This window comes from Centruroides vittatus, unplaced genomic scaffold, assembly GCF_030686945.1.
Source record: "Centruroides vittatus isolate TY-2023 unplaced genomic scaffold, ASM3068694v2 contig_1050, whole genome shotgun sequence".
Taxonomy (NCBI): domain Eukaryota; kingdom Metazoa; phylum Arthropoda; class Arachnida; order Scorpiones; family Buthidae; genus Centruroides; species Centruroides vittatus.
Window position 1 is genome coordinate 760,625 of NW_027120679.1, and position 105,708 is coordinate 866,332.

At 28.5% G+C, this 105,708-nt stretch overlaps 3 protein-coding genes across 11 annotated transcripts; 1 reads left to right on the plus strand and 2 right to left on the minus strand.

Annotated features, from left to right (window-relative positions):
• Window positions 1-8,115: 8,115 nt before the first annotated feature.
• Window positions 8,116-30,617, minus strand: Bet3 (blocked early in transport 3). Its single transcript, XM_067265638.1, has 4 exons — window positions 30,461-30,617; window positions 23,058-23,155; window positions 11,572-11,668; window positions 8,116-8,496 (listed from the first exon to the last, which is right to left on the minus strand). Exons 1-4 carry the CDS (start codon window positions 30,500-30,502, stop codon window positions 8,194-8,196), a joined length of 540 nt encoding a protein of 179 aa, XP_067121739.1. The 5' UTR covers window positions 30,503-30,617; the 3' UTR covers window positions 8,116-8,193.
• A 786-nt stretch (window positions 30,618-31,403) lies between these two features.
• On the plus strand, window positions 31,404-75,689 carry LOC136971043 (ensconsin-like). Of its 8 annotated transcripts, none has more exons than XM_067265534.1 (15): window positions 31,404-31,528; window positions 36,001-36,090; window positions 38,739-38,954; window positions 55,342-55,422; window positions 65,945-66,168; window positions 66,269-66,524; window positions 66,721-66,879; window positions 67,213-67,824; window positions 68,439-68,669; window positions 68,743-68,858; window positions 68,971-69,230; window positions 70,949-71,129; window positions 71,197-71,310; window positions 71,414-71,922; window positions 74,301-75,689. In XM_067265534.1, the coding sequence occupies exons 1-15, from the start codon at window positions 31,483-31,485 to the stop codon at window positions 74,551-74,553; spliced, it is 3,348 nt and encodes a 1,115-aa protein (XP_067121635.1). In that variant the 5' UTR covers window positions 31,404-31,482; the 3' UTR covers window positions 74,554-75,689. The 8 variants fall into 8 exon arrangements, with proteins under 8 accessions (XP_067121635.1, XP_067121648.1, XP_067121656.1 ...); XM_067265547.1 differs by having other exon boundaries at window positions 67,213-67,464; XM_067265555.1 differs by having other exon boundaries at window positions 67,213-67,422.
• A 65-nt stretch (window positions 75,690-75,754) lies between these two features.
• LOC136971111 (stimulator of interferon genes protein-like) lies at window positions 75,755-96,389 on the minus strand. Of its 2 annotated transcripts, XM_067265590.1 has the most exons (9): window positions 96,243-96,389; window positions 95,961-96,023; window positions 91,190-91,238; window positions 80,711-80,895; window positions 80,549-80,635; window positions 80,142-80,262; window positions 76,378-76,595; window positions 76,112-76,301; window positions 75,755-76,043 (listed from the first exon to the last, which is right to left on the minus strand). In XM_067265590.1, exons 2-9 carry the CDS (start codon window positions 95,985-95,987, stop codon window positions 75,961-75,963), a joined length of 960 nt encoding a protein of 319 aa, XP_067121691.1. In that variant the 5' UTR covers window positions 95,988-96,023; window positions 96,243-96,389; the 3' UTR covers window positions 75,755-75,960. The 2 variants fall into 2 exon arrangements, with proteins under 2 accessions (XP_067121691.1, XP_067121700.1); XM_067265599.1 differs by lacking the exon at window positions 95,961-96,023 and having other exon boundaries at window positions 96,247-96,383.
• Between the last annotated feature and the right edge of the window lie 9,319 nt (window positions 96,390-105,708).

Genomic DNA, 105,708 nt, shown 5'->3' on the forward strand with positions numbered 1-105,708 from the left:
CCCACATTTTATAGTAATTTCTGTCTAGATGCAATCGTATGTTTCGTGACGTGTAAATCGTGACCCAACCTACGATTTTCTTATTTTTTTTTTTTTAGAAAACCAAAATTCACACTGATATAGAGATACTTTAAAAAGCAGAAAATAAAGCATTGCAAACTAAATTTTATAGGATATAACCTCTTAATGAATTAATTATAGGCAAAAATTAAAACTAAATACAACCCACGCTAACGATACGGAACAAAACACACATACTTAAAAAGATGGTATTTAAGAAGCTTCGCGCAGACAGTAACTTATACAGTAACAATTAAGCCGCCACCACCACCACCATCGACTATATAGACATATTTTATTACTATAATTAAGATAAAGTAGTAGCCGTATAATTTTTTTCATCCTCTTCCTAACACTAGACAAGACGATAAAGTGTCGACCAGCAAAAAATATATTATATATATATATATATATAATGTCGTAGAAGATACAATTTTCAGGACAAACGTCTTGTGGGTTAAGCACACCGGAAAGTTTTGACAGTTGGTGAAACATGGCAGGCACGTCGGCCGGATTTGGAACTACGCCTTTACGCTTTTATGCAACTGTAACGAGTCTAGCATGACGTCGAATGGGAGTACAGGTGAATTAATGTCGCTAAAGTTTACTTCGTTTTAATATTTATCGACCTTTACAGCCGTATGATAAAAGCTCTTATTTTTGCCCTCTTTAAGTAGGATCAACTAGTGCAATTATTGTTTATAATCCTCAAGGACGGGTTACGCCATCTAGTAACACTTCAAACAGATGATTTTATAGGGCAACTAGGTCTTAAACTGAAAGTCTACGTTTCGAGTTGGATGCAATTAAAGGCCAGCAACTTCGTACAATTCCCGTAGATTTGAAAATATTATTAAATACTATCAATTCGATAAATTTTCTTTGTAGAATCCTTGATCCGTCTGAATAAAGTATAATTTTAACAAATCCTTAATTTCAGCGGCTGTATGTCAAGCAAGTCTCGTTATACCATCTCACGCAACTTGATGAATAATTTAACTTTCTTGTAGTGAATTTAGAAATATAGAAAAACACTCAAAAACTTTGCATATCCATAAATTGTATAAAGTTGTCCGGTGCCAATCATTTATAAAGTCATTCTTTCTATAGCTGTTTGTTCGCAGCATCAACTTATCAATCAGGGCCCTAGCAAAGTGGATGTCACCTGATCCCTTATTGACTAAGCTAACATAACACTAATGGATGAGTAAATTTCAAACAGTCTACTTTCACCTCTTATCCATTGTCTTCATAATATTGACTCATAGAGAGAAGCGTCATCCAATTACTTCCTTTCCTCAACTTAAACGAGAACATTTTCCTAGCACCTGCTCTTTACTGATTTATTCTATAGCTTACAGAGAGACATTTTTTTTTAATATTTTTTGAGGGGTGAATCTGGCCCGGGCTGCAAGAGTTTCCCTGGATAGCCTCTTAAGGAGTGTAACGTCGAAGCTTTACTTTCGCTTTTCGGCTGACACTTAACATCACGAACTGTATTGGCAGAAGTGTTGCCAGTATCCTGATACGTATCGCGATAATTATTGGGTTAAGTAGCAGATAGAAAGCAGCGTGTTGTGATAAAGAATCATCTCACACGTTTAGATAATGGAGGAATTATAAGTGCAGAGCGTGGGAGAAGTACTTTAATTTATTTATGATATCTAACGACGTGGCCACTTTTCTCTTATAGGTTCGTATGGAGGAGCTTTGTCGCACAGAATAACGCTAAGCGAGAAATGATAACTGATGCATTCTAAGCTAAATGCAATTGATGAACATTTGGATTTAGCACAGATTATATAATACAATATCGCAAAGGAATTACACGAGCACTATGGTCGCTTGAATGCGATATTTGATCAATTGTACAAATTAAAACTGTAGTTTTAAAAATTTTACAGCGCATAATTCTTAGTACAGAGTTAAATTGTTCAGAATTTGTATACAAGATGTATCAGTAAATGATATAAAAATTGAGCGAGAATTATGTAAATCTAACGCCACAAAATGGCGTTAAGAATTACAAATACAAATAGCACAAAAAGGTACAAATAGCTGTCTGGTTGGACTGTTTGTATATAGTTTAATGGTTGTTATCTGTGCTGTGTCGAGTACTGTATATACAATACAATAGTCCTGCATCGAGGCCGTCCCACATACCACACAATACCACTATAAAAAATGGAGACAAGACAAATTGAAGATTCCAGAAAAAGAAAACAGGAAAAGTCTCTTTACTATTACAATTTTCTGCTCTTTACAAACTGTAATTTATCCATATCTTCAGAATTTAGGCCCGTAAACGTTATTTGCTATCGAGGGGAAAGGGGTTAAGCATCAGGATGGAAATCGAAGAACGTCACATCTTGCACAAACACAAAACCGAGACTCTATTTAATTAACAGAACACGAATCTACACTTCATAATGAAAATTTGTCAAATAAAGTGACAGCGAGACGTCGTTAATAAAACTTAGGTTTAACAATTTCCATCTAACCCCATTTGCAATTAAGTCAATCTTCTTGCTACAGACTTTATTTCTAATTAAAAATATGGAGAAGAAATATGTTTTAAAACTTCAAACTTCATATATCACGGTTTTCCCCCCTCTCAAATAATAAGTGTTAAAGAAAAAATGATTGATAAGACAATCGAGTTTTTAAATTCTCACACTTGTTATTTTAGAATAAATATTTAAAGATTTACAAAAGAAAAAAAAAAAAAAAAAAGCTAAACTTTAATTATAGAAGCCAAAACTTGTACTGCACCTCCTCAAAGTTGCTTTTATTAGAGGGAAACTGGTCATTATAGTAAAATTAAGGTGTTAGTCTCGGGTCGTACCCCAAAGCCATAAATTAACCTAGTAGGGGGACTCCTGCAGCCTAGATAATAATTCTATCCTCGAATTTACCATCCCGATAATGTATCCTAGCTTATAATTTCTACAATAAAGTTATGGGAGTGATTTATAGCCTTGAAAAGCCAAACTTGGTTGTTTGTACAAGTTACAGGGTGATTTTTCTTTACAGAATTCTTCCATTTTTCTCCCACAAAAATGCGTACGTATGTATGAAATTTTCTAGGTAGGACATTATTCCGAAAAATACTTATTTAAATGTAGAAGAGTCATCAAAAAGTAGGGACCGCTTGTGAAAGGAGATAAGAGACTTTTATTACCAAACGTCATTAAGAAGTTAATTTATAGCCCAAATGTGTTAGTGATTCTGGTAAAAATTTTCCTTAGATGTAACGAGAGTTTGATAGAAAGGTAGTAAAGATATTAAGAATCTTCTAGATATTGCTTAAAATAGGACGAGGTTGGCATTACTTTATGGTGTAATATGTTAGAATTTCGTTAGTTGCCAATGACTTTTAATGACAGAAGTGCTAACAGAATGATTATATCCGTCTGTTTACACTTAGCGACGTTATTAATCAAACCTTGTAAAATATGAAATGTACTTTAGTTTTGAAGTATGCTTCTAAAATAGCTTCATAAAGTGAAAATCATCTCTACATTTACATCTAGTTTGCAAGTATATTAAGTTTAAAAATTAAGAGTTTTACAGCGTTATTCATTGTTTAGATTACGTGTCTATTGGTACTGTTAGTCAGATATTTGTTAACGTATGTAACTTGTAAACTGATTCATAAGAATATTGACAGGAAGAAATGATAAAAACAATTTCAAAATTCGAGCTTTTTTGAATTGTTAGTCTAAGTACTGTATTTAACAGTACTTAACCAATTTTATAGTACAAAGAATCTAATTTTTGAGATTTTGGTAACACTTATTTAGAAATGATAGCATTTGCTCTACAATTTTTAAGATATTATCTGAAACTTATAAAAAATGACAGTATAATTATCATTTATTTATTGCTAATTAATCAGAATATCAATTTCAGAAAGAAAACTATGGAATAGACCCAAGATGAACCTGACTATTTGCATTGTTACCTGTACCTTAATCATTATTAAATATAATCATTTAAAAATCACTAAATACTTTATAATACTCATAATTTGGAGAAATAATAGGATCAATTAGATATTGCCTTAATAGAAAATTTGATTATATGTTAGCATTACAGTTCAACTTGTCATCAGGAAAGTTATTTAGTTTTGATAAACACTCTTGTTAATTTTGCAGTAAAAAAAAAAAAAATCAATGACGATATATAGCTTGTTCCTGTAAAATATTATTAAAATAAAAGTTTTGTCTAATAGATAAAATGCATAAATTAAAATTTGCTAGTATATATTTTGAAATAAATGAGTAAGGTAAAATTAATGAAGTTGAATGAAATTATAAATCTGCTAATGGCCCTGTAATTAAAGATTAAAATTTCAGTAAGCTTTAAGTACACTAAAGCTTATAAGATTAAAAAACTGTTTGCAATGAAGAGCCAAGGTATTCTTTTATTGTAGTCAGGTATTTAGAGTTATATGAGGAGGATGTGCACTGGGATTATTTATTAAACCTTTTACCTATAATACATTCCATTTTTAATATAAAATGGCACAAACTATGCATATTTATAAAGAAAACATTGTTTACAAGAGATCAACTTATTCAGAATTTTATATTCTATTCAGTAAAACTACAGAAAATGGTAATCATACCTTATACATCAACATTAAAAAGGTCTTTATATCAGAAACAGTGTATTTCTTTCTGATTTCCTCTTTACTACAGCAAAAAAAAATTACTTTGCAAATTATTAAACCAATTAGAATTATATAGAAAGCCTATTAAACCAACAAAAACTAATTACATAAAAAAAATTTAGCAGTAATTATGATTTATTATCTAAGCATTAATAAACCCTTATTCTCATTAAACTTGCAAACTAATTTATTCCCCATTATCCCTAAAGTTGAGAGAGAAGACTTAGTTAGAAAAGCAAAGTATTAAAATAAAAAGAGAGTGAGAGAGAGAGGTAAAAAAGTTAGAAAACTGTTCAGTGTAAAACATTGTTACTGATAAGAGGCTTATCAAAATTTTCTGGTGAGAATCGAGATAATGAGATTGGTTATAAAAATAATTTATGACTACACGGATTGGAATGTTGAGGATATAATATAATGACAGGTAATTATAAAGACAATCATTAACTTGGTAATGTACCCAAGAGGATAAGAAAAATTTTATGGATTTCTTAAACAGTAGTTTATTGAAGGAAAAACTTTTTCTGTGTTTTTATTTCATGCAGTTAGATTTAATATGCGATAATAATTGTTTTGATGGAAGCAATGATCCAGCAAATATGTCTTTAGGTGACTTACGAGATTACTTTTAATTGAAAACCACTTAATCCTGGTTATGGAAAATAACATCTTCCATTTACAGATTAAATTAGTTTGAATAACATTACTTGTCAATTTGTAAAAATAAAGACAGATTTCAAATTTTGATATAAAAAACTGTAATTTTCAATTTATGACTTGACAGATAAGCAAAAATTTGAGTTATTTTTACTTCTGTAATTTGTCTGGTTTGATTACATTATCACTGTGAAGTTTATAGATTTTTGTTTTGTTAATGACAAGTTTCAGTTTGAAAAATTTGGTCTTTTTTTTAATGACAATTTCCAGAATTATCTGATAAAATATTTTGAAATTATTATTATTTTGATTATTAATGCAAATTATTTTTATCTAAAAGTTTTTTCAACAAATGCAGATTTAAAAAGACTGAATTTATTACTTAATAAATAACTATTTACTTAATGAAATTTTAAAAATCAAATTTATGCAATTTTTAAATTTAGAATTAATAAACTGAATCTAGCTAAAAATTGATATCAATCATTAAAAAGAAAAAGAGATTTATTATTATAATATAGAATTCATTCTAATACTTGTTTAGAGTATTAAACAATGATCATCTTGTTACTTGAAAAAGTTTTTGATTATACACTTTATTTTTCTTTTTTATAAATGAATAAAGAATCAAGTTTTCAAATGAATGATGAATAACATTAAGTATTCCTATCATTATGTTTCAATATGATCATTAAATACATATACATCTCTATATGGAAGTATCTACATAAAAATAAATTGTGATCTATTTAACTGTTCTTTTTTAAATCTTATTAATATTCCAGAAATCAAAAGTCATCTAAACAGTATAATTCTATCTATATTTTACAAATTTTAGTTTAAAATAAAATTGAACTTCTAAATAATTTTTCTTTTTATATAAAATTAACCAGAAACCTTATTTATATGATACAATTTCCTAAAAACCTAGTTTAAGTTGACATTAAACAATTAAACTCATTTCTGCAAATGACCTAAACCATGCCACATGCAAAGTTTTATGTTATTTTTTTTTAAAGAGAAGCTGTCTTCGTATTCGCAGAACATTGTTAAAAAATATTTTTCTTAGAAGTTTTACAAATTCCACATAATTAAAACTTGTTAAATATTAAAAACTTGCAATAAAAATATGAATGTATTTGTATCAAAGCAATTCTTCTAAAAATCATACATGAAAAAACTACTGTATTTAATGAATATCACCTAAAAAACTGAAAATTATAGCAAAATTTTCTTAATAAAATAGTAAATTTATAATATTCTAGACTATTATTTAGCTATAAAGATTATTACTAATTAAATAAGAATGAACATCGAGTCAAAATGAACTGTAATGATAAATTATTAATACTTTAATAATTTATTGTTAAAAAGTTTTTATTTTTTTTCTATTTAACAATACAAAATAATTTTAATTTTTCATTTTGATATATTTTTAATTAAATATAATCCTAAAGGGATTAAAAACTTTTAATTAAAAGTTAAAAATTTAGATGTGATGAACTAATTAAATAATAATACAATAAAAAGAGAATAAAAAGAAATCAAGAAAAGAGAAAAGTTAAACAAGCAGAAGTCAATAATGACAAAACAAACATTTTAGAATGGTTAATTAGTGAAAGCAAACTGTATGCATACAAACAGACAGCAAACAGAATGCATCCAGTAGAAACAAATCCCAAATGAAAATAGAAGCAAAGAGCTTTGAAAGGATTTTAAGAAAGAATTATCTGATTTAGTTACCAAGTTAATAATAAATTTATATTTAGTACATACTGTTGTATCTGATAAATAATATTTTACGTAAATACTATATAATTATCCTTTCTTCTTATATAATTATGATGTCAAACAACAAAACTGAACAAAACAACTAAAATATTACAATTAAATAATATTATATAGATAAAAATCACCAATAATTATCCTGCTTTTAAATGTTTTCTTTTATTAATATTAACTTTCCAAGTAGCAATTGATCTTATCTGGATAAATATGAAAGGTAATTCATCACATTCAGTGGCCTTGAAAATTTTTTCATTTGTTCTATTTTAATATAAAGCCAGACATGTACAAAACTTTTATTCCTGTAGATGGAACTGTTATGGAATGTTATCCACAGTAATGAGAACTAAACAATTACAAAATCAAATTTAACTGGTAAATCAATATTTTTCAAAAGACAAATCAATGGCAATAAATAAATGTTTTATTTTATTTATTGTACATTTATAATTTGTAAAATAAAAAATATATATATTTTACTGTTTGATAATATGTTAATTAAAGACTAATAATTTGCTTATGAAAATATTAATGTAACAAAACAAAAATATCCTTTATTACTTACGTTAAATATTAATTTACTTATGTATATAACAACTTACTAAAATTCATTGTCAGAATTGATTATAACTAAATTTTAATGCAGTTTTCATCACATTTTAATGAAGTTTTATTATTAATTTTTAAATGTCATATGATAAAATTAATATTTATTTAAATAATAATTGTAAGAAACTTTCGTTATATATAAATTTATTAAAACTTCAAGAAATAAATTATAAAGAAAAGTCTTTGATTAAATAAAAATCAATTAGAATTACTTATTCAGTAATCTGATAAATATACAACATATATTTCATGTGTAAAATATCAAAATATAAATCATATTTAAACCATAAATAAGAGGATAAATCACTTTGATAAATCAAATACATCAATTGATGATTATATATAATATTTAATCAACTAGATACATACAACATATACAATGTATCACAGTGTCAACTTATATACAATTAATCTTCACCTGCTGGAATGGCATCTTCTAATCGACGTACAAATTTGATCCTCAGTTCCGTGACATTATCTCCCTTGAGGGTATCTTGCACGAACCATGCTGCCACTTCCATCTGAACCATTTCTAGAGCTCCTCTAATCACACCAACCAGAATATTGGAATATTTTAAATTTCCATGCTTCTCTGGTAATTCAACAAATTCCGTCAGAGGATTGTTGTCAATAATGAGAGAGAATTCATCTCCAGCAGGTCCCCAATTAGTAATGGCCGGTGTTATACCAAGATACATCTTAAAGGCCATCTTAAAAAAAATTTGTACATATAATTTTTACTTAATTCGCATACATTTTTTTTCCTAACTGAAATATTTTAGAACACACAGCTTAATTTTTCAAAATTCTAGTCTATAAAAGTATTATAAGAAATAATTCATAATGAAGAAGTGTTAAAATATATTATAAAATTTCATAGAAATTTTATTATATATTTTAACATTTCTTAATTTGAACCATTCGTTTGTTTCTTTCACATTAAATTGAATAAATCTAGAAAAAAATTAAGATTTAAACAAAATGAGTAGCCTAATTAAAAAAATGATAATTTAAGTCAAAAAAATAATATAACAGAAAAAATTAATGATTCCACTACGTGCTGAAATACAATACAATACTTAGATTAATGAATATCTAAAAAAGATTAACATACTAACTGTTCTGTATTTATTTTACTTTTGCAATTATTATAAGTGAAATTTTCTTTAATTAATATTGAATTCATTTGTACAAATGTATAAATATATTTTTATTAAAATGAATATTCTATAATTTGTACTTTTTAATGTAATTTACATTACATTTTTAGATAAGTAATGTATTTATCAGACAATCTTAATATTTGTTCTTGTATAAAATATATATTTTTTAATTCTTTCTTCTAAAATAACTATATATATATTATAACATCTACAGTTTTATTGCTTCTTAAATTCTTCTCAACAAACATTGACAATATAGTTTAAGAATATTAAAAAAAAATTATATTTCTATATTGTTATTGTTTCATATGTTTTATTTGAAGCTTCCTTGTAATTAGATAAGTTTATCACCGTTTTAAATTTCAGAAATTTGATCAAATTGTATGTCCTTTAAAATTAAATGAGGCATACCACTATTGTCTTTTTCGTTTCCTTTTTTTTTGTTATAACTTATCATTTGCAAAATAATGGAAATTTTTCGTGTCATATTTTAAATTATAAAAAACTTTATACGTTATTTCCATACAAATTTTCAAAATTTTTTATCTATAAGAAAGTTTTAATTAACAATTTAGTGCTTTTCTCTCTGAGAGAAGAGAATTACATAATTTTACTATCACTTCCTTTCAAAATAATAATAAATTTAATTAACATAATTGCATATTTTGAATTCTAGTTTTTTATAAAAGAATGTTTTTAAACATAACAAATACTTAAAAATTATAAGTTAGTTACTGCTTGGTTAATTTTCTGTTTTTCTATCAGCAAGAAATGCTAGTCATATATATTAATTAAAGCATAAGCTTGTCATAGATAAATATTTCACTAGTAATTTCACTGTCACAATGGTGGCTTTTGACATATAAAAAAAGTTGAAAAATTTGATGTTAATTGACTTCATTCTAAAATCTTAGAACTATTCATAAAATTTATTAAATTATTTCAAATTAAAAATCAATTTACAGTGTAATTGGTAATTTGTGACTTGGAAAGGCTATATTTGCTTCTAACTTAAAAATTTAATAATCTTCCATGATTATAATCTTCTCAATTATTCACTCCACATCATTTCCTAAATGTTATATTACTCTGTAATTAACATTATCATACATCTTATCTTTAATCTTTTTCACCTTTTTTCCCCAAATTTTAGTAAGAATAATCAACTATCATTTTTACAATACATGATTTTCTTATCATCTGAATCTCTCCAAACAATTTCTCTAAAACAACAAAAGTTTATTTCAGTATAAAAAGTGTTAGTTTAAATGTTATTTATACAAAAATTTTTGATTTGTAAGAAACTACATTGTAATTTAGATGTGTGTCACTGTATATAAAATGTATTGTAATACTCTTTATCAAAAGCATATATGTACTGTACAAGCCTAAGATATTATATCATATCATTTTAAGAATTGTTTACATATAAACTATCTTTTTTTTAGAAAATCTAATAATCTATTTTATGAGGCATGTCATTCTAAACAGCATCTTATCCACTTTTTAGAAGTTTTGGATTCTCTAATAACTAATGTAAAAAACTATCATAATAAAAGGTTTTTATAATTGGAAAACAGGCTTATAGAATTCTATATGTTATTTTATAAACTAATGTTAGCTTTGTCAAGTTTTAAACTTGACAAAGCTAATAGACTTTATTGAATACTAAAAATTAAGTGAAAGTGAATAAGACACACTTTGCCTCTTGCCTCATATATCCTCTTATATGTTTTACATTATGAGACGGAAATTTGTTTAGATGCTGTTAATCTTTATGCATTTATTAACATTAATTCTACACACTTTTTTTTATTAAATAGGATATATATATATATACAAATATGTATAAAAATAGACTAATTTTTTTTTAATGAAATATGGATAAATTCCTGAAGGATTCTTTTATAATATTTGCATTAAATACTTAATACACCGGATTTTCAAATGTGTTGTTTAAATAACTTTTTCATGTATGTTACTAAAGAATAGATACACACTTAAAGTATAAAGTTGATTCAAATGTATTAGTTATTTTACTTTATTGTAATGTATTTTTTGATTGTAAAATTATTTATGTACTAAATATTTTGTCTCTGTGTCAGAGTTTATCTCTTATTATTCAAACAAGCAATAAATAATAATATTTGCATTATTATTAAAATGTAATTTTCAAATAGAATGTTCCATCAAACCAACAATTATTTAAATTTTTTCAGTAAAAAAATCAATTTATTTAATAATTCTCTTAAAAATTATTAACTCATTCAAAATATTATTTATAATCATAAAATTTATTTCTAATAACATAAACTTATTTTTGATATTAATAACAATAAAAACGGCATCTTTACATCTATTTTATTATTTAAATTCCACTTAAATTATTTAATTTAGTAAGTAAATAACATTTTGGTTAAAAATTTTAAATAGAAAAATCAATATTTCTTGTTAATATATATTTCATATTAAATAATACTAAAATATTAATGAAAATAATTTCTGCAAGAATTTAAATCTATGAAAATTTACTTACTATATGATGAAATAATAGCCAAATAATAATTAAAACATTAATGTTTAATATATATATTTTAAAAATACTTATATATCAATAATTACCTGAATTTTGTCAGCTGTATCTCTAAAATCATAGCATTTTCCAACAGTTGTTCTGGCCAAATAATCTTCAATCAATCGTAATCCAATGTTATATCCCCTAAAGAAAAATTATATAATTTAATTTATAAATGTTTTAACATAAATTAGTGAAATAACATATAAAATTCAATATAAATTAATTTAAGATGTGTTTAATTACTAAGCTCAAAAGGCAAATGATATTTATTCTTCATTTAAATTTTGAAAATTTCTCTTTAGGATACCTTTGAGATTAATATTTTGTATTCTGAGAATTAATTTTCCAATTATTTACATAAGTAAACATTTTACTCCTGGAAAATTGGTTTTCCAAGATTCAATATAGATGATTCCTAGAATTTTTAAAAACTTGTTATCAAATAAAAGTCTATCAATTGATTTACTATCATTCAAGCCTAAGTACTTAGAGGTATAAACATCTCAAACACTGCATTGACAGCTTTTAGTAGCTTGAGTTGTCAATGGTATAAATTTATCAATTGATCAAAAATTCTAAATAAGTTTCAATTTTCAAATTATTTAATTTATAAATTTTCTTATTAAATTTATTAACATGATGTGTTATATTGTTTATTTTATAACCATAACAAATCTAAAATCAAATATATATTATTAAATAAAACATTCTTCATATTTTTTATGTATAATAATATAAATTTATGCAAACATTTTGTTAAGGCATATTGATGCAATTTCAAAACATATCTCCCACTAAACATACAAATGTGTCTTGTTAAATCATTTTCCAACAAAATGAAAATAACACTGCATTCTAGCCAAACATGCTTTACATCTGTCAATCAAATTCTGGCGTGTCAAATTAATGTGATGATTTATCATTGGCTATCATATTTCTACTTTAACTACATCATCATAGACGACTTATTTTATTGAGATTAATTCTTTTCTTTTGACTCTTACATTAATTAGAGTAAGTTAATTTTATCATAAAAATCAATAAATTAATTGCAGAACAATATTAAATTCCATGAAATGTTACTATAAAATATTTTTTAAATATCTTTGAAATTAATTGCAAAGTCTGCTAATTAATTTGTAGAATTAATTATTATAATCAGTTTTTTGATTACTTAACTATTATCGAGTTTATGAACTCAATGATAATAAATAATAAATAACTAACATTTAAAGTTTAAGAAAAATTAAACAAATGGGTATTAAACAAAAATTCAGTGAAAAAATGATAAGTATGTTGAAAGAGAATTGATTGTAAACTATTAGATCAATTTACATATGAGCCATATGTTTATAAGTCATTTGGTTTTAATGATAGTGATAAAATATATGTGCCTATTTTTAAAAAAATCTGAATATTTTTTGCGTAATTACTATCTCTTGAAGCATGTCTAGTCAAGAACTGGTCTTTCAGTGTTTCTTCTTTTAATACTATGAATACATCTTACAACTATGAATCAATACTATTACATACAAAAAATAGCAGTTTTCCAAGATAATTCAATTTTCTAAGATTAAATACAAAGGATTATGTTGTCAAAAGTATTCTTGAATTATATATTTTCTAAGCAATTATGCAAACTGTTTTAATGCTTAATATGAAAAACTGAAAAGAAATTATTCCTTAATGATGTTTAATAAAAACTAAAATAGGACCCTTTTTTTAAAGACAAATGAAATTAAAATCAAAATCAAATATAAAACTTACCAATTGAACAGTTTAAACATTAATTATGTACAATATTAAAGTGACTTAAACATTAGTTACATTAAATTAGAGCAAATATTAAAAAGTTTATGTTGATAAACAGATTAATTTTTAAAATAAATTTTATCTTTAATAGTTTAATTCATTAAACAATTCATACATTGTTCAAAAAATATTCTGTACACTTTTCCAGATATTTTTAGAGTCCAACATACTTTTAATCGTGTTTAGTCAGACTTGACTAAGAAATACAAGAATTCTCTTATAAAATTTTCTAAGAAATTAAGAAATCCAGACATCATAATTAAAATCTTTTCAATACATTTTCAATATTAATGATTTAATTTAAAATTTTTGATTTACAAGCTTTTTATATTAGATAAAATTTTAAATTATTGGCGAAATTCAAATAATGTTAGTTTTCAATTCTTTAAACTGAATGCAAATATAGCATTCAATATACATTTTTGAATTATTTCTTTTAATGCAAATGAGAAAACGATAATGATTTGTTGCTATTGCAGATTCAAAGTTTAATATTCTTCTATGATAGATTTCATATACATCAGTCATCTATTACAAAAATATTTTCCTTCACAATGACTCACAAACTCCTACTATTTAATTAGTATTATAGATTGTATCCTATATTAATTAGTCTTTCTATAATAATGCATTTAAATTAAAAATTTAATAAAACAATTAAACCAAAAACAGATTCAATGTTAAATTCTTTTATTATCATTTTTTAATAATGGCAAAATATTAAATTTATGCAAGTTCAATTGGCTACTATATATACCAGAGCCGGCCAAACCTTGTCATGACAGAAACCATACATCACCTATCAGAAATATCATTATTGTAAATATATGTTACAGGTTACAAAAGATAGAAATGAATAAAACAATTATTATTTTAATTATAAAAATATTATATTAAAAATGATGTACTATTTAAAAGTTTAGTTTTGTTATAAAGTAAATTCAGAAACAAGCTGCTAGCAGAATGTCTAACATAATTATTAAAATAAAAAGAACAAAGAACTTTAAATTAATCATACTTCATTTACTAATAAGTAAGTTTATTAATAAATATTCTTCCTAAAATACAATAACATCTGGAAGATCAAGATTAACTAAATTTAAATTTTCTATTAGTAAAACAGTCGTCTATTATATAATTTGTATAGTGAACTAATCCATAGATGTTACTGAATGTTTAAAATAATGCAAAATATAAACAAAGGATAAAAAGAATTATTAGAAGAAACACAAAAAAAACTTATTTAAAATAAATTACATAATTGTTTTCTTGAATCAATATTTACTGTTAAAAGATTTCAATTGATTCTAAATTAAATACAGTTTTATTGATTATTTGGTCTTTATTCAAATTAAACATTTTGCTGAACAAAATAATTAAACCTTTAATTGTTTTATTGTTGACTAAGAATAATTAAAAATGGCTTTCTGTATAATAAGAAAATACAAAGCAGTGTAAATTAAAATATAAAGTTTTATAAAAAATAATTTTTCTAATTAAGAAATATTAAAGTAATAAATTTTGTATCTACTAAAAGAAAAAATGGCAAAGAAAGAATAAACTATAAAAATTAATAGATAATGACATATATTTAAAGTTCAAAATCATTCAATTAATAAATAAGATCTTAATAACAAAATTTACAAAGTAATAAATTAAATCATAATCACTTTAAATGAAAGCAAAATAATAAAACTTTTTATAATTTTTTGATATCCAATTAAAGATGATCCAGTTTATATTTTCATCATGGTGTATATTTAAATTCTCAATGTATATATCTCAATATTCTAAGAAAAAATATCAATAATACTAATATTTAACAACATATAACATTTTATTATATTATAAATTTTCACACAGAGACATAGTCTAAAAACCTTTCACAGTGTTGTATAGAGAATCAGCAAACATTTTTGGCCTCCACAGAGACCTGCATCAGGTTGAGAACCTTTTACTTTTAGTTCTCAACCTGATGCAGGCCTCAGTGGAGGCTGAAAATGTTCGTTGATTCTCTATACAACACTGTGAAAGGATTTTGGACTGTGTCTCTGTGTTAAGCACTCCAGTGTTACTAGTTGTAGTTGTTATTGCATTATAAATTTTCTCCTGCACCAGTTTATTAACATCCTTTATTTCATTTTTTTGACATTTTGATCACAATATGTAATTGGAAACAATTTCCCCCCTAATCAGTTGCATTTTTTTCAAAGAAAATTTGTATTAATAATAGTAATTTTTCAAAAACATTATTTTTTAAGTATAAATAAATGTGAAATTTATATCTTTAGCATTTTAAAATAAAAACTGAAAAAATAATTATATTGTTTTTTCTTATTTTATTTCATAAACTTTAATCTTCATGAATTTATTTTAAAATTAGTGCATTTATATATAAACAATAATCTTGATATATGTGACTATTGCTTTAATATAAATTTTCATTTTGAATTTTCCTAATTGTATACAAGGTGGTCCTCTACTTCTGTACCTAATTGGTTCCTGAAATGTGAAAGTTGAAATGTATGAAAGTAGAGCAATGTAAAAACCTAATTCTTCCTTTGCTAAGTACATACATATAGGACAAAATAATCCCATCTTGTCTACATTGAAGATTTAGCACAGAGAATAAGTTCAATCTTCAATAATATTGAAGAAAGTGGAAATAAATTCACTGGCAGCTTTGCCAGTAAATTTAATATAATCTAAAAAAGACCTCATTTTAAATTTATCAAACTAGGCTTTGCTTGCAACAAATTCTATGGCAGAATCAGAATCTTCTTTTAATCATTTTTTCCAATCTTCATACAAACTATTAATAAGATCCTTAATTTGAATAATTGATAAACTCAATGGGATGCCTTTTTGATGTTGATCTTCAATCCATAAAGTCAAAGATTTCTCCATTTCATCCATTACTCTGCCATGTCTTTTTGAAACAATCTTTCAAAAAAGATTTCCACAATTTTGAACATATTCTTTTTTCTTATTTTGTTATTTATTTGTTAATTTATCTAGCATTTTGTTTTAAATTTAAATGTAAAAGTGTTCAAATGTTCTGTTGTTTAAATGTTAAGTTAAAATACGTTTGAATTTTGGTTGCATCTGAAGATGGCCTATCATAATGGTTCGAAAATGTTAATGTCTGTTTAATAAACATTTCTCAGCATCAGGTGTTTGATGATTCATTAAGTATTTTAAAAAGCTGAGTATGATATTTAGTCATATTCCTTAATTTTACTCTTGTTTTTCATGATTGAACATATTGTCAATTGGTTAAGTAACTTAAATACATAGAGTGGATGTCACGCCAACAATTTTACCTATTTGATTCCAGTTCTGCCTAAAGATGACGTTTATAAATAGGCTGAAAGAGCTTGCAGGATATTAAAATGTTTCTTAAAATGTTCTTTAATGCCTTTTTATGTGAATTTTTTTTTGAATTGTCAATCGGCTTAAATTATACGAATGACCGCTTGAAGCAAAAGATTTGCTGCTTTCAGAACATCTAATTATATCCATTTTTGTCTCGATTGTATGGAGGTTATAAGACCTTAATTTCTTTTCGTCTGTATCAACACTGCTGTTTTTTTGTTTTTCACTCATGTTTACAAATTAATAGGGGCAAATTTGTTCACCAAAACAGAAATGTACATAAAGTGATAGCATAACCTAACTGACAAGACACAACTTATCAACACAAGCACTAACTCAAGATTGAAACTGTGATGCCAGAAATGATTAATGTCAGAAAGATGGGGAGGAACTACTGACTAATAATTCATCAGAAAGGGAGAAATACATGAAAGTATAGTATATGCATTTTGTCGTATATATTGATAAAAATTGAAAGTATGAAATGTGCATGAAATAGCAAATTGTACAAAAGTAGAGGACCACCTGTATATACAAAGTTGTCATGTTGTTCTTAAATATGTATTTATATTTACAAACAACTTTTCATATAGACATTACAACACATTTTCATTATATAATTAAATTTGCAAAATAAAAATATTTTTCAATTTATGTGGTTAAGTATAAATAAGTATATAGTAGAATCTCACTAATTTGACATTTCTACCAAGTTATATTAGAAGGTGGGGCCTAGCTGGAGACATTTTCATTCATGTTATGGACTGAAATTCCTGCTGAAGAAGCCATGCTTTTGTGAAAATCATGACAGAAATTATTTAGAATTAAGATTATTGCAAAGAGAAATACACATTGAAAACTATTTTTTAAAGCAATAATTTTTTGATACTAAATATGTAACAGCATACAAAAGTACAATGAAACATTAAATACTATATAGTTTTCTTTTCTGTAACTAATTACTTTATTTTAAAAGGTTTAATAATACAGGTTATGACAACTTTTATGTATTATATTGCATTGTATACAGGTTATGTAAGGAGTAGGGTAAGTAAACTCTACCCTATCTACCTATTCCCTACATTCCAGTAATTTAAAACCAGTGCTATTAAAATAGCACTGGTTTCAAATTATTGGAATACACTGGTTTTAAATTACTATTAAAAACCAGCTAGTACCATTCAGCATTAGCTGGCTTTTAATATAGTGCCAGGTTAGGTGGATGCTACTGTGTTGATCACACAAGTCAGTTTTCTTAACAAATTATTTCTTGTTAGCAAAAATATATTTTTTAATTAATTATGCAATATTTTTATACTGAGTTATTGCTGGAAGAAAAAGTTTGTAACAATTGCTTTATGCATTATTTACAGCTAAAAATAATTCTAAAACATCTAGATAATTTTTATTTTTTGAATGACCTAACATAATCCTAAAATATTTAATTTATTAAAATTTTAATAAAATTTCTCAGCAATAACAAAAAAATCAAATAACAAGTATATCATTTCCATTTGTTTCCTCCAAATGTTTCTTTTAAAATAAATTATTGATTCTTGAAGTTGGATTAAAAAAAACTTTCTTTTTGAAATTATATAGGAATTGAAAATACATGTTCAAATAAATCAACAATAAATTTGGTTTTGTGTTGAATTTTATTGAATATTAAATATTGTATCAATTCAAAGTGTCATTTTTCTTAATAACAACATTTTATAAAAACTGCAATTTAAATAAAATAAGTAAAATAGCTCTTATAAACTTATTTATTTAATTTGTACAAAGTAATGATTTTTATTAATGTTATAATCTTTAAAAAAGTTATTCAATTTTAATCTTTAACTGCAAAATAGCTTCTATGAATCCATTATTAATTTGGTTCCTCAATCTATTTTTAACTATAACACTAACATATTTAAATTCTATTTAAAAATTTAAAGAATAAAAGAGACTGCTTCTAAAGCATAGATTAAATTTAGAAAACACATACTGTATCAATATATTAGACATCTTCAAAAAAATTATATTTTTTATGGAAATTATTTCAATACTTTCCTAAATTCAATAACACTGAATAAGAAAAAAAAAAATCAAATTTCTGATAAATTTAAAATAAATTTACAATGATTTAAAATTCATTGTTACTGAAGGCAATAAATCTTCTATATAGTGAAACTATTCATGCTTAAAATTATTTTTCTAAACTGTTTTGAGAACTATTAATAAACTCAAAAAAGAAATTTCCATTCAAAATTTGTTTTTTAAATCATGAAAAAAGTCACATATATTTTATTAAAGAGTAAGTAGTTTTATTCTTTATACAGTTGTTTACAACGAATAATAAAAAATAATGTTATTTCAATATTATAGAAATTTTCTTTTAATTTGTAATTTCAAAAACAGACAGACACACAAAAATTTTTAATCAACAATTCTATTATCAGATCATCAGATTAATTTTAAATATATTGTTTTCATATAATAAGAGTATATAAATTTCAGATTACTATTATATATGAAAAGTTTATTTGAAATATAATGAGTCTTTGTGTACCAAAAAATTTTATGTACACAAAAACTTTAGAATAGAATGCTACCAGAGATGGCCCCTTCCTATTTGGATGAATTTAATATATATTGTAGTATTATCCTCCCAGTAATTCATGACAAAGCCACTTGATGCATGTCTCAAGCATTCACAAAAAAGGAAAGCTTAAAATTTTCCATGCTTTTTATGTACCAATCCATTTAGATAACATGTTAACAAAGGCAAAACCAAGCAGCTAAAGAGTTTGACTGCTATACTGTATGTTGCAGGTTTGAATATTATTCTTTTAAAAGTTTTTCTAATTTAAATTGAAATAAATTACTGTGTAACAAAGAAATTTAGTATTTGTTATTTATTTGTCATGCACTTTAAATATTTTATCCATTGTAATTCAATCCATTACATTGGGATATTGATGTCAATCTCCCAATATAAAGGATATATATTAATAAACAAATGATGTATGTTAATAAACAATCAACCATTGCTTGATTATTTCAACTGTTGACTGGTTGTTTATTGTAATTCAACATTTTATACATTGTAATTTTCAGGTAGATATGCTGCAAGACTACACTATCAGGGATGTGTAGTCTTGCTTCATATCAGGACAGAGTTGATTTGAAAAAATACTGACTCGGAGTTGAGAATCATGTATTTTTCTGCCAACCCCCCATCCCTAGGATGAAGAGTCAGAGTCAGGAGTTGAGAAGTGAAATCTTTTTATGGGAGTCATGAGTTGTGTATTTTTCTACCGACTCATCATCCCTGCACACAATTACAAAAATCCCCTTTGCTTGCAAGTGTTGAATTATTGATGTAGCAACATTAGAAAGTTGAAGAAGTTACATAATATGAACTGTTTTACTTATTACAATTGTAATCATTCACTAAATGGGTTTGTATCACAACACCCTCAACTCGTTCATTTTATTACACCAATGATTAAGGCTAAACAAGAAAGGAACTTTCTATTTACTCAACTGTTGCTAATATAATATGGTACAATGTTGTAAAAAATAAAAAAAACATAGAAAATAATTTGAAATTTTTTATTGCATAGTAAATAAATGTTATAATTACAAAACATTGATTTTTCTTTGTTAAAAATAAAAAATATATGACAGAAAAACTTTTAAAAAAGTAAGATCTGATCTGCAATATAGCATAGTAGTTGAACACCTTTTCCACTCAGTTATGATGCTGTTATCATATTATCTATTTAACACAGTATGTAAAGAACATGGAAAATTTTAAATTCTTGTTTTTTGTGAATACTTGGAGATTGCAATGAGTGACACTTTGCATTGAATTACTGGGAGGGTAGAACTAAGATATTTATCAAACTTTGGCCAAATTGAAGGGGGGCCCATATGTGGCAGTTCCCTTGTTCGTAAAATAATTACAGCATGACTACTTTGTGATCTGATATAAAAAAGTTTTTCTGTATAAATAATACATAGCAAAACTTTTACCAGTAAAAAAATTATTGAGTATTTCAAACGTTTTTGGCTGTACTAGCAGCAATCATCAGGATAGCATAAAACAGAACATTATGTTTCCTTCTATCTGAAAGGAATACAATGTTCTATTTGGTGCTTTCTTGATGATGGTTGCTAGTAGTCAAGACAATTGAAGTATTCAATAAATTTTTTGTTGGTGAAGGTTTTACAGTGTATTATTTGTAAAAGAAACCAGTTAAGTTTAAGTATGTGTTTCTGTATATTGGAGCATGCATGGAAGTTAGCAAGACAGAATTTTTCAAATGTGAATATCCAGACTTATTTATAGTATACATTTTCATTTGGACTTGATGTTCAGTCTAAAACCTTCAATAAATCTAAATTCAAATTTTTCACATAAGATTAAAAAATATATATGTTCAATACTGTATTTACTAACTGTGTTACTTATTTACTTTATCAATAATGTTCTACTTATTAATTATATGTATGAGCCCTTCTATTGTGGGTGTTTTATATCCTAATGTTGATGCAATTTCTTTAATTGTATAGATTTCTTTTAATCAGTCCTTTATATTGGAGCAACACAAACATGCTCTTCTAATAAGTGCTCTGAACACTGAAAGTTTATATATGTAAGGATCATTGGACCATGATGAGATCTACAGAATGTATATCTCATCCTTTACAAATATAAACTTATAATTTTTATATTTTTAAAAATATAAAAATTTGAAATTGAATGATTCTTTCTGAATTACCCTGTATTTATAACTTACTAAGGAATGATAAAGACAAACTAAGGAGGGAGGAACAATCTGGGGTAAACAAAATACCCTATGAAAACTGAGTTAGGGATAAAAAAAAAATTATGTTGATGTCACACAAAAAAAAAACTTACAGTGCATCCCAAGAAACACAAATATAAAAATGTAATATAATTTATAAATAATTTTACAATTTTTTCATAGTAATATAACTTTAGTAGCAATGCCACAAATGGAAAACTCAGTTGTAAAGTGGGATGAAGCAAACATTATTAAAAAGTACTCCCAAGGATGCAAATGTATTACCTTCAGCATGGAAATACATCATAGAAAAAAGATGAAGATATAAAAACCCCAGAGTTGTGTCCACCTACAATCAACTTTGATTTTACTTTTATGTTATATTTTCTTAATTTTACTTTTATTTTGTTAACTTTACCTTGTTCATTATTTATTTAATTTATGCAATTTTAAATTTGTATTTAAAATATTAAGTTTAAATGTAAAATCTGAAAAACAATGTTCCATTTTTGAAATGATTTTTAATTTTAGTTCAAAACCTAAAGATGGTCTATGTTAATAGGTTGAAAACATTTGTTAAATAAACAATTTTCTCTCAGCAAACCTTAGGTGGTGTAACAGGTTTGTACTTTTAAATAATATTTAATTCATTTCAAAAATTCTGTATATTTGAAAACATCTACATGAATAGAGAAGAAAGTACTTGTAATAAAATATTTACTTTTGTTTTCTATTACTTTATTAATACGAAGTGAACTCACTGTAGAGCATTACCAACTTTATTTTTAAAACTGTAGTCTTTTTAGGTGCATTGCCAAATAATAATATTTTTACAATGCAATAACTAATCTCTAGCAAATCGAATCTGAAATGCTCAAGAATATAGAAAATAAACTAATTACTATTTTTATATTTTCTTTACATAAAATCAAGTGTAAATGATATCTCACAATTGTGTGATACTTTGAACTCAAAACTATAATTATTTACATATTGTATGTAATTATATAAAAAACATATTATGTTTGATATTATGTTCAAGTTTAATATTATGTTTGAATGAAAAATATTCAATAGTATCCATAATATATATAAATAAAGTTTTTCTACTTCTATCACTTATTTCGTAATCTGACTTTTAATATTTATTTAAGTTGATGATTTCATGAATATTTTGTCTAAGTATTACTGAATATTGGAAGTTGAAACTAATACTTTATCATTTCAAGATTCAACATTACTATCTTTTTTCCTTCTTTAATATATAAGATAATATGACACTAAATTTGAAACTTCCAATTTTAAACTGATAGTTTTGATTATTTATAGAAATAAAATAAACAGGTACTCTGTGTTATCAATGAATAAAAGTGAAATTTTAAATAATTCATTCAAACAAATAAAAACAAATAAATATAGAATTCTTAAATTATTTCATAGAATGGTTTAATGTTTTGCAGTTGTGTAAGTTTATATTCTCAAAACAAATATGTAATATGTTCAAATTAAATTTTATATTAGAAAAGAAAATAGTTTGTACTTACATTCTATCCAACTGTTTGTTAACTTCCTCATCACTCTCATAATCTTTAAGAATTTGTGCAACCAAGGCACCATAAGTTAATGTAAATAATTCAGAACTCTAGAAAGAAATAGTTAATAGTATAATTATTTATTAGAAATTACACAAAAACAGAACAGAAGTTTATTTGTATAGCATTTATTACATTAAAATGAATAATCTGTACTTAAATGACTATGTCTAAATAAAACAAAGTCTATGAGCTTAAAGAGTTACTTATTTTAAAAAGTTTGAATAAGAAATATAAATTCAATTTATATGTAAATGGCTAGCTAAGAGAGAATCCATGAAGAATCCAACTGTCTTTGAATGTTAAACAATCTTTTTTCATTTATTAAGTTAGATCTTTTATATTTTTTTACAAAATTTATTTAAAATAGTATGATTCTCATGTTTTATTTTAATATACTTTTTGTTATTTACTAAGTTAATCCCAATTTTCTTCGCAAGTTATTAAATTGTTACCATTGTAACTATTTGTGGTTAAGGCTATATTAACCACAGCTAGCTTAGATATCTATAAATTTAAAAATTGCTCACTTTTCCTTTAGAATTTGTAGTATTTTGAGTTTATAATTTTAAAGATATAATTATGTTCTTTGCATTTCAAAAACATCACTGAAAATATATCCTTAATTTAATTTAATACTCTTATTTTTATTATATCAGTTCTCACCATTTTTTAAATTTTGTTCTAACATGAGCATTTACCATAAATTTTGTTTAGTATGTGTTTTTATTTAATTTTATTACTTATTCTGTATTTTTCAGAAAAAATTTAACAAATTTTTAATATATGATATAGGAAATTTACTAAAGTGATCAATGTAAAAATAAACTGATGTATTTATAACAAAATAACAGTGACATGTAACTTTATTATCTAAAATTTAATTTTTTTTTTAATAAAATAAATTTTTAGATTGATAAGAATTGCAGTACATAATACACAACTTTTCTAAAAGATGACTGATGTGTATAATTATATTATTAAGATGTATTCTTAATTATGCATTTTAATCCTCTTTCATTTCTTAATTATGAAAAAAATCATAGAATATTCTTTTTTATATATACCAATTATTGAGCTTTAAATCACCTATTATGTCAATCTCAATCTTTTACAATCATACGATGGTTATTTATAAAGGGTTATCACATATTGAAACTCTCATATAGAACTAATTTAATAGATATGTATTTATGACTTTATTCTGGCTCACCTAAAATACATTTTGGATTCAATATAATGATTCAGCCCCCATTAGTTTGTATCTGACCAATAAGTGCCTAACATATTACAACTCTTATAATGATACAATGTGTAACATATCATAAATTAGCTGTAGGAATGTTTCAATATGTGATAACTCCTTATAAATAACTATTATATGAAGTAAAAGATTCAGATTTTCTTTTATGTCTTCATTATACTTATAAAATTTGTCTTCTTATGGTATCAAAAAGTAACTTTGCACTAATAGACCTGAATTAAAAAGTCTCAATATTGCTTGAATAAAAGAAGAATTATGTATGAATAAGCTAATATGTTCTCAGCTAATACAGAGGTAAACACTGTAATGGCCACAAATGACCACTATATCTTATTCAACATATTCCCCTGGTCTTCATGCACTTTCTGCAGTGATGTTCTAATATCTTTATCCCATTAAAAATAATTCAGAACTTTGGTCCAACCATTCCACCAGAGCCTGTATAGTCTTCCTTTCAGGTCTTTTTTTTTTCAGATGGAAAAGAAACAGTAACCTGAAGAAGCTAAGTTAAATGAAGAAGAAGGATGTTGAACCTATTCAAACTTCAGTTTGGTCAGTTTGGTCACTGTTTTCTGAACAGTGTGTGCCAACTTCATTTTGTTGAATTGGACATTGCTTTCTATTATTTTGTCTTTGCAACTTTGTGAAAAATGATGCAAGATTTTTAGCAAAGACCATTTATTTTCAGCAAAGATATCATCAAAGATTTATTTTATCATGTCACATCATCATAAACCAATTGACATCCTTTGGCACATGCAGGTACAGTAAGGAGATGATCAAGAGTTGTACACAGGTGTATGAGTAGAGTTCTAAGGTTCCAAAAGCAGCCACAATTCTATGGAAGAATCTCTATGGCTGGGATTACAGTAAATGCCATGAATAATTCTCCACAGAAACATGCTGTTTTTGAAACCTTAGAACTTTAATCATAAACCTCTGTGCAACTCCTGTAGTTGTGTGCATGTGCTAATGGATGTCAATTGATTTATATCAAAAAATTGGACAACACTATACCACTCTTGCTTTGTACATTTCTGGAGAGGCACTGCCATTTTATTAGTCTGTTGTCTTATATTCTCGTGCATCAACAATGTTGTCAGTCACAGTTACTGTTACCTCTGACTTGGAAGTTTCATGCGTAAAAATTACTATGTAATTGCTCATCCACCCAACTTTTAATGGCACTTTTATGGTTTTCAATAAAAAACCAGAAAAGTGCCATTAAAAGTCCAATATATAAATTAAGGCCAGACATGCCTGTACATTAGGGCGCTTGGGGCATGTGTCCCCTTTCCATCTGGGTTGCCTTTACCTAATTTCCAAGGGAGCCCCAAATTCCATTATCAACAAAAAACAGAAAATTTATGACTTCTAGTCTATTCTGTAAATATAAAACTAACTAATGAGTGATATTTGTCCATTATCCCATGCAACTTCATCATATGATGATGAAAACTTGCCCTTGAAAATGAGGAATGTTCCTTGTTTTCAATGCCAACTTAGTCTCGAACCCACAACCAGCACCATCTTGTGGTAGCACTGATCCAATGTTGAATCATAGTTTGAGCTTCTTGCACAATAAATGATATCCTTTTTTATAGTCTGCAGACACTGCTGATAAAAACTATTTATTTTTGTAAACATCCTTTAATACAATCATTTCAATTCAAAACACAGACTTTTTTTTTTCAAATGCTCAGTAGACAAGTAAGCATTTGCAATGCATCTCAATGATGTCATTTCAGGAAATATTAAAAACAAAACAATTGATCGACTTTAGATAGAAATTGTTTATGCATATAAAATGAATACTAATTATATTCTTAAAATATCTTATGCTAATGAAAAAACAACAGTAGATATGTTATATGTTATTTACCTCCAATTTTTTAAAAAATAAATCCTTTTGGATATATTTATGCAACTTAATCATATCTTTTAATTAATCTCACATGCTTAGCCTGCAGCCTCATAAATTTTCTCTTAGTATAATTATGAATACAATAAAAATAGGCACAATGAACCTTTAGTTGTCTATAGCCTATAGCAGAGAAAATGTTCATTTTTATTTGCATTGTTTGCTATTTCATTCATTCCACATAATCTATATATCATCATTAAAAATGAATAAAGGTAATATGACAAATCACTAAATGATAACTTACTGATAAATAATCTTGAATTTTCTAATGTCTGCCATATATAGGAAGATATATTGAGAAGACAGAAAACATAATATATTAATGTTCTCATTATATAATAATATAATTAACATACATTAACAAAATAAATTGTTTTTTTAGTTTTAATGTTTGAAACTATAAATTCTGCATAAATTTTAATATGCTTATGTAAAATTTCTTATAATGTCAGTATTAAATAATAAATACTCAGAACAGAATTAGAATTCTTTCTTAAGCAAATAGAAATAATCTCATTATTTTTATGAATTTTATTTATATTAAATTTACCATATTTATTTAACTTTTTTAGTGTAGTTAAGCTTTAACAATTATCTTACTTATATTTAAATTATTTTGATTTAATTTAATCAGATATTTGATATGGAATTAATTATTTTTCATTAAATGCCATTTCAAATCACAGATGGCAATCACTATCATTCATCTTAATAATACATCAATACAAATTTTAATAAATAATGGAGAAATGATAAAGTAATTAAGCCTAGATAAAAATGAATTTTTTCAATATATCTATAGCTTACAAATATTCAATTAAGTTATTTATCCTTACAAGCATTAGTATCCTTTCTTTATTTTTAATTTTTTACAATAAATTCACTCAACCTCACATACAATAAGATTATAATGGAAATGAAAAATTTGTAGCTGCAATAATGGCATGCAATGAATCAATGCATAAACAAACTTACAGCCAATCATGTTAAAGTACATAAGGTGTGTCAAAAAGTTTATGAAAAAGTATTTTCAAAAAACTTCTGAACTACAAATAGTATACCGTATTTACTCACAAATAGGACGAGCTGTGACTTTAAAGATCAAAATAAAGATAATTAGATTTATTAATACAATTCTAATTTTATTTTGTTTAATCACAAGTAAAATATCAAATGCACGTAAATGTACACATTGTCCGGCAAAAAATACTTGCATTTTAAACTTCAAGAAAAAATCTTATAAAATCGACAATATAATTTGTTCACGTAAAGCAGGACAATCGGGAACCTTTTTTGCCATTCGAATCCGCTCTCCATCGATTAGACTTATGAGTTTCTCTAAATTCTAATTTCTGAATCATCTGTTTTCATGTAGGAATAGATAAAACTTATATCCCGCTTCTGTGTGATTTTGGAATTCAATTCAAAAGCTTTGTTTTCCCTATTGCTATTCATCTTTACTTCTGACAATACACAAGAATGATTCAAACAATCCAGATAAAATACTTGTTTTTAAATACAAGAGGGTATGCATCCAATAAAAAATGCAAATACTTAGTTCACAAAATTATTTGCAAAACGCAAAGAATCTTTTGCTCACATGTATAGGATGACCTAGGAATTTGAAGCTGTGAAAAATGAATAAAAACCTCGTCTTATATGCGAGTAAATATGGTAATTTTTTTGTGTTGTTATATTTATTGCATTATGAATATAATCTTACAATAAAGTAAATCAGTTTTAAACATAAAAAAACAAATTCCACATTTTACTGTATTTTTTCTACATTTAAATATGTTTAGATACATAAATATTTATCATTGTGCTACATATAGTTTGTGTGAGTATTAACTATACCATATTGGTTTGTCTAAATACATTCTGTGAAATTCTCTTAACAATAAAGTTGCTTAATGGTATATTTCTCAGAACAAAGCCTTGTCATTAAGCAGTGCATACATGTATACAGGTATAGCTCATACCATACAGTTTTTCTCTGACATGGTTTGAGAATTGGAGAAACTCCCTATACAACATGGTTTCAGTCTAACATGGTTTAAGAACTGAAGACATCCATGTACAAAACATCACAATTTTTAAGTGCAAATACTGACATTTGATGTTTTTTTATTCAAGCAAGCATGCACATTTCTCATTTGCCCACGAAATTATCAGATTTTATGAAAAAAAGTATAGAAAAATCAAGATGTTTCTGATACTTCAGATTAAGCTCAATAGGAAAGCTCAGAAGATGACTTTTATTTTTTATTTTTTTGAAAGAAAACATCCTCATTTAACATTGTTAAGCAAAGAAAAAACATTAATATTAACATATGATACTTTTGATTCTGATTGTTAATTAATTTTGATTTCTTTAATAAATATAATTCTCTTAATTATGACAGAATAGTATACTTTTGCTAACTTTTGAAACCTAACTCTATGTTTTGTACTAGTCCTTTGTTTCATATAGCAAAGGTTTGCATAACATGGCACTTTTTTGGAACCTAACTACTGCATTATATGGGGGATATCTGATTATTCATATTGACATTAATCAAATTTTCACCATATGGTTAATTGTGTTCTATTTTTGCACTTTTATATTCATATGGACATAGTCCATAATGATTTATTTACTTCTTAATACCATTAAAAAAAGCATGGATTTTATATACAGCTAATATAAAATTCAGTTTTCTGGTATTAAAATAATACTTTGTGGATCTACATTAATAGTATATAGTGTCTGCCTCATTTATCTAGTTTTCAAATTGTGGAGTTTCCTAGCAGGCTGCAATATCCTTTCTAGACAGCATGAGAAGAAAAATTATTATTGTTAACCTTCAAGTACAATTTTTGCACACATTTGATGTTCTATGCACAAGTTTCAATACTATATAGCATTAAAAACACAACTTTTATGCTTATTTCGTTAACATTATTATATTGTACAATAACTACTATACGACTACAATATAGTCATTACCATGGGACAATAATGATTTCATTCTGTTTAGCAGTAAATATGCAATTTTACTTTGGTTTTGTTCAAAATACAATTACATACTATTAAAACACTAACAAAATTTCAGTCTTGTTAGAGAAAATACATCCTAAGGAAACTAGATGGGAAATACATGATTATGTTTTACAAAAAGTCAGAGGGTACAAGAATTTTTACAAATAAAAACAGAGCATCTCTCTAAAAGTTTTAAAACTTGTACGTAGAAGCCCAGGATTATTTTGACGAAATTTCACTAATGAAAATTTAGATTATACAAAACAAAGTTTGAGTCCTTTTGCCTATTAATATCCTTTTATTCCAGTCCAGGAACCACAGTGAAAAACAGCCAGTGAATTGAAGCAAAACTTCTAAAAATAACCAATGAACACAATTAAAAAGCTTACAAATTAGAAATTATCTTGAAATTTCATTAATAAAATTTTGTCAAAATAATCATGGGCTTCTATGTACAATTATGTAAATTATTCTAGGCTGCCCGAAATCCACCAGAGGACTCAGCTTAAATGTGATTATATAACACGAATGCTGTTCTGAAGAATTTTAACGATTTTTAATGTTTGTAGACATTGTAACCTACAAAAAAGGGTTGACATCAAGATCATTTTTAATTTGTAAGTTTTTAATTGTGTTCATTGGTTATTTTTAGAAGTTTTGCTTCAATTCACTGGCTGTTTTGTGGTTCCTGGACTGGAATAAAAGGATATTAATAGGCAAAAGGACTCAAACTTTGTTTTGTATAATCTAAATTTTCATTAGTGAAGTTTTAAAACTTGTTTAATGTTTTCAAAAAGAAAAAGAAATCTCAAAAGATGGGACCTTACACCTGAAAATACTATTAAGGTGTATTCATTTGTTTAGTTCAATGTGTTCAATAAAACAGTTAATTCTCAAGTTTTTAAATGCACATATTTGGCATTAAAAATGCATATGATCAATATATATTCTAATAAAAAAGGAAAAATCTCCTTAATATCAATCAAAAATTTAAAAATAATCTGAATAACAATACACAGGGTTATCATGACTTGTAATATAAGTTATTTTTTTAATCAATTGTTTAAATTTTTTTAAAATGTAATTAAAACTTCATTATTTTATACATATAAAAAGTAAAGCTTATTAAAGTGAAAGTATATTACTATTTTTTTAGGATCGGTTCCTCTTATTCCTTGCCTTGACATGATTTTCGACTTAAAAAAAAGGTCAAATCCTCCCTAAACTTAGAATAATTGAGGATAAACAATCCGTATCGAGACGTCACCTGGTGAGGAAAATAATCGGGATAACACGATAATATTTTGAAATAAAATTTTATAACTCTAAATGGAATAATATACATAAAAGACTGTTTAAATTATGTTGTTATTATTTATTATTAAAATTAAATGTAATATGTTAAGCGAAAATAATGAAAATAAGATAAGTATCAAAATAGATTTATGACGTCATTCATGAATTCTTTTTGGTATTACTTCTATCTTGTAAATACAAAGTTATATTTAACTGAAATTTTTAATTACTTTATTAATAAAAATGAGAATTTTTCATATTATAGTACTGTAATTATTATCGTAAAGCGGTGTTTAATTTTTTCATCTAATTTTTTTCAATTAGAGAAACGATTAAACGTATTTTAATACATTTCAAAACTGTACAAGCTATTAATTTATGTAAGTAAATTGCAAAACTACGATAGCAGAACTTTCATATACAGTACACTGTAGTCTACATATATAATTGTTGCTCTATAATTTGATCATATTTTTTAAGCTTAGCGCAAATGCTTAGGTAAATAATAAACAAACTTTATTTTAAAAGTTCTTTAATTCTGAAATATTTATATAACTATGGAAAAAGAAAAAAAACATATTAAGAATACGCATCAGCGAAGCGGCGGTAGATTACATTGGAAAATAAATAAATTTCATTATTATTTTTAAAATACGTAACGCCCTAAAACACAAACGACAATATGAAATAATATTTGAAATACAAAAATTAATTTAAAAAAAATTAACAATAAATTTATGAAATTTTGAAATAAATTTTATACGAACAATAATTATTTTCGTAGCATTACCAACTCTGCACGCTAGGTTTCGCATTGCAGCTTGTCTGCATTCATGCCGCATGCGTATTGGGTGTGGATGGTACAGGGAAGATGGCGGATAATGTGCGAACTAGCACTCCAGCCGGAAAAATACAAGGTAGGAAAGACTAAACAGTGAACAAATACAGATATGTTTTTTAATACGTTAATAATAGTCACATGAAAAACTTTCGTTTAATGTTATTTCGTTTGTAATTTTCCACTATATTACTTGTATATAAATAGTGAAGAATGGCGCATTTCTTTTCATTGATTCGATTGTTTGAATTCTAAGATTCATTATAAACATAATATAAACTACGTATGTATGAAATTAGATGACGATTCGCCTGTTCATACAATGACTTATATTTTGTGCCATTCTCGAAGATCGGACGATGAATTTTATCACAATGGTCTTTTCAATTGTGATCATTTAGAATTATCATAAGGTAAAGTATGCAAATCAAAGTAATTAACATGAATTTACTTAAATAATAATAATTAGCTTTAAACGTTAATTCTTTAACAAAATGAACTTTTACAGAAAAATTTATTGAAAGAAAATATATTTAAAGCCAATTTATACTTTAATTAATTAGTCATACAGTAATGTAAGCAAAATAATGATGTGAGTATGAAATTTTGAAGGAAAAGCTTACTTGAGTAATGAATCTAAATTAGGAATTATATATAAAATATAATCAATACATCACGTGGCTATTTTAACACCAAGATAGATTATAGAAAAATACTTGCTTTGATGGATGTTTTAAAGTATAATTTAACATAACATTTAATATGTAATTTTTCCAAATTACCTTCATTTTATATTAACTTTGTGCTTTCTATAATAAATTAGTTAAATGACTAAAGAAGAAATTGAAATTTAAATGTCTTAAGATGTTCTGATTATTACAGTCATAGCAGTATTACATCTTGTGAACTACATCAAAGATATAAAATCATCACAAAGATTGTTGTAATGATTTACTATTATTCGTTTTATTACGGACATTTGGTTTTTTTCCTTTCTTAAATTGAGAGATTTATCTTCATTATTTTGAAATTTTATTAATACTATTGATAATTTAATTAAATGATGAATTTCGATTGCTTTTGTGAGATATTTAACATTTGATATAAAACAATAATAATTTAACAGAATTTTAAATCTGTTCACATCATAATTTTTCTAGCAGTTGAAACACTAATTTACCAGTCTTTACAAAACTATTTATATATATATATATATATAAAATAATGTATATATTATTTTAAAATAAATATTAATAAGTTTATAAAAGTAAACAAACAGTAATCTTTTTAATAAAATTAATTTGTTTCATATACAATGTCTGTTCTTGTTTAAAAAAGTATGATAAATAAAACTTATTCAACTTGAAAAACTACCAAATTTATTATTTTCTGTAGTATTTGCACATCTATATTTATGACATAAAGTATTTTTGTCATCACATTTAACTTTGTAATGGACCACTTGATAATTGGAAAGCACTCTTCTTTTCCTAAAAAGCATTCTTGACTGTAAAGTATGTTATTTTTTCAATATAATTATTTTTTTATACTTAAACTTAATAGAATTTGAATTTTTCTAATTAAATTTTTATTATTATTTACATAATTTTATAAAGTATTGAAGATTTTTTCTTTTTTAATAAGGACATCCTCATTCATTATTGATAAAACAATTACTATTTATTTAAAAAATTTTATATTGTTTTAAATTTAAAAACTTTAAAATATTTTTCTTATCTTTCATATTAGAAAGCAACTATTTCTTTCCTTAAAAAGAACAAATATAGATGATAAAATAATTTTTAGTTTTTGAACACTCCAAATAAAAGAGAATTGCAACACAAATTGTAATATGTTTTTTGCTTACAAGTTAGTGCAAAAATTATAATTTAATTTTATTATTATATTAATAATAGTTTTATTGTTAAATGAATTCAAGAAAAATATGAATATTATGTTAATATTTGCATTAATTCATTGTTTTAAAAATTTTGTAAAATATTTATTTTGAAATATTAAAGACTTTTTGTTATTAATTTCAAGTTTTTTGATACAAAGTTTAAATATTTCTGGTGAATAGTTAGTTAATTTTTAAATTTCACAATAATTCTTTTGATGATATTTCTAATAACATTAGAAATATACATCAAAAGACTCTCTAATATATATCACAGACTCTCCTTTTGTTGACTCATATCTTCCTCTAGACTTAACTGTGTGAGTCAGTGTAGTCATTCACTGGATAGCTCAGCTGACAAGCAAATTGATTTGGGTTTCCTTCCATGCTAGATGTACTGTACAACATCTTAAGAAATAGGTCAGAACAGATATTGTTAAAAAGACAAGCATTGTTAAACCATAGTACACACATTATAAGAGTTTAAATAGTTGTATAATCTTGAGAGATAAGATTTCCTTTGTTTGAGGAAGTTGAAACGTGTATAATCAATTATAAGTCAGGCTAGAAACGTAATGACTAGAAAGATCGAGTTTAGGAAGTAGGAAAATATTGCAAATGTATATTTTATGACGAAGAAGGGTTTTTAATTTATTCAATTTAACATTCACGCATTTCATTGCCATCCTGTCGGTAGTATCTTATTAAGAATTATTCTCGCCGTAGGCGGTAGTTATCAAGGACACATTTTTGCCAATTATCCGCGGTTTACTTTCCCCCGCCATAATAAAGCTGTAGGGAATTAATCAAACAGTTTCGCATCACGAAAGAGAGATTTTTAGGGTAATTTCACAGATAATTGAATACTCGTAGATAATTTTTTTTCTCCTGACGGGCAGACGAAGAAAAGCTTCTTAAAATGCGTGTAACGTTTATCGATCCATTAGAGAAGTATATACTATATATAGTTTTGTGCATCTGTTGGGATCGTGCTTCCTGCCTAGAAGCGCTTTTTCATCTTTAAGTCAGAAGGGTCGTTTCCCTAAGGGATGTGCGCCGCGTCGTGAAATCCGAGAACGATTTTTTTCCCTGGAAGTTTCGTTTTGTCGAAGACATTTTGAAAAATCCGAAACCTAACAACGAGGAAAGTTTACTGCGTTACTCCGAGTGCGTGGTCGCTTATGACGTAAAGATGACCTTCCCGCGTTACTTCTTCCCCGCGGCAGTTAGATTAGGAATTATCATTATTTAACTAAATTCAGAAATTTCGTACTTTATACTCGCTTGCATAGTCTCATCAGCGTTTAATCACCCGCCAGGAATGTTTTAATCCGGTTTTATCGACAGTTTATCGGGGAAAAATAAATATTTTTTGGCGATAAAACGAGATTTGTTTTATGAGCAATCCGGCACGAGCGCGATGATCTACGTTGGCCACGTGACTTTACGAAAATTAAGCGCGCACGTCTTTCAATTTGTTTACGTTAAGTTTGCAATGATTAATTTAGTTATTGTGCAATTTTTACTTGGCACCGTTGAGATATTCGATCTGGAATGAAACACCCACGTAGATATAAAGCTGGCTTGACGCTGAAATTCTCGGAGCGGAACCGCTAACTGAAAAATCACGTCATCTTCGATAAGGTTTCTCGATTTGGTGTCAGAGAACGTCTCAACATCTACGTTAGGCGTGTCACAACTAGCGTCAGACAGTCTTCGCCCTTCGGTTGCGTTGCTGCCTGCTCACAAATGTTCCATTATTCATAAAAGAAAAAGCGAGGGGGAAAAAAATATATACTGTACTTAGAAAAAGCTGGCTGACGTCACTCACGATAAGTTAATGCGGTGGGTGAGTTCGTTTTTCCATCATCAGATGTTTTTATTTGCGAACTTTTCGTTCCATTGAGAAATGAAATTTGAAAGAACGGATCTGATCCGGTTAGGTAAGATAAAAATTTCATGAAACATTAACGTTTCGCTTCTATATTTTATAAAATATAGATTTTAACGCGTGTACGCAATCGTGAGACGTAAATATTTTCGTTTTAGACGTAGGTGTTGACATAATAGCGTGGAGAAGTCCAATTAGGCCAGATTTTTTAAAGGGTTGTAGGTATAAAGACATTAAGTTTGATGGATCTTGATGTTATTCACTTGAGAAGATTTAAATAGGTTACGCTATTAAAATATTGGACGTGTTTCTTAATACCCTGCGGCCGTGCACGTGTAATTTCACCCGTTTTCCTTATTGGTTTGTAATGGCAGATAAGCGGATTCTTTATTTTCATTATTTTTTAATTATATATAATTCAAATTGATTTTATCTGTAATTAAATTATTAGTAATATACTATGACTGGATTGTAGATGGCCTTTTGGTTTATATTCTTAAGTGAACAGTAGGAGTGGGATAAATTAGTGAGCCTGGTCTAAATATGGCTCAGAGGGAAGTGAGACAGCTGATCGTCTACATGTCTTGCGTGTTTGTCATGCTTGAGTTAAATTTCTTTGTGCTGTAATGTTTTGTTTTGTGTAAATATTTGTAAAAATTTGATGCATTGTTTTACATGTGTTATTTAAAATTTCTATAAATAAATAATTTATTTTAAAATATGTTAAAGTTTAACACCATTTTATATAATATATAACATTCAGATGAGCCAACAGCAGTGGATAAGACTACACCTGTCTCCCCGGTATCTGTCAGTGGACGACTATCTTCGACAAAAATGTCACCGGCAAAAGGTAATTCTAACGTCCGATCTAATTCAATTTATTATTGCAGATTAAATTGTCGGTTCGGTAAAATACGACAAAAACATTTTGAAAGCATATCTGTATTAAAAAAATAGTTTCAAAGAAAATTATTTAAAATTGGCCTTATTGTTTTATTGATGTTGTTTTATTTTACAAAATCTAGATTAAATTGAGCAATTGCATATTCTTAGGTGGCGATTCTGTTTTACTTGTGGGTAGCTTTAGGTGTAACAGGTCATTTGCTAAGTTCAAATTATATACAGTATATGGTATATATAAAAGTAAAAAGTGCTTTGTTTAAATTTTTTCAAACAATTTAATAATTAAATAAACTTAAAACATTGTACTTGATTTTTCTGTGTGTGTGTATAAATTGATATTAGAATAATGATTTCAATTGTTAATATTTAGAAATTTAGGTTGTTAATCAAATATTAAAAATTGTTGAATTATTCAATCCTTAATCAGTTTTGAATATTTGTTTTATGAAAAAATATAGAAGTAATTTGTAAATATAAGTAATAACAATTAAATTTATAATAATTTTTTCTTTAATTATTATTTATTAAGTCCAACTCTAATATTTTAATTTTCAGGAAATATAATGTAACTGTAATTTTTTTACATAATGCAATGATAAAAGATTATTTCAATATAATTTTTAAGTGGAATGGATTTTTCTTTTGTGTATTTTTCTCAATATAACAAAAGCTGATTAAATGCTGTAACGATGAGTTGTATTTAAGTTTGTAATTGATTAAGAAACAGGAAGAAGAATTGAGATCGAGTCAACATTTTCCAATTGCATACATTTAAATAATATTGGATATTAAATTAATAATCTTGTTTGCCTAATATCTTTATGCCAAAGATTTTAAATGTGAAATCTTTTACTAATACATCATATGCTCTTTTAATTAGATTACTAATGTCTTATTATATATTTGATTTTTAAATATGATGGCTATATTTAGAATTTTTAAAAATAGTTCCTGGATTTGAATTTCAAATATTTTGTTTTTTTATTTCTCTCTTCCAAACTTAAACTTAAAAATAGATGCTTTTTGTATTTAGTGTTGCAAATAAAAATTTTTTCATTAATAATTAGAAAAATGGAATGATTTAAAACTATAAAATATGAAGAAATTGTTAAAATTCTTTTATTAATGGTAACTAAAACTCTATTTTAATATATTTATTTTAACTAAAAGAAAGTATTACAGACATTTTAAGTTATAAAACAAAATTAAGTTTTAATTTTTCATTGAATGATTGGATAAAGTTATAGTCAATTCTGTTTATAAAATTTTTAAATGATTTAAATAATAAACTTCTTGTTTCACATTTAGATTGACTTCAATAACCTATCTGTATCCATCATGAACTTCTTACATCTTGATTACTCTGTGACTTCTATTGTATTGGAAGTAGTTTAACTCCAAAAATAGATTCACATGCAATCATCCCCAATCATTTCTAATCACACAAAATACTTCATATTTAGAACATTTGAGATAATTGTAGAGATTATTTTATAATTATCTATGTGATATAAAGTCTATTTTAATTTTTATTCATGTGTAAAAAATAACATTGTAAAAATTGACTATGTATGTCATGTCTGAATAATGAATAAATTTATATTCTTGATTATAAACTCACAGGTGATATGTAATGATGAGAAATCAAAATTTTGAAAATCTTCATTATTCTAATAATTGTGTAATACATTATCAGATTATTAATTATTTTAATAGGAACAACAAAAAATGTCTTATCATTCTAAATTTACTTTTACTTAAAATGTTTCTTTACTGTTTTGGTAATTTTTTACTACAGGGAAATAATTCTTATTTGTTTAAAAATAAGAAGTGATAAATTTTTTATTTTGAGTTTCTGTATTTTTATATATCTACAGCATGTGCATATAAATGAACACACAAATTATAAATTCATTAGTAGTAAATCAAAAGTTTTCTAAAACCTTATTTAAATGGAATTACTGTTCAAATAAAAATAGAAAATACTGTAATGAATTTTAAAAAAACTTGCATGTATTTATTAGTGAATTTTAATTTTCTTTTATTTATAAAAAAAATTTTAATCAAACAACTTTAATGAGATTAAATTTGATAAATTAATGATGTGTGCTATTGATGAGAAAATTATATTGAATATAAATAAAAAATTACTTATATTTTATAACATTTATAAATAATTCTTGATAGTAAATTTCATGAATAGTATTTTTTTAAATTATTTTTAGAAAATTGATATAAAAACTGTTGTTAAATGGAGTAAACTAATATATACAGATTATTTAATCTTTATCTGAGTGTGCTATATAAATTTATTTAATAATTTTAAATTTAAAGAATTTTAGAATATGATTGTAGGCTTGATAAAAGATGATAGATTAAATATGAATTCTATTCACTAATTTTCTTATATTGTTTCAAGCTGTCTTTTCCATTAAAGATTCATTCTATTCAATTTCCTCTATTTAAAGTTATTTGATACATCACAGGAGATTTTTCAAATGTGAAAATTACTTACATTTTAGTATATTTTTCTCAATGTTTATTAGATTGGTGATCAACTTGTAAATGTTGCTTACAAATGATTATAATTAATAGATTCGTACTGGTTTGCCCATGCTGCCGAACCCAGAGAGATATTTCGTCCTTTGACAAAAATTCCTTCTTCAGAGAAAGATGATTCATCAGCCACACAAGATCACACATCTCCCTCACATAAATCTGCAGAGAAAAGCACAGACCTTCATTTAGAAGGTGTGAGTCCAGTGGAGAAACTGCAAGTTCCACCCAGAGCTACCACACCAAACCGTCTTGGTGAGTAACTTTATTGGAATGTGTTTAGCCAATAATTGAAGGGAAAATGGTATATAAATAATTTGTTTATATATAGGAAAAAATTTTTCATTGCATTTTTTTTGCTTTAAGTATTATTTATTATTTCTAATGTTTTTTATTGCAAAGTTATTTAATATAAATTGATACGAAAGCATTAACATTTTTAAAAGTGTTCATCAATTATTATTTATAAATATTAACAAAAAACAATAATTAAATACTTTTAAATCACTTGAAATCAAATTATTGTACATCATTTATAATTTAAATAATGTAAAATAATTTGAACTGTAAATCTTCTATTACTAATTTTGATATTTACAATGATGCTGATTTCATCATAAATACTGTTATTGTGCTTAATATAATTAAAAAATTGTAAGTTAATAATTAAAAACTTGAGATTTTTTTTCTGTAATAATTGAAATTTTTAAAGAATTTTTAATTTATTTTGTTAATTATAAGTGAAAAGAAAGGTTAATGTTAATTAAGAAAAATAAATTTAGAAAAGTGTATAATTACAATCAAGTTTGAATTTGAATTTCTAAAAATTACTGAATAAAACCAAATTTAGGCATCTAACAAATTAAGAGCAAAGATAGGCATTTATCTTGTATTGATACTTATATTAATCATTATATTAATTTAGAAATAAATTTAATAATTTGGATGATCTGGAAGACAAGATTGACCTTGAAGCAAGGCTCAAACTTTCATCTTTTGCATACAATGCAGATGTATTAAAAGTTTTATAACTTCTGATCAGGTTAATGCAGATTAATTGTTTTTAATATAGAAAATAATTCACTTGAATTAATGTTTAGTAAAAGATAGCCCAATGAAATCTGATTTTAAACATAGGTACTGAGCAATCAAGATGTTTGTGAATTGATTGTTAATATTGTAATTTTTGTTAGATAATGTGATCTCCATATAAGATATGAACTTAACTTTATGATAAATTTATTGGTTTTAGCTCAGATCTATTTTATAAGACAATCCTAAATTATCAAAAAATTTATAAGTTTTAACTAGTAAACAGTTACCAGTATGCTGATGTAATGATGTAGTATGATGCAGTATGATGCAGAATTCAGATTTGCAATGTATGCACTGTTGGCAAGAAGTCATTGCTTACAATGACTGCTTTATAAGGAATTATAGTCTATATGTGAATGTGTAGTTTACTTTTGTGTTAGTACATTTATTGTTTTTATGATTTTTTGTTATCTATAGTTATCTAAAATTTTTTTTTTGTTATTTTTCTTCTGTTTTAATTTATAATGTATTACTACGTTCCTGTTCATGGGAACTTATGCAACAAACATTTTTTAAATATATCTTGTTTGATTTTCCATTCTACCAGTAGAACCTGAAGATGGCCTTTATAAAGGATGAAAATGTTTGCATAAAGGCAAAAAACATTTATTAAAAAATAAATGTTTTTTGTTCTTTTAACTGGATTATGGTTTTGAAATGTTCTTATAATGGATAGTCCTTTTGAGACTTGTGCAGTTTCTTCCATCCATGATTATCAGCAGTGTGGGTTATAGAACTTACATTGGTATTTTATATAGAATTTTAAGGTTACTGTAAGGTTTTTATATCTGGCCTATAAGACAACTCCTGATTTTGGAGAGTTTTTTGATGATTTAAGTGTGATTTTATTTCCAAAATATGCAATAAATTAAAGAAAACTTATGATGCTTATATCTGAAGAATTCAGAGAAAGTTTAGAAATTAAAGAAATACATTTCCTAATTTTTAAAAAAATATATATCATTTGGATTGATAAATTGTGTGGATGATCAAAAAATTAAAAAATTTTTATATTACATAATGGCATTTTGACTTTCTGTTAATCGTATATATGACGATATGAAATTGTTGAATTATTAATTAAAATATGAGAATGCCATATATTTTAGTTTAGCATATTAAACATAAACATGGAAAATTTGATTAATAGAAAACTGTAAAGATAAAATAGATATGTTTCTATTGAAAACATTGAAAAATAAAGAAAGAATCAATAAAAATCAAAATGCAGTAGCAATGAGTTTAAAATAAAATTTGTAAGAGAAATAAATGAGGTTAAGTAATTCAAATCATTCAGAATGGCATATAATGAAAAGTCTGCCCTAAATTTTATAGTCCTTGAGTCTCCCATAAAGAAAAATTACTGAAATAAAGAATTTTCAGAAAATAAATTATGAATAGTTGATTTATTTTCTTGGAGTAACCTTTTTACATATTCACTGGCATCTTATACTATCACATTTGTGATAGTAAGGATGCCAATAAATTTGGTTTCTTTAAAGTAATGTCTATTTTAAAAGTACAAATATTTAATAAAATAGTTAACAAAATTAAACAATTAATTATCTAATAATAATAAATTCTTTATATAAAAGGAGAAAATTACAATATAATATAACTTTTATGTCATTGTTTCAAATGTTATATGGAAAAAATATTTACATATACAAATGAAATATAATTCTACTAAACAAAATTATACAGAAAATAAGCTTTGTTAATATGAATTTAATATCTATTATGCATATATAATATATATGAAGCTCTGCCATTACTTTTATAATTTATACTCTGATTTATTAAAATAAGAAACTGTCCATTTAGTTTTCATGTTGAAATTATTATATTGAAAGAAATGTATACATGCATAATGTTGTTTGTAAATTTAATGCTTTAATTGTATAATTTGATTTAAAATTTATTTGAAAAATTGAACTGTTATAAATCAAATTAAATTGAAATATTATTTTCTCAATTATTTTTATTGCCAAATGCATAGGTTAGAAACTAAATTGGGTTGAAGAATTTAACATTGAACATATTTAAATAAGATTGCTATATATGGTTTTAAAAGATGTGAACTTAATTATAATTAATGGATAGCTTGAGTAGGTTCAAAGATCAATGGTAGAGATAACATATCTGTGTCATTCAAGATATGAAATCAAAATATAACTGATAGTCCTTTTTAGGTTTTTCAAAAATTAATGTAATTATTATGAAGTTATAAAATTTCTTTGTGAAGAAACATTTCCCTTTCTTCAATTCTCAAGTTGCATTTATCATCAATACAACTCAAAAAATATACTTTTTATTCTTAAAATCTTTTGGTTGATGTATTTTCCAAAAAATAAGAATTCCAATTAAACATTTTCAAAAATTTTTTAAAATTACAGTTATAATGTGCATTTATCAAGTTTAAAATTTTCACTTACTAAATCTTACTTTTGAATTACTACTGAACTATTCAGATGAACACCCTAAATTAAAAAATTAGTATTAATGTGTTTGGTTATCACTTCTATTGCTACAAAAGTTTGGAGCAAAAGTAATTGTTTTATGAATGTCTAATGAATAACTTACTACTTACCACACCGGAATTACTTCCAAAAAATTACGTACCCAGAACCTTTTACAGTGTGGTAACTCGTAAATATCGTCACACAAACGTTTTCGAACCCCCTCTGGACTCTGCTTCAGGCTCCAAATCGTTTCTAGATGGATGTTCAATTTCTGTTAAAAATTTGTTCGATTGGCATGTCGTTGAAATTTCAGTTCAATTGCAATTTTGAAATTTGAATGACATGCCAATTGAACGAATTTTTAACAGCAATTGAACATCCATCTAGAAACGATTTGGAGCCTGAAGCAGAGCCCAGAAGGGGTTCGAAAACATTTGTGTGATGATATTTATTAGTTACCACACTGTAAAAGGTTCTGGGCGTGTAATTTTTTTTAATGTCTAGTGATAATGTCTAATGATTAGTCAAGACAGAAAAGCTCTCATTGTTTATATAAGACAAAAACATTTGTTAATTATTGAATATTAAATATAAAAGTGATTCTCATAAAATAATGTTGTTATTGAAATTTCATCTGATAGGATAATTTTTTGTTTATAAATATAAAATAGTTTAAAACTCAAGCTTAGGAATATATTTTTATCAATATGGCTCTTCAGAGTTTTTTGCAAAAATTCTAAAATTAAAATATAATGTGTGTCCAGAAACATTTCTCAGTTGTTTATGGAAATATCAAATTGGTTTTTATATACACACACACACACACACACACACACACACACACACGCGCGCGCGCATATTTCAAACAGATGCCTGATTGTTGTTTACTAAATTGATAAATAAAATTATGCAAAAATAATGTTAAATAAATGATTTCATAAAACTCGAAAAACAATTGTACAGGATGTGAGTGCAAAGTCCCATCACCCTTATAGAAAATTAATCCTATGTTTCATCAGATAAAAGAACATGAATATTGGTTGATAGAAGAAACTATACTAGTAAAGAACATAATCAGTAATAGTTGAGTTTATAAAAGTGAAAGAACAGAAAACATGGAAGAGATGAATACATAGTTTCAGCAATGATTTAGATGACAGCCTCCTCCAAAAAGAATGCTTTTCTGGTGGGAGTGTAAGATTTTTACAACAGATAGCACAAAGAAGAATCAATAAAGTGGCAGGCTTTCCAACAAATGTAAAAAATAGGGAAGTCGAAAAGTCAGTGCCAAGATTGTCCATGAAATCAGTGTGAAAAAATTTTGTGGAACTGGGTATATTCCAAACAGCAATGCTTAAGCTTATCCTTTGCACTACCTGTTATAAAATTGTTATGATTCCATTGGAAAAGTGTTCTTTTTTGGAGAAGGCTGTTGTCCAAGTCTCTGCTAGGAGTTTGCATGCACCTCTTCCATTTTTTTTTGTTCTTTCCCTTTTATAAACACAGCAAATAGTAATTATGTTTTTTAATAGTATAGTTACTTGTATCAATCATTATTTGTGTTCTTTTGTTTGATGAAACAAACAACAAATGGAACATACAATTAATTTTTTATAGGGTTGACAGGACTTTGTTCCTATCCTGTATATATGTACACAATTCATTCAAATTAATTTTAAATAGTTTCTTTTTAAATCATATCTAATATATTTTGATTCATTTTAAATTAGAAGTGATTAAATATTGTGATAGTCTTGATTATCATGATTAATTTTTGAAATTATATTAACAAACTTGTATTGTGATTGTTTTTACAAGCAATGATACTAAATTTTCTAAAGTACACAAATTGGCAATACAATATTGAAATGAAATTATTAAAAGTACTTTATGTACATTTAAGGCTTCATCACTTGAATCAAAAAGGTTTTAAAAAGATTGAAATGCTATCTTACTTCAAATACATTTAAAAATATTTGGACATAAACAATATAAAAACAGAATTATTTGCAAAAAGTTTTATATAAATATACAAGACTCACATTAATACAATGTTTTTCATAAGTGTAGAATTTTTTAAATACAGAATAGTATACAGATATAGTATACAGAAATAATAATTTTATTTTAGATCATAATTCTATATTTTAGAAAGTTACAATAATAAGTATATTATATGGATTATGGAAGCTGATTAAAATCTTTTTTGCTAAAAATAGTTTTAATATAGTAATACCCGAACTTACGAATAGGTGGGATCGAGCGATAACCGCATAAGTTGAATTCGCGTAAGTCTGGGTATAATTTCGCATACATACAAATTATTTTTAATTGGAGCCGGAGACTAAAGAAAACAATAATTTAGAAAAAAAAAAGTTTAATAAAATCTTAGATAATACATATGTATAACAAATTATATTATTAAAATCGTAAACCAAAGTTATTTTGATGTAGAAGGCTTCCTAAAAGTTAAAAAATTCGTCTGATGGCTCAAAGATCTTTTTTCTCCCGCAAAAGTTCCTAGTAGCATGCTAATAATTTTTTTATTTCTCGTTTTGTAGAAGAAATGCGCTCTTCGTTGGAGTCTATATTTTCTAAAATTTGTAACCCCTTTTCAATTGAACTGAGGCCTTCTGTCAAGTTTTCACAGCTTTGAGAATTTTTTCTTTACTTTTTATAATTGTTCTGATTGTTGATTCCGGTAGATCAAACTTCTTTGCCAATTCACAAATTTTCATTTTTGTATCGAAGTCTTTAATAATGTTAACTTTACATTCCAAAGATTTTGATGCAGAGGAATCAGTTCTACTTCGTTTGGATGACATAGTAGAGTCTCTCAAGTCTCCGTAGATATAACAAACACAAGAAATAAGTAACACAAAATAAATTGTAGCTATTTGTCGATTCCGCGCAACATGTTCGAACATGTAAGCTGCACAATAGTGTGGGGAAAGTGAGTAATCAAGAGTTGCGTGGTGCTCAAACAAAAGATGAATCAACAATATTTGAAAATTGTGTAACTCCAGGTTCACGTAAGTCGGGGTAGCATAAATCGAGGTATTACTGTACTGTATTTACATGAATATAAGGCATCTTAATTTCTATATGCTCACTGACAGATATTTTTTTATTTTTTTGAAAAAATAGTTCACTTAAGACAAGTGTATGTCAACAGAATCAGCATTTATTGCACAGTAAAACAATATACACCACTATCTACCATGGTAATAGTGTCAGAAACCCCTTAACTTTCTGTATTGGGCTCTTCTGAATCCTAAAGCCTAATGCATTTCTGTAGATTTGATGCTTACATCTTCCCATACATAATAATCCTCAGTGCTGTTTAAAGCATAATAAATACATCATTTCTTGAAAAAATGTTGTGAAACTTTTTTGGAATTTTCATCTAAGTATCTATGATGATATTGTAATAGACTTAGTAGATTGAGTTAAGTTGATGTCTTAAGTATTTGCTATTGGTCTAATAAAATTATTAAAATGATGCCATAGGATTAATGACCACTAGTTACAGAGAAATACAGCAAGATTCATGGCACTGAAGGTCACAAATTATGGCATAGGCTTCACCTTAGATTTGATGTAATATTTTCAGATATTAAAACTTGAAAAAGTGCATTTTACATTTGAGTAAATATGGTATTATTTGGAGAAAATAAGATTATTGTTTCAAATCCTTTTTCTATTATTAATAAAAGGAGTTTAATTATTTCAGTAAGAATACAGTGTTTATATTTTGATACTCTCTATTATTTTCAATTTCTCTTCTGCTCCAAAATTCTGTTTTTTAAATACTCTTGCATTACAGCTATATAACATATACTTAACGTGACCAGACGTCCCGTTTTGAACGGGACTGTCCCTTTTTAGAGTTACGAGTCCCGGTGTCCCCGAAATGAAACTCTGGGATGCAAAATTGTCCCGTTTTCTGAAACCGCGCGAAAATTTGAGTAGTCGAGTCGGCCGGCGGCCGAACGCGATCGGTGTGCGAGAGCAAACCACGTCGTTGGTTGACGCGACGATAGCCGAGAGTGGCGAAGACGTCATCGCTCGCGCTTTGTTGACTAATTGTTTGGCAGATTTTTCGTTCGCCCACTTCTCGATATTTGTTTTGTTGTTGTTTGATGCTCGTGTACCTAGTAAATAACTTAAACTTCTTTTGTTTTGGAATCACAAGTTAAAATGCCGAAACGCAAGTATACGTTCAATGTTAACTCACAAGCAAAATATCCGTTTATCAAGCAAATAAATACTCCCTCAGATGTCAGATGTGAAAAGTGTCGTACAGAATTTAGCGTTTCCCATGGTGGTGCCAGTAATATTGAACAGCATTTAAAGTCTGAAAAACATAAAAATGCCGATCGTACCGCCGCTTCGAGTTCTTCGATGTTAACCTTTTTCAAGAAATCGGACGCACCAACTTTAAGGGATTTGGATATCACCGCGGCAGAAGGCGTCTGGGCTTATCACACGATACAAGAAAACCACAGTTTTCGCTCTAATGATTATGCGTCGAAATTAATTCAATCATGTTTTGATGCCAAATTTACATGCGCGCATACGAAATCAGAAGCTATTGTAGTAAACGTTTTGATGCCTACAGCAATGAAAGAATTAAAAGATGATCTTGATAAGTCCAATTGTATTACAATACTAAACGACGCTTCAAACCACGGTAACAAGAAAATATACCCTATTCTACTGCGCTTTTTTCAACCTTACGTAGGTGTGCAAGTAAAAATTTTAGATCTCCAAGACCAACCAGGTGAGACTTCTGACATCATTGTCGATTATTTAAACCAAGTGTTGACAGATAATAATTTGACAGCAAAAGTCGTGGCATTTTGCGGAGACAATGCCAACGTCAATTTCGGAGGTGCGGCTAGGCGAGGAACTAACAATGTGTTAACGAAATTGCAATCATCACTGAAAAAGCCATTGATAGGTATTGGATGTGGAGCCCATGTAATTCACAATGCAATAAAATCTGCTGCAGACAGGCTACCCTTAGATTACGAAAGCATTATTGTGAAGATATATTCATTTTTTTATATTTACACGATTCGAGTTGAAGCTCTAAAGGAGTTTTGCGCCGAAACTGAAACGGAATATCAACAAATGCTCGGCTATAGCAAAACTAGATGGCTTGCTCTTATGCCTGCCTTGGAAAGGGTTTTAAAAATGTATCAGCCATTAAAAAACGACTTTTTGAGTATTGAAAAATGTCCCCTGTTACTAAAAAACGTTTTTGAAGATCCCACATCCGAATTGTGGCTTTATTTTTTACACGCTCTGTCAGCAAGTTTTCATCAAGCTGTATTGAAACTGGAAGGTCAGACTGTATCGGCAATTGAAGCTGCAAAAGAAATCAATCAACTAAAAGACAATTTGACTCAGAAACGGACCAATCAGTTTCTTCCATTTATGGTCCGTCAATTAATAGTGAAATCGAAAGATAATGTTACTGACATAGATGAAGAGTTTGTGAAAAGGGCGGCTACAGAGTTTTATCAAACAAGCCGTGAATATCTGGAGCAGTGGACTTGCTTTCTTACCAAAGAAATGGAGATATTTTATTGGGCAGATTTAAAAAAGGTCCCCGCATGGGAAGACGTTCAAAAATCTCTGGATGTATTAATTGAAAAGGAATATATTGACTGTAATAAAGATGCAGAAGTTTTTGACGAATTTTCGTTAATTTGTAACTACATTACATCGGATAAAGTAACCGAATGGAATAATCTAAATGTTTCCACGGAAACTCGTTGGGTGGAAGTATTCAAACACTTTCAAGCCAACAATCTTCAGCATGAAAACTTTTCTATTTTAATTGAATATATTTTATGTTTGCCTGCTACAAATGCTCCAGTAGAAAGAGTATTTTCTATGATGAACAAATTGTGGCCATCTGAGAAGACCCAGTTACAAATTTCAGTTCTAAAGGCGATGTTGATAATTAAGGTGAATATAAAAAAACGTGCCAAGAGTTTCATTCTTACTTAAAATCATCACCAGCTATATTAAAGCAAATTTGTTCCTCTGATAAATATAAACATAACTAAACGTTTCTAGGTATATATATTTTTTAATTCGTAACTTTTAAGCTAACTGACTTTTTCTGAATAAATAACTTTAAAAAAGTGTTTTTTTTATTGACTACCTGTTAATTAACCTAAATAAACCAATGTCCCGTTTTGAGTCAAAAAATAAATGGTCACGTTACATATACTGTATTTTCTTGTTTTCTCAACAGCATTCTATAGACATCAAATTTTTCTTTTGCTTCCTACTGAGTCTGTCATTAATGGACAGTTTAATTAATTAATTTAATTTTTGAGAGATTAAAGTGTCATATGTAATGGTGATATTATAATTTATATCATATGTTTAAAAATATTTTAATACAAAAAAAATGTAAATAATTTTTAACATGGAAAAAAATAAATATGAAAAATTATCATCCAAAAATTGTTTTGAAAGCAAAGGCTTATGACTTGATATTTTGAATATAATTCACAAGATACATTCATCAGAAAAAAATGATTAATTTCATCTGTAAAATTCCAAAACAGGAACTACTTTTTTGAAACTTGATAGTAATTAAAAATTAATTGTTCTGTATGAATTATGCCAACAAGTAAAATTGTACACAAAGAATCATCTGATCTAGAAAGAAATAAAGGCATCAAAAGGGATAACTATTTTTAAATTAGTTATTTTTTCTCAACTATTTTGATGAACTGTCACTATTTCTCACTTTTCTTGCCATTGTGAGCAATGTGATATTTGTAATGTCACATGTTACATCATTAATTAATGTTTGAGAACTTCAATCGTGCTGAAGATGACTTCTAACTGTAGATATTGCATTTCCAAAGCTTCGGGTTATTTTTTGAGGCTTGAGGTAGTGTGGAATGTCGGGCACAGTACATTGGTATTGGGTACAAAGCAAATAAGACATTCTGTTATTTTTACAATCCTATTAATAAATCCTGTAATCCATTTCAAAAGTATTTATTAAATTGTTTCTTAATAAATTTTATTAATTATTTTAAAACATTAATAAACTGAAAAACTTTAATCAGAAATTATTTTATTATACGATCAAAAATTTTAAAATGAAAATTGATAGGATGGTACAATTTAAATTTTCTTTTGCACTTTTGTTTTAGAGCCAGTTCATTAACACCTGTTTCAAGATAAGTCAGTTATGAAAATAGTTAGTTCAGAAAATGAGTTAGTTTGTATCAGTAAATAAATTTGCAAATGAAATGAGAACTTAATTAATATTTATCATATTAACAATTTACTTTTCAGAATCTATGCTTGTTAATTAATTTGGATAAATTGCTTGAAAATAATATTAAGTACATTGTGTTAGCTTTTATTTTGAAATTGCTTATTACTTGAATTCTAGAAGGTGTCAGGTCTATAATTCAATGTAAATGTGTTTTATTGTAAAGAAAGAAAAATGATAAACTGTAGTTCATCAACAATGCTTAACAATGCACACTGATTTACATTCATTCCACTTTCTTCACCCAGTATGGAAATAGACCATTCTTGGAAATCTGCCATCTGGGGCTCTGGAATCTGTGTTAGGACACTGCTTTAAAAAATTTTTTTTTAATCCAAATTAGATTATTAGGAGGTCTCTTAAATTTATAATTTTGCCCAAAAAGTGTTTTTAAAATTGAAAAATGTTTTAAAATTTAAATATGCCAATTGATATTATACTAGGGTCTTACAATATCTCAGCCCAATCCCTTCTGGACCATTTTGTGACATTGCCTCTGTGTTACAATTTATAATAATTATTCACATACGAAATTAACATTAATTTTAAAATTATTATTTAGAAAATTTTTTAAGTAAAAATTTTAATCATGGAGTTTTGTGTTTTAAAAATTACAACTTAAAACTCAGTAAAAAAAGTAAGCATTTGTATTAATTGTTGGAAAATAGAAAATACACAGAGTGTGATCGCAATTTATTCAGTCTAATTTTGAATTTTGTTAAAATAGTATAATTTTTTAAAGAAAAAATAAATAACACTTATTACATGTGATGTGTAACAGTTATAATTAACTCACTACATAAATTCATTCAAGGTTTAAAAACTGCATAAAATGCTAGTATTTAGCTGTAGCAAGAAAAAAAGTAAATGGCACTAGTATATTACTTACATTTTTACAATAAAAGTACTGTAATACTGTAACTTTCAGTTGATTTAAAAAAGCCAAAATTTTTCCTTACAGTAGTTATAAATCTTAGAAATTTTATTTAACTTTATCTTATTTAGATCAATAAATTAGTTCTTTATACATAAAATGAATCAAAAAAATTGTTCAAGTTGTATTTTAAATATGAATTTTATTGCATTTTTGTTTTTCTACTTTGCACAGATTCTTGTTTAAATATGTTTTCTTGAATGTAATTCGCAATAGATCATGCTCACATGTTAAACAAACATTTCACTCATTTTTATATTTACTATAATAGTTAATTGATTTTAATATTTTTATTGTCAACTCTTATGATGAATTAAAAACAATGTGCACCTTTGTTTAAATCAGAAGAGAAAACCACGAATTAGTATGAAGTTTTGAAAAGTTGAAAAACTGCATGCCTTTGTATATCAAATATTCCGGCAGGCATTTCTTCAGTTTATCTCAAATTTTACAATCTGATGGAAAAACATACCTTATTTACTTCAATTTAAGATGCATTGTTTTTCCTTCAAGTTTTATTTAGTATTTCTGAAAATGGGGTGCATCTTAGATTTGATGCATTATGATATAATCAGCAACCTCTAGTGCCATGTTAAATAAAAGTAATTATGAAATCTGTATAAGATGTAATAAATAATTTTTTCTAATTGATGACATGTTGGTGATAGTTGGAGAAGAAATATACTCTGAGACTGCAGGACAGTAATTCGTCCAGGACCCTCTGGTCATCTATCGGGGTGTATAGAAGATGGACGAATGACCATGACCCTTATTGTTACAAAGTTTCTGCTTTTTGATCTCTGGTAAAAAAAAGGGTCCCCATGCATTGTTTGGAGGAGAATGAAAAGGAAAACGAATTGTCTTGGATCAAGTCCCTGGCAACAACACAACATGGATACCCTTCTTCTTTGGTCAAAGCTCTTGTGAAACAATATCTAAGTAAGGGGAACAGAACTATTCCACAAGAGGAACGAATGAAAGTTATCACATATAATGGAACGCTTTCTAATATATATAGAGAGAAATCTCCAGAACTACTAATGTACACTTAGCATATGGATGCACTCCAACAATTTTTTCACTTATCAGAAATGATAAAAACAATATACATGACTTCTACTCTCCAGTGGTTTATGCAGTACCTGTTTCCGACGACCAAATCAACCACTCATTATTATACATTGGAGCGACGGTGAGGGATCAGGGCATGAGGATGAAGCAGCATGAATATTCTATAAGAAAGAAGCTGTCAACTATGGTGTTAGCGACTTATGCAGGTAGTGATGACTTATGGGTTGAACTGCAGGACATAAAATTGTTACACAGGGTTTTAGATAGAGCACACCTTAAATACCTTGGAGGCAGTTGAAATCTATCGATCACTTAAAGAGAGAGTCGCTATTAATTTCAAGGAAACAGACACACTGTCTACAGCATGGTGCACCATTTTTGAACTAGATTCCTCCAACACAACTTTGCATTAAGGATAACTTAAATTATATTTGTTATTTATGTCATAATCATGTGAAGTTAATTGATTACTTACTTGTTTATTGTTTAAATAATATACATATTTTGAAATTATATCCTGAACATAACATATAAATTTTAAACGCAATGTATTCTAATTATGTGATCAGTTGGAACATGTAAAAAAAGCATTCAATTTTCGTTTTAGCCGTTTTGTTCTATAATGTTTTTACCTGATGATGTCTATTTTCATATAGACTAAAACGTTAGTAAAATTTTTTCTTTTCATAGTACTGGTGTTGGTTTTGTGCTGTGTTTATAGAATCCCAGTTTTGGAGAGATACTGAAGTTAGACATTTGTCCTTTACATTCATGCATTACTTACCATTCTGTGTTTTTAAATTTTAATAAAAGTATAAAAATTTGAAATTGGCTCATTCTTTCTAAATTACCCTGTATAATGTCATCTATCAGAAGAATTTATAACAACATATTTCTAACATCTAGAGACCAAACTGTCCACTTTTTATTAAACATTTAGTATTGTGTCTAGATCTAATACAATTAAAATACTCATTTAAAAATGGAGCATATATTATAATTATATTGTCAATAATATAAATTTTTATAATTTTATGGTATATTTCTAAATACAAATATTTCATAACATTATTCCAGGAATGATGGCTATACACCTCAGTTCACTGTTGCATCCACAAATTATAATAATCCACTTTATCACAATTTTTAAGAACATTATGTGACATGTAGAATGAGAGACACTGCATGAAATCTGGTACATAATATTTGTGTTAAATTTTCATTGTAAAATGTTAAATAATCCATTAAATGCCTCTTTTTTTATACATCAGCACGATTAAAGTTTTTTTTATTAACTAATAGAATATACCCTTAATGCTGATTATTCATTATTTAGTTAAATCAGTATTACTGTATCAATGGAAATATATTAGACTAATCATAATTTTAAAATTAATTTCAAACACCACAAGCATATCTTTCTGTCAGTTAATTTTAAATTGAAATTTGTTCTATTTAAGAAAATTGCAATAGTTTTCACTTGTATCACAAAACTTCCTGTAACTATTAATACAACTTGTTCTCTGAAAAAGAGTTAAAGTTGTATTAATTCAACTTGTAACAAATTCTAAACAATGTATAAATTTTATGTACAGAATTAAAAAAAATTATTTCTTGAATTAAACACAGCATTTAAATTAAGATAGATTTTTAAGTTTTTAATAATTATGTTTTTCGTATGTATGTGAAAAAGTACCACCAAAGTCTAGTGAAATAAGTGAGTGATTATTTTGAATTCAAGAACATTTTTAAAGATTTAAATAGTATTCAATGTTGGTTAGTTTTGGCTGAAAATAATTATATATTTTTCATTCTTTGTTGTATTTTCTAATTAAAGTTTATAATAAGCTTATTTTTTATCTGAAAAAAAGGAGTGTTATTAAAAAGGTTATATGGCTTTATATATCATTTTGTTATTTAATATTGAAAAATTACAGTTCTATTACATGGTGTTAAAATAAGAGAATTGATAAAATTGGCCTAAAGGAAGTTAACTGAAAAGTTCTCTATAATCAGTTATGATGCAATAAATAAAAATTATAGTTTAGAATTATGTTAAATTTGTTTGTTTATAATAACAATTTTAGATATTTTTGAATTATATGAAATTCTCTGCCATGTTTTCATTCACAAATGAAAGAATTAACATGAGAAGTCATGCAATTTTTTAATGTTTCTGCACTACTTATAATAATCAGAATAGCTAATAAAAAGTTTGTTGCAATTCAGAATATTTATAAATTTTTAAGCAGTCAGTATTAAAATATAGTTTATTCAGTAGTAACTATTTAACTAGTTAATCTCCTTTATAATTTTAACTGTATTTCAGAGCTAGAACTGTTAAATATTAATGAAATTTCAATTATTAAGGAGTTAAAAAGTTGCAAAATATTAGAATATTTTTATCTATGCACAAGTACAGTAGAGCATCGATTGTCCGACCCCCGATTAACCGACTTATCGGTTAACCGACCGCATTCTAGTTGGCAAATTCAAATGTCTGCTAGTGATGTGGTGCTACAATATTTGGTTATGTCTTGGCTACTTTAATATTATTTTTGTTAAATTTTTGCATGTTTTAGCTGGCAGCACTGGCTCGACCATGAAAGGGAGGCTAGTATTTAAACCAGGTCTAATACACTATACTAATAATGTATTTTTTCATACTTTTCGGTTATCCGACTTTTCAGTTATCCGACCAACCCCAGTCCCCAATTAAGTCGGATAATCAATGCTCTACTGTATTACTAAACAATAAAAATCCTATTTATTTTGAAATGATGTTGATCACTGTTACTGTTTATTCATCAAAAAATTAATTAAAACTATATTTATAATTTGATTAGTCATATTTCAGTTTAATGAATACATTAATTAAATGAAACATGTTTGAAATGTATATGTTAAATAAATTTTATCTTGCACCTGCTTATTTTTACATGAGGAATTTTGATAAATTTTTCTCCTAACTTGTGATTCAACATGTAAAAATACAAATTTAACCATTATTTTATTTTAAATTAGTAGTAAGTAGTTATTGTATGTATACATTGAGTTAATTTTTGTGTTTTGTGTGCTATTAGAATAGCAATTGATTATTAATTAAACATGATCAGTCCTTTAAATGAAAGTAGATATGAAAATGTGATCATATTTCACATATATGCTGTTCATGAGTCATTTTGGTTTTCTTTCCTAGTATAACAATTAAATATTAGATTTCAATATATTTAAAATAATTTTTATGCTTAAATGTATCAAGTTTATTGTAAAATTATAAATTTTATTATTACTTTTAGCTTTTAATTTTATTTATAAATCTTTAAACAAAAAAAAAAAAGATTGAAATTATTAATCAAAATTAGGTCATTGAAAGAGGGCATCCATAAATGATAATCTCTTAGAAATTCTAAATTTTAATTTAAGTTTTATTACATTACATCTAATACTATTACAGATTTTAAAATATTTTTATCATAGATATTTCATTTACTATGTTATCTTAGAATGACATTTATTAATATGTATATATATTTATATATATTGAATTAATGAATATATAATAATTTTGTAGATTCTGGAAAAGTATTATTATGTTGTGTTTATTAATTTATTTATTAATAAAAAAAAATAACTTATTGTATGTTCTAAAAATTATTCAGGCCAAATTCTGATTTGAATTATGAAATATCTTATTACATGAATAATCTAATTTTTATTTAATTACATTATTGTGATACTCTTCTAATTGATTTTAAATTTCAGATTCCTATTGGTTTGCTCATGGTGGTGGAAATGATCTTTCTTCGCCATTGGGAGATCATGCTAGTGATTCTGGTTTTTCAGGTATAATTTGATCAGTTCCTATATCTGTTTTTATTTATAATTGCTTTAATATTATTGAAGTTTCGTAACTTACAGTAGTTACATAAATATTTAAACTATTAATTACTTTGTTCTAATATATATATATATATATATAAGTAAATAATAGATATATAAAGACAGTATATTTACTATCTCTCCAAGTATATGTAAATGTAGTAAGAAAGATTTTATCAAAGTTGATAGAAGGATATGTTATTTGTTTTGATTAAAAATAGCTAATACTGGATTCCATTCAAAATACATATAATCAAATATGATGATATAACTTATTACAGAACAATTTTAAAAAAAATTAATAGATATGAATGAATAGATTTTTTTCTGAAATAATCTGTTACATCATTTTCTACATTGTATTATGATATATAGTAATACCTCGGTTTTTGTTGACTTCGGTTATCGTCGGTTTCAGTTTTTTGTCGATTTTTTTCATGAAAAGTTTGTCTCAGTTTTCGTCGATTGCCTTGGATTTTGTCGGCGTGCCCAAGTGACCTCACTTCTAATTTTGCAAAAACAAAGGGTGACCCACACATTTTCCTGCTCAGAGTGGCATTATTTCTCATTCTGTGAGCATTACCTCGTGACTGTCCACCACTGGCCAATGTTTCCATTCCTTGAACACTGGGAGTCTGGTTGTGGGTTTGCGCTTCGCCAGGACGGGCTGGTCACGTGGAGTTTTTTGGGTTTTATCCACATCTGTAACGCCTCAATAGGGGCCAGTTACCCCTTAAACGGATCTCTCAGAAGGCATTATTCTCCGCGATATGACCATCATAAACACATACAACTACCATTACATGACAATTATGTCACACTTTACCATGGGGCGATATAAGCTAGAAGCTCATGTCCAACTAACTTCTTCAAGACAAGATATTACTCCACACATCTAGCCAAACAATTCCACTGCTTTCCTTTAGATTAGTTTTTTATATTAATTTCTTATTGCGTTTTGTATTTAATGATATATTAATTCTCTATAAAATGTGTTTTTGGTATGTATTTTGGACTGTGTAGAATGAATTAATTGGATTTACATTGATTCATGTGGAAATAATTGCCTCGGATTTCGTCAATTGTTTTCGGACGAATTATCGATGAAAACCGAGGTATCACTGTATTTGCTACGATATTTTATCAGTTGTTTTTTAATGTCTTTACTGCATTAATATATATATATGTTAATTATTATTATAATTTTTTTACTTTTTGAAAATAGTTAAGAAAACTTTATTTGTATGTAAATAGAAAAATAATTATAAAACTTTATTTGCCTCTCTGTTTATTAAATAATATAAAAAGTTTTATGGCTTTCTTTCAGTAAAAAAGAAAGTAATATAAAAAAAATTGATTACAAAAACATAATATACATTTTAATTCTTATTAAATGACACAATAATATAAAAAGCAAAAGAATGTTTGATATTTTAGACATTAGTTTTGAGTGTAATGTTTTGCTAAATAATGAAGTATTTTAACATACTTAGATTTACATTTATGGTTTTCCTTTTTAAATACAAGGAAAAATAATTTATTTCTTTAAGGAAGCCAAAATTGGAATTTATTTAAAACATTTTGACCTAATATTTAGTCAGTTTCAGCCAATAAATTCAAATTTCAGTTTCCTTGTATTAAAATATGGTTCCAAGGTTTATTCAATAAGCACATTTTTTAGATGGTTTTTTATTTCATATTATAGATCATGATTTTTTTTACATTGGTTAGTAATGTAAAATTATTGTATAGTATTGGATTATCTGCTTATTAGAACAAACTACCTTTTTCAAATAATATGTAAATAAGTATACAAGTACTGTACAATATAAATATATAAAAAATATTTATTTTATAAGAACCAATTATTTGTAAAATTATTTTTTTATAAAAATAAAAGAAGCTACAAATATCAATTAAAAAATGTTTTGAATTTGAAATTATATTGTAATAAATTGGTATGCAACTTTTATTTTATAATTAAGAATTCTGAGAAAGTAGCTTAATGATAATTGGTTAATTCTGAATGATGATAACTTTAACTACTATAAAATACAAGTAATTTTACCTGCCAAATAATAATAGAAATAGGTAAGCCTACGCAACTATCAATTGGTATTACATAAAAAGATTTCATTTGCAAGTACTAATTTAATTACTAATATTAATTTGCATCTGTAATTTATATTAATTTTTAAATATTCTTATTATTTTTATCTCTATCAAATAATGTACCCTGAGATAACGTACCCTATATCCGATGTGTGACGAAAAAAAAGAAAAAAGTTCACCTCAAACGTTTTCAAATTGCACTGAGTTCTTCAGGCGTTAAACGGAATTCCTGATGAAACGTATAACATTTTGGATTCGGATTATAAAATTTGAAAAACGTTCGAATCCATTACACAAGCAGTGCTTGTGTATTCGTAAGGCTGACAGATCTTGACTTTTAAAGATCGGCGTCCATCAACGCCTGCCAGGCTACCAACAAAACCATCTCTTCTGTATAATTGATGCACGTGGCGTTGAGCCTCTATTTATATATGTGAATGGCCTCTAGCCATTTTAGGTGTTCAGTGTGGGATGAAGTGTGGATGAGCTTCACTTGGTTGAAGGCCACCATGATGTCAGGATTGGCGGCATTTGTGGTGAGAGCGATGGTATTTCTCGCATGTTGTATGTCTGCTATGTGCTCCTGTAGTCTGACTTCCAAGGAGTGTTTAGTTGAACCAATGTAAATGAGGTCTGTATCAAATCTGTTGTCCCTGATGGGGATACTGTACATGCCAAGGAGTCTGTTCTGATTGGGGGGTCTTTCCCATTGTGGAGGATGTCAAAGATAGTAGGACATCTCCTGAATGTGATCTGAACACTGCATTTCTTGGCGATCTCAGTACACAGTGTTTTTATGTATGGATTAAACATGATAGGATCCATTCTACGTCAGGATGGTTGTTGCTCCACATGTCAGCTGTGTCAGTGCGTTGCGAGCATGTGTGATGATAGCGTTCAATCAATTTATGGGTAGGCTTCGGGTACCTATGTGCGGAAGTAACACACTGTATAAGCATTAGTTCAGCGGCAAGAGTACCCCAAGTCTGAATCTAGATATTGGAAAACTAGTAGGAAGAAAACGCTGGCAAGTTTCCGGTAAAAACAATTAATTTTAGTTTTATAAATATGTACATTAACTAAAATAAATGTTATAAAAAAGCAATATTATAGCAATTATATATTACATAGTTGAATTCACTGAACTACATAATGTGTTTTAATTGCCCTATATATATTCCTGCATTCTCACTTCAAATTATAATTTTAAGAAAATTTGTAATTGTGATGTGACATGCCTGAATCTTACCAGTCGCATTAAATGGCCTGTTGTTTAGATGAGTTTGATGCACCTGAGTTAGTAGATAGCAACTTAGATCTGTTTGCTTAACTTCAGTAAGATCATGTTTATTTTTAACATGTCACATCGTATTGCACCATGTCATTCAAAATGATTATATGATCCAATAGTCACATAATTCACTTTTGCTGAAAGCTTTATTATAGAACTGTTGTAACTTTTTAAAATATTTGTATATAACACTAAATAATAATTGATATATACAATACATACTTAATACTTAGAATATATAGGCAAAGGTTTTTCTATATTTTCAAGTTTCTGATTTCATAGTTTTTCAATAATTACTATTTTATTGAGAGAGATAATTGCGCATCTTAAAAATCTGAAATCTCCAGTAATGAACTTAAACATTTTTAAAATTAAATAGATTAAAGATCATCTTTAGGCCTCTTTAACTGAAGATAATAAATAACAATAGTTTATAGTCTGTTTTATATTTTATATTATAGTTAAATTGCCATTATAATAGAATAAAAGTCTCATTTTAAGAAAACAATGTTTGATAATTTTTTAAAACTGTATTCAGAAAATAATTTCTAAATAAATTCTGTCTCTTAAAATAATGCTGTTTGATTTTGTTGATTATGATTTCTTTTGCCTGCCATCATCATCATCAGTGACAGAATAAACTGCTGGATAAAGTTTTCTTCGCCTGTTTTATTATCTTATGTAATTACTTTGGGCCATGTGGCTGTAGAGATTTTCTTATTTTTGAATGCCATCACATTATCTTAACAATAGTCTTTGCTTTTTATTCTGCTTATAAAAGTTATAATATTTAATATTTTAGTAAAATATAAATTTTTTAAACAAAATCCTGTTATATTGGTTTATTTGCATTACTATTAAATTTTGTTTTGATGTTGCAAAATGAATTGCATTTATGAAATTATGTATTACTTTTTATTTCTTTATTCCATTGCTGTTTTGTTTTGATATATACATGATGAACAGTTAACACTCATATGAATACAAAATTCATTATATATATATAACAAAATTTGTTATAATTGAAGACAAACATTTCCATATTCTATTTCTAATTATTTAACATTCTGATAATTATCTGTTAAGTAGAGTGAAAATATTTGATTTTTAATAAAACATTGCTGTTCATGGTATTTTGTTTGCTTAATGGTTAAAAAAAAGCAGTATATGCATTGAATTGTGTTTATATTTATTTATATTTATGTAAAAGAAAATGATATAGCATAATTTTATTCTGTAAATATTTATCTTTAAAATTAAATGAATTACAATTATTTCATATTATCATGTTTAATGCATAAGTTGTTTAATAGAGAAGCTGGTATCATGTGGCCAGGTAACTTTTGAATTGAAATTTGGTTTCTGTGGGTTTATAAGTTCAGAGATCATATTTTTTAAATTGATTCTTATAATAACAAGACAGTTTCAAACAAAAAATAAAATATGATTAGATAAAACTTAAATTAAAAAAAATTACTACACTAGTTGGACTATATGTATTTAAAGTTTAAATTCATAATTGCAGTACATATTTAAAAAGAATTGATAGAGATATTCTTAACTCTAGTGTTTTTGTGAAAAATTCTGTTTAATGCTTTATTACTTGTGATCATTTGATTGCTTTATAACAAAGTTTAAATGATTACATTATTTCTTTGTTGAGAATATAAAAAGATCATTAAACATTAAAATAATCTCCTTTCCAAATCATTGAATATCAAATTTAACTTATAAAAACATACAAAAGTTTCATCAAAGGCTTATTATATTTTTCTTTTGCTAATCAGATAAGCTTTTACTGTAAATATTTTTAAATGTATGCTGATTGATTTTTTCTTTAGAATGTTATAAATTAAAAAGATGTTTAATACTTCAAAGGTAAATGAATGAATAGTAACAATTTTTGTCTGTCTGTACTATCTCTGCTCATAAGGTTAATAACCTTTTTATGAAGACCCTCTTGTTAAATTTGCATAGCTACTACAGTCAAATCCCTCTATAGTGGTATTTAGCAGAACAAGAAAAAAATATTGTTGTAGAAAGCTTTATTGTTATAATGAGTTTAAAAAGTATCCCCTTCCTCATTTAGCATTGTCTGACTATAAATAGGGTTGTTCCTACAAAATTACACAATGTTAGAACAGAAAAATATGTAGTATTATTAGTTTCCTCTAGTATGAGATTTAAATGATTTTATTGTGGTGTTTTTTGCAATAGAATCATTTAAATCTCAAACTAGAGAAAACTAATAATACTACATTGCATGATTTTATTCAATTTAGATTTTATTGTCTAATGTGTTATGTTAAACATTAAAATCTAAAATCAATCAGAACCTGAATCTTCTTAGGCAAAAATGAACTAAGTAAAACAAAGTAAAAACTAAACTAATAATAAAATATAATTTAATAAGGAGAATGAAATTATTAAAATGATTACAAAAAGCAATCCTCAATAGCAAGGTATACTTCTGCACCTTCTAAGAGAACTATATTTTGTTAAGTGAATTTAACATAACAAAGTTTCACTAGAAATTATATAGAGATGTCTAAGTTACAGTAATTCTAAAAGTATAACAGATTTTGTTATACAGTGGTACCTTGACTTAAGAGTGTCCCAACTTATGAGTTTTTCAAGATACAAGCTGTGTCTTGGCTGATTTTTTGCTTTGAGTTGAGAGCTAAAATTCAGGTTACAAGCCAGCTTCAGATATCCCACCACTGGTTGATGCAGTGAATGCCACAGTGAACCATAGATTAAGAAAAAGAAGACGGAAAACTGTCATAATTTTGTCATCTTCATTACTCTTCCAATGTCTGACAGGCTAGCTTATAAGAAAATGTGTGATGGAGTCATGTAGCATTAGTTCATCTCCATGTTGTGTGTGGCGCCACTGTTTCTCATTTCTCAAATTTTCCATCTTTTCTTTTCTTTATCTATGCAGCAAATGCCGCAACATCCTCAAAACCAGTTTATTGCAGTACATTCTATTGTGTTTTATACAATATTTGTTATATATAAGCATATTTTTCTTATTTAAAAACATGTAACAAAAAAATTGCAGTGTTTTGGGGGAGTTTGAAACAGATTAATAGCATTTCAATTCATTTCAATGGGGAAAATTGATTTGACTTACGAATTCTGTCGTGGAACAAATTAAACTGTTTAAGTCAAGGTACCACTGTAATTATTTTTACCTATTAAGGTCAAAATCTGCAAAAATTTCAGTTTTGACTGCAATGTATGGTTTACTATAATTTATAATTTTTTGAAAAACTAAAAATGCTTAAAAAGTACTAAATTGTTCTAGAAAAAATTAAAACTGGTTTCTTTCCTCTTTAATGTTTAATGTTATGCGAGAATTTTGCTATACATCCACAAGAACCGAATTATCGGGCTAGAGTCGGCTATAATAAATAAATAATTAGTAAGACAATTTGGCACTAGAGCTTGGCGTTAGGCGCCATCTCTTACTAAACTTAATAATTATAATTAAATTAAATAAATAATTTTAATAATTTGGAACTGGAGGAAAAGAAATCGGCCCGAAGCGGGACTCGAACCCGCAACTTCTGCTATCCGTGCAGACACGTTACCAGTTACACTACCCGGACCTTCAGTCCGATCGCCTCCTCCAGTATATATAAGCTAACATGACGACCATCGACGGCCATTACAATGCCGGCTGGGGACACATCAAGTGCCCACGTCCTCCCAAGGCACTCAACCGGCCATCGCAACCCCAGCAAGGCGCATAGATATATAGCTCTTGTGGATGTATAGCTTTGTAACGGGTTAGTCGTTGTTTGTTTATATCTATGCGCCTTGCCGGAGTTGCGATGGCCGGTTGAGTGCCTTGGGAGGACGTGGGCACTTGATGTGTCCCCAGCCGGCATTGTAATGGCCGTCGATGGTCGTCATGTTAGCTTATATATACTGGAGGAGGCGATCGGACTGAAGGTCCGGGTAGCGTAACTGGTAACGTGTCTGCACGGATAGCAGAAGTTGCGGGTTCGAGTCCCGCTTCGGGCCGATTTCTTTTCCTCCAGTTCCAAATTATTAAAATTATTTATTTAATTTAATTATAATTATTAAGTTTAGTAAGAGATGGCGCCTAACGCCAAGCTCTAGTGCCAAATTGTCTTACTAATTATTTATTTATTATAGTCGACTCTAGCCCGATAATTCGGCTCTTGTGGATGTATAGCTTTGTAACGGGTTAGTCGTTGTTTGAGAATTTTGCTCAAAGGATAACATTTCAGCTAAACAAAGCAAAAAATAATGATAAATTTTAAGTGCTAAACAAAAAATTTTAGATACTAAAATGTCCAGAACACAATCTAAATTTGGAAACCTGCTCATATTTTATGATGCCTGCTGACTGCAGGTAATATTTGTGATGAATCACTATACCTTAAGAAAATACCACATTTTGATTTCAAGAACAAGCTATACTGTACAATTAATAAAAATATAATTTAATTTATTATATTATTATTATTATTATATGGAATGGTAATAATCAACAAATTTTTCAGGGTGTCAAGTTTTATAAACTTATGTAAATAAATTTATAATTATAAAAGTGTTTAAAAAATTAACAATAAATTAATGCAGAATTTTTATTATTTTTGGAACAACAGAAAGATTATAATAGCATGTGATCACTTTGTTGTAATCTTTCAGTAAAGGCTTTCTTACAAAGACATACAACATAAATTTATTTTCTTATTCCTCTAAGTCCTGTTCAAAAAGCTGAATGTATTGAAATTTCAGATAGATTTAACATGTACTGTTATCTCATCTCAGCTATTTGAAATGCTGAGCTGAAGTCTTGACAGGCAAGTTGCAAACTAAACTGTGAATTTGGATCAGAACTGATCTGGAGTGTTGCAGCAAAACCCAATTTTTGAAATTAAATTGCATCTGTAATAATAACAGATACACAGTATGTTGGATTGTTTTCATTTATCTGTTGTTGAAATGAGAGAATTGAAATAAAAACTACTTGAGCATTAAACAATTAAATTACAGACAATTTTTAGTTTAAGAGAATTATTAAAAGTAACAAAGGGTAATCTTTTAAATTACTGCAATACAAATAACAATTTAAAAAAGGAAATTCCTTTTTTACGATGTTAAATCTGAAAAAGCAGTGGTATAAGTTACATGCCCAACTAATCTTCTTACAAATAACAATTATTTTAAGCAAAATATGTATAGGAGGAGATTACTAATAATTTGAAGTGGATGGGACCAAGACTACCTCAAATTACAAAAATTTAGAATATAAATTGGACATGAACTAAGCTGTGAGTCAGTCTGCAATTCTGGACTCAAACTGAATTGACTATCAAAATTTTGAATTGTAGCTTATCTCATTTGGTATAACCAGTGGCGATATTCAGTGGGTTCGCACAGGTTCGGCCGAACCTGTTGTTAAAATTTTCAGTTTTCCGAACCTTGTTAAACACACGGAACATTTCTCAGTGGTTTTGTTTTTTTTTTTAATATATTAAAATATGCGTATTATACTCTGTAATACTACTAAACTAGAGCCTTTATATCCCGTTCGCACCGAGCATTTCAATCTAGATTGTGAGCATGGTCGGGGACTATACCTTGGTGCGATCTCTCGACCGAAACGAGGTTTAATCGTGATCGATTCAAGAAAGTTCTTGAAACTAGATCCAGTCATAAGAGATCCCACAATCCCATACGCGCAAGATAATACAAGATGGCTGTGGAACACGTGGCGGGCTATGCACAGCGAAATAAAAAGGATATTGTATTACGAGAGATGATGACATCTGTCTACTATGAGTAGTGCCATTCGAGGTGAAAAATTTCTCTGCCCAAAAAAAAAAAAAGGTTGACAGCACTAATACACTATTGTTACCTGGTCTTCGCCCAGGGCTCATTACGTTCCAAATACGCCACTGATTATTAGATATATCGCAAGAAAAGGTATTGTATTTATTTCTAGCCAAAACTTCCATTTCGTTTGTCGGTAATTGTCAGAGAAAAATTTTCTGCTAGCGAACCCTTTGTTAACTATTTTGAATATCATCACTGGGTATAACTCTGTTACAGTAGGAACTTGGGTGTATAGTTATATGATTTGAGCATATGTGCAGGAGGAGTACAGCTGCAGCAGTTAAATATGATAGCTTGCAAAATTCATCTTATACAAAAGTCCAGAATGTTATATAGTTATACATAGTTATTGAAAATGTCCAAATATTTGAATCTCTATATACATTGGTCAGGAAATTCTAAGTCAGCTGCATTGTAATTACAATGCAGCTGACTTAGAATTTCCTGACCAATTGTATATATTCATATATTCTGAAATTTGAGAGTCATCAATTTTCATTTGGCCCATCAGTGGCAGAGTGGATAAAAATCACTAAACATTGGTAGCTGGTTCTAGGTTTGTGCCTGACCAATGGGCTGGCCATGTGGAATTTTCTAGGTTTTCTTCACATGTTTAACAACTTAAGGATCACTTCCTCACATCAAATCCTTCTGAAAGGCTCTTTGGCAGATGATGTTGCATTGCCTTATCCCATCGAGTAAACAATTTTCATTTGTTTAAAGTTACTTTGCTATTAACAACTAGCATTTTATTAATTATCAAAATTACTTTCATTACTTGAATAAACTATTTAAAACTGAGTTAATAATAGTGATATACTTATATTTTTTAGTTATCTTAAACTCATTAGTATGAAAAAATAAAAATATTAAAATTGCATTATCTTAGAGATTAAAAACATTTATTAGTATATTCTGTTGTGTAAATTTTAAAGCCATAAACTATTTCTTTGCTACATTTTATTTAGTAAGTAAATTTTAATATTATATTATTCTAAAAATGAGAATAAAAATTACGTAATAATTAATATATATAAATAAAATGTAGTTCTTGTTATAAAGTGATAATCTAGATATATATATATATTTTTTAATTTTTTTTATCAAAGCTGTTATGATGACCAGCTCTTGTGCAGTTCATTACATTTTATTATTATTATTTCTTATAAAATGTTAATTGATACAAAATTTTTAAATTGTAAACAGAAGGAAAAGATTCTTCTCCTTCAACTTTGCAGAGAGAGAGGAAAGATGATCTTTCTAAAAGAAGAGAACGTGAGAAGGATTTAAATGGCTATGAAGCTTTGAGAAGTCCTCAGAAGTCAAAATTACACATTAACAATTTAGATAGAAGTCAAAATATTGATTATGTTAATCAAAAGAAGCAAATGATTGAAGAAAGAAAAGGTTATATTTGGGATACAGAAAGAGTATGGATTTGTAAAAAAAATATATATAAATATACTTTTTTTAAAAAAGTAATTATTAAATTGTGTAAAATAATATTTATTCAGAATTATTAAATTACAGGATAGGAAAGATGGCATTTTAAAACAAAGTTTTGAACAAGAAGCAAAACTTGAAGCAAGGAGAAATGCTCAGAAAAATTCTTTATCATTTGCTTTTGGAAGTTCTGGCATAGATAACAATATAGCCTTTAGTGATGGTCATCACCCTTATCATGGGTCTGAGATACTCTTCCCTATCATACGGCATATAGACGACAAAGATGTTATAGGTTCTAAAACTCAGGACACTTCATCTTATAATTTAATACAAAAAATTGGTATTTATCTACTTTCAGTTTTGTTTTTTTAGTAATAATTCTTCATGCATTGCCATTTTTATTTAGCCTTTATTATTTTAAGTTGATCTGATTTTAATTTGAATCTTTGTATAGTTTTATTTTTTATAAGTTTTTATTATCACCTGTTAAAAGCAATACCTATAGAACATGCTGAAGGAACATCATCTATTTGCAGTAGATACCAGTATTTCACCAGTAGCTTCATCAGAATATCCTCAATACGAAAATAGACAGAGGAAAAGAAATTGTTTATCATTTGCCTCTAATCAAACTAGGGCATGTCTGACATGGTCAGATTATGTACCATTATTGACAACCACAAAAGAGAATGACAGTAGGTCATCACTTACTGTTTATCTTCGAGAATAAGCTACATTCAAATGCCTGTTATGTGCATGTCATATTTTCTACTTAGTGAATGTACTTCTATTAATATGCAGTCTTGTATAAATCTAAAATTTCTTTAGTTATTCTTTCAAAAATTTTAGTATCTTCTAGACAGAAGTTAAATGTACTGGAAATCATTTTAAACTTTTGCTATCTCAATGCTTGCACATTTTCATTTTTGATTATTCTTGACTTCTAGAATTATGTAAATATATGTTTTGTATTAATATTATGTATTAAGATGTCATATAAAATTACGATTTAATTTTTAATTATTCAGATGACTGTATGTCAAGGAGTATGATTATTAATTCAACAAGTGTGCGTGGACGCAGAAAGACAGACTTAGTTCCAGCAGTGCCTTGGAGCAGAGCTACCGTTCCCCGAACAACTTCTCCAGGTAATCAAGGAAAACGTTCAGTCAGCATGAGCAGACTTGACCAGCTAGCTCAGCCACGCCGACATTATGTTGAGGCACGTCAGGAGATTGGTAAAAATGCTTCATCCAGTGGATCGCAGTCTTTTTCCCCAAGTATGAGTAAAAGCATGTATAATGTAAATAGCCATAGACTTGCTAATAGAAAACTTAACTGTGCTAATATGAGTGCTATGTCCAAAAGCATGTTGCATTTGGCTAATCCTACTCCCATTGCTTCAAATGTAAGTTGTGCTTCTGTAAATGTTCAGTCATGTTTGCCTGCGCATTCTTCTCTTGCCAATAGCAAACGTTTGTCACAAAGCATGATGCATTTAAGTGTTGCTCCTCGTCCCACCCGAGCTTCACGTCTCCGTGCGGAAGCCCTTGCTGCTGCCCGTGAAAAAGGATTTTCATCTTCTATGTTGTTGTTGAACAAGAATGATGCATTTGGTTCTAAATTGTCTCTTGCCCCAGGTATGATTGTATATTTTTGCATGTGTCTATGTATTTATACTTTATAAAAGCTTCTAGGCAGTTATTAATAATATTTACCATGTATGTCATAAATATTTGCATGAGTTAATAAATCAAAATGCTTAGATCCACTTAGAATTTAGAAGAGTTGATGGTTGAAAAGGTATAAAAAAGATTTATGTTTTATCATTAGAATTATTTATATTCTCCTGGTAGCAGAATTTTACATAAAAATTAATGTCTTTAATTTTAATTAGAGTATTTTAAGTATTGTAATTTAAAACTATAATTCAGATTAGAGTATTCAGAAGTTCATAATAAGTTACATGTTAAAGGTTTTTGTAAAGTAAATTTATATTTAATATGTTTAAATGAGCGTTTTTAGTGTAATAAAAATGGCTTCAAGACAATTTTAATATTTTACTCATTTTTAAATATGAATTATTGTTTTTTTTTTTTGTTTTAAATTATAAAAAGTTTTTTGTTAGATTATAAAAAGTAACTTTTTTAGTTATATATACATAAAACAAAGATATAGATATATTTGTACATTAGATTTATTGGATATACAAGTATTTTTTCTCATTACTGGAAATTGTTCATTTATAATTTAGCCATGCGTAAGGAAGTATCTCATTCTCCAGCTCGACCACGTAGTTCTCTTTCTACTGCAACTGAACCCTCTATGCAGACTCAGCAACCAAAAGTTACTATGCGCCAGAAAACAACAAAATTAAAACCTCGGCCCATTAGCATTGCTGGAACAATACCAGATCATTCATTAAAAAGTTCTGTTACTGTTCCAAAAGAACAACAAAGGCCAAGTAGACCAATTGAAAAGAAAGGTACTTGTTTTAAAAGAATTAAAAATAGTTTTAATAAAATTTAAATTAACTGATATTGATTTATTTTTCATAGCTTCTGGATCAGCTGCTAAACCTTCAGTAGCTAAAGTTACATCAAAGCCTCCAGTAGCTCAGAAACCAAGTCCAACAAGTGCAACAATTGTAGAAAAGAAGGATAATGATAGCAAGGTATAAATTAATATTTAATATTTGTTTTTTAATACATGAAATGTCTTACAAATTTGCTTTTCTGTTTTAATTAATATATGTATTTTCTAAAATACAAATGAATGTTTTACAGTCTGACCGTAGCATTTCTCCTCAGCCTGTAAGCTTGCCTCCACAACCAAAAACTGTTGAACAAACTGTTGAACCAGTTAGAAAATCTCCTTCACCTCCAAATATTCCAGAAAGTAATGAAGAGGAAATTACAACTTCAAATAAGCCCAGAATTACTTCTGAAGAAGAAGCAAAAGCTGCACTGCAAGAAAAGAGACGATTAGCAAGAGAACAAGCAGAAAGAGAGGCAGAATTAGAAAGACAAAGACAGGAGGAATTACGGTATCAATATTTATGTCAATTACTAAACTAAAAACGTTTTCATGCCAGAATTTTAAAAAATTTCATTTTCTAAACGCTGGCGTGAAGTGTACTGTATGTTCATTATAATTAAAAACGAAAGTTTTATTTGGATAATTAAACTTTTCAAATTCTATTTGCATTACTATATACTATTCTGTTAACATGTGAATCAATAAGCATTTGAAGAATATTATACAGTAAAATAAAATTCTGAATTATTAAAAAATGAGTAATAAACATGAAATTACATTTTCCTTAATTATATGAAACAACAAGAGGATCATGTTGTTAATTATAGCATTTCATATATTTAATAGAAAATTGTTTCTTGCAAATATTTCTTTCTTAATAGTTTAGAAAAATTATTTATTCTAAATTCAAGAACTGCAAATATTTTTCTTATCTGCAAAAACTATTAAAGTAGCATTTAGATTTTAATTTTGTTTGCTAAATTTCAATATAAAAATTTGTTTGGCATTTTTGAAGAAATAGACAAATTTTTACATAGACTAGATTTGACAAATGGGTCCAAAAAATAATCGTTTCTTATATTTCTCAGATATTTAAAGATCCCATTTATAGAATCAGCCTTTTGTATACACAGGGTGGGCCAGCGAAAACGAAACGGCAGAGTGTTCGTGTTCGTCCAAGCAAAGCGCTCGGACAGGTCGATTTTACTCTCGAGGGGACATCTTTTGCAATAAAGTTTTTGCGATTCTGAATATTAACTAAACAATCATTTTTTTCGAAATAAATGCTTTTTTAGTTAATACAAAATAAATAAGTTTTTAAAATTTTTTGTCGTCTGTTGTATTCAAAATCGCAAAAACTTTATTGCAAAAGATGTCCCCTCGAGAGTAAAATCGACCTGTCCGAGCGCTTTGCTTGGACGAACACGAACACTCTGCCATTTCGTTTTCGCTGGCCCACCCTGTATATGTTAAAATGTAATTATAAAAAATCCAATAATGCTATTAAGCATAAATAATTGACTTTTCAACAATAATTTAGAATAGTGCAAGCTATATTCTCTTACTTATATCTTTCTAAAGTTGCATATTCAGCAATAAATCATTATCAAACATAATTAACTGGTGTCAAAATCAAAATAACAAGTCACTTTTACTATGACTTGACAGTTCTTCACACTACAAGAATTCGAAAGTTTGAATAATACAAAATTTTAAGGAAAACTTTTTAAAAATATTATATAAATTTAAAATGAGCAATTATTTGTTGTGACATCATCACAATGCTGGGCTGCAATTTTTAACCATATTTTTAATTTATTTAATTTAAAATATATGCTCTCCATTTCAAACTAATAGTGTCTTGCTCCTGTACATCATACTTCTGCCAGCAGTAGAGTTGTGCTAGTCATCTATCCAACTTCTTTCAGGGAAAATTTTTTGAATTGAAATAATGTGATTTCTGGTCCTGACCAGAAGTTTATATAGTTAATCTGGGCCTCCTGCCCCTAATCTTTCCGTATCTGGTCTCAGCTATCTAATTCTGTTCTCGAGATTAAGGAAGGACAGACAGATGGATTATAGTGGGAATTTATAAGTCTACAATTTTTTCAAATTGCATCCCAATTAGATATTATTGTTTATTGTAAAAAATTGATATAATCTGTTTGGATAATTTATATTTACAAAGTCTTATACAATCTTAGTTTATTATGTATATGTTTACAGTCGATTAGAAGAAGAAAAAAGAAGGAAAGAAGAAGAAGAGCAGAAAAGATTAGAAGAGGAACAGCTTAGATTAATGGAAGAGTTAAGACGACAAGAAGAAGAAAAATTAAAGAAAGCAATTGAAGAGAGGGAGAGGAGAGAACAAGAGGAACAGAAGAAAAGAGAAGAGGAGGAAAAATTGGTTTGTAGCAATAATATATTTTTAGTAATGAAAGAAAAACATTTTCTACATAATGATTTATTTATAGAAGGCAGAAAGAGAAGAACAGGAGCGGAAAGCACGCGAAGAAGCAGAAAGACAACATAAGGAATTAGAAGAGAGATTGAAAAGAGAGGAAGCTGAGAGAGCTGAAAGAAAAAGGGTAAAAAAATATAGTATCAAAATTTATTAGTTTAAAGTAATTGCTAGAATTTGTTTCAAAATTGTGAAATGAGAATAGTACACTAAAAAGTATATTTCTACAGAGAGTAGAACAAATAATGAGTAGAACAAGAGGAAAAGCTGGTCAACAGCAACTGGAACCATTGGAGAAACCTGTAGGCAATAATACACTAACAGAAACCACATTAAAATTAGCAGCTTCTGGACAGATACCTTCAAGTGTTCTATTAGCCATATCGTCTATTCAGGACAAACAGAAAGATGATGCTCCAAACAACAATGTGTTGTCTGAGAAACTAAGTGACAATAAAAAGGAAAGCAGTGTAGAGAAAGAACAAACTGTTGTAGATTCTAAAAGTGTAGAAGTAAATGGCAAAAAGTCTACAGTCACAACAGAAAGCACATTACCTGTAGAGAATTTTAATAAGGTGACACCTGACTCCAAACAAAGTTCATTTATAATGATAGACAATGATAAAGCTAGTGATAAAATTGATAGCTGTGATACATCTGAATGTAAAGTAAATGCTGCTGACATTCAAACCAATGGATATAACAGTAATGAAGAAAAGGAAGTAGAATGTGTCAAAAGGTAAGAGAATAGTTAATGTTTTTGGAATTTATTGCATTAAAAATCAAAATTAGTAATTTGCCATAATGAAATTTGCATGAAAATTATACATGTAAAATATGTAGTTATAAATTTGTCAATTATTTGATGATGATAATAATAATAATAGGAGAGAAAAATATCACAAAGGCGTTAAATATGTATAAACACAGCTATATTGCTTTCGATGTGGTCCTCAGGCAGACAATTTCAAATAAACTTTTTTTTTGTTTCTTTGAGGTCAAAACTTATAAAGCAGGCTGGCCACTGAGGCTGCTAGTTAATAAAAGGAGCCACCCAACCTACTACCTTGAAAAGGCACTTGCCAAACTACTAAGTGGGCTCCTTCCTCTGTCCCCCCTTGTTACATCTTTCTCCATCGTGGCTAAAGCATCTTTATCTGCTGTATTAGATAAATTTTATCATAATAAGTATAGTTTCTACAAGATGGATGTTGTTGCTCTCTACCCCTCGGTACCTCAATTTGAGGCTGTTGTGGTTGCCAATACACTACTCATCAAGGGATGCTTTTCAGCGCAGCAAGTCTTAGAGATATGCGAGGCATTGCTTTTTGTTACCGAAAACAGTTATTTTCGGTTCAATGGGAAAATATACCTGCAGAAAATGAGGGGTCCCAATGGGCTCACTGCTATCTGCTATACTAGTCGGAATTGCTCATGAGACATGTTGGGCAAAGGGTTTTTAGTTTTCCCCTCATGATAGCATACCCATTGATATATCTCAGATACATGGACGATATTCTTGTGGCCTGGCAAGACATGGAGGAGGATTTCCTTGTCCCTAAAAGCTTTCTTATGAAGGTTTACTCTACCATCAATTTTACCTGGAAAAAATTGTGTTTTTAGATCTAAACATCTAAATGCATGGAGTGTTTAACTTTAAACCTCCTTGGTTGGCGATGGATCGGTGAGATCTGTTCACAGTGTCACTGGATGGTGTTCTTCGATTTTCTACCTTTTCTACTTGTGTTAAGCGAGTGGGGGGTTTAGTGAGGTCATCAATAAGACGTTCGCAGTATCATAGCAAGACCAACCATCAAGAAAAATTCAACAAATTTAATAAAAACAAAAAACTACAGGCACAAATGTAAATGCAAGGAATACAGTTTTTCTCAATAGTACAAATCACTAGTATGTGTTGTTATTATTAAGTGAGCATTAATCCTACCAAATACTATTTCTGACCGAGAGAGAGAGCGTACATATCAATTATCATACCGTGTTGTCAACGGTTTTTTTGGAAGCATTTCTTGGAGGATGGAGGAAGGACATTCAATAGGCTTTGGGCACAAATTCACAAAATTATAGGCAATTCTCTGGACTTTTTGGACGATCGCCCCAAAGATCGGTGTGCTTGCGTTATATTGGGATCCAGTGTGGGAATCTCATCAGTGACCTTCATCATCCAGCAATGACACATCAAAGGTGTCATTGCTGGATGATAAAAGTAAACAAAATTGCCTAGTATGTTATAACAATTAATTGTTAAAGTATGAGAAGTTGACACTTAACTAAGATTAAAAGGGAGAATCTAAAAACAATTAGAAGAAATAAGAAACCCACCAGGCAATTCCATTTAACTGCTTATTGTTGTAACATATTTGTGATTTTTTTTCATGGGTCAATGTGAGGGGGAGGACTTTGTCACTTTGATTACTCTAGAAACATGAATTCTTTAATTGCTTGCTGCTAGTTAAGTTAAAACTTTAGAAAAGCAGTCCCCGGATTCTCATAACTTTTGAGTGTTAAATTTTCTATGTATGGCTGCTAGTTAAGTTAAAACTTTAGAAAAGCAGTCCCCGGATTCTCATAACTTTTGAGTGTTAAATTTTTCTATGTATTGTAACCTGTATAATAGAACATTTATATATGAGATAATTAGAACTGATTGTTGTTTTATAAGATCCAAATGGAATAAATAAGAAATATATTTATTTGAATAATAAGCTATCAATGTTTTTCTCCAATTATGTGCATCCAACAAGCATATATGGTAGGAAATTTGATTTCATCCATCCCAAAACAAATTCATGGGTACAAAGAATAAAAAAGCACATTTTGATAATTAAGAATTCAAGAATAAATATTATTTAATAATAATTTTTTTTCTATTTGTTAAATGTATACTGTATGTTGCATATTTTATGAATCATCTCTTGAATGGGTCGTTGTTGTTTGGTAATTTTGATACTAATTAATTTAAAAACAAAGAATAAGTGTTATGTCAATTTTTCTATTACAGAAGGCATCTAAATTATAAATATAATTATATTTGCATATAATAGAATCATTAAAAATTTATCAGAAACTTTTAAAAGAATTTTGTTTTTAATGTTTTAGTTTGGAGAGATTAGAATCCTCTACTCAGGACTTGAGGAAGATTAGTCAATCATCGTCAGGTGAAGAAATAACAGACTCTTCCCTCGATCAAGTGATTAATCTGGAAGCAACAACTAATGCCACGGAAGCAATCAATCAAAATGAAGTAAACCTGCTCAACAATGCCGACGATATAAATTCTAACAGAGTCCCAGGAAATCCCCTAATAGCTTTCGAAGATATCCGACAGAAGGAAACATCAGTTACAGGTTAGATCCGATTCCAATGCCTTGGCTATCACTTGAAATGCATCCACAGAAGAAGAATGCCCTTGATCCATCAAACGTTTTCTTACGTACACTAAATCTTGCTACTGGAGGCAATCGTAATTTATTACTCAGTTCGCAGATTCTTTTTCAGGCGAGTAAAGTAAAACTAGAGAAAATAAGACTATTCAACGTAAACAATCAAAAGGACATACCAGCTTTGCACTTGAAATATTGTCAACTCACCCTATATAGAATTTAGCAAATAAAAAAATATTCTTCCTGTCGAAGCAGGTTAAATTATGAAAATCCATTGTTAGATTGCAACGCAAATATCGAGGCCAAATAACTTAGTATTAATATAAATATTTTGTGGAGCTAGGATTGAATTTTATATTCTGTCAAGGGTTGCAACACCCATTCCCAGATAGATCTGATCACAATGCAATGCCCCATATTTGTTTCCTGTGTGGTTTAAGAGTATGCTCTAAACATCTTTAAAATTTACATTGAAATTATACTGTTTATTGTTAAAAAAATTTAAGATATTGGGATACAAATTATTATTTTGACGGTTTTTGAAAACTCTAGTCCACGTCTTTGTTTGGATGACGTGCAACGACCAAAAGACCACACACGATACAAATGCATGCTTTTTCACTTTTTTATTTCAAGTTTAACTGAAAATAATTTCCAGATGCTGCTAATAATAATAATTTTAAATTATGAACTATTTAATTTTAACAATTTTGCTGGAAAAAGTCTATTTAATTCTTGTGTGTGCGTGTTTTATTATTTTTTTAACAGATCTGTCTAGTCTTTAAAAGTCATATAGTTTTTTAATCGATTTTTCAAACACGCCATCGGTAAAAACACAAAGAAGATTATTGTAGATCGATTATTTCCGCAGCTATATTTATAAGAATTATGTAGTCAACCAAAGAGTTGATTGGCAAAGTGCTTCCATATGTTTTGGGGAAGCTTTCTCCTGTGTTGTGGGAATGAATGCCTGCTTGTGTTTTTATCTGTTGGAATGCGTGTCTGGCTGTTGTGTTTTTGACGGGTACAGAGCGAACCACTTTGTGCATAACATTTATTTTCGCCGTGTACTTGTGTACAATAAATAAAAATCAACTAACAAACAGTTGGTGCATTTTCTTAAATTAATTTCGTGTCACTTTTCTGATGATGATCGAGAATTGAGGTGCAGTTTGTCTAAGCTTAAAAATTGTTTTTATTGAATTGACAAGGAATAGTAAATATGACAATTTGAAAAATTTACATACATTTATAAATAAACATTTGAATATCAATATTTAATATATGGCATTTGTTTTATAAACAAATAATAAACATTTAAACAGTGTCCATTAAAAAGTGCAATAATCACATTATAATATTCTTTTAGTGAGAATTCAACCAGCAGCTCTTCCCATTTGCAATCCATCTTCTTCTATTCTTTTGAGTAGCAACTGTGTTAATGACTGTTCTTTTTTATCTGAAATGTATTCAAATATTTAAAAATCAGTAGATAAACACACGAACTTAAAGCAAATCAAAATTTACCATCATATTGGACAAAAAGGCATTTGTCTGCACAGTCCACATCCTGATCAATCAATTTTTTCAGATGCTGACAGAAAAGAATATATTGTTCCCTTTTGTCATCTGCAGTAAACACATGTCCTGTCCCGGAATCTAACATTTTGCAGAAAGTAGTCAGTGGTGGGACATATTCTGCTACAAACCAAATTTGCTATTGAAAGATTTAAATATTATTATTTCAATCACTTAAAGTAGCAGTAATTTAAAAGATAAAAGTTTATTATTACCTCATCTATTACATAAACTGTAGAATCAAAAATTCTTTCAATACCACTCTTGTTGACTATCAATGGATCTAGAGGACTTGCCAGTCGTATTTCGGGAACGCAAAGTTCATCTATTAACAAACTGCGGCTTTGACAGCTTTCTGGTAACAGTATGATCAGTTTGGAATAAATATCTACACCGTGTCGTCTTCTGTAATTTTGAATCCTCTCTCTCCAACCTATAATTTAAATTTACAAAATTAACTTAATTTTTCCAGATGATGGTAATTCGGCAACAAAATATCATTAAATGTACTTTTAAAACTGAATGGAAAAGCACCAAATAAAGACACTCTGTGCATGTTAGTAATTTTTTTTTATTGTGAATTATGTTTTATTCTCAGTTAATTAGTGATTAAGTTATGCAAGGTTTATGTTAACAGTTAACTTAATAGTTAAGCTTTTTGAATTAATTGCTGTTGAGATGGTTATTTATTATTTGTCCTAAGATTCCTTTATATACCAAATAAATTACAGCAGTCCAGGTTTCAAAATTCAGATATAACCATTAATTAAAAAAAATTGCTATTGAAAATATATCAAATTTAAATATTTTATTGATATACACTCTGGTTTTTTTTTATATATTTACATTAAAAAATGCAATTTTCATACTTATTTATTATTTACTATTCATTTATTAAACTTTGTGAAGTTTGAAAAGAGAATAGAGAGAACTATATCATGCACATACAGGGACAGCTGGAGTTTTTGCAGGACCTAGGACAAAAGACATTTGTGGAGCCTACAAGGGAAAATTCACTTTTGTCATTACTCTTTTGTAATACTCGTACAATAAAAAAAACTGATTTAAATGTGTTTTCAGAGGTTCAAGTAGTGTACAACAAGTACAAAATACAAAAGGAAGTACTTAATGTATAAAAGCAGTAATAATAATAACAAAACTGTTTCTTTGTTTCAAACTTAGAAACAGCAGTGATACACACATGAAATCCTCAACAGGAAACAAGAGTCCCCAATTACTTTCAAAAAACAATGATGAATTGTTAAACTATGTCTAGAGGTGTTGATCATACAGTACATTAGTCTATTGTATGAAATACTTTTATGGGCAAGTTTACATTAGTAACATGTATGTTTTTATTCATTTTATCCATTCTGAACATATCTGAATCTACAAATACATGTGCATATATGTTTTAAGGATGTTTAAATTTGGGAATACATAAAAGCCAGCATATTTTTTTGTTGGTTCCTCAAATAATGATAAATTACAGTAGAACTCAATTTAAAACCATAGTCAAATTTTTTTTAAGATTCTTTACTTGTCATACTTTATATGTTATATATATAAATCAATTATTTTTGGATACCATGTATATATGTCATGACAAAAACTTTTAAAACTATTTATACCACATTTATTCTGCACTTCCATTGTGTCAAAGTTTCTAATAATACAGATTAATTTGAAGATTTCTCATGACCGTATTATTCGTTTCAATGGTTTCTTTGATGGGAATAAAAGTTACACTGGGAGAGTGGATCCATCTGATTCATGTAACCTAAGGGATCATTTGGAGCATGTTTATATCAAATAGTTTTGTCAAATCAATTGTTTTAAATACATCTTTAAAAAATGCATTTCCAAGTGTCTTTAAGCTTTCAAATTTCCAGAGTAAGTTAAATTATTCAATAAGCAAGTTTTAATCAATTTTTAGTAGTAAAAGATGAGAATGTTAATGCCAAAGAAGTCATGGAAATGGTCAACGAAACTAATCAAATGCAGTCTTTTTTTTATTAATCATCGTAAGTTCACAATATAACCCCCTCTGATGAAAGTCTCGACTTCTTAAATGGTTTCTAGTATATTTTTTGAATCTGCAAAAGTGCAGTAAAAAAGTTAATATTTTTCTGTGAAATTTTAAATTTATTCTATTAAACAGTTAGCCCTGTAGTTTGGGCAATGCTTGCCAAGTGCTGAATAACAATATTTAACTGGAATAATACTTTTGGGTGAAAATTACATGTACAAATTTTCTGACATCAAGCTAGTGTGGATAAACAATGCCAATATAATAATAGATATTGCAATTTCTGGAACATATTAATTCTGATAAATTAAAACATTCACAAGAATGATGGTCACAGAATTTCATAAATGTGTTACGGTATAAGGATTGAGTGGTGGTCCATGCAAATCTCAATTTTATATGATGGTATGAAGATGGCACAAAAAAAATTTCATTTATTAATCATTATTACCTTTAAAGCTGATGCCAATTCTAATTCAGATCTTAAATAAGAGGTAATCTTCTGTTCTCTTTTCTTGGGAATCTGATTGATTATTGTTAAAGATTCACTGGACTATGTGGACAAAGTTACTGGAATGCAGGTATCACTCTTCAGCCCTGTAGATTAGATTGTGGATCTTTTATATAAGGTTCAGTACAGACATATTTTATTAATATAGTAGGTTACGTTTCAGACTGCCACCATAAATTGAATCACAACCTGTTTTTTCACTTGCCAGTGCATATAAAAACCTAAAGAGATTATGCTAGCATTATTGCACACTTAATAAATTATAAGTCTAAAAAACAGATGCAAAAGAAAAAAAACCCAGAAGTTTTTGGTGTTTTTAAGAGCAAAGCAAGTATCAAAAATAATATGAATATAATAAAAGCACCATAATAATAATAATAGTGCTTTACAGCAAGATTGCCTGTACTGTTTTTCTCAGCTTGCATTCCACTGAGATAATGCAAACCCTAAAGGAGTTGTTAGGCCACTTTACATTCTGGACTGTTATCATCTGATAGCTCTTGGTTATCAATACATCAGGTGATGTGTCAACTTGCTAAGTGATATTAAGTGCAGTCAACTGATGTTCCTTGTTTATAGTTTCTGGTTGTTTTTAATTTCTAAATACTTATGTAATTGTATTATAGATAATTTAGAAAGGAGTACATATGTAATGCTGGTCTTCACATTATTATAATCAGAGTTCAGTTTTTAGCATTTAAATCTGTTCCTTAGTGATATGATGCTGAGAACTTTTAAATAAAGATGATTTGGATCCAAAGTAGATCAAATTAAAGTTGTCCAATGATATTATTTTGTATACAGAAAAATGTGTATTTATGATTTTTACTGCATATCGAATCCATCTAGCAAACAAAGCGATAATTACAGATACGTTGTACTAACCTTGTATAGCTTTGCAGTTACTACTTAAAAACGTAACACAAATGTTTTTGACCCACTTCTAGGGTCTTCCTCAGGTGTTTTATAAGTTTTTCTGGTGTGACTCCAATTTTTAACCGTTTAGGTCTCCAATGCTTCTATCTTTAGAATTTTTTTAAAATTTTACTGCATATTTTACAATTTGACCATTTTTTGAGACTAAATAAATGCTTAAATTTTTAAAACTTATTCCATAATTGAAAGTGTTATTTTTTCAAATGATGTATAGTCAGTCTCTGCTATTTGTGCAGTGAACATTTTCTTTGCACACGAGAAATATCATTCCAACATCCAATTACAGATGATAGACATTTCAAATTTAAAACGTTTGAATTTCACACAAACTTGGACAAGAGAGGAAAAGCATTTCAATGTTAATGAGTTCGGTGAATACAATTTCATTAATACAAAGTGCCAAATTTAAGTCCTTTCAATTTTGTAAATACAGTCAAATCCTATTAATAAAGTAAATAGCAAAATCTAAATCAAATATATTCAATTCATTTAAATAACATTACCATTTGTTTCTGCAGACATAATCATTTTCAGGTAACCATAAAAATATTGCTGAGCTGCTCCACAGCCAATATTTATATTATTATTTTCCAAAATACTGCTAATTTCAATTGCATTTGGTTCCTGAAATTAAAATATTAAATCTTAAAAGTGTATAATAATGAAACTAATAAAGCCAAACAATCTGTCAAATTATTGGCTATTTTCAGGTTACATTAATAATTAGTTACCAATTAATCTGATAAGAGGGAGGCAGATAGGCTGCATTTAATGAGATGCCAGCATAATTAATGCAGCCTGCAAATAGTCCAATAATTCAGCAGCTTGTTTAGCTTTTATCAATTAAATTAGATTTTGATTTGATGATGATATAATGTAACTAATAAATTTTAAAGTTCAATTTTTTTACCTGGAATAGAAAAAATACAGCAATAATAATAGTGCCTACAGCCAGATGAGTGATTTCAATATTTGGACCATAATATAAATAAAATGCCTTGAAGAATTGAATAAAAAAGTTAAAAAATAAAACACAAGTTTTATATGTATATGAGCATACTAAATAACTTACGGGACTTAAAACTGAAAATACACCATATAACCCCAGCTCTTTCATGTTACAGGTGAATTTGCAGATAACACTAAAGAAATCTTTCTTCTTGATATTGCACTTGCATGGATATTCTTTCAGCCACAATAGAACAAATGTGATTAGTTTGGCAACTGATAGCATGCCCAATGAGCAAGAGAGTAAGGCTGGAAAAAATAGAATTTATTATTGTGATGTCATTATTCTCTATCAATACTCGGGAATAATGATTGATGCAGTAATCTTTCTTGAACATCATACTGTATTTTGTAATTTTTCATGATATTGTTTTGTGTGTGGATTGCATGTCATCAGCATAAATTTATGTTCTACCCAAGTAATGCCTAAACACTTATGTAACTATTTACAATTAACAGAGAAACATTAAAATATTACAAAATTTGAAAATCGAGCATAGAAAAAAAGGTGCCAAATGAATGAAACTTTTAGACAATTTCCATATGTATAGGTGAAAAGAGCCTCCAAAAAAAGGTTGATTCTGCTATTGTTAATTGTATTCCGAAGACTATGAATAGAAGACTCCAGAACATCCCTTTTTTGTGTGTTTATTAAAATATTATAAAATGAAGACTAACTTTTTTATTATTTATACAGGGTGTCCAGAAAGGGTGAGTGCAGTTTAAAAGTAAAATAAATTAAAAATAAAAAATGTTCAAAGAAAGTTTTGTTTTTATTTTCAATCTACGGTTATTGGAAAATTATTTACTAAAAATTATGTTATCTAAATGGCGTCCGTTATGCTCCTGGCACACTTCTAATCTTGAGTGAAGCTTTCTCAGTATATGTTGACACAAAGCCTGAGATACCGATGCCATTTCTGCTGTGATATTCTGCTTTAATTGAGTTAATGTCCTCTGCTTATTTTCGTACACCCTCTCTAAGAAATCCGATAAGAAATAGACCAGAGGACTCAGGTCTGGACTGCGGGGTGACCAGTTAATATCACCTATTTGCGAAATCAGCTTATTGGGGATAACTCCTTTATGGCTTCAATTGAATCATTTGATATGTGACAAGTGGTGCCATCTCGTTAAAACCATGTTCTTGTATTGAAGCTATGAAACTGTTGCAAAGATGGAGCTAAAAAAATTTGAAATCTCACAGTATCGCTCTGATTTCGTGAAGAGGTGATGTTAACTGGCCACCACACAGTCCAACCTGAGTCCTCTGGACTATTTCTTATCGGGATTTCTTAGAGAGGGTGTACGAAAATAAGCAGAGGACATTAACTCAATTAAAGCAGAATATCACAGCAGAAATGGCATCGGTATCTCAGGCTTTGTGTCAACGTGTACTGAGAAATCTTCGCTCAAGATTAGAAGAATGCCATTTAGATAACATAATTTTTAGTAAATAATTTTCCAATAACCATAGATTGAAAATAAAAACAAAACTTTCTTTGAACATTTTTTATTTTTAATTTATTTTACTTTTAAACTGCACTCACTCTTTCTGGACACCCTGTACATTAAAATGTGTTTAAAACATTTCACTTGTTTTTATGTACATTGAATCTCAAAATAAAAAGACTCAGCAATATGCCAAACAATTGCTGGATTAAATCAGGCTTCTTTATTTTATTTTTATTTAAATTCTAAATAATTTGGAATGGGTTGGCAATGTGGCACTCATGGTGCATTTCAGATGCACTCTCTAGAACCATAGTCACACAAGTACAAATATATATACACGTGATTTTATTTAATCCGATTTTGTGTTATTTTATGTATATACTTTTCATTTTTTTAGTTATTACATGCATTATAATTATTTTGTTTGTTTATACAAAATAAAGATGTTTTGAAATATTACAATATAGTTTGTGATTTTTTTTTCAAAAATTAATGTGCCCTTGATGGCTTTTAAAATTTTTATTGTACCCTTAGTAACAAAAAGGTTGCCAATTCCTGATTTAGAATATTCTGGAAGAAAAGATTCGGCCTGGACTGGGACTTGAACCCATCCAACTCCTGTTTTCCATGCAGATGCATTGACAGTTACACTATTTGGACTTCTGACCTGATCTTCCCTTCCAGACATATATATTTGTCAACTGGGGATATGGGTGCCATAAGTAACCGAGGATGGTTATATCTTAATTAAATATGTCTGGGAGGTATTGGTAGTGTAACTGGCAATGCACCCGTACGGTAAGTGGGAGTTTTGGGTTTGAGACCCATTCCAGGCTGATTCTTTACTTCCAGAATATTCTAAATTATTTAGAATTTAATTAAAAATTATAATGGTAAAGTAGACCGATTTAAACTGGCAGTCATTGGGCATATTGCTAAAATATCAGGCTTTGGGATGTTTATATAAAAAGACTCGTCATGTGCAATAACAGTCAGAATTATCCCATGTACTGTACTGTACATCTAATGGGTTTATCTGGCCTAAATGGCTCTTGGTTAATTGACACTATTGTATTCTTAATGAATGTAACTTAGACACAATTCTATAATCAATTGTTTAAAATTTCTTTCCTTTATAAATTATAATACAGTAGTTATTTTAAAAACAAAATTACTGTATAACTTTGTAACATGTTAATTATTTCTGAGAATATTAACAACAGTTTACTTAAAACATTCATAACTAAAAAAAAAAAAAATACAAAATAGTTTTCTTCTCATGTTATCACATGTCACACATTTCAAGATTTCTTGGAAAGTTGCATCATAGCATGTTTAAAGTTTATATTAATTAGTTTACTTCCTTGAAGTCAGCTCACTTTACATTGTGAACTGGATTTTTTAAATTGATGAATAATAATATTTAAAGTTTATTGTAAATATATTCCCAATAAATCAAATCACACAAGGAGAAAACAGTTTGGTTATCAATAAGTGTTGATGTTCAATTACTAAAATATGTACTTTGTAGTTTTAAAAAATATGTGCTGTGTCTAAATGAACTGTAATGAAATTTATACATTAAATGGAAAATTTTCTAAACCACAATGAAAATTTTTAAATTGTTTTATCCAAAGTACATTTACAAAAATGTTTTTATATAATAGTATCGTTTCTTATAAGATATTTCAAACAGATTGTCTATTTTTAGCAATACAATTTATATAAATATTAATACAAAAGATTAACACACATGATCACACCTTGATCATATTTTTGTATTAAGTTTTCAACAATATATTTTAATATACTAAAATCTTTAAAATATTTTAGATTTTTAGCTTCAATTATATAAAAATTTAGGAAGAAAAAATAGAAAACAAAGTCTTAAAATATTAAATAAAATACTTCTACAGAAATATTTTAAGATTATAATGTCAGGAATGATAGAAATGGAAATAAAAGGAAAAAGTCAAGGACATTTCAATAAGAACATTAATAAAAATATTTAAAGATTTGTATGTTTAATAAATTGTCTATAAATATTTAATGCATTTTTAATATGAAAAAGACAAAACTTATTAAAATTGAGAGTATTTTTGTTAAAATAATGTGAGAAGGCTTTTAGAAGATATATAATACCAAATAGCTTTGATATCAGTGTTTCAATTAAAATACTTTACACCTGGGGTGGCCAACCCCGCGCCCGTGGGCGCAAGTGTGCCCGTAAGCGATTTATTATGCGCCCATGACACGATTCCCGATAAATTAAAATACTTTTTAAATTTTATTTCCAATCAATTTCATTATCCAGCTTTTAAGCAGAATTTTCTTGAAATTACTAATTACTTATTACTTATTTATTAATTGAAATTTTCAAGTAATTATTTATTGAGATATTAAATAACTCTATATGGATGAAAATTTGAATGATAGTTTAAGAGTAGCAGTATCAAATTACTCTCCTGATTTTGAAAAATTATGTCACAAAATACAGTCTCAACCTTCTCATTAATTTTTCATGTATTATGAATAATGTTGTTCAATAAAATTGTTATTACACATTTTTATTATTATTTTAACCTATAAAATAAAATCAAAAAGAATCAAAATTAAAAATGACAAAAATTAAATGAAAAAAAAATTTAAGAAAGCATAATTAAGAATTAAAAAAATTAAAAATAACTTTAACAATAAACATATATGATGTTTTGGGTTCTAGACGAAATAAACACAGAATTTAACAGGTAAAACAAATTTATTTGGAGCTCTAGTACAGAGTGAGTCAGCAGTACCATGCATGTGGTCAGAATGGCTGACCGGGAGACATAGGGAAAAATCTAGGGGCACAGTAAGATGTTGCCAGGTTGGCCATAATGTCATTACATATTGTTGCGCCCACAACGTTCATGAAAAGTTTTAATTGCACCCTTGCTTCCAAAAAGGTTGGCCACCGCTGCTTTACACTATTTCTTTATTAAGAAACTTCAATTCTGTTTTGATATCAAATTAGTATGAAAAGATATTCATCACAGACATCTGCATTTTCTCCTGGTCTGATTATTAAGAATTTTTGATATCAGTCAAACTTGTCTAAAGCAGGGCTGTGGAGTCGGTAAAAAAAACACTCAATTCCAACACTGACTCCTGATAATTTTAGTAGGCCGACTCCCGACTCCCAACTCCAGCAAAATTAAATACCAAGTTATTTTATGGGGGTCAGAGGTGCTCATGGGGGTACCCTACTCTGAACTCTGAAAGGAGCCTGAGGCATTTGCCCAAATACTTTTATAGTTAGTATTTTTAATATTTAACTTACATTAATATTTATTTGTATAAAAAAATTAATTTTTAACAAATATTTAATAAGAGGAGAAAGGGGCCAATAAAATTCTATATCTACATATATTCGACAGCATTTGCACTTCAACTTCATCCTTCCAGAAGAGTTAGTGTGAGAACTGGGGTGGGGGTAGAGAAAGGAACTCTAAATCCCTCTTATTAGTGATGGGATGGCTAAGCTCGCTCATGGCAATGGATGGCGTAAATTAAGTGCAAATGGGAAGATCAGCGAGGTCGTCAATAAGGTGTTGGCAATACATGAGTAATCAACCATTTAAACAGAACAAGTTTAATATAAAAACAAAAAAATGAAACTACACTGGAAGGATAAACAAGAGTGATAGCCGATTTACAAGAACCGAGATTGACATAAAATAATGGGAAATTAAATCCCTAGTGCAGCTAAGCTGTCTTAAAGTTAAGTCAACTGAGAGAGAGAGAGAGAGTTTACATAAAGTCAAAAAGAAAAAAAACATGATACCTTGCTAAGCGTTCCGGCAATGAAGTGTAGGGCTTGTGGTCAAGGGGGAGGATGGGAACAAGATCCAGTAGGGGTTTTGGTGCTCGCTCGCTCAACAATTGGGTGCGAGCACCGAAACCCCTACTGGATATATGGTTTTAGCAGGGGGAGAATTATAATGTGATCTTTGATTTAATAGCTCGGAGTTTAAGCTGTGTCCAGGTCCGGCTGACACGGGATGTCGTAAACTGGAGAATTTGGTCAGATTGTTGATACTTTCCCTTGATGTTATGACTTTCCTTACCTCATAAATTTATTCAATTTGATAGGTCTCCATCATTAATAATCATCTGTTTGGACTGTGGTTTCAAATAAGTTCCAACATTCTATGGATTGTTGATGGGAACAGCTAGGTGAACGATGTTATTTATGAGAGTGTCATGAGCAGGTGAGGAGAGAGAGATAAAAAAGTTTTCCTGTTTTGTGTGGTTGATGATTAGCTAAATAATTAACATGATCTTGCTTTCTCTAACTAAAATGTAGATCAGGAGGGAAGTGGAAATGAAAAATGGGGGTGTCGAAATCTCACATTAGTCCAACTAAAAAGTGTGTGATCTAGCTACTTCAGCCCCTTGTTCAGAAAAGAAAAATTTATACTTTTGTACGATGCCAACTTTAGGGGCAATCAGTTAATTTCACATTAGGAAAAGCCTAGGGAGTGATCATATGTGGGTGATGATGCTGGAGGCAAGGATGACACATGTCCCTACAAAACTGTTTATTTTGACATAAAATAAACTTACACCATGAACAAAATAGACTGCCTTGAGGATCAGGTGCTGGATATGATTCTCGTTGATCGTGCAGGATTGCTCCGCAGTTGATGATGTTGGTAAAGATGCAGCCCCAGGTGGAGATGACTTAGGTGAAATGGTCTTCTTCTCCAGAATCTTCAAAGGTCAGATTAGTTCGGATGAGATCCGTGGGATAAGTTAGAACAGTTCGGAAAGGACATGACACAGTGGTCAACTGCTGTCAAAATTGGAGGAGAACTGACCTTGAGACTCAGGTTTTATATGATTTTTTCCTCAAATATCGCCTTTTGATTGGTTCTATATTCCCTTCCTCGCTTCCTGATTGGCTTCCCTTTTTGTTTCTAGGTAAAACCTAAGACTTATTCAGGTCACGAGAAAGGTCCGTTTTGTGGTGTCTGTTTGATACCTTTTAATCGACTCTGACTGGATTTTGTTGATAAATCCGGAAGTCGTGTGCTCATAATTCAGTCTGTTGTTTCTATTTTCTGTCAATTTTTGGATTTTAACGACTACATGTGATGTTTTCTTAACCGTTTAATCTTTCCCCTTTTTTGACATTTTAACCCAGAATTGACTGTTCATGAACGCTCATGTCAGAGTCCCATCTCCAGCCGACATTTCATCTGATCCCTACGTCAGTTATCTTCGTGTTTGGTTTAACAACTACAGTTTTCTTTTCTCCCCCTCTTACATAACTAACTTAACTTTTGATCACACTCAACAATAGAATTAGCATTTTTGCTTCCAATTTATTCGAAAATAAATTTTTGTTTTGACCTGTCCTGGAACCTAACACTTTCATCAATGTCTGGCTCATTCAGAAAAATAGAGTAATTATTTAGAGCAAGGATAATAAAGGAATGATTCAAAAATATTCAAATTCATTGGGTTAAAATAATTTAACTACTAAACAGTACTGTTTCCAACTCAGACTCCACAGCCCTGGTCTAAAGTCAGAACTTTCTTCTTGAGTTGTGACTTTAGAATGGGTCTCAACTCAACTGCAGCAAAGGGCTAATCAAATAGATGTATATTTTTAATTACAGTATGTTTAAAACATACTGTAATTAAAAATAATCCAGCAATGAGTTGCATAACTTTCTGGTTATTATCAGATTTTATTCAAAAAATAACTTTTATATTTTTATTATTGAATGGCAAAAGCTTAATTTTGAGGGTAGTGATGAGTTTCATAAAAAATTGTAAATGCTAATAACGTATATCATCATCAAGTTTGACCCCACTTGAGTTATGACACATGACCTCTATCTCCCACTCCCTTGTCCTTTAACCAGTAAAATTTAATAGCACCACTGCCCCTTATACACAAGTTTCCATGCCAAATTACATTTCTTATCTTCACCTCATCCTGAGATATTAAACGAAATAGATGCCAGCACACACACACACACACACACACAGAATTTTTTTGTCATATTTTTACTTTTTTGGATTCATGAGGTCTCAAAATGTGGAGATTTTCAAAAAACTCTGAGAATCAAATTTGACATGATTCCAAAAGTTTGTAAAATTCTGTATACATATACTTGTTACATACACATAACAATCAAAAAAGTAAAAGGTTCTAATAAAGGTCCTTTTCTTGCCAGGTCTTTACAACTTATGTAAACAGTTAATGTTTGAATTTTTTTATTTTAATCCCCACAGGATGTTAAAAACATTGAGTTTTAGAAAAGAAATCAAGACTGGATATGAAGCTTTAACAGGCCGTATCCAGCCCATGGGCCACCAGTTTGCAATCCCTGCTTTAGGAAAAGTAACTTTGTAGAAGAAATAAAAACTTTTTAAATCCAAATATAATATAATATAATAATAATTAAAATAATTTTTTTTGTTGCTTAAACTGAAATGTAATTAATCGACCACTGGGCATTTTTTTTATCCTTTTATTTTTTATTCAGTTGATACGCGTTGTTTACACATTTTGGGCTCAACTGAATAAAAAATAGAAGGATGAAAGAATGCCCAGTGGTCGATTAATTATACTTCATAGTGTTTAAGCAACAAAAAGTATAGTGACATGGTTTCAGATTGGCAAAAAAATTAATATAATATTTAACATACATTGTTTTTTTCTGAAATTTAGTTTTTAGTTCAAACAGATGATTATAAAAAAATTATCATAAAAATTTACTTTAGAGAGTAAAAGATTATTTTTAATTACATTTTTGATTTTATATAAAATTTCTTCAATATCTTTTTGGGTGCTACATGAAATATGTAATTAATATTTTTTTGTTTTATTATTTTAAAATTACAAAAATCTTCAGACTTGAGACATTTTCAATTAACTTTGTATATCCTCACAATTATCAGTTTACATTTTATAGTTTAATTTGATTATGACGCTTAAGATTATGAAGCCATCCATGTAAAAAATGTTATGTTTTGAGAGTTCAGCTTTTCTTGGCAAGTTCCTTCTCAATGATCATTAAGCTATAGCTGTAAGAATGAGGGCCAGGGGAGCAATGGTCCTTCCCATCATGGTAAAGAAGGGACCTGGCCTACAGTTTTATAACCTGTATGTCATATCAGAAACAAATGCTGTCAAGAAGGTTTTGAGTGGTGCCAGGCTAAGTCAAGTTTTCATTCGTCGTCCGGTATATGATTTCCGGTAAAGGTCATTTAAACAAGTCAAGACAGGCATACCAACCAAGGCAGATCTGATAGAAAGCTCAGCTCAGTCTAGCTCCGGATTGGTCAGCTAACTGATCTAAAAATAAGATAGTAGGCAACGCAACCATTATAAAAGGAGTCTAGCCTAAGACTATGAGGACTCTGGACCAATACTTTGTAGTTAGAAGTATCTTGATTATTTCTAACTACAATGTATTGCTGTGTATCTCTGTACCAACACATCAGTAGATAGAGTTTGTAACCATATTTTGTAAAAATTATTTAGTTGCTATGATAAGCAGTTGAGTATAGCAAACATGAGAAAGTCTGTTGATTAGTAAGGTATCAAGTTACTATAGTATGAGACCAATAACTTTTGTAAATGGAACTAGGTATTTCATCAATAAATTACCAGTAAAAAAACAAAAACAAGATTCAAGTCACTTCCCTACAATATGTTGAGACAAGAAGTCATATCATTCACCTTTTTATGAAGAGTGAGTGACTCTGCACTGGTTCCTCAAATGCAGTCATTCCTGTGCTTATGTAAGCCATTAATTATTGCTCAAAAACGTAAAAATCTAACATTTGGTTATATTTGAAAATACAAAGCTGTCTGTTTCTTTTAAATATGCCTATTTTTGAATCATCAAATTTTGCATACTATGGAAAGATAGATAGTGAGTTTAAATTTGTTTCCTTCTAAGATGCAGATTCTTTGGGATTGAGATTTAGTTTAGATAGATATGTGCTTCTGTTAAAGTAATCTTTTTGGTTCTAAGGTATGTTCTAAGATAATGATATACAGTACACATTTGCTAATCTAAGTGTGATTGCATATGTACTTTTGGTTTCCATGTGCATGTTAGTTATGTCATGCATCTTGTTTTCCCATTTACTTGGGTTTCATATCTGCACACCATATTGGTTGCCCATTGTTAAGTTATTTTCGCATGTTAGAGTTTCTGTATTCACTATTAATCTAAGCCTTTAACAACATAACAACTTTATTGTTAATTACAAAAGGTCTCACAAGCTCTACGTGGGATGGCAAGCACACCTCGTGCTCCAATGCTACAAAGACGCCCTCTCATCAGAGATGTATCTGCCACCCTCCCATAGCCAAATTATAGCCATGACACCCATCTGTCACCGAAAAGCAAGAAGTCATATTATTCATTGTCTTAGGTCTATACACTCACAGTAATGCAGCACACTCACTAATCTGGCACCCACCTGTGCAAGGTGGGATGCTGGATTGGCAAGTTTAGTATATACTTCTCACTTTTCCCCCCATATCTAAGGTATAATAGCCTAATAAAATATTAGTTATAAAGATTATTTTATAATCAAAATGGCTAAAAATATATTTATAGTTATAGTAAACCAATACTTAATTTCATTTTTAAGATCTTGCTTCATATAATGATGACTTCTAATGCCATGAAATCTGACTTTATATAATATTGTGTAGTAGGTGGGACTAGTAAATGATTGTGACTTTAGACTTTATAAAGGTTTGATTTTAGTACTATTGATTTGTATAGAGTCCAAATTGGGACCATCCGTTTTTAATGATTTAAAAAAGAAGGCAACTTTAGACAGATCTGACTTTTTGTACAAGTATACAGAGTATGAAGTAATCTTAATAAATTTTATATTTTTAAAATTAATTAAATTAAATTAATTAATAATTATTTATATAAAATATAATGTATACTGCTACACAAAACTACTTATAAAGACATCAAAATTTCTTAAATATGAGTTAGAATTTAATCTGTAAAGTAATTACAGAAACTAAAAAAAATTCCAAAAAAATTAATATACTTACAAAAGGGATTTGTTTCCTCATTGTAAACTTTATTTAGTATAGACGACATCTGAAATCAAACCAATAATATCAATAAATGGCTAGCATTTTAAAAGTTTTTATTCAATGGTAGTTAGCTAATTTTAAGATAGATTAACATGGCACTTTGATCTGACCAGTTGGGTTGATTGTGATTAAGGCTTTGACTTCCTATTGTGCAGAACCTAAGATTGAATTCATGTGATCAAAAAACCCCAGGAAATTTTAGAAGAGTGGCCTTTCCCAGATATGTTGAGTCCTGTTCTTCATCATCCACCACTCCATTGTGAACCTGGTTGAACCCATAATAAGATTGAAAAAGGCCCTCTTAGTGTCCACTGTGGTGATCTGCCATGTTTTTTATTTTTATCTTCTCTGTCCATCTCATTTTTATATACTCTTTACACCCTTTCTCCAGCATTATGCCATTGTTTGTATTCATGTCCAGACAGCTCTATTGTACAGTGTTGAAGTGAGGACCTATGCTGAGGGGAACTGGTCTGGACATGAGAAGGAAATATTTGAAAGGCTCAAATGGAAGAGTGCTCACTCTGGGTCAAGTCTTGGACGAGGACGGAAGCAGGAAGAACTTCGGAGAACCGTGGAAGACATCCCCAAGCTCGAGCGAGGGTGGTACCAGGTCAAGAGAGACATTGTTGAAAGGAGACATATGGAGCTTCAGCTAAAGCTCAAGGAACTACAACGCTGAGACTTGAAGTGTTCGGCCACCTACTGGCAAGATATTTAGTTTCGGAGTTTTAGACATAATTGTAACTTGGTTATTAGTAATCCCGCTATTGTAATTAATTCTATTTGACCCTCAGAAACATTTAAATTAGTTATAACAGTTGAGACATATGCAAATTCAATTTGTTACTTTACTGGATTGGCTGATATCTCAGGGTTTAGTAGTGATGGTTTTGTGCTATTAAATCATTTTTTGTTGGTTAAAAATTGTTTGTGTGTATTTCTTTTGTCATTATCGCCAACAAAAGTTCAAAGGTCACTTTGAAATCTAACACCACAAGGCAGAAAAAAAAAAAAAAAACACCGATCCAGCAAAAGCATTTATAGATACATAGCCAAATGATTGCCTTAAATACTGTGGCTATAAATCTGCTGTTTTTAATAATTAATACTAACAAGGAGACCCTACGGCTTTGGGGAAACGGATTTTGATGATCTTTGGTGTGGAGGTAGTACACCGTGTGAGTGTACTACCTGTAAAATACTAAAGTGCAATACTCAAATGTAATCGAGAAAAATGAACTTAAAGTTTTCTTTAGCACTTTATGTATAAGTTACGCGTACTATGGCTCGAGCGTACTGTGGCGTGAGTGGTAACGCTCCTGACTCGTGCGCTGGCGTGCTCGGGTTCAATTCTCTTGTGTATAATTTTTTTTTTTATTCATAAATACTTATAATGTATTTATTATTTATTTATTTTAATTTAATTTCTACTGTTCCAAGCCTAATATTTTTTCTTCAAAAACTCACCTTTTTCAAGTTGAGAGAGAACTATTAATACTTATGCCGGGTTTGAACATGGGTCTAGAGTCTTTCTCACTCACTCTAACTCTTTGTTGACCAATTTCCACGCCCCCTTGTTTACTTTTAGTTTGTAAAACGACCGAAGGCACTACTCCATGTTTTAGCCGCTGCTTCGATACATCACTGTATAAAGAGTGATCATCAACAGTTTTTTCGTCACAACGTGAGGAACTTGCTTCTCTTGATGACATTTTTGTAATTATAAAATAACTTTTCAAAATAAATTTCACTGAACAAATACGTCTATTCGAGTCGAAATTCAGAAACGAACGTTATATAGAGTTTTACAAAACAATATTTCACGTCTTTCTAGCGTAGTAGTGCCAAAAAATAACTAGACAATGTTAATTTTGACAAAAAGTTACAAATAATGAAGTTTAAATGTCAGTTCAGATATATATATATATATATTCTTATTAATTTCTCTAACAAAATATATTGAAAAATATCGTATTTAAACTAAAGATATTAATAAATGTACGCGATTTTCTTTCATACGAATATAATGATAATTTGATTTTTGGTGAATTTTTTAAAATAATATTCCTGACTGACCAGTATTGCCCTCGGTTGTTTTACAAACTAAAAGTAAACAAGGGGGCGTGGAAATTGGTCAACAAAGAGTTAGAGTGAGTGAGAAAGACTCTAGACCCATGTTCAAACCCGGCATAAGTATTAATAGTTCTCTCTCAACTTGAAAAAGGTGAGTTTTTGAAGAAAAAATATTAGGCTTGGAACAGTAGAAATTAAATTAAAATAAATAAATAATAAATACATTATAAGTATTTATGAATAAAAAAAAAATTATACACAAGAGAATTGAACCCGAGCACGCCAGCGCACGAGTCAGGAGCGTTACCACTCACGCTACAGTACGCTCGAGCCATAGTACGCGTAACTTATACATAAAGTGCTAAAGAAAACTTTAAGTTCATTTTTCTCGATTACATTTGAGTATTGCACTTTAGTATTTTACAGGTAGTGCACTCACACGGTGTACTACCTCCACACCGAAGATCATCAAAATCCGTTTCCCCAAAGCCGTAGGTTCTCCTTGTAAGTAATTTGCAACTAGATTTAGACATTAGGCACAATCTCTAATCGAAATTAATAATTATAATTATATATACTAGATACATCCAATACACCTTATTGCTGAGAACATATATTTATTACGTATAACTAACGTTTTTGGCCCACTTTATGGGCCATCTTCAGGTTACAGTTGTTCGACTCTAATACAAAATCGAACATGTTCAAAATTAAACTAAATTAGAACATACATTTTAAATATATATTAATATAAATTAATATATATAAATTAGAACATACATTATAATTATATATTTACAGGGCTTCGGATTGATTATTATACTTACAAAAGCATTTAATTAATTAACATTTTTGACCTACTTAACAGTTATCTTGAGTTATACACAAAATAAATGTATACGCTTATTATACATTTGAGCAATGGGTGTAGGCCCGTCGTATTAAGGACCTGAATACTGAGAGCTTTACAGATGGTGGATTGCAGGAATTGTGTGGTATGAAAATAGATTAGTATCTGGGCTTACAGTGAATATTAGTGTGGATTCCACCATATTTACAGGTGATAGATATGTCCAAAAAATGGACTGAAGTGTCACTTTCTTGTTCCAAGCTTAGAAGAAGACCATAAGGATCGTTGTCGAGTTTGTTTAGAAACAGAGTCAGATCCAGTTTTTTATGCCATAAAATAATTATATTCCCATGTTAGGACGAATACATAAAGAACTAGCCAATATAAGCAATGTAAACATTGTATATAACCGTAATCTGGCAGTCTTATGATCCTTGTCATTATGTAAGATTCCAATCAATCATAATAGCTCCTCCAATGTTTATTAAATCTAATAAGAGATGGCACCTAATGCCTCCCTCTAGTGACAAATTATTTAGTAATTAATTTAAATTAATTGCAATATAATAGCTCGATATAAACCGGTAGTTGTTGGCTTATTAATGTAATATTTTTTGTGTTTTCTGATTCATGCCATTATGCAACTCTAAGCCGATATTTGTGACAAAGAACATTCAAACTAAACATAGCTAATGAAAAGTTAACTACAAACTATATATTACTAATTTGCTTAACATTACTAAAATAATATAAAGTATGCTAAAGTGTAATGACAGTTATGGTGTAGTTGGTATTTGGCAGGCTTAAAGCCTGCAACTCCATAAGAAAAAAAATGTATATGGCATGTTGGGATCCTATAAAATTTCCTTCTAGCCTGCACCAGAAAAGTTTGTTCATCACTGATCTAAATGATACATAAACTGCTATATTTTATTGGAAATTTTATATCAAGCTAAGTTATTGGGTACAACCAATAACTTAGCTTAAGTGATTAATAATAATTCTTTTTGAAAATATTGAAGTAATCATTCAATATGTTCTGAAAATAGTACCATAAAAAATATATCATTTTCATAAGGTTTCTGGTAAATGACATAAAATAATAAGTACAATTCTATTTTTTTTTTCTTTAAAATTTCTTTTCTGTACTATGAAATAAACTGAAATACAGTATTTTGTTTTTGAAATTTATTATAAACATAAATAGAATCAACATTCAATTTCATAAAATGTAAAAAATTATCATTATACAAAAAAATCAGACTTACTAACTTTTGGTATGTACTGGTACATATATTTAATAAATAAATAAACACTTAATAAATATATTATAAACTAAGGAGCAAAGTTCATTATGATTAAAATTTGTTATAATACTTATTCTATTCTATACATATCTATTTAAAAACATTATCCAGTTATTCAAAATGCAATTTCTCACCTCAACAAAACAATTAACAATTAAATACAAAACGACTTATAAAAACTAGGCAGAGTGAAACTTCACAAAATACATATTAATTAATGTAAACACATTAAATTTGACATATGAGACACGGAACAAACCATTTGATGAAATCCAGACTATTTTTTGAATATGATAAAGCTCTCTCTCTCTCTCTCTCTCTATATATATATATATATATACATACATACATATATACACACACAATATAGAAGCACTATAAAAAATCTAATATCATATCAGAAAATAAACTACCGGTATATTAATTTATATTCTTTTTACTTTTATTAAAACTACATTTATATCTAAAACGTAAAAAGATGTACAGTACATACCTCATGAAAACTGTCTTGTTTGTTCATTGGGTTTTAAATATAGAAATGGATTCAATATCAAGAGTTAACTAGAAGAATATGTACTAGAGAAACTAGAAATGTACATATGATGAAATAAGATATATCATGTGAATACACAAGTGTATATACACAACATACACATAAATTATGTGAATATATTAATTTCCCGCGAATTATCAATACTTTTGTTTGTTACATCTTATTCATATAACATCTTACGGATCACATGAATAATAATAATAATAATAATAGATTTAAAAGTTACCTAGATATCATCTGATTTAATATTTGTTAAATATACTGCTCGGTGTCGAAATAACCTCTGAATTTCTTCAAATACTCGACTGTATAGTAGTAGTAGTATCAATAATAATAAACTACAGATAACATGTGTACGATTTAAGCCTATTATATGATGTAACTTCCGTTTCCGGTTTAGCTTTCGCTTATAAAATTGCTTCCGAGAATCGTATTTTCTATTAACTAAATTTACTAATAACTATTTTCGAATTAAAATATTTTTGGAAAAAAATTTTAATGTTTAGGAATTTAAAATCGAATTTTACAAAATTTCTGAAATGACGTAATGGTTTTACCCAGACAAATAATCAATGAAGTCATTTTATAATGACGCGATAAAGTATATGACGTCACAGGTGCAATGTTAAATCTCGCGATAAATTTTGAGATTTCGCGTTTTTAAACGAAACTTCGTGACTTTTTTGAAACCGAAACTGCCGAATTTTCAAGTCTTTTAAAATATCTCTGCCATTTTCGCAGATATCGCTATCATTTCTCTTTTCCGAACCGGGAATAAGATTCCGAATAAAATGCTTCGTGATAATGTGCACTCTTTCCATTATGTTCAATAGAATGTTATTTCTCATTCTACACATTTTCTTTCAATTAAAATGTTTTCATCAGAGAATTTTATATAAATTTGAGGGATTCAGTAAAAAGTCGCATATCCAAACTCGACAGAACTATCAGAAAAACTCAATTATTTTGAAATAATTACACTGGGATAAGTATACTTACCTAAACATTGATTAATGTTTAGGTAAAATATTTACAAACAATTAATTTGATTAGCTAAATGGCGCAAATTTATTAGCGCATTGGCACAGGATTGCTAGATTCGCTCTTCTAGGAGCTAATTCTCGTCAAGAAATCTGCTTGGCACTTTCACTCTTTTTTTAAATGATTGGACTTCAATTTGAAAAAATTGTAGGCCTATAAATACCCACTGTCGTCCATCCGTCTTCCTTAATCTCGAAAATGGAATTAGATAAAAGACGAGTCCAGATATGGGCAGGAGGTTCCGATTAACTATATAAGAACTTCCGATACAAATCGGAAATCATATTGATTCAAAAATTTTTCCCTGAAAGGTGTTAGATAACAGGCACGACGACATTGCTAACAGAAAAGTATGATGTACAGTACAGGGGCAAGACACTACAGTACTAATTTGAGGTGGCGAGCATATATTTTAAATGAAATATGTTAAAAATTGCAGCCATGCATTGTGTTAATGTCACCATAAATAATTTCTTGTTTGCAGGTGTGAAATTCAGAAAAACATATTACCTGCATATTACAGAATATTCAGGGTTCTGTGACAAACTGTGATATAATAAAATGTTCTCTCTCTCTGCAAGATCTATGTGCAGCAACCCATGTTCTCAGATGTGTTGTTTATTAGTAGAAACTATGAGACTGCACAGAGAGTTCATAGGTGAAATAATACAATATGAAAAGAAAATAATGAAACAAAATATACATTTATTATTACAAGTACCATACATTTTATCAAATAACTTTAGTTATTTGATAAAATGTATGGTACTTGAATGAAAATGAAAAGTTATAATGTAACTAATACAATTAAATTCTACAGACACTTTTTATTTTGTGAACAATTAATGTAACTCTTTGATGATGGTGTCTCCATTTCATTATTTTGATGGTCTCTGCTAGAAAGTTGCTGTAGAATTTAATGGTGCGACTCGTTAGTTGTATTGAACATTATAACTCTTCATTTAGTTACTTGATAAAATATGTATGTGCCACCCCAAATATAAAGCAATTTGATTGAGTTTATTGTTTTGTATTTCTATTACAAGTACACTTTCAGACATTTGACAGGTGTTCAAAGTGTCCATCCTGAATCTCAATTATTGGGAACACTCATTGTGCACAATACATTTCCGATTGAGGTATTTCTCACACATTTACTCAACAGAGTTACATGAAATTATTACAAAAGTTGCTTCTAGCCCTTGGTTTAATTTAATTAATATAACAGAGTTACGTATTACAACAGACTATTGATGATCAGATTTCCAGGGGGCATTTCTGTGTGAAAGGAGTAATCCATCTATGGACAGAACACTCACTTCCAAAGGGTATGGAGGACAGATAACAAAACTTTCTGGAGTGTCCTCAAACCCAAAACCCAGATTGCACTTTGGATGTTGTTGAGAGTAAAAAAAATTAATATCCAAAATTTATTTCTGGAATGGCAAACTCTGGAAGTCCTTTCTTTAATATTGGTGACAAAAGAATAGGTAGATATTAAATTATACTCATTATGGTTGTGGCCAGGTGGTGAGGGATGGAGCCAACATATCTGGAACAGACCACCTCCTGGATTTAACTCTTGTCTCTCAAAGCAATAGGCTGACACCTTAACTGCCTCAGCCATCTAGTGTCAATATGATTTTGACTGTTGAAATTCAAAATAAATTTCTGAGTGAAAATATGTATATTTTCAGTGGGAGTAAATTTCCTTCTCTATATTTACTAAGAGGAAGGAGTTGAAGTTTAAAGCTGGACATCTTGATGGGAGCACATATGGCTTCCTATCAGTGGCAGTCTATAGGGATATGGGAAATGAAGACCACGCCAGGTGACCAAAAGTACTCTCCATAAAAGTTTTTGTGGTGTTTCAGCAGAAATTTATTGGGCTGCAATTTGAAAAAAATTGTAGACCTATAAATTTCCACTGTCATCCATTAGTCTTTCTTTAATCTTGAGATTGGAGTTAGATAGATGAAAGATGAGACCAGATATGGAAACCTTAGGGGCAGGAGGCTCCGATTAATTGTATAAGAATGTCTGATGCAATCCAGGAGTCAAATTATGTCAATTCAAAAATTTTACCCCAAAAAGTGTTAATAGAGTTATGCTGGTCATCTATTTGTCAAAGGAAAAGCATGATGTACAGAGGCAAGCCACACTAATTTGAGGTGGAAAGCATATATTTTATATGAAATAAATTAAAAATATGATTAACGATGTCACAATAAATAATTGCTTGTTATTATTATGTTGCAAATGTCATGCTCAGCTGATACTGGTGTTAAGTGCTATGCTGGACTAAAATCAAGACATAGCTACCCAAACAAATGTAACATTAAGCTGTGTTACCGGTGTATGTGTCAACATCTAGAAACTTCCTAACAGTGTGACGTGTGTTCTGTAGTGCCATGTATATGTTTTTAAGGTTTGTTTCTAGACCATTGTGCTGTGTATATGGTATGATACCAGTGGAAGAGAAGACAATATGTACAATAGATAACCTATCCATCTTCCACAATTGCCTTATTTTTTGGGCAGGCAGAGTGTACTTGTTGAGTTTTCAGTGTGAACATTTTTCATGTTATGAATGTTTGGAATAGAAATGTCTATAAGTGATCTTATTACATTTGTCAATAAAAGTGATGTCAGGTCTATTGTGACAAATTGTGAATCTGTGATTATGGCTCTCGTAGTGTATTTTGTGTGTGTCATTTTCTGATACTCCATGTGATGTATATCCGTAGTATGGTACCTGGGTGTTTAATCTTTGTTTGTGTGCAAGCTCTGAATGTATTATATTTGCTATTTGATTATGCCTATGTAAATAGTCTGTTTGTGTTAAGAGCTTGCAACCACAGATTATACGTAGTATTGTTTCTGGCAGAGTTTGGCATTTGCTGCAAGAATCATCTGAGTGATGTATCCTTCAGGATGTGTTTTCTATAGATTTTAGTGTTTATGATCTAGTCTTGAATGGCAAGGCAATCATAAACCCCCAGTCTCTCCAAACAGGCAGCTCCTAGTCAGCCAGTAGTTTGATGCAGTTTTGTCAATATAGTCCTCAGCTAGGTCATAGGTATGCCTACCATGAGGTGCCTTTTGGTCCCACGATTGCTTAGTGGTGTCTTTATTTTTTGTGTATTAACCTATGCCCAGGTGCTCAGTATAAGTTTAAAGGTGTGTGGTTACTATCTATCACAGTTATAGTTTTATGTAATCTTGATGTTTCTTGTTTTTTGTAGAAAAACTCCCAGTGTCAGAATTTGTCTGTAGTGCAGGTTAACTATATTAGTCAGGCTATGACCACTTTTACAAGGAAGAGTTAATCTTTCTATGGACAATTTCGGGTAATATTGTTTATGCTCAGTAAGTGTTATTCTTGTTTTCCTTTGGAATTGCTCGAGATCTGTCTACGTCCAGTGTATAACTTCAAAAGAATAAGTGAGCGCAGTGACAACGTATGTATTAATTGCTTTAATAATGTGTTTTAGGTGTGTTCTTAGTACTGCATGTAATCTGTGCATGTTCTATAAGTTTGGCCTGTTAGAATCCTGAAAATTTGTAAAACTCACCCTCTTCCATGGATTCAATAATATCTTCACTTCTGAGTACAACTCTCCTTTCTTCAAAACTTTCTCAATGTGTAGTGTTTTGCACTTGTCTAGATCAGTGATTCCCAAGTTGTGGTACACTATAGGTTGTTTAGGGGTTAGTTATTACAGCAGAAAAAATAATATATTATGTATCACAAATTAATAGTATTAAAAATTATTAGGTAAAAAATGTTCCTTGCAACAATCACAAACTTTATTATACATTTCAAAATGCAAAAATAGAAATAAAAACTTATGCTGCCTATTTGTACAATGCAACAGATCAATAAATGTTGCGCAGTTGGTCAATGGTAGTGGGGATACCATTATCCGTGATTAGTGATTATGCTAAGGACTTTTGACAGTGGGGTGTGTTACCATTATTATTATTATCTCTCAACAATATCCCCATGTGTTGTTTGAAAAAAGTATTTTTTTTTTGTTTATAAAAAGTATTTTTTATTGTTAGCAAAGAAAAAGACATAGCTAGTCTCTCCATATTTTCTCTACAAGTGGTAATTTTTTCCATTATTTATTCAGTATTTTTATTGACAAGACTATGTCTTGTTTACAAAGTTGTCCTGCCTGCTGTGTTACCAGCCTAGAGGTATGAAGGAGTACATGTGAGAAGTTGCAATTTGGCACAGAGTATTAAGTGCCCAAATCATGCATGCATTAAAAAAAACCAGACTAGTAGGTACTCGGGACCAAGAACAGAGTCAAAATAAAATTCAAAATGCGATACTCTCTACAAACAGGCAGTGCATGAGATTTGCACATGCGTTGCTTGTTAGGAAGTTGGAAATGCCACAGGGGTACGCTAATGAAAAAAGGTTGGGAACCGCTGGTCTAGATCAATGTTGTTTCCCAAAGCGGTCCATAAGAACCACTTTGGGAACCACTGATGGAGGTCTGTGGCAAATTAAAATTAATTTAGGAGTGTATAGACATCAGGAGTCTGCAAAAGGCTTAATAGAGTAAAATGATTGTGACCCATTTTCATTATTATGAAAGTTAAAAATATATAGTAATAAATTGGTAGTCATTCTTACGTCCTCAGTAAGATATAAGTATAGATAAGTACATAAAATGCAATGACAAGCATTGCATGGTGGGAATACTAGCTAAAGCTTGCCATTTTGAAAATGGGCTCTATGCTTCATTTATTGCATACATTATGATATTTCAGAATTCATTTTGTTTGTTTATAGAATTTTATACATTTATTTTCTTTCCAAAACAGTGATAATTATAAAAACTATTTAACGACTAAAAATATATATAAGTAATTCATTTATTTTGATTAAAAATATGCTTTTCTATGAAAATTCAATAGATAAAATAAAAATAACTCAATTTGTAATTTTGTAATATAATTTATTACCCAATTAGAAATAAATTATACAGATTTTTTGTTTTCACTATATTATACCTGTTTTTCTAAAACAGGCAAGTTTCAGCTAGTAATTTCAATAAATATTACTTTAAATACTGTATCAAAATGTTTCATTTATGTTTTATTTTTACATCACTATTCAAGACATCAAAGTTAAATTTGTAATTTTGCTATTATGTAGTTGTGTAGAGTTATTTCACTTGGGGATTTGTGGTCAGGTTTTTGCTATGAGAAGGAGTCCATGAGCATAATAAATTTGGGAACCATTGGTCTAGACCAGTGGTATTCAATCTATGGATCGCAACCCCATTTGGGGTCACGGAAAATTACCCTAGGGTCGCACTGTTAAAATGTTTGAATACCAATGGTCTAGACCAATGGTTCCCAACCTTTTTCGGGTGGTGACCTCTTTTTATAAAAGCCAAGTGACCCGCGACCCCGATACAATTTGAAAAAGACATTTTTAATAAGATAATTAAAGAAAACGATGAAAATAGTTTTTAGTATAATTTTATTTTAAATTATGTTTAATAATTAATTTAATGCATGATGGTTGAAATTGCATGTTATTAATCAGCCTCAAAATTCGCAGGTGAGTTTTTGTTAACGCCAACCTCATGTCATTCTCAACATTTAATTTCTTTCTTTCTTTTGTTTTTAAATGAAGAAGAGTTGAAAATCCACTCTTGCAGAGATATGTAGACACAAATGAAACTAAAACTCAAAAGGCAAACATGGTCACATTTGGGTATGAATGATACATACCACACCAGAATTGTGTGAGCAATTTTTCATTAAACAAGTTATGTGTCGAGGAATATATATGAAATTATTCTAACTTCAAGACACCATTAAAAATAAAAATTGCATTATAGTGAATATTTTTTTTAGTTTACTGTATAAGTTGGCGACCCCACAGAAAACCTGTTGCGACCCATAGGTTGGGAACCTGTGGTCTAGACCAAAACTCCATTTGTATATCATATGTGTATGTGTGTGTAGTTTGTAAGAGATGATAAAGCTGATTCTGTATGGATGCATAAATTTTGATATCATCCACATATATATAAGGTGTGACATTGTGAACAAAGTTGTTTTGTTGCATCTGATATTGTGTTAGATAGCAAGTGCAAGAAGACTCAAGGAATATCCTTGAAAAATTCCTCACTTGATGTATATTTGATTTGTTTTTATCTGGAATGTTATGAAGGTTAAGATGTAATGCTGTTCTCCAGTGGAGCAGTGTAAAACAAATGAAACAAATAAGAGGGAGATGGATTTTGTAGATGCAAAGTATGTGGGACACTGTAAAATGCTTTTCTGTAATCAATTATCCCATGTATATGCTTGTGAAGCTTATGAACTTGCTGTAGGATAACAAAGTCAATGAGTAGTTATTCTTTGCAACCTTTGGTTTCTACAGCAGCCTTTTTATTGTTCTGTAAGAATGTTTTATTGTGTTTATCAATATGACTATATTTTGTTTGCAATGCCAGAGGTAAGAATCTTGAAAAGTGTTGGAAGATATGTAATTAATCTGTATTGTGCAATCTTTGATCTTTAGCATTATTGTTTTTTGGTTTCATGTAGGTTATGCCCTGCTGAGAAAATGTGGCATGTCTTGTGTATTGTTGATGATATGAGTTAAATGTTTAGCTAGTTCCTGGTGCAGGGATAAGTTTTTGTACCAGAAATTGTGAATATTGTCTACATCAGGTGTTGTCCAGTTGTGTGCTTTCTGCATTATGCTATGAATGTCTTTTGCCTTTATTTCAACACAATGCATACTAGGTGTGTCCTGCATGTCTGCTCTCTTCTTTGATCCAGCCTGCATCAGCATTGTGCATGACAGCAGAAGACCAAAGAGAAGACCATAATTTGAGAGTTCTTCAGTTGGCATGCCGTTGTGTTGGAAATCAGTAGCGCATTTGGTATTAATTTGTCTGTAGAAGAGTTTTTCATTGTATGTGAATAATTTATTTTGTTGTTTCCATACAGAACAAACCTTTGTTTCATTTGAGTTGTCTTGCTTTGGCTGCAAGTTTTTGTTTGAGCATGTCAGTGTATTCTGTAATGTGGACATTGTGTTGTTGACGCTTTGTGTGTATTTTAATTTTCATGAAAAATTTTTTTAGTTGCTTCATTAATTTAAGTGTTGTTTTGTTGTTAGCATATTGTGTCAGCCTGCCTAGCTGCTGTCTAATATTGTTTATTTGTGTTTCTATTCTTCTTTGCAAAGCAGGCTTCTGAAGGGTTTTTGATAACTGCACTTCTGTCTATAGTTTTAGTCCATGGTAGCTCACTACTGTGACTGTATCCATATGGACTAGTGTGTGACTATCTGACAGTGTAAAAATAGAATGAGTGCTATCTGGTAATATGTAAGTGTTCACATGGTGTAAAATTTTCCCTACCAGTTTAGAAGTGTTGATTTTGGGAATGTGTGGTCATTGTGTAGAGCCAGTGCCTGTAAATTTTGTGAGTACTTCCAGGAAAAGAAGAGTGATAATATGAATTAAATCTGAACCTATTTCAGGCAATGAAGAAATACTGAACTTTTTTAATAAACATATTTTCACAAAATTATAAATATAAAATTGTTAAAATAATAATTAAAAACAGAAATTAACACTTTCACCAAGAGCCACATTTGCCCATGCCTGATTTGTAAGTAATATTAGTGCATATTAAAAATATCTAAAGATTCTGTATGATCTTGTATATATATAAAAAAAAAAAAAGATATTCATGAGGTGATATCAACCCTACTAATGCTGCTTCATTTGTAACCCATCTAGGAGACAACTTCTGATAAATTATCACTTACTAGATAATTTACTGTTTGTCTATATTTTCTTAAGTTGCTGTCCCTTTGGGAATTTTAATGTGTTTCTATGGAGTAATAAATTTAAATCCAGTCTTTAAACATGAATACAAATTAAAGGTTATTAAACAAATTACTTTTATTTATGTATTATTCTACAAAATTCTGTTATAACATTAACTTAACAAACTATAAAATTTAATTATATATATATATACAACATGTAGTAACATTTAATATATTAAACATTATTCAAATAAATATAAACAATATAAATTTGTACATTTGACTAGACAGAAAAATAAACACCATTTTAATAATAGTATTTTTACAACTTCATAATTGGTTTTTAGGTTTTAATTTATTACATTTAAATATTAAACAATCTAAAACTTTTAAAGTAAAATTAAATATGTGTTTCAAATTAAGATACTAGAACAAAATATATCAAAAAATAAATTATTTCTAAAATTTATATCATCACTATTATTAAAATTAAACAAATAATACTGTTTTCAATTTTTTGTTTAATAATTTCCAAATAATTGACACAGTTAATAATTTACAAGTTTATGAGAGTTGTATGACTTTCATTGGTGTTGGCATAATAGTTACTCAAGCTATTCCTTGTTCGTTGATTTTGTTCATATTCTTTTAATCACAACCTACTATAATAATAATATTTTTATTCTTTCAATAAATAAATAAATAATGCGAACTCTTCCAATATGAAAGCTGTAAATTATGTATAAGTGTTTATTGGGTTACAATTTTCAAATTGCAGACCTATAAATTCCCACCAGCATCCATCTGTCCTTCCTTAATCTCAAG

Excerpts from the sequence above, each read along its gene's own strand:
- Bet3 (XM_067265638.1), bottom strand. The coding sequence starts at position 30,502 with ATGTCAAGGCAAGGAATAAGAGGAACCGATCCTAAAAAAATA. Across the intron at positions 11,669-23,057 it reads AACAAACAGTTGGATAGAAT|GGGATATAACATTGGATTAC; the intron begins GTAAGTACAAAC and ends ATTTTTCTTTAG. Across the intron at positions 8,497-11,571 it reads ATACAGCTGACAAAATTCAG|ATGGCCTTTAAGATGTATCT; the intron begins GTAATTATTGAT and ends ATTTTTTTTAAG.
- LOC136971043 (XM_067265534.1), top strand. The coding sequence starts at position 31,483 with ATGGCGGATAATGTGCGAACTAGCACTCCAGCCGGAAAAATACAAG. Across the intron at positions 36,091-38,738 it reads AAAAATGTCACCGGCAAAAG|ATTCGTACTGGTTTGCCCAT; the intron begins GTAATTCTAACG and ends TATAATTAATAG. Across the intron at positions 71,923-74,300 it reads GAAGTAGAATGTGTCAAAAG|TTTGGAGAGATTAGAATCCT; the intron begins GTAAGAGAATAG and ends TTAATGTTTTAG.
- LOC136971111 (XM_067265590.1), bottom strand. The coding sequence starts at position 95,987 with ATGAACAAACAAGACAGTTTTCATGAG. Across the intron at positions 91,239-95,960 it reads AACAAGACAGTTTTCATGAG|ATGTCGTCTATACTAAATAA; the intron begins GTATGTACTGTA and ends GTTTGATTTCAG. Across the intron at positions 80,263-80,548 it reads CTGTATTTTTTCTATTCCAG|GAACCAAATGCAATTGAAAT; the intron begins GTAAAAAAATTG and ends TTTTAATTTCAG.